The sequence below is a fragment of the Mytilus galloprovincialis genome, chromosome 12 (genome assembly GCF_965363235.1).
Source record: "Mytilus galloprovincialis chromosome 12, xbMytGall1.hap1.1, whole genome shotgun sequence".
Lineage (NCBI taxonomy): Eukaryota > Metazoa > Mollusca > Bivalvia > Mytilida > Mytilidae > Mytilus > Mytilus galloprovincialis.
Genome location: NC_134849.1, coordinates 60,043,235 through 60,179,116, shown reverse-complemented (window position 1 = coordinate 60,179,116; position 135,882 = coordinate 60,043,235). Strand labels below are relative to the sequence as shown.

The window sequence follows — 135,882 nt, the reverse complement described above, 5'->3', positions numbered from 1 at the left end:
CAGGTCTTCTACCTTCTAAAATATAAAGCTTTTAAGAAGTTAGCTAATGCCGCCGCCGCCGGATCACTATCCCTATGTCAAGCTTTCTGCAACAAAAGTTGCAGGCTCGACAATAAAATCATAAATAAAGTATGACCCTTTTGCAAATGTTTTTCAACATAACAAAATATGTGGTATGACTGCCAATGATACAGCCTTCAACGATAAGCAACACCCATACCGCATACAGGGATAGGGTAGAATACTTTAAAATGTCATCGATTAAATTACAACTACTTTCAAATTGCAAATTTGATGTAATCGATTAGATTACAATTACACCTAAAAAAACTTTACTTTTCTTTAAAGTAATCGTGATTACTTTAGATTACTAAGGACTTCATTGTATACTGTGGTATTGAAAAAAAATGTTTTTTTTAATATTTTAAAGATAAACATGTTATTTATAAGAACTTAGGAAAGGAGCAGTGCATAATAATACTTTTATTGTTCCTTGACATAATTTATATAATTTTATTTGACAGATTTACTTTGCATAAAAATGTCTGTGATTTCTCTGTTAAAGAAATAATGTTTTTTTTTATAATATTTTTAATGAAGGGGTATTGGCTGTCAATTTCATGTTCGCCGATTTGATTCAAATTCTCATATTTGATTTATAACATATATGAGTTTACCGTCAAAGTTTACCGGATCTTGACATCAAATAACAATCACCACAGAGCAAGTGGAGTACGTGAAAAATAACGTATATCCAAATTAGAAAAAGTCTTAATTAAACACTTTACAAGGCTTGATAATATGTATTATCGTTTCGTGTGTATTTGAGTCCTGACGGCATTTAAATAAGTATAGAGTTGAGCTCCAAAGACTGCCGTCAGTCACATAACCGATATAAAGTACGTTTTAAAATTTGCTTAAAAGAATGTTTAGTCCTGAACCATGTAGACCATTTGAATTTTCAAGTGAAAGGCCCTTCTCAAGACATGTAATGGTTCTGAAAAAAGCACTAACGTAAAGGATGGGAGGCCTTGGACATTTGTTTTCCAATTTCAAAGGGTTACCTCTCAGAAATGAAAGTGCCCAGACCATTGGGTCCACACTAATTCAAACCCCTGAAAAGTAGATTTTTGTAATAGTGTGTTATATTGTCAAAGTTTAGATTGTTGCTTATTCCTATGCAAAAAGACGTTATTGAATATGGCACTAGCCTATGCTGTGAGATAAATAGACCTGTGTGGCTGCATGCATTTACTGTAAATTCAGAAATATTGAAGAGATAATAGGCAAAAACTTAAAAAAAAAACGATGCTCTGCAGGGCGCAGCTTTATATGACCGCATAGTTCAAACCCTGAACAGTTGGGGCAAGTATGGACACAACATTCAAGCTTGATACAGCTCTGAATTTGGATTGTGATTAAATAGTTGACACAACATAGGTTTCTGACACAGAATGAATGTGGTCTAAGAACTTAAACTTAAAAACTTAAAATTTTGAAATTGGACATTTACCTTTTATGGTCTAATATCCAAAATCTAAATACATGGTTAGATTCAGCATATCAAAGAACCCCAAGAATTCAATTTTTGATGAAATCAAATAAAGTTCAATTTTGACCCTTTAGACCTCAATGTGGACCAATTTGATAACCGGGCCCAAATATCAAAAATCTAAATACATGGTTAGATTTAGCATATATCAAAGAAGCCAATATATTCAATTTTTGTTGAAATCAAACAAAGTTTAATTTTGGACCCCGATTTGGACCAACGTGAAAACTGAGCCTATAATCAAAACTCTAAATACATGATCAGATTCAGCATATCAAAGAACTCCAAGAATTCAATTTTTGTTAAAATCAAACTAAGTTTAATTTTGGACCCTTTGGACCTAATGTAGACCAATTTGAAAACGAGACCAAAAATCCAAAATCTAAATACACGTTTAGATTCGGCATATCAAAGAACCCCAATAATTCAATTTTAGATGAAATCAAACAAAGTTTAATTTTGAACACTTTTGGCCCCTAATTCTTAAACTGTTGGGATCAAAACTCCCAAAATCAATCCCAACCTTCCTTTTGTGGTCATAAACCTTGTGTTTAAATTTCATAGATTTCCATTACTTATACTAACGTTATTGTGCAAAAACCAAGAAAAATGCTAATTTGGGCCCTTTTTTTCCCCTAATTCCTAAACTGTTGGGACCAAGGATCCTAAATTCGGTCATTTTGAAAGTTGGGTGTCCTTTTTCGAAAAAAGATTGTCAAAATCACATTATTTAGTATGCTGAAACTCGTAGCCTCAACGAACTTGCTGTTGCTTGCATCGCATTTACTTAATGAATTTTCCTACCATTTCCCTATAATTGTTCAAGAGAAATTTAAGGAAGGCAATAGTTTAAAAATTAAATGATTTAATGACTCAAAACGATAACTTTCTCAGACAAGGCTTACGTTTCTTTTGATTCTGAAGACAAAATTGAAACCTTATGTTTTGGGAAATTCTAAAACGACCAAATAAGGCAATTCCTGACTCATTTACGGGTTTAGTCTTGTTTATCAAATTCACAGAAAATCATAGGCTTTGTAATTTTTTACCTTTGATAGTGTTTCAATATGAATGATAATACTTGCACTTGCTTTATTTAGCACGAAATTCTTTTGAATTTACAATTTGGGGAAGAAGATTTCAACATGCATATTTCATAGTAAACAAAGCATGCATGTTAGAAGTGACAAAATACTTTTTTCTACGTAAATTAAATCAAGTTTTAAATCGGAATTGACGATTGTCTTAGCTTTAAAGTAATTTAATAATGAAGACAGTTGTTATGGAATTTTAATTTCTAAACAAATATTATTTCTGAGCTTGTGATCAATAGCCAGGTGTGAATTAAAATCACAGGTAAAGAGATTAGCGATCAGAAGCCAATACTTCATATAGTTATTAGGAGGGCCCTCAGGATTATAACACTTTACTGGAGTGGCAGTTTTATTACAGGAAAGGGATAACAAAACAAAAACAAGTCCACATTTAGGACAAACACTTTCAGTTTCGGACATGACTGACAAATATGACTGTTTTCGGACCCTTGGTTGGGACCAAAACTCCCAAAATCAATCCCAACCTTCCTTTTGTGGTCATAAACCTTGTGTTAAAATTTCATAGATTTCTATTTACCTATACTAAAGTTATAGTGCGAAAACCAAATGTCTTTGGACGACGACGACGACACTGACTCTGGCGACAACGAAGTGATACCAAAATAGGGACCACAAAAATTTTGTTTTGCGGTCCTATAAAAATGAAACAAAATTAGCAAATTTTACATTTAAGGGCAATTACTCCTGAAAAAAGTCGTCAGACAGTTTTGAAATAAATAGACAACAGGCAGGTCTTAACATTCAGAGAACATTTCTGTCTCTGTCAGATTGTCCCTCTTCGTAGTAGTTTTCAAGATAGACAACAAAAGTGCACACAATGAAAATTTTTCCCGCTTTACTGACCATTAATTATATGTTGATAGACCACAAAATACAGCTTAACTACAAGTATCACATAAACTTAACATGATCCAAGAAAATGAGGTCAAGGTGAGATAAACAAAACCAGATATACTTGAACACCTTACAATCATTCCATACACCACTGCACCATGAAAATTAGGTCAAGGTCAGATGACATATGTCTGCCAGTTGGACATGTACACCTAACAATCATTCCATACACTAAATATAGTAGACCTACTGCTTATAGTATCTGATATATGGACTTGACCACGAAAACTTAACCTTATATATAAAAAAGATGTGGTACTGTGGATTCATTAATATTCGTTGGTTACCAATGTTCGTGGATTTCGTGGGAACAGGAGAACCACGAATTCAAATGTTCAACGAATTAAAAATTATCTAAAGGAATGAATGTAGACTTTGACAAAACCATGAAATTAATTATCCACGAATATGTAAGATTTCCTCAAACCACGAAAATTGGTACCCACGAAAATAAATGAATTCACAGTATGATTGCCAATGAGACAACTCTCCACAAGAGACCAAATGACACAGAAGTTAACAATTATAGGTCACTGTACGGCCTTCTACAATGAGCAAAACCCATACCGCATAGTCGGCTATAAAAAGCCCTGAAATGACAATGTAAAACAATTCAAACGAGAAAACTAACGGCCTAATTTATGTATGAAAAAATGAACGAAAAACAAAGATGTAGCACAAAAACAAACGACAACCACTGAATAACAGGCTCCTGACTCGGGACAGACACAAACATGCAGAATGTGGCAGGGTTAAACATGTTAGCAGGATCCCATTTGTCCCCCTAACCTGGGACAGTGGTATAACAGTACAACATAAGAACGAACTATAAAAATCAGTTGAAAAGGGCTTAACTCATGAGATGGATACAAATACAAATACTACACAGAGTGGATGTGGCCAGGTACTTGTACATCCCAACAACAAAAAGACATGTTCACTGATCCATGAAATGAGGTCGAGGTCAGATGAAAACTGTCTCACAGGCAGGAAGACCTTGCAAGGTAGGCACATTCTAAATACAGTTATCCTTTTACTCATAATAAGAGAGAAATTAACATTACAAAGAATCTAAATTTAGTAGTCACTGAATCATGAAAAGCAGGTCAAGGACAAAGTATGAAGCATCCAGATCTTCCATCTTCTTAAATATAAAGCTTTAGGTAGTTAGTTGACGCCGCCGTCAGATGACTATCCCTATGTGAAGCTTTCTGCAACAAAAGTCGCAGGCTCGACAAAAATTGCATTTTACCCCCATGTTCTTTTTTTTAGCCATGTCGACAATGTTTGTTTGCAGACAGGGCCATCGGACATATTTGTTTAAACATATACCGTGTGGGCCATGTTGGTTGGCAGGCATGGTCATCTGACACACTTTTTAAACTCTTATTATGATTGTGGCCAAGTTTGGTTGAATTTTGCCATGTAGTTTTGGAGGAGAAGATTTTTGTAAAAGTTAACAACTACAACGATGGACAACTGACGCCAAGTGATGAGAAAAGCCAGGTGAGCTAAAAACATATATTATACAATACATACTTTATTGATTAAAACTGATGAAAGTAGGTCTGAAGTCAATGAAATTTTTCAGTAAGACAGTGCCACCATCTAAAGCATCTCTGAAAAATATTAATAAATGACATATGCATATACTGTTGAAAATATCATGTGAGTTATGATGTTGTGTTTTACCTTTTTAATACAGGGTTGATGTCAGTGTGGGATGTAGCCTTATATAATAAGCACTCAATTTAGATGAAGTAAATGTTTAACAGTATGGTAATTTTCTGCACTCTTTATTTAATACGATAGTTGATTTAGCTACGGCAAATACCTCCAATTTTTTTTATCCTTTAATTACCACAAGTTCACATTTAAGTTTAACCAATCAATTTTTGAAGGAAAATAATTTTGCAATGATGTCATCATGTTCTTTGATTTGTGAGTGTCTTGTTCACTATAAAATATTGGTTTGGGGTATTTTGAATATTAATACTATTTGTTGATTTTCTCCCCTTTAAGAGTTTGAATATTTTACATTTGAAACAAATTTCAGTTTTAAATGATTCTATATAGTTCACATATGATGTACTTACCTATAACAACAGACTGACAGGACAGGGATCAAACCCACTGGACGAGGATCAACCTGACTGGACAGGAATCAAATAAATACTGATAATAGATGTTTAAAATGAGAATATAAATGTTTCTATTTCAGGTTGAAACATAATTATAGCACATTATCATGATTATAAAGATGCTTGTCTATTGTTTGATACAAATTTGACCTCTTTCATTGATTAGTTGCTGTCTCATCAATATAGACCTCTAAACCTTCACTCAAACCAGGATGCATTCTTTGCTTTTAGTGCTTGTTTACTATAAAACAATGCTTTGATATTTTGAATGTAAAATATATCTGTTAATTATCTCCCCTTGTAAGAGTTTAAAATTCTACATTCACCTCTCTTTTTAAAAAAAAACAGTAGAAAATGATCCTATATTATATGAAAATATAGTTTTCATATAATATACACTTACCTTTAACAGCTTGACTTGACAGTGATCAAATCGACTGGTCAATGATCAACCTGACTGGACAGGGGTCAACTTGACTAGACAGCAATCAACTTGACTGGACATGGAACAAATAAATACTGATGTTAGATGTTTTAAATGAGAATATAAATGTCTCTATTTCAGGTTGAAATAATGATAACATGTTATAAAGATGTTTGAGAATTGTTTGATACCATTTTGACCTCTTACATTGATTGGTTGCTGTCTCATTGATATAGACCTCTAAACCTTCACTCATACAGAATGCATTTTTAGTTTTTAGTGTCTTACTTACTACATAAAAACAGGGGTCTTGTGATATTTTGAATGTGAACTATAATTACCCCTGTTACAGTTAAAATCCAACATTCACTCTTTTAAAATGAATTTCAGTAGTAAATTACCCTACAGTACAGGTAGGGACTTATTTTTATGGAAGCCTTAATCCGTCTAGATGTCAGACTGGTCGGACAGTTGTCCCAGAGTAATAAACACCTGCTGTGCAATATCCAAGTGGAAGGTCGTAAATCAATCTGTACCAGCTTGATTAGAATTAAATTTTACCTGTACAGATATAATTGTATTTATGGAGAATAGATAAATGTAAAATATTGTTTTGTATTCAAAGAGAAAGAATTGAAATTAAAATTGAATATAAGAATTTAAATTAAAAATTAAATATTTAGAATTAAAATTAAAATTAAATATCATGAATGTGGGATTTTTTTTTATATAATTTGAAAATGAAATAAAGACGATTTTTAACAATATATTGTGTTGCCAATTATTATAATAGTTTTGTGCCAATAAACTATTTAGTATTTGCATTTGTATTTCAAAATAATAAGCCTAATAACAACCAAGACTGTTTTCAATCGAAGTTTAAATCAAATTGTTGAGACATCAATCCCGTAAATTATACAAGTTTTCATTGATGGTTATATTATTTCCCCCTTTTAACGTCCTGTTCCTTTATATGTTATTATTAGAAACACAATTTTAAGTATAAGGCCAACATATCGTATTTTTAAAATATGTATAGGCATTGTGAATAAAGTTATTTTCCTTTTGATACAACTTTCCCCGTCGGAGCCTCTACATCAATTCACACCTGTCAATCATTTCTCGCAAGTAAAACATTTTGGTCAGACAGATCACTCGTGCTTTCTATTTTGACATATTTCCCACTAATCTCTTTGAAAGTCAAACAATTGGTTTCTTTAAATACAATATTTATAACGCCGTGATCATATTTCGATTCCTATTTTTTATTTAACAAAAAATTGTTGACAATCGAGATATTGCCTTTCTATTTTCATGTCTCAGTCGACTCTTTTATGAAAATCGCCGGTGTTTTTATTATAAATATATTTTACGAATCGATACACGAAAATCAAAATTTAACCTTATATAGTTTATTGAATAAATGTACATTTATACCCCAATGGGGTTGAAGGCTAATCGTACTATTCATGATCAGCTGTCTTTACTTTTTCGTCGTACTTCTAGTCATTCTATAGCTCGCGCAGTCCGTAAGAATTTTTAAATCGATGTTGTCCGAAGTTTAAAGGAGTTCTCCAAAGTAGAATATTTAAATGGGAATCTGGGAAATGACTGATAAAAATAAAACAAAAAATAGTTAAAGAAGACTAAATCTTGTTTTGATTTTACATGTATGTAAATCGATCAAGAGCCTCAAAACTAACGCACAATACTGTCAATCATTCCACATCAAATTTAATCATGAATGGATTTTCCCACGGTCGTTCAGTAAGGTCACCTGAGTTTACTGTTACGACATTTCCCGCCATATAAGAATCTCGTGCAGTGGACAAAATCGATCTTTATAACATCTTTTATTAGCATTCAATAATATTGTGATTGGAGTCAAGTTAAAGTTCAACCACGTATACACGCCGTTGATCACTAATATGTTTATCATGGAATTATCTTTTCACGGCAAATTTTTCTCAACAAATTGCTGTTAAAAATATATAACATACAAGTTTCCTTTTTTACATGGATTGTGCGAAAATTAATATTACGCAATTAATTTATGTTCGGGATTTCTGGATTACAATTCGGGATCTGGGAATTCTTTTTTTCGCGATGTCGGGATTTTGATTTATTTAAATTCGGGACCTTGGGACTTCGTGTTTTTAAGCCCGGGATTTCGAGATCCGGACCCTATTTACCCCCTACCCCCAAATGCAGATCAATTATATAAATTTAGCATAATGAACAAACACGGAAATCTTAAAATAAACTTATGTCCGGGAAGAATCAATATCTTCTTCTAGTGTTATTATTTGCGTTATATTTTATTGATACATCTCCAACTTTGAAGTTTCGGACAATAAATTGTTTACAGTTAAAAGTAAAAACTACGAAGAATCAGCAAGCTACTAAATAATATACAAGTATTGCTCACTGTAATTATTTTTTATATCTAGGAACTGACCCAACACAGACTGGAAATTAAATACATATTATAGAAATATTTTGCATGTGGCCGCGTCAAACTAACCCTGGAGACAGCATTCTGCTAATGGATTTACGAGTAAAACAAAAATAACCGTAAGCTTCCAGAAATAGAATACTTGTAAAAATATTTATGTTTGAAATTTTATGCCAACAAATAAGAAACAGATACACAAAAAAACAAAAAATAAAGAACAAAGAACATAGAACAAAAATAATTTTGAGGAACAAATTAGAAAATAAATAGCAGTTGAAATATAAAAACCATAAATAAAAAATAGGCTATTTTTATTAAAACAAAGTTTTCTCCAGTACTTCACCTGTAAAAATATTTTACGTCAAAAATGATGTTATCAATAAAGTGACTGAGAGGTTAAAATTACAGGTAACCTGATTCTGAAATCAGTGAACCGTAATTCTAGCAGCACGGATTAAGATGAAAGGACAAATATATTGCCAATCACACCTGGATTTGTTGATTAAAGACCATACTACCTACCATAAAAATGTCCGATTATTCATATTCGACTAGACGGATTAAGACATCCATAAAAATAAGTCCCTACCCGTACTGTATATAGTTCACATACAATGTACACTTACCTATAATAACAACTCAACTGGACAAGCATTAAATTGACTGGACAGTCAATGATCCCAAGGACTGGACAATGATCACAAGGACTGGACAATTCTCAACTAAATAATGATTTTAGACATGATAGATGTTCAAATTGAAAATATAAATGCAATAAACACAACACTTTATAGAGATATGTTAAATACCATTTTGACCTCTTTTGTTGATTGTTTGCTGTCTCATTGACATAGACCTCCCATCTTACAATCATAAAGCACAATTTTATTTCTTAGTTTACATCTCTATTTTTAATTATGCTTGCAATGTTTAATTAGTTTCGACACCCAAATGTAATTTATTTTGTAATTGTGTCATTTTATTTTTGTATCCCGTCACAAAAGTTGATGAGTGCAAAATGTTAATTTTGTTCTAAAAGAATTAAAAAGCACTTGTCTAATGCTATTAAAAATGAAACCATTAGCTAAGTTCTAAATTATCTAATCTTTAAGAATTTTCACAATTAAAATTCCAATATATAAATTCTGAATTTCATTTGATAAAATAAATCATTAAACGTTCCAATACAATTTGATTTGTGTGTCGTGTTCACTATAAAATATTGGTCTTGGGTATTTTGATGTTGATTATCTCCCCTTTAAGAGTTTGAATATTTATATTAGAAACAAATTTCAGTAGTATCAAAATGATCCTATATAGTTCACATATGATGTACTTACCTATAACAACAGTCTGACTGGACAGGGATTAAATCCACTGGACAAGGATCAACTTGACTGGACAAGGATCAACTTGACTGGACAAGGATCAACTTGACTCGACAGGGATCAAATCGACTGGACAAAGATCAACTTGACTGGACAGGGATCAAATAAATACTGATAATAGATATATAAAATTAGAATATAAATACTTCTATGTCAGGTTGAAATAATAATTACATGTTATAAAGATGCTTGTCTATTGTTTGATACAAATTTGACCTCTTTCATTGATTGGTTGATTTCTCATTAGGCCAACTAAATTCAATTAGTAGATTTTCATCTAAGTTTTTTTTTTAAATGGGGCAGGTGGGAGGATTTTATTTTTTATTTCATATCAAACAATCTTGCAATGTGTTCTTAACATACATGTATGCAAGCGTAATAATATGCTTATATCATGTATGTCCATGTATTAAAGGAATCATACATAATTCTTAAATATCTCTTATTGGCAACCATTGTTCTACATGATTTTATTGTCGCTTTAGAAACTTAATTTTATTAAATGGAAAAACCATGTGTAGAAATGCTCTCTTCAGCTGGACTTACTACACTAAATTGATTTTGTTTTCTTGTCCCTATAAACATGATAAAATGAAGCAAATTTGCATTGGTAAGCAACACAAGAATTATGAGTACAGAATAAAATGAAACCACAAACAGTGTTGAAAATATAAGGGTTTGTGCTTTAAAGATTCTTATGCAGGATGCAAACATAGGCTAGCAACAATGTAAAACATGAACTTAACAAAAAGAAGTGTTTAATAACCCTAATTATGGGTATTGGGACAGACGATGTTTGCTGTTTGTCAACAAAAATAATATACGTGGGTAAATCTACATGTAGGTGTATATAAAACAGAAGATGTGGTTTGATTGCCAATGAGACAACTATCCACAAGAGACCAAAATGACACTAACAACTATAGGTCACCGTGCAGCCTTCAACAATGAGCAAAGCCCGTACCGCATAGTCTGTTTGCCGACTTTTTGAACTCGTGCTTGAGTCAATTTTTTTAAGTCAGTCATTGTTTGTACCAATGAGTTCCACGATTCTTTCGCTTTGGATATCATTTTGAAATTGAGTCCAAAATTCCTGACACAAAGTCATTGACAGTATCAATAAAAAAAAATCCACGGTTTTCTAATCATAGAAATGTGTGTCATGCAGCAATGTGCGTTATTGGAAACAGCGTATTAATCGTAAGCCGAATATGTTATGCCCTTCCCGTAATCAATCTCTATTCTCGGTAGATGATGTTGTCATCATAGATCTGTAGAATCATTTTAAATTACTCGAAGAAATACAATAATCTAGTTGAGACAGAAAGTTTTGAATAAAATGAAATTATTGACAGTTACAGGTAATAGAAATAAACAAAATCCGGAAATCGTAAATTTTCAAATATAAAAAAATTGGGGCAGGACGATTTCAGAGGGGTGGGCGGGGATGAAAATGTATCAATTAATTTTAATTGGCCTTAATATAGATATCTAAACTTTTACTTTTACAAGAAACACTGTTTGTTTTAGTGTCTTGATTATTGTATAAAAACACAGGTGTTGTGATATTTTGAATGTATATTGGTTAATTATCTCCCCCTGTCAGAGTTTTAATTCTACATTCGCCTCTCTTTAAAAACAAATTTCAGCAGTAAATGATCCTATATAGTTCACATACAATGTACACTTACCTATAATATCAACTCAACTGGACAAGAATTGATTTGTCTGGACAAGGATCACAGGGACTGGACAATGATCACAGGGACTGGAAAATTATCAAATAAATACTGATAATAAACATTATAGATTTTCAAACTGAAATCTATATAAATGAAAAAACAACACTTGTCTATTTTTAAATAAAATGTTGACCTCTTTTGTTGATTGGTTGCTGTCTCATTGACATAGACCTTCCATCTTACATTTATAAAGAACAAAGTTGATTTCTACATGTTCAAAGTTAACAACTCTATTTGTAATGTTTGCAATGTTTTGTTAGTCTCAGCTCCCAAATGCAATTAATTTTGTAATTGTGTCATTTTATCTTTTGTATCCCATCACAAAAGTTACTGAGTGAAAAATATTAATCCTGTTCTTAAAGAATTCATAAAAGCACTGGTCTAATGTTATTTTGAATGAATCCAATAGCTCTGGATTACCTCCCTTTAAAAGTAAAATTGAGTCATAAAACTTTACTTTATTTTTTATCAAAGTTTGTAAAAGAATAATTTAAATAACATGTGATGCCATACTACCTTACATTTTCATTAAATAATAGAATTAACACCTTTATAAATAATTAGTCAATGGTTACTGATTGCTATGATATCACATTCAATGCAATCAGCTGATTATTCTGTAAAAATCAATACGTGTGACGAGTGAATTTATGAAAACTAACCAGATGGGCGAAGTCGAACCAACCGTTTTATATATATTTCCAGCGCCTAATTTTTTCGCCAATCATGATTTTTAATCGCCACAATTATTTTTTTTCGCAAAATGCAAAAATGGCGAACGCCAGTCGAAACCCTGCATAGATCAATGGTACAGACAGAGTTGAGATCAGTTGAGACTAAATTTTAAGGTCAAGACTAGTTAGGTACTGTCAAGATAATGCCGAGCTTGTCAAGTAAAATCTGTGGCTGTTCTCAACATTACTGGTTGAGCAAAAAATATGATCTTTTCAGACTCTGACATTTTGTAATTCATCACATTTATAGCTTCTCTACTATGAGTTTACAGCTACAGTGTATGAATATTTCAAATACATGGATATGAAATAGTTTATTGCTTCATGCTCGACACAAAACCCAATTATAGCAGTATAGCTAATAGATTTATCATTAACAAGAATGTGTCCATAGTACACGGATGCCCCACTTGCACTATCATTTTACATGTTCACTGGACCGTGAAATTGGGGTCAATACTTTAATTTGGCATTAAAATTAGAAAGATCATATCATAGTTAACACATGTAACATGTGTACTAAGTTTCAAGTTGATTGGACTTCAACTTCATAAAAAACTACCTTGACCAAAAACTTTAACCTGAGCTTCACACTATCTTTTTCTTTGTTCAGTGGACCATGAAATTGGGGTCAATACTTTAATTTGACATTAAAATTAGAAAGATCATATCATAGTTAACATGTGTACTATGTTTCAAGTTGATTGGACTTCAACTTCATCAAAAACTACCTTGACCAAAAACTTTAACCTGAGCTTCACACTATCATTTTCTTTGTTCAGTGGACCATGAAATTGGGGTCAATACTTTAATTTGACATTAAAATTAGAAAGATCATATCATAGGGAACATGTGTACTACGTTTCAAATTGATTGGACTTCAACTTCATCAAAAACTACTTCCTGAAGCGGGACGATGAACGGACGAACGAACGGAGGCACAGACCAGAAAACATAATGCCCCTCTACTATCGTAGGTGGGGCATAAAAATGTTTTGCATGGTCAAAGGCTTAAATGGTTTTTATATATGCCACTTAGATCACTTTTCTCTGATCTGTAGTAAATTAAATCATTAATGGCTGATTTCTTTATAACTAAATACTGTTTATATAAAGGTTCATAATACTCTGAATTAACTGCACAATTTACCTGAATCACTTTCCTCCTTTCTATATAACAGATCTATGTAGGCCACATGTATATATCTAACAGGACATTATTGTTGTTATGTTTCTGTTCTCTTTTCTTCAGCTTTCACTACTTTTTAGACCTAAAAAAAAAGAGTATTAAAATAACATTTTGTTTGTGCTGAAAAATGACAAATCTAGTCCCAGTTTCAATTCTAAAACATGTAAAATAAAATAGTTTCCCCCTTTTTAAACACATTACACATGTGTCTGTCTCAAGTCAAGAAGATTAACACAAGTTGTGGGGCCACATAATTATTCTCCATGAAAATGAGATGTGCTAATCATGCTAATGCTTATATATATATATACATACCAATTAACATTGGCCTACCATAAATGGTTCCTATTGAACTGACCAAATCACAAACTAATACCATGAATACATGTAAACTAAGCAAAAGTTTTAGACAATAGACCATTACTGAGGGGGCAGGGCCAAATAATCTCCATGGAAATGAGATGTGCCAATGGCAATGCTAATACAACTGCACACCAAATATTATGACTTACCACTAGTGGTTTACCATAAACGTGACCTATTCACAAACTAGTACATTATTGCCGCCGCCAACCTATTTGCATAACTATGTCTAACTTTTGGAATCTGTCAAGGCAAGACAAAATTCGGTTCTATTTTTAGCCATGTCGGCCCGTCTTGGTTGGCAGGTGGAAGTCATAGAACACATTTCTTTTTTAAATTAGATACCTGATGTCGGCGATGATGATTGTGGCCAAGTTTGGTTAAATTTGGCCCAGTAATTTCAGAGAAGATTTTTGTACAAGTTAAAAGACGATGAAGGACGTCAAGGTGAGCTAATAAACTACTTCGTTGAGCGCAGCTGGATACGCCCGCAGATGTCCAACCCTGAACAGTTGGGGTAAAAATGGACACAATATTCAAGCCTGATACAGGTCTCAATTTGGATTGTAATTAAATATTTTACATATTATAGGTTTCAGAATAAATGCATTCAAAGAACTTGAAATTGGTTATAACGACAGGGGTCACCACACTTCAAAATTATAGGGAGAAGCCCTTCTCCCTGGCAGCCAAATAGGGAGAAGTGAAGACCCAACAGGGAGACTTCAGGGAGAAGTGAAGGCCCAACAGGAAGATTTCAGGGAAAATCGACAGATCGCATTTATACTTTTTATGAATAAAATTTTCTAAGAATCTATACCTTTTTGTTACTTTTCTAATCATTTTTTCATGACAATTGCTATAAGGAAGTACATTTTGTAAGTCCTTGTCTTGCCATGCTTGTAGTCTGACATACTTTTTTATTTACATGTGTACCTTTGCAAATTGTCAAAAAATATCATGACATAAGGACCATAAGTTAATGGCATAAGAGCTATGTTTATTCTGGTAGGTCTGAATGAATTGAAGATTTGACCTGGATCAGATTATGCTGCATTTCAAAGATTTTAAAATTAAACCAAGTCCAAGAACCTTTTAAAACAAAAATGATAATGAATTAAGAAAAGTTAAAATACGGTTTCACTGTCTTTCATAGCTAAGATTATGATTCAACAAGAATGTGTCCATAGTACACGGATGCCCCTCTCGCATAATCATTTTCTGTGTTCAGTGAACCGTGAAATTGGGGTCAAAAGTATAATTTAGTAAATAAATTAGAAAGATCATATCATAGGGAACATGTGTACTAAGTTTGAAGCTGATTGGACTTCAACTTCATCAAAAACTACCTTGACCAAAAACTTTAACCTGAAACTTGCACTATAATTTTCTATGTTCAGTGGACCGTGAAATTGGGGTCAAAAGTCTAATTTGGCAATTAAATTAGGAAGATCATATCATAGGGAACATGTGTACTAAGTTTGAAGTAGATTTGACTTCAACTTCATCAAAAACTACCTTGACCAAAAACTTTAACCTGAAACTTGCACTATCATTTTCTATGTTCAGTGGACCGTGAAATTGGGGTCAAAAGTCTAATTTGGCAATTAAATTAGAAAGACCATATCATAGGGAACATGTTTACTAAGTTTGAAGTTGATTGGACTTCAACTTAATCAAAAACTACCTCGACCAAAAACTTTAACCTGACATGGGACAGACGGACGGACGAACAGACAGACGGACGGACGAACAGACAGACGGACGGACGAACGGACGCACAGACCAGAAAACATAATGCCCCTACTACTATCGTAGACGGGGCATAAAAATGTATTTGTTCTTTAAATAATATTTAATAAGAATTCAGAGAGAAAACTGTTTGACATGTGTTGAAAACGTCAAGTAAAACTGTTAATTTCAAATCGTGTACATGTAATCGCACACGTTTGCGGTATTTTCATGGAAATGCTGATTTCCAAAATCAAGTTGCCGTTAGAAATGTATGTAATTGATTCTTAAAAACCTCACGAGTGTTTAAATATGACTAAATCACAAAAAGTAACATCGGAAAAGTCGTATTTTTCATAACCGGAATTGAATTGGTACTTGTAAATCAAAAACAAATACGGTGCGATCCGCGTCAAAAATTCTTATTTATATTTTTTTTAAATATATATACGACTTTGGAAGTAAATATTGCCGTTCGTAATCAAATAAATGAGCAGATATTCATTGAAATACTGTTTAAAGGACCTTTAGCTGAAACAAAGCACATGTATCAGTCTGTAAAACAGAATCCTGAACGAAAAACCAACTGCGTTTTGTAGTTTATAATCGTTGTGCTGGTTCCCAGCAGTGTACTTAACTACGTACGTAGTAAAAATACAAGCGGATACCAGTTGATAATATTCCGTTTTTTGAAAAGAAATCTGAATTTTTTTATGGGGCATCACATATTGTCAGTTAATATAAGAAAATCAAAATTAATAGTGCATATCAATAATGGATTAGGTAAATGATGAGAGATGAAAACATGAAATGGCGCCATCTACAATTTTCAATAACAAAGATGGCGGACAATAAACAATCATAACAAAATCTAGATTTTTCTTTTTTCTTGCTTATAGTACACCCGGGCATGCAATTTTTATGTTGAAGTATGATACTATCGCGGAGAAATCAGTTCTGAATTTGGGGAATTTTGCTTTGTATTTCAATACCTATCGGTCGTTTACGTTTGAATCTAGAATTTCTCAAAAATCATGAGTCGACATTGGGGAATTTAACTGAAAATCGAGGGCGACATAAACTTCTCCCTGGAGCTTCTCTAGAGCGAAGTGGGGAGACCTAGAGCTACTTTGTCGCTCACTTCGCCTGGTGTGGTGACCCCTGAATATGAATTGAATTTATATTCAATTAAAGATTTTTTGCTGTTGTGCAATACAATGTGCTGTTGCGCAATACTTAGTAAATCTGTTGTCAGACTATTAACAAATAAACATGATAAAGTTCAATTAATTCTCAGTCATATTAGAAATTTATGAAAATCAAAAGGGAGCTTACATCAATAGACATAAACAATTGACCAAAGTTTCATGAGAATTGCTGACAGCATTTTTGAGTTTTTGTCCGAAAACTGGAAAATCCCCCCTTTTTTAATGAATAAAACCCCATAACTCAGAAATATAAAATTTATAAAATCCGAAAGGGAGCTTACATCAATAGATATAAATAATTCACCAAAGTTTCATAAGAACTGCTGAAAGCTTTTTTGAGTTTTTGTCCGAAAAATGGAAAATCACCCTTTTTTTATGAATAAAACCATGTAACTCGGAAACATAAAATCTAAAATTTATAAAAATTGAAAGGGAGCTCATGTCAATAGATATAAACTATTCACCACAATTTCTTGCAAATTGGTGAAAGCATTCTTGAGTTATTGTCTGAAAACTGGAAAATCCCCCTTTTTTTAATGAATAAAACCACATAACTCGGAAACATAAAATCTAAAATTTATAAAAAAACGAAAGGGAGCTCACGTCAATAGATATAAACAATTCACCCAAGTTTTATGCAAATTGGTTAAAGCTTTTTTTAGTTAATGTCCGACATGTTGACGGACGGACAGAGGGACAGACCGACAAAGGTATACTATAATACGTCCTGTAAACGGGCGTATAAACACAAGTATGCAAACCCAGGTCTCATAAACATTACATCAATTTAACTGGGGTCACCAAAAAGGATTTTTCTGGCTCTGCCATCTTACAGAAGTGACATTCTAATTTTTCTTGAATGAGTTCTATCCAGATTGATACATACATTTTTCTCTGATAAAAACACATAGAACGGGTAATTAAGACAAAAAGAATAAAAATAGTTCACAATACTAATGAGGAGTATAGGTAATAAAAATAAATAGGGAATGTGTCCATGGGACACAGATGATGCCCCCTGCTTGCATATCATATAAACATGTAACACACATAACTGACAGGCCTCGACAATAACGCTTGTCCGATTGTCTGGTACCAGAGGTAAAAAAGGTCGGACGTCACAAGTGACACTACTAAATTCAGTTGTTCATGGCTCATATCTTTTAAAAGTATTTCAAAGGCTATGAATCAAATTCTGTTCATTTTTTTATATACATTTTGTTCCTTGAATCAACTTGAAATGCAAGAAAGGTTATTATTAAGATTTTGTTTGGACAAGTTACAATTTCATTCGGACAAGTAAGTTTTGGACAAGTTGAAAAAAAAGTTATCGTAGAGGCCTGAACTGAAGAATGATAAAAGTAACACTACCCAATTTGTAATTGATCCGAGTTTTGCAGTTATAAGTATGTATTGTGTATAAGTTTCATAACATTTGGTTCAGGTAACCTTAAGTAAGAGAACAGAAACAAAAAAAAACAGCAATGTTTCCTTTTGTAAAGGGGCATAACTCTAGAACAGTAAAAGTGACACCACCAAAAATCAATCTTGATCTGTATTTTGTGGTAAAAGGCATTGCGTATAACTGTATAAGTTTCATAAAATTTGGTTAAGGCAAACTTGTTAGAGAAAGGAAACAAAAAAATTCAACTTTTGTAAAGGGGCATAACTCTAGAACGGTTAAAGTGACACCGCCAAAATTAAACTATATCTGTATTTTGTGGTAATTAGCATTGTGCATAAGTTTCATAATATTTGGTTGAGGCAAACTTAAGTTAGAGAATGGAAATCAACATTGGGACATACATGTACATACGTATGGACAGACAAGGGTAAAGCTTAATGCCCCCTCGGCTATGGCGGGGGCATAAAAACGGAGAGGGAGAAAGACAGCTCGAATATGAAAAAAATGAAAAAGAGAATTTGATTGATTGATTGATTAATTGTTAGTTGCCTAAGGTCCAGTGGCAAATATTTCATGCATATTCAGGACCAACAAGAATTTGAAAAGTCATGCTTGATATGCTTAACAGATTTCCACTGCCCTTGGCTCTCCAGTAAACATGGTAAAGAAACTTCTGAAATAAATTTTAATTTTTGAACAATTTGTAGGAAACACCCACATCTTGCTAATCAAAAGTATATACAAATTATTACAATGTATTAATTTGTTGGCAATTTAATAGATAAAAGGGAGACTTAATCATTTATTATAAATACATGTATTAATTAGTCATTTCTTCACTCGTTTTAAAACTTATAAAATGTCATGGATCTATCTATACCATGTATACTGGCTATCATTCAAAAAACATTTAAAAATTGCCCTTCAGATGTATTTTGGTTGTTTTGCTGTTGGGTTTCTGTCTTATTGAACTTAACCATATAATTAAAATATAAATACATCCTTTTTGTCGAGCCTTCGACTTTAGTCGAAAAAGCGAGACTAAGCGATCCTACATTCCGTCGGCGGCGTCAACAAATATTCACTCTGTGGTTAAAGTTTTTGAAATTTTAATAACTTTCTTAAACTATACTGGATTTCTACCAAACTTTGACACAAGCTTGTTTATGATCATAAGATAGTATCCAGAAGTAAATTTTGTAAAAATAAAATTCCATTTTTTCCATGTTTTACTATAAATGGACTTAGTTTTTTCTGCGGGGAAACAAAACATTCACTCTGTGGTTAAAGTTTTTAGAATTTTAATAACTTTCTCCAACTATCCTGTGTTTGTACCAAACTTGGACAGAAGCTTGTTTATGATCATAAGATAGTATCCAGAAGTAAATTTTGTAAATAAATTAATCTATTTTTTCCATATTTTACTTTTAAATGGACTTAGTTTTTCTGTGGGGAACCATTATATTCACTCTGTGGTTAAAGTTTATAAAATTTTAATTACTTTCTTAAACTATTCTGGGTTTGTACCAAACTTGGACAGAAGCTTATTTATGATCATAAGATTGTTTCCAGAAGTAAAGTTTGTAAAAAGATCACTCCGTTTTTTCTGTAATTTACTTTTAAATGGACTTAGATTTTCTTACAATCATAAAATAGTAACAAGAGGAATATTTTTATTGATTTTTTTCCTTATTATTGTTGAGCCTGCGATTTACAACAAAAATAGGCGAGACGCTGGGTTCCGCGGAACCCTTACAAATTTTATTCATACACATATACAAATATCACAAACATACCTTTTTTGTGTCACAGTTAAAAATTAAGAATCATACAAGCTTACAATAAATTACTTCAATATTTATTGGGAAATTCAGGGCAAGTTACTTTTTTCTCAACAAGTAAAATTTAGTTCTACTTGCCCAGGGACAAGTTCTCACAACAAATATTTCCACAGCCCTGTTCTTTTCTGTCAACCTTAATTGTTTTTCATAAATTGTTTTGTTATAATTCAGGCCGTTTGTTTTCTCCTTTGACATGTTTGAATTGTTCCACATTTTTCATGTCGGGCCCAACTATATGGTATGGATTTTTCTCATTGTTGAATCCTTGCCGTTGCCTATGTTTGCTGACATCCCCTTCATATGAGTTGTCTCATCATGCTCATTGGCATTCAAACTACATTGTATTTTCATATTATGACATAATCATGATTATCCTTTTATAAAAAAAAACTCAAACTTCCCTATTATGATATTGCATAACTCAATCAGTTAGTCTACGTTTAAATCTCCAGTTAAGGGAACGACCATTTAACTTCAAGGGGGGGGGGGGGGGGGGGAGGGGCTTATGGATTTTTCCTAGATCCCCAATTTGATGAAACAAAATTATTCTGTTCAAGCAGATGACAAAAAAATATTCTGAATCCAGATTTTCCCCCCATACCTTATAGTGTTAAAATGAAAAAGATAATTTGATTGATAGCTTTGAAAAACATGAAAAACTAAATAAATTTGTTCAACTCAGACAAAAAACCCATGCCCCCCCCCCCTTTTCTTTTAAGTTGAGTGGTTGCTCCCATACATTTTTAAACAACACCACTTTAAAGAATGACTTTAATGCATGTTTCTTGATAACTTATTTACCTTCAATTCATTTTCTTCTGGTGCTACATTAGTGAGAAAACAGTCCAATAGCAGAGGCGGATTTAGGGGGAGCAGGGGACCCCGGCCCCCCTTTTTGAGAGAAAAAATTGGTTGCTTATATAGGGAATCACTGAAGCGTGACGACATCGGGGCCCACTCTTAGGCAGCCCCTGCTCCCCCCTTATGAACATTACTGGATCTGCCACTGAATAGTTTAATTTAAGTGAAGACAACTCGTAAAGTTTAAAACGAAAACTTCTATGCGATCACAATTTTTAGAAAAAGTAAACAAAACTAGTTTATTTCTTTTCATAATCTGACATAGTAAATAGGTCATTAAATGCTGGTAACGATAAATTTTGATAAATTCATATTTTTTTACATGTCGACTGTCGTTCTAGACCAACTTTTTTCGATTAAAGTCTGTTTTGTATTAACTTACTTTTCTGCGTTCTCACAATATCTTGCAATCGGTTATATCTTTTAAACAAAATCGTCTGTTTTTCCATTTCTTTCACAATTACAGGAAACTAAGACTTTTGACAGGGGGCGCGAAATCTGGGGCGCATATATTGTACAACTCGTTTCAGGACTTATTTCTCCGGAAAATCTCATGATAAATATATCAGACAAGGTTGCCCTCGCAGTGGCGGATCCAGGTTGACGTAGAGGGCGTACACTCCCCCTTTGAACGAAAAAAAAGAGTTCTCATGTTACTCACGATTTATATGTTTTTTTTAAAATAAAGTTGTCAACAAAAAAAATCGGCTCGCTCCGCTCGACGGTATATAAATTCCGTTTTTGGAAATATCCCTCTCAGTTTCAAAAATCCTGGATCCACCCCTGAGTCTAGTATACTAACTGCTTCATAATATTAAATATTGAACAGCTGATCGTTCAAAAAAAGCCCCAATAAAATGCATCATGGACAGGAGGAGACTGAGAAGTTGGATGAGCAGGTACTTCATTTCTATAGTCTTTAATTTTTCTTACTTTTTGCCCATGTTTTGCTATTCTTTATATTTTAGCATCTCATTATTCTATATCCTTTATTTATCTATTTTTGTCTATTCTGTTAACCCCACTGACCCACGTGACCCTCCTATAGATGGGCGTGGTTTTTTTGGTTCTTCGGTAGAGAGCCAGAAGAGGTCAATATCTGTTTGTATTTCTTTGCATTGGAAATATCTTCTGTCTCTCTTCTACCTCTTCCTTTTAGATATATAGTTTAGACGACACATGCATAACAAACATGATGCGTTTAACCCTAAATAGCATTAATATTTATGAATGCAGATATAATAGAATGTGAGCTGTGTGATAAACGTTTTCATGGTAAGGCAGCCTAGGTAGAACATCCCTGTAGGGACGATAAGCTGTATGAATATTATAAAAAAAACTACTCGGACAATAACAGTAAGAAGATGACTATTTGATATTCTGAGGAGGGGAGGGGCAGCTGAATGATTTTTTACTGATTTATTATTCCGATTTCAATTGATCTGTCGCTAAGCTTGCCATTTTTGTCAGCTCTTACCAGACCATCATATTCATATTCAAAATCATCGGACTTAGATTCAGATGCTCCATACTAAGAATCACACAAAAAAGACACCAGTCAACCATGACTACATCCTTCATGGTCACATTCTTCAAACTGAAACAGCTACAAAATATTTGTGCATAACCATCCAATCAGATCATTTGCCTCATTTGCCTCCATGTAGTTACGGCCCCGACTCAATCAAACGAACAAAAAGAATCTAGTCAACCATGACTACATCCTTCATGGTCACATTCTTCAAACTGAAACAGCTACACAATATTTGTGCATAACCATCCAATCAGATCTCAAATGAAATAAACATGTAGATAATAACAGCAAATACAAATCGACAACTAAATTTTCTAAAACGTAACCTAAAAGAATCATCCAAACATATAACAGAAAGGGCATATACATGTCGGTAGTTAGACCCAAGCTTGAGTACAGCTCTTGTGGATTGGACCCTCACAACAAAAATCAAAACAATCAAATTGAGATGGTCCAGCGAAGAGCTGCCCGCTATACATGTAATAGATACCACAATACCAGCTCTGTCTCAAATATGCTCGAACACCTACAGTGGCCTACATTAGAACTGAGACGAATACAGACGAGACTAGTGGTTTTCTATAAAATTACACACCACCATTTAGCAATATACTCTAAAGATCTTCTCATTAAATCAGACAACAGAACAAGACATAAGCATACCAATCACTATATAAACAAATTCAATTGCAAACCAGTAAAGATTCTTACAAATTCTCATTTTATGCGCATACAATTATAGTACCATGGAACCTACTTCCAACCTCAGCAATCCTTTGTACAAGAGTTGACGACTTTAAAGAGCAGATTTCTATATCTGCTCTTTCGCAAATATTCTAAACACTGTATAACATGTACATAGTAACAATAGTTCACCAATGTAACGTTATATTAGTGAAGAGTTTATTTCTTTTAAATTGTAAATAAGCCACGCATGCAACGGCACGTGCTAGTCAAAGTTGTGACGGAAATAAGAAGATAGATAGATTTATCACGTGATTAAATTAATTGATTGACAGGTGGTTGATTATTTTTAAAGTCCAGTGACAAATATTTGATGAAAGTTATTGAAAGCACAAGTTCAAAAGTCACGTAGATAATATAGAACAAGGGAGGTCCGGTATGGTTACAATCCATCAGAGTTCAAATGAAGTGGATTTAAGCAATTCGTAAAGGCACCCGTTCGGCCTTCAAGAATGATAAAAACTCATACCGTATAGTCGGCTATGAAAGGCCCGACATCAAAAATTTGAAACAATTCAAACGAAAACTATAACGGCCTTATTATATATAACAAAACAATTTACAAAAATCAAATATGAGTCAAAAGACATGAACCAACGACAACCACTTAACTACATGTTCCTGATTTAACACAGGCACATATTAACAGAATATGGCAGGGTAAAACATGTTTGTCAACGCACAATCCTTCCATAAACTGGGACAGCGGCGTAATAGTACAACATAAGAACAAACTGATGGAGAGTTTTCTATGATGGAGAGCTGTCTCAGATTGAAAGTTATTTCTGTTGGAAATTTGTCTCTGACGGAGAGTTTTTTCTGTGGAGAGTTGTTACAAATGGAGAGTTGGTTCTGATAGACGGTTGTCTCTGATGGAGAGTTGTCTCTGGTGGAGAGTTGTCTGTAATAGAGAATTGTCTGTGATGGAAATTTGTCTCTGATTGAGAGTTGTTTCTGATGGAGAGTTGTCTCCAATGGATAGTTGTCTCTGATGGAAATTTGTCTCTGATGGAGAGTTGTCTCTGTGGTAAGTTGTCTCTGATGCAAAGTTGTCTCTAATGGAGAGTTGTCTCTCATGGAAAGTTGTCTCTGATGGAGAGTTGTCTCTGATGGAAAGTTGTCTCTAATGGAGAGTTGTCTCTAATGGAGAGTTGTGTCTGATGGAGAGTTGTCTCTGTGGTAAGTTGTGTCTGATGGAGATTTGTATCTAATAGAGGGTTTTATGTGATAGAGAGTTGTATCTGATGGGGAGTTATCTCTGATGGATAGATGTGTTTATTGCAGGGTTTTCTCTGATGGAGAGTTGTATCGGATGGAGAGTAGTCTCTGATGGAGAGTACGTTGTTTGTAATGGATATTATCTCTGATAGGGAGTTGTTTCTCATGGAGCGTTGTCTCTGTTGTAGAGTTGTCTCTGACGGAGAGTTCTCACTAATGGAGAGTTTTCTCTGATGGAGAGTAGTCTCTGATGGAGAGTTGTCTCTGATGGCGAGTTGTCTCTGATTGATAGTTGTCACTGATGGAGAGTTGTCACTGTGGACAGTTGTCACTGATGGAAAGTTGTCTCTGATTGATAGTTGTCTCTGATTGATAGTTGTCTGTGATGGTAAGTTGTCTTTGATGGAGAGTTGTTTCTGATGCAGAGTTGTTTCTGTGGACTGTTGTCACTGATGGAAAGTTGTCTCAGATTGAAAGTTATCTCTGTTGGAAAGTTGTCTCTGATGGAGAGTTGTTTCTGTGGAAAATTGTCTCTGATTGATAGTTGTCTCTGATGGAGAGTTGTGTCTGAGGGAGAGTTGTCACTGAGGGAGAGTTGTCACTGAGGGAGAGTTGTCGCTGATGGAGAGTTGTCTCTGATGGAGAGTTGTCACTGAGGGAGAGTTGTCGCTGAGGGAGAGTTGTCACTGAGGGAGATTTGTCACTGAGGGAGAGTTGTCGCTGATGGAGAGGTGTCTCTGATTGATATTTGTCTTTGATGGAGAGTTGTCTCTGAGGGAGAGTTGTCACTGAGGGAGAGTTGTCACTGAGGGAGAGTTGTCGCTGATGGAGAGTTGTCTCTGATGGAGAGTTGTCACTGAGGGAGAGTTGTCGCTGAGAGAGAGTTGTCACTGAGGGAGATTTGTCACTGAGGGAGAGTTGTCGCTGATGGAGAGGTGTCTCTGATTGATATTTGTCTTTGATGGAGAGTTGTCGCTGATGGAGAGTTGTCACTGACGGAGAGTTGTCGCTGATGGAGAGTTGTCACTGAGGCTTAAATTAAAATATTGTTTGTTTGCAGTTTACCGACCGACCCTTGAAAATCCTCCCGACTGTGAAAATTTTATTGCTTTAAATTTGAAGAAATTTTTTTTAATACTTCTATTGAGGCGATCCAGAACTTTGGGTCTTTTCCGGAAATGATTTAAAGTCTAGGTCAATTACGCATTTCAAGTTTGGTTTTTCTTAGCTTCCCGTCAAGCGTTCATGTGACCATTTAATGATAAAGCACATGGAAATTGTTTACAGGTATCCATGAAGTCACGGAGGAGTACTTTATACGCTGTCGTCTCGGGTCAATTTTAAGACAAATAACAAACAAAAAAGTTTATTAGTAAACTGTTTATACAGATTCAGGCACATGTAAAACGATGTGTGATGATATCATTGACGATGATGCAGCGGATATTCATAACTGACACGATAACCATTCTGTCTCAAACAAATCCGGTACAGAATCTGTGGAGCCTGACTTCATGGAACCAATTTCAGTGGTTAAATAATTCGACAGCAGCTTGAAGTATGGCATATTTTCTACAAATCGTTGTGAAGACGACAAAGATAAAACCACTCCTCATGACTTAAATCTTCATGGATATCTGTAAACACACCTGTACGGAGGAAGGGCTCATTTGAAATGTTAATAGATATAGATCATGCCAAATCAATAAGAAGCAACCCTAACTATAGCTGCGGAACCGTAGCTCTTAGTGGTCCGCAAATAGTCAAAAAATAGCATAAGGACCTAAGAGCTACGGTTCCGCAGCTACCCAAACTAGACAAAGATGTAGAGAAAATGAATGGTTAGCTTGAAAAATAAATATACTCTCTCTATATTAAATCTATCTTCGATTGCAATGAGTATGCTCCTTTAGGGTAAGGGGGCTGCCCCACTCATTGCAATCATTCTCTTTCTTACAATATTAAATATACCCAAACTGTGTGGCCTGTGTGAATTCAATTAAAACATGTCCTTAGGAGCTATGCTGCCAATTTTTTTTATGCATTAAAAACATTTCAGTACAGACCATTTACTTTTAATGGGGTGCTATATGGATTTCACCCCAAACTTTAGATTTCTTCGGTTTTCATTAAAGCCTGACAAAAATATAACCTTATCACATATATATAATTAAATATTGTTAGAAATATGAAAACAGTCGAATGTCTTAATACTTTTTGTTCAAGTTGCCTTTTTTTTTCAATTGGGGAAGATTCAATGGTTATTTATTTTTTTATTTAAAATACACTCTTTAATACATTGTCTTATAAATCTTTAATATCTACATTTATCTGATGAAAATACTCTACTTATGAAAACATTCTAGTCAAGAAGCATACATGTCTGAATATATTTCTTTAAAACAGTTCTAGTCATAATGACATTCCTTGTTTATAAGTGTTCCAGTATTTAATAATTATACCATATTTTATGTCATAAATTGGATAATGACACTAGTTTCAGTTTTGGTTAAAAAGTTTTTTTATCTGAAAATGCCTGTTCATTTGATGTTGGTTTTCAGCATGTCCAGTGTTTGTTGTTTTAAAATGTTTTTTTCTTCTTCACAAGAAACTTGGTTTAGTGTAACTGCTTGTTTCAACTGTATTTTGGCTGATAAAATAAAATATTTTTCCTACCTACCGACCCTTCAGTCTGAAGGTACAGTCGGAAAACTGCAAACAAACATATTTTTAAGGTTGGCCTGACGGATAATTGTCTCTGAATGAGAGTTGTCTCTGATGGGAGAGATATCTCTTTGGCAATCACGTACATTTTTGTATCGAGAAACGGTATGTATCATTAATAAGAATATTTAGCTTTAGAAATTCGTTTTATGATCCTTCGTATGTTTTGTATACAAAAAAATGAAAAATTTTGCCCAACCATTACTTACATATCATTTGCCTTGCAGATTTGAGATCACATAGAAAAGTTTAAGAAAAGCCTGACATTTGGTTAAATAGTTGCATGCGATACTTAAATGAGTACTGATAAAATGCGGTATGATTGCCAGAAGAGACAACTCTCAACAAGAGACCAAATGACTAAGAAGTTAGCAATTATAGGTCACTATAAGATCTTCAGCAATGAGCAAAACCATTCACCACATATCAAGCTATAAAGGGTCCCGAAATTACAAATGTTTCAGACTGGTCGAGTATTAGTTCAGACTTTTAATTATTGTCTAGATTGTGTATGGTCAAGTGCAAATCAATACATACAAGTATGGTTAAGATAGGGGTCAAGTAATTTCCAGTAAAATTTAGACTTATTCAGAATGATCGAGTAATAATCAGTACAGTAGAGTACAATTACTGCTAAGTTTAGACTTTCTGGTTTGTAATGATGGGTAAAAGTAAGATTTATAGAAAGTTTTTTAAATAACTTTGCATATGAACCAAATGTAAAAAAAAAACTTCTCACATATTTAGGGGGAGGTAATTCAGTTTAATGACATTCCGGAAGTCGCCTACTGCTAACAATCTTTACTACAGTAAGCAAACTAAGTAGCATATTTACCCTAAAGTTGTTTTTCAATTTACGAAAAAGTAAATTTGGCCTTACAATTTCTCATTCAGTAAAGTTTCATCTATGTCCATCTTATTGCTAGTTTTAGTTAACAACAACGACCAAAGCACTATGTTTTGTCAGCGAAGGTTTTACATGTTCTAAATGCTGATTGGATGAATTGGTGGTGTGCCACCACGCTGAGGAACCGTTTTACTCTAAGTCCAAAATCGAACACATGAGTTATCCATTACGATATTATTTTCGTTGCAATTTTAGAAATTACTTTGAAAAAACTATATAATACAATTCAATTACTAATACGTAATACTCTGTCGACATGCAGATTTCATTAACAGTAAATTTTTATTAAGGTCAAGGTAAAGTAAATTAGTTATGTCGCATATTTTGGTAAAAATTTGCATGCAACTTTGGCTAGTTTAACTAAAAATGGAGAAAAAAAACGGAATGTTTTTATCTATTTAATTTTCTAAAATATTTCAAAAGTTATCCTTTTAAAAAAAAAGTACATTTGTATAGAAATCACACAAAGGAGGGACGAAAGATACCAGAGGGATTGTCAAACTCATAGATTGAAAATAAACTGACAAACGCCAGGGCTTAAAATAATAAGACAAACAGACATTTCTTAAAACAGGCGAAAACTTTTGATTTTAAATTTTAAAATAATCGTATCGCCAATCACCAATGCAATGCATAGATTTTTCTTTCATTGATATATAAAACTATACCCTTTGGGTAGTGCTCCACAATTATTGGAGAAACATACAAGAAACTGAACTGAAATGAACTATTGTTGATAAATATTTTTCCGTTTTGATAATGTGAAATAATGACACAGTTCAAAGTTTAAATTTTATTTACAAATTGCCGTCTTCCTACATCTTACTACGTGTAGGATGAGAGACTTCCGCTTCTCCGGGAATTAGCTCTTAAACCATATATCACTACAAACCAGTAAAAGTCTGAAATGGCCTATATCTGTACTCGACTGTACTGATTTTTACTCGACCAGTCTGAATTGATCTGACTTTTACTTGAAATTTTCATGAAGTGAAGTAAAACACATGTTGATAAATAAAAAAATCTTTTGACAATCATGTTACTATACAGTATTTGACAGGGTCTAGACATTTTTCAGAAATATAAACTTAAATCTTGAGTTCTGACGTTACCGATTGGACAGGCTTCAGCAAAATATTTCATTCTTTTCCTTGTCGTCAATGAATTCTTCCTGATTTTCATTGTTATTGTGTTCTTGTAAAAACATTATATTATTTATTTCATTGATATAAGTTTTACAGTTTCGAGTAACGACCTTTCTATGTTTAGTTTTTCTATCAAATTATTTGAAAATAATACATTTTTAAAATTTCAATTTTCCCACTGTTTGAAAAAGGCATTCAATTGAATTTCTTAAAAGTTGAAAATAAAATCTTTGCATAATGAAGGAAAATTATCATACTGTCATATAACTAATCATATTTACCTTTCTGAGCAGTACGTTAGAAAAATGGCCTTGCTGCCTTAAAAGGCATCTTCTCGATTAGTAATGAAAACAGGAAGAGACACTATGTAGTGAAAACGAGACAACAATAAAAGTACTGACGTACTGTTACATCTTAGTTTATTTATTGGTCTGTTTACACCCATACTGCTTGGCACGCTTCAAGTACAAACAATTGTATTTGACTTTATATAAATGAGGAAAATGGAAGGGGGAGAAGGGTTCGATACATCGTTTTGATATATGATTTTTGTAATTCTTATAAATTATGTAGAACTAGAGAGATCTTGAAAAATAGTTCTTTTTTCTCAGCATAAGAAGCTATTATAAAAATAGAATTCTGGTGAGCATTATTTTTTATTTAAACTTTTAAATTCGGTTTAGTCTTCGTGTTGGAGGATTAGCATGTACCACATGTTTTTGTATTTGGTGAGGTCTTAGGGACAAGAGACATTATCAAGTCCCTATTGTAAAACACCTAATCAATAGAACCGACTTATCAATGTATATTAAGAGTAACACGACGGGATTCCCATGTGGAGATAGAACTGTTGCTTTACCCTTCCGGTACCCGATTATTTTATTTGTCTGTTTTATTTTCTGAAATATTACTACATTTGTAATTCCGGAGTGAATCTTTTAAACCAAAAAATGCACAATTGTATTACAAGCATTTAAAATCCACTAAAAAATTCTTCTAATTGTCATAAAATAATCAAATTTTTAATTACCAATGCATAGATTTTTCTTTAAAATTGATATGATTGATATGATGTTGAGTTGAAATTATAAATTTCCGTTTTAAAGATGTAGAATAACAAAACAGTTCAAAGTTTAAGTTTTAATTTTGACATCCGCTTTGTATATGTTTCCATGAGTAGAGGTTTCCGCTAGTCCATGAATCATCCTTTTTCCTGTGTTCAACAAATTTTGTTAGCTGACAAATTATCATATCAAGTGTTTATACCATACTAGTATATGACAGGGTTTATTTGAGTATTTTGTCCCAACTATAAGCATAAAGCTGAAAGCTTGATCGCCCATTCCGAGACAGGACAAGCGTCTACAAAAGATTTAATTTTCTACCTGTGTGTTTACATTATAATTGATGTACGCTAATTTGGATATATACTATATACTTGCGTGTATAAGTAATAAACAATACTTTGATTTATAATTTAATTTTTTATATATACCTGGTCTTTTTGGGGTTGGGAAATTTAAAAAACTCTCAAAATAACCAAATTTGACACATTGTTGTTAATCAAATCTCCCGGTCGACCTTTCATTGGTAATGCATTTTTTGAAATCATGTTAATCTATGTATTTTTTGTCAATGATATCAATAGAAACTCGTTTTATGATTCTTCTGATGTTTTTCGATCTATAAAAATGTTTAAAAATATCATATAAAAAAACTGATTTTCTCAAGGGTTTGCATTGAAATATTTTTGTTTAAGTTGGGAACAAATCTTCACATAGTGAAGGTAGATTATCAAACTGCTACATGTATATAACTAATCAAATTGTCCTTTATGAGCAGTACGTTCGATAGATTGCCTCAATGCCTCAAAGTGCCTCTTATCGATTAGTAATGAACACAGGAAGAGAAATATGTAGTGAAAACGAAACAATAATAACAACACTGAAGTATTGTTAACTCGTAAAACGCCAAAGCTCTTGTTTTATTTCATGGTCTGTCTACGTGTATCGCTTAGCACTTCTTACATTCGGCAAAAACAATTGTACTTAACTTTATTTTAAATCAAAAAAGGAAGAGGGTTCGTTGTTATCGTATATCATTTTAGTAAATATGAGAAATATTGTAGGTCTAGTGGGATCATAAAAATATCCCTATTTCTTTTTATTTCTAAGTAAGTCTACGTATACAGAAACATAAATTCAGGGTTTGTACGCTATACATGTATTATTAAGGCACCATTTTAACCTCTTTATGGGGCACCTCAAGTTTGGTTCATGCTATTTTTGTTTCTCTCTTTGGTGATATATGATAAACAAGTGACATTTACAAAATCGATATTGCAAGATAACAAAGCAATGTACATGACTGTTTGTTATCTTTTGAGAGTAACACTACAGGATTCACACGTGGAGTACTTCAGATATTTTAATGGGACTCAAAACATGTTGATTAAAATTTAGCATCATGGTGCAGAGCTATTATTTTCAATCGACATACACGCCATCTTGTAAAGAATCAAATGCCGGAAAATTAACTATGTGTATTACAGTTCCGATCAACTGTCAATAATTCTCGTACGTTTTAATATGCATATATTGCTCACTGAAACTCAATATAAAATATCAATTCTTAATGCGTGTTTATAAGCTTTGTTTAACTGCATTATGTACAATTTGTTCTAAAAAAAAACCAATGTTCTTAAACTGTTCTATCTGCATTTTATAACTTCCGTCAATCTAGGCACACCTCCAGAGTCGTGTCTATTTGTAAATGTTTTCAACAAGTAAAGTGAACATTTTTTTAACGCATGAATTTAGAACGCAAGTCTTCAAGATCTTCAAGTAAATCCAATATACTGTATATCAATCAATATCTTAAAATACAAAAATCCCAATGCTAGATCAAAAACCACATGTATACATCTACATATTAAACGAGAAGACCTCAATTTGTGTGTCGCTTCTCTTCCTTACACAATTAATTTACCATTATGACTCTGTATCCTAAAGGTACCTAGCATAATCGCATTTGTCTTCTTTGCTTATGATTATTCAGTTTGGGTTATTTTGGGAGGAAAACGTCCGGATAGTGTTAGCGTCATCAGCGAGACTTCGAGGTCATAGACAAGAGTTCCGTTCAGGGTTGTCTTAAAATTGTCTTAGTACTTTGGAACTGTTGTCTCGTTTTTCTGTTTCATTGATCATACTTATACTATAAATAAAGTGTATTTGCTATTTGCTATCAATTTCAAGTTTATCCACGGCGGTCATTGATATATTATATAGATAGTCTCTATATCATATATCAGTGACTGCCGTGGTTAGTAAGTAAACTTGGATATGGTAGTAAATAGCAAATACACTTTCTTTTTAGTATATGTATGTTCATGGTATGCAGAAAACCCGAAATTGAACAATAACGGACTTTGGGAAAAGGGGAGGGCTAAAAAAAAATTAGCTATGACACCATGGCACTCAAAGGCTAATACATTTGATACCTTCCCTAGAATTCTTTAATCTTAAAATCTTGTTTTCATTCTTCAACAGTTTACATACTTTCCATCACGCACTAAATGACCGTGATTTCGTGGGTGTGTTTTAGAATTACGTTTAATACATATTATAATATAGCAAAGCAGTCCTCCGAATTCAAGAAAGCTTAAACTTGTATGTGCATTGTATTGCTATTTCTAATTGTCTTTTCGTCGTTTTTTAATAAATGGCCACCATGACCACTGTAAGGATGTTTTTATTGAATTTCCAATTTGTCCCTTGGTATTATCTCTAACTTTTCTAGCATTATATTATGTAACTCATTGATATTAGCTTTACAATTTTGTGTAACGACCTTTCTTTGTTATGTCTTTCAATAAAATTATTTGAAAGTCATATATTTTGAAAATTCCAATTTTCCAACGGTTTGATAAGACAGTCAATCGTATTTCTTAAAAGTTAAAAAAACAATATTTTGTCATAATGAAGGAAAATCATTATGCTATCATCGTGATCATAGAACTAATCATATTTACCTTTCTCAGCAGTACGTTAGAAAATTGCCTTGCTACCTTGAAAGGCCTCATCTCGATTAGTAATGAAAACAGGAAGAGATCATATGTAGTGAAAACGAGACAACAATAAAAGTACTGACGTACTGTTAACTCTTAGTTTATTTCTTGGTCTGTTTACACCCATACTGCTTGGCATGCTTCAAGTACAAACAATTGTATTTGACTTGATATAAAAGTGGAAATGGAAGGGGAGAAGGGTTCGATACATGGTTTTGATATATGATATTTGTAGTTTTTATAAATATTGTAGAACTTGTGAGATTATAAACAAAAGATCTCTTTTTGTCAACGTAAACAGCTTTTATAAACATAAATTCTGGTCAGCATTTGTTTTAATTTTAAACTTTTAAACTCGATCTAGTCTTCGCGTTGGAACATTAGCATGTACCAAATGTTTGTGTTTGGTGATGTCTTAGGGACAAAAAACATGTATCAAGTCCCTATTGAAAGACACTTAATCAATAGAACTGACTGATCAATGTATATTAAGAGTAACACGACGGGATTCCCATGTGGAGATAGAACTGCTGCTTTACCCTTCCGGTTCCCGATTTTTTTATTTGTCTGTGTTATTTTCTGTAATATTACTACATTTGTAATTCCGGAGTGAATCTTTAAAAACCAAAGCAATGCACAATTGTATTACAAGCATTTAAAATCAACTAAAAAATTCTTATAATTGTCATAAAATAATCAAACTTTAAATCACTAATGCATAGATTTTTCTTTAAATTTGATATGATTGATATGATGTTGAGTTGAAATTTCCGTTTTAAAGATGTAGAATAACAAAACAGTTCAAAGTTTAAGTTTTAATTTTGATATCCGCTTTGTATATGTTTCAATGAGTAGAGGTTTCCGCTAGTAAATGATTCACCATTTTTATTTTGGTCAACAAATTTTGTTAACTGACAAATTATTATATCACGTGTGTATACCATACTACAGAGTGTTTTGAGTATTTTGTACCAACTATAAGCATAAAGCTGAAAGCTTGATCGTCCATTCCGAGACAGGACAGGCGTCTACAAAAGATTTAGTTCTTTACCTGTGTGTTTATATTATTGATGTACGCTAATTATAATATATACTATATACTTACATGTATAAGTAATAAACAATAATATGATTTATAATTTAATTTTTTATATATACTTGGTCTTTTTGTGGTTGGAAAATTTAAAAAAAACTCTCAAAATAACCAAATTTGACACATTGTTGTTAATCAAATCTCCCGGTCGACCTTTCATTGGTAATGCATTTTTTGAAATCATGTTAATCTATGTATTTTTTGTCAATGATATCAATAGAAATTCGTTTTATGATCCTTCTGATGTTTTTCGATCTCTAAAAATGTTTAAAAATATCATATAAAAAACTGATTTTCTCAAGGGTTTGCATTGAAATATTTTTGTTTAAGTTGGGAACAAATCTTCACATAGTGAAGGTGGATTATCAAACTGCTACATGTATATAACTAATCAAATTGTCCTTTATGAGCAGTACGTTCTAAAGATTGCCTCAATGCCTCAAAGTGCCTCTTATCGATTAGTAATGAACACAGGAAGAGAAATATGTAGTGAAAACGAAACAATAATAACAGCACTGAAGTATTGTTAACTCGTAAAACGCCAAAGCTCTTGTTTTATTTCATGGTCTGTCTACGTCTATCGCTTAGCACTTCTTACATTCGGCACACACAATTGTACTTAACTTTATTTTAAATAAAAAAAGGAAGAGGGTTCGTTGTTATCGTATATCATTTTGGTAATTTTGAGAAAAATTGTAGGTCTAGTGAGATAATAAAAATAACCCTATTTCTTTTTATTTCTTACTAACTCTACGTATACAGCTATCATAGACATACATTCAGGTTTGTACGCTTTACATGTATTATTAAGGCACCATTTTCACCTCTTTCTGGGGCACCTCAAGTTTGGTTCATGCTGTTTTTGTTTCTCTATTTGGTGATATAATAAACAAGTGACATTTACAAAATCGCTATTGCAAGATAACAAAACAATGTGGATGACTGTTTGTTATATTTTGAGAGTACACTACAGGATTCACACGTGGTGCAGGATAACCTTACCCTTCTGGAGTACTTCAGATATTTTAATGGGACTCAAAACATGTTGTTTGAAATTAAGCATCATGGTGCAGAGCTATTATTTTCAATCGACAGACACGCCATCTTGTAAAGAATCAAATACCGGAAAATTAACTAAGTATGTGTATTACAGTTCCGATCAACTGTCAATAATTCTCGTACGTTTTACTATGCATATATTGCTTACTGAAAGTTCAAACTCAATATTAGAATATCAATTATTAATGCGTGTTTATAAGCTTTGTTTAACTGCATTATGCACCATTTGTTCTAAAAAAAATAATGTTCTTAAACTGCACTATCTGCATTTTATAACTTCCGGCAATCTAGGCACACTTCCAGAGTCGTGTCTATTTGTAAATGTTTTCAACAAGTAAATTGAACATTTTTTAAGGCATGGATTTATAACGCAAGTCTTCAAGATCTTCATGTAAATCCAATATACTGTATATCAATCAATATCTTTAAATACAAACATTCCAATGCTAGATCAACAATCACATGCATACATCAACATATTAAACGAGCAGACCTCATTTTGTGTGCATGTCGCTTCTCTTCCTTACACAATTAATTTACCATTATGACTTTGTATCCTAAAGGTACCTAGCATAATCGCATTTGTCTTCTTTGCTTATGATTATTCCGTTTGGGTTGTTTTGGGAGGAAAACGTCCGGATAGTGTTAGCGTCATCAGCGAGACTTTTAGGTCATAGACAAGAGTTCCGTTCAGGGTTGTCTTAAAATTGTCTTAGTACTTTGGAACTGTTGACTCGTTTTTCTGTTTCATTGATCATACTTATACTATAAATAAAGTGTATTTGCTATTTGCTATCAACTTGATTTCAAGTTTATCCACGGCGGTCATTGATATATTATACAGATAGTATCTATATAATATATCAGTGACTGCCGTGGTTAGTAAGTAAACTTGGAAATGGTAGTAAATAGCAAATACACTTTATTTTTAGTATATGTATGTTCATCAGGTATGCAGAAAACCCGAAATTGAACAATAACGGACTTTGGGAAAAGGGGGGGGGGGCTAAAAAATAGCTATGACACCATGGCACTCACAGGCTTATACGTTTGATACTTTCCCTAGAATTCTTTAATCTTAAAATCTTGTTTTCATTCTTCAACAGTTTACATACTTTCCATCACGCACTAAATGACCGTGATTTCGTGGGTGTGTTTTAGAATTACGTTTAATACATATTATAATATAGCAAAGCAGTCCTCCGAATTCAAGAAAGCTTAAACTTGTATGTGCATTGTATTGCTATTTCTAATTGTCTTTTCGTCGTTTTTTAATAAATGGCCACCATGACCACTGTAAGGATGATTTATTGAATGTCCAATTTGTCCCTTGGTATTATCTCTAACTTTTCGAGCATTATATTATGTAACTCGTTGATATTAGCTTTACAATTTTGTGTAACGACCTTTCTTTGTTATGTCTTTCAATAAAATTATTTGAAAGTCATATATTTTGAAAATTCCAATTTTCCAACGGTTTGAAAAGACAGTCAATCATATTTCTTAAAAGTTAAAAATATTTTGTCATAATAATTATTAAGGAAAATTATTATGCTATCATCAGGGTCATAAAACTAATCATATTTACCTTTCTCAGCAGTACGTTAGAAAAATTGCCTTGCTACCTTGAAAGGCCTCAACTCGATTAGTAATGAAAACAGGAAGAGATCATATGTAGTGAAAACGAGACAACAATAAAAGTACTGACGTACTGTTAACTCTTACTTTATTTCTTGGTCTGTTTACGCCCATACTGCTTGGCATGCTTCAAGTACAAACAATTGTATTTGACTTGATATAAAAGTGGAAATGGAAGGGGAGAAGGGTTCGATACATGGTGTTGGTATATGATATTTGTAATTCTTATAAATATTGTAGAACTAGTGAGATTATAAACAAGAGATCTCTTTTTGTCAACGTAAACAGCTTTTATAAACATAAATTCTGGTCAGCATTTGTTTTAATTTTTAACTTTTAAACTCGATCTAGTCTTCGCGTTGGAACATTAGCATGTACCAAATGTTTGTGTTTGGTGATGTCTTAGGGACAAGAGACATTATCAAGTCCCTATTGTTAGACACGTAATCAATAAAACCGACTGATCAATGTATATTAAGAGTAAAACAACGGGATTCCCATGTGAAGATAGAACTGTTGCTTTACCCTTCCGGTGCCCGATTATTTTATTTGTCTGTTTTATTTTCTGAAATATTACTACATTTGTAATTCCGGAGTGAATCTTTTAAACCAAAAAATGCACAATTGTATTACAAGCATTTAAAATCCACTAAAAAATTCTTATAATTGTCATAAAATAATCAAATTTTTAATTACCAATGCATAGATTTTTCTTTAAAATTGATATGATTGATATGATGTTGAGTTTAAATTATAAATTTCCGTTTTAAAGATGTAGAATAACAAGACAGTTCAAAGTTTAAGTTTTAATTTTGACATCCGCTTTGTATATGTTTCAATGAGTAGAGGTTTCCGCTAGTCCATGAATCATCCTTTTATTTGTGTTCAACAAATTTTGTTAACTGAAAAATTATCTTATCAAGCATGTATACATTACCAGTTTATGATAGGGTTAAGCATTTTGTCCAAACTATAAGCATACAGCTGAAACCTTAATTCCCCCACTCCTATACAGGAGAGGCTTCTGCAAAAGAATTGATTCTTTACCTGTGTGTTTATATTAATTGTTGTACACTAGTGCTAATTTTGATATACAATATATACTTATCAAGTAATCAACAATATTTTTTTTTACATTTTACAAAAATGTGTTTACCTGGTCTCTTAGTGTTTTGGAATACTTATTTCAAAATAACCATTTCTGGCACAGTGTCGTCAATTAAATTTCCCGGTCGACTTTTCAATTCTAATATTTTTTTTGTCATTGACATCAATTGAAATTCATTTTATGATCCTTCTAATGTTTAATCTAACTATAGAAATATTATATCTAAAAATAATGTTCCCATTATTTGAACAGGCCTTTCAACTTAGCATTTTTTTATACAAATATAGCATATGGAAGGACAAATATCATACTGTTATATAATTAATCATAATATTCACCTTTTTCTTAGTAGTACGTTAGAACATTACCTTGCTGCCTCAAAAGATCTCATCTCGATTTATTATGAACACAGGAAGATAAAATATGTAGTGAAAACGAGACAATAATAAAAGCACTGACGTACACTTAACTCGAGCTCTAGCTTTATTTTTTGATCTGTCAATGCATAGCGCCCGGTACTCGTCAGGCACACAGGAGTATACTTATATTTATATTAAAGAGAAAAAGGAAGATGTTTCGATACTTAGTTTCAATGTAATTTTGAGAAATATTGTTGGGCACTTTTTTTCCTCTCGGACTACTTATACAGCTTTAATAAAGTGAATATAACTGTAGGTTTGTACGCGATAAATGTATTACAAAGGCACCATTGCTTCTTCCTGGAGCACATTGGTTCACCTTAGTGAAGTTGCATGCTGTCTTTCCTTTAGTTTGCAGTGTTATTTCGTGCTTTTTTCATTCCATGTTGCCTCTCGGTAAAAACAACTGGTTTATCATTCGTTCTCATAACGTATTTATTTCATACCTCAACACAAGTAAAATCTTTTGATTGGAGAATTAACATATACATGTAACCAAGGTTTCTGTATTTGGTGATGTTAAAAAAAATGGTAAAAAAGTTACAATTAATCTTAACGAGTACACATTGAAATACTTATAACACCTCCCTGCTAAGCACACGGAATAAATGAGTAAAAGCAATGAATGATTGGTTCTGTTCGACAGTCACCAAGGTAAAGACATGTGCAATTCACCAGAGAACGACCATGCTAATTAAAATTAAACAGTAACTTTGCAATTTTCAAAGCTCTAAATCGTCCCAAAATTGATCTACTCTATTCCAAGCGATGTGTGTTACGTTTATTATTGTACTGTACGGTCATATATCGGGTCAATTTGAAGCTAGCATGGCTAAAAAAACGGAATGAATATAAGTCATTGGTAATCCGTAGGTCCAAATGGATAGTTGGTGTACTGCAACTAAAGTTTATTTAATTTTTGTGTTTCGTTCAATATTTTTATACATGAATTATGCCGCTCTTTTTATCGTTTGAATGGTTTTACATTTGTAATTTCAGGGCTATTCAGAGTTGACTTTGTGGTATGGACTCTTCTCATTTTTGAGTGCCGTACAGTGATCTATAGTTATTATTTTTATCTCATTTGGTCTCTTGTGAAAAGTTGTCTCATTAACAATCATTATACCATATTTTCTTATTTTTTATATATACAGGTATCCTAATCATTATATAGCGACATCAAAATAATTTTACTTCTTTTTTCTAAGTACATTTGTACATGGTTTACACAAAAAGTAGATAACATCAATTGCATACCAACTTGTCCTAATGTAACTGCTGTTTGATTTGGGGCATGTACATGCATTTCTTTATGATATATATTTTTTTCGACATGCTCTAAATCATACCTTTGCCTTTAATGCACAGAACAACTACCGATATTCTTAAGAGAGATTTATATAAAAAAAAAACAGACTTGAAACTTGGCTTTTTACCAACGGGACAAAAACCAAAACGTCCTGTTAAAATTGTCCGAAAATGTGCAATATTGTTTTCAATAAAGAAACTTGTTATTGTTCTATTCAAAATTATGTTAGCTAACTATTCCATTATTTTTTTGTATTCATTTTTTTGTTATAAAAAAATTTAAATGATCTTATAAGCGTGTAACGTTTCTTTGTTTGCCTAGTATATATTGAACCTTGTCAAACAATGTGAAACTTCTAACACTGTCAGGAGAAATTTCAATTGATTAGGAAATAATCTTTTACATTTGTTTGCCTACAAAGTACTTTAATAATTTGAAAACAATTGTATAGAATACTTGACCTTTGACAATTGTTTGAATCAACTATTATAAATGAAAACCACGTGACAGAAGACACTTGAAACCACAAGATACTTTTAAAGTGTGTGGGTATACAGAATAAAGACTGATTGGCAAAACCTACTGAAAAAAATGAAAGAAAATATTTCAAAAAAAATAAAGAATATCAAAATAGTGCAAACAAAAAATAACAGAAACAAAATGGGCTCCTTGACCACTTTTCTAAAAATACTTTCTCAATTTCAAAAACAAATAATTACATTAGATGTATGTTTCATTATAATACGTTATTCTGATTGGCTACACTGCAATCTCGCGTTATTCCTTAGTCAATTGCATTACACAATAAAATGTATCATTCATGATGACACGAGGTCCCATAAATAAAAACTTGATAAAAATCGTATGTTCATGATCCTAGCTAAAAAAATGTAAATATAAGTATTGAATGCTTCTTTTTGAAACTTCATAGGGTTGTAAAAGCGTTGACCGTGCGCACATTTTTAGAATGAAGCACTTCCGCGCTTCATACAAAATGTACTTCGGTCAACGCTTTTACACCCCAATAAAGTTACAAAAAGAAGCATTCAATTCTTAATTGAAGACTACTTGAACTTTAGCTATTGGTTGATTAAATATAAATGAAAACCATGTGACAGAAAACACAGAAATGATATTAGTATACATCTCCTTATGAATGACGAAAATATAATTCAATAATAATACATAAGTTTAGTATTGAAGACTGATATATAAACTTTTGACATTATACCAAGCAGAAATCAAACTGTATATGTCATATCTCCTATCTGAAGTAATGAAGAACTTATAATTGTTGTAACATTTTTTACAATACCGGAATTATATAAAAAGGGGGACTGTTCTCAGGTCCGTGTGTCCGTTTGATAGTGTGTCCCGTCTTGGCTTAAGATTTGTGTTTTAAGTATTTCATCACGAAGGTGTGGTCACATTCACTTGATATTCAGGAAAATTTTCATATCATTTTGATGATGTAGCTTTTGAACCCGATTACCTGGTTCAGTGAACATGATTATACATGTGATAGTTTAAAATTGGTACATTTTTTTCAGGTTAAAGTTTACCATTGAGTTTTGCTCACACTATATACTGGTACCTGCCCATTACTTTACAAGTTTGACTATATGTATTCCGAGGACATATTGAATCTTTTTTGGAGGGGACTACCTTAATTTGGTCACACCGACATGAAACTTATTACACATTTTCATTTAGATGAGAAACCTTTGAAATCAAACAGAAATGTTTATGCCTCTGTGTATGTTTTATGAATGCACTGTTGATTTGTCTTGTAACTTTGCTTCTGTTATTAAATTAAGACGAACATAGAATCAGAAAATGAATGTCTACTGTCGAAGACCTTTGTTCATATCATATTTTGTGTCGTTGGTTTGATGTCATTTACGCATACCTCACATTCATTTATATGAAAACAAGAATGTGTCCAAAGTACACGGATGCCCCACTCGCACTATCATTTTCCATGTTTTATGGACTTTGAAATTGGGTAAATATCTAATTTGGCATTAAAATTAGAAAGATTATACTAAAGGGAACATGTGTACTAAGTTTCAAGTTGATTGGACTTCAATTTCATCAAAAACTACCTTGACCAAAAACTTTAACCTGAAGCGGGACGAACGAACGAACGAACGGACGGACGGACTGACGAACGAACGTACGGAGCCACAGACCAGAAAACATAATGCCCCTCTACTATCGTAGGTGGGGCATAAAAACACTTCGAAACCATAGTATTCATACTTAACGGTACATCATCAAGTCACTGTTTTATCTAGTTGTCGTAACATGAGTAGTGTTGCTATATTCATATAGAACAATGAACGGATTACAATACAGTGATTTGATACCAAAGTCGGTAAATTGATGTTTTTTACCATGTTTACGGTGCTATAAGTTGTAACATTTCAATGTTGTGTTTTTGTTGTGTCTTAGTTCTCCTCTAATATTTGATGTGTTTCCCTCAGTTTTAGTTTGCAACCCCGATTTTTTTTTCTCAATCGATTTCTGAAATTTCGAACAGCGATATACTATTGTTGCCTTTATTAAGGAATATTACAATTTTGAACTTTCAATTATTATTTGTCAACTGAAAAGTCCCTTTAGTTACTTTTTTAAAAGTCTTAACATAGTGAGGAAACGTATCATGATGCTTCCATATAACTAGTCATATTAACCTTTCTGAGCAGCATGTAAGAAATCAGTCTTGTTGCTTAAAAGGTCCCAGTTTCAGGTAAAATTATATTAGCAATTAACACAGGAAGAGGAAATGTGTAGGTAAAACTAAACAATAATAAAAGTACTGACAAACAAAGGATTGTACGTGGAGTTATATGTATAGTAAGGGGGGAAATATGGGTTGTGTGTAGAAATGGGGAGGGGGATTGGCGTTCGATACATTCTTTTCGTTTATGATTTTATGTAATTTTGAGAAACAATATACATTATATAGGGTTTTCAGATTCGATCAATTCTTTGGGCTAGAGAATAAATATTTATGAAAGAATGTTATGTTTGGTGACATCGTATGGTTAGGCCAAAGACATTTATCAAATACATATCGTAAGATGTCTACTCAAGGGGTATGGCTGATCAATAAAGTTTAAGAGTAACACGACGGGATTCAAATGTGAAGCTGAAACAACTTGTCCATCCGGGACACTCGTATCTAGTCTTCGATGTAGATAATAAACATGAATCAAGGTTTTTTTTTTATCACGTCTTACTCTTTGTAACTGACTGATTACTTTATTCTAAGAGTAACACGACGGAATTTATATGCGGAGCAGGAAGAGCTCAATTGTCCTTCTGGGCCACTCTCGATTTTTAATAAGACTAAAACAAACAGTGTTCATTGATTTTATTGGGTTTCTCTTCACTCTTTTTAACGGAAAAAAGGAAAATATCGATGGAATGATATATAGGTAGAAAGCTATTGAGTTTCTGGAATAGTTTCGATGGAGCAATACATAGAAATGTGTTGAGTTTCTGGAAAAGTTACTACCATTAAATAATTCACCATGTAATACTTGTGCCACCTCCTTTCCAAACATGTAGTACATGGTATTGAATTGGAAAGCAAATTCGGACTGTCAACTATGAACAGACTTATGACTGTTACCGGGGAAAGACTAACAATTGTCACCAGGGAAAGAAGATTATGAGTGTCACCACGGAAAAGATTAATTGTGCCGGAATGTCACCATTGAAAAGATTACTTGTGACTGTCTCATGGTAAATGACTTTTGACTGTTAGTAGGGAAAAGACATGTGACTGCCAAACGGACTACGGAAACGACATGTGATCGTCACTATGGAAAGGACTTGTGACTATCACCGTTGAAAAGATTTGTGACTGTCACTAGTAAAGGACATGTGAATGTCAAAAGGGAAAGTAATCGTGATTGTCCACAGAAAAGAATTGTGAATGTTGTATGAAAAAGACTTGTGACTGTATCATTGAATCTGGTGTCCAACATTATTGTATTCAAAGTGCCATACAGAAATATAAAACTGTAGACTTTTAAAACTATTTTTGTCTCCGCGAAAAAATCGTTTTCTCCACTATGTAAGCTGTAAAGTGTAGTTGTAGTAAGGGAAACTCCCATGCTAATACCTCCTTCTTCTACCCCAAAGAGTAATTCAAAATACATGTACTTCCAACAAAGAGTCAATTATTTTTTTATCTCAATCTAATTACTTTTGGTTTTTTTTAAACAAAGTTTAAAGCTTATAAAATAATATTAACATTGACAGAAATAATATTTATATCAATCTTATTTTCGTCAACAAAACTTAGTTACTATTCAATGTTTCAGTTTCATTTTTCCGCATTTCTATGACGAGAAGTTTCCGCTTGTACAGGAATTAGCGTTACTCGTGTTAATTGAAGAAAAATAAATTTAGATTGTATCAATTGGTAAACTATCTTGCAAATCATATATACACATCGGAATACAGTGTTGGGTAAGGATCCGATTAATTCCGAATAGTGTTGTCAACGGTTAACCGGTTAACCGTTTAACCCTCGGAAGGACCGAATATCGAATACAAAAAATGCTAACCGGTTAACCGGACTTTTTTTCAGTATAAATAGATTTGATATAAATGCATACTTGCCAACCTCTGACAATGGCAAATCATGTCATGAGATGACATGACATAACAAAAAGCGTGTGAAATTGCGTGACGTCGATGCGGACTAGTTAAAATGAACAAATTCTGACTTGGATTGAGAGTTGTCTCATTGGCACTCATACCACACCTTCTTTTATCTATAATACCTTATATTTTTAATACAATTTTTTTAATGTAAAAAAACCAACATTCTACTGTAAACTTTTATTATATTCAATGGTGGCCTGTTTTGCTGCTTTCAGCACATCACAACTAGGCTGATACTCATAGCAACTGCCAGTTTGATTAAATTTGCATGACAAAAGTGCACATAATGTATCATTGTTCAGCTCAGATCTAAATTCTGTGTATATCTTTGTAATGATAGAAAAGACTCTTTCTCAATCAGCATTGCTATTTGGTAAAACTAAAAATGCTTTAGCAAGCTTTGAGAGTATGTTAAAACGTTTTTTATCATTGAAGATGTCATCAACTTCTGACATTTCTCCCCATAATGATGGAATGTCCTGGTCAAAGGTGGGAAGATCATCAGGAGATAACAGCTGGTACTCTGTAAACTGGTCTAGAAGTTCTGATGTATTTTCACACCCTATGGCCTGCGGAAACCTAGTAGCCAGCTTTGTAACTGAATAAGAAAGAAAAAAAAAATTTTGAATACCATTGAATACCCCATCAAATAGCTAGTTGTCATCTCACACATGTAGTTTTGATTGCAAATGATAGATAATGTTTAAGATGCATAATTCTTTGTAAGTAATTTACAGAAAAACTCTCCAGAGTCAGATACTATCTTGGTTTTCACCCTAGGGTCTATAAAAGCAATGTCCTGCAAGGTGGAGTCTGAGAAGGGAAACTTATCAACCATCTTGGATACTATCTTTATATAAAAGTTTCTGGTTGTTCTGAAAAATATAAAGATAAATTTGTGTTATTGATCATGTACATTTTACATATGACATATTTTACTATACCTTTATAAAGTACAAATATTACCAACCTCAACAACAACTGACAACAACAAGTAATACCAACCTGTACAGTTTCTTTTCTGTTTCAACACCAATTTCATCTTAGTTGTCTGCAATGTAACCTCTGCATGGCAGTCTCACAACAAGTTTATCATCAGGAAGGAAATGGCCAGCAACAACATATGGAACTTGTGTGTCCAACAATGACTGATGTCTTTACAAATATTTTCAAAAAGATTCTCAGCAACCTTTTGACCTGATCATGGAGTAACCAAATCTTTGATGCATCAGCCTGAAAACATAGATACATTAATAAATATATCGCAAAGCTGATAGAAATTACATAATTGCTCGTTGATATACAGAATTGACATAATTGCTATTTATTAGAGTCCAGAATTTTATTTGTTACCTGAAATGCTGTGTTGAAGTCATTCATTGGTTCCATTACATCAATCATAAAAAGAAAATACATTTTCATGTCCAGCAGTTTTGCAACTCGTTTAATTCGGTCTTCTTTTTCAACGTCCTTGTGGCTTTTGAAGTAAGATAATAGTGCTGGCCAGTGGCCAGTGGTGTAGAGTACACGGTCTACACATTTCTTAAGAGACAGCCATCGTGTACTCACATGTTTGATAATCTTTAATGGATCTATGTCTTGGAATTCTAAACATGCCTTATACTCTTCCTTTCTTTTAGAACTTTGATTGAAATGGCAATATATATCAAGGATTAAGTCCTCAACAGACAGAGGAATCAGCTTCACAGCTGCCCCTACACACAGATTTGCTAGGTGACAAATACAGCCCATGTCCATTACTAGTGGCTGTCTTTCTCTAATACGTGATATTACAGAGTTGTGTTTGCCTTTCATTACACTACAATTGTCTACATGAAACCAAAGACATTAGACCACGGAATTTCATGTTTTGTGAATGTCTGGTCTAGAGCATGAAACAGGTTCACAGCAGTTCCAATATTGGCAATAGGCATGTACAAGAATCTAGTTAGAGGCATGTGTAATTCGTTATCAAATAATCTTTATAATAAATGAGTACTGAAATAATTTTCAAATTTTGTTCTATTAAAAAAAATTATCGTCGAGGTCATTAATTTGAGAGATCAATTGTCCTGTACACTGATTGCTATTGTTAATTCAAAAAAAAATAAAATCAATTAGAGGATCCTCAATGCTCTTCAACTTTGTACTTGTTTGGCTTTATAAATATTTTGATATGAGCGTCACTGATGAGTCTACTATAGACGAAACGCGCGTCTGTCGTACTAAATTATACTCCTGGTACTTTTGATAACTAATTAGACAACTTGTTTATCATATAATTTTTTCAATCTCACTGAAGCTTTTACAAACGCCACAGTAGACACGGTGTATTGGATTATTAAAATCAAACTTAGCCAAGAAGCCTTACAGACAAGCCTTATAATGCCAAATGAGAATCTTCAATTTGTGGTATTAAAAACCTAAGTTTGCAGAGTTCTATAGATAAGACCTTCGACCATCGACGCAAACTACCGGTAAATCGGTTAATCGGTTGAACGATTATCCGAGTAACCAGTTAGTCAAAACTGTACGATTTGACAACACTAATTACGAATATAACAATAATAATTGAGACTACGGTTAAACTGCGTTATTCTAACATTAATGCACTTCAATGTACGCTAGATTTATTAAACTTAAACCTTCTATAGTTTTGTTGCTTGATACTTTTCGGCAATAAGAATGAAATTACAATTACAAAATAACTGGACTCTGAAAATGAAAACACTGATTTTCCCAGTTTCAACATATAAACATCAATTGCCTTCACAATAATTGATTTTTTATTGACTTTTTAAGCCATACTAAGTTGGATATGGAAATTCTAGGTGAACATAAAATCAGTAATGGACGGTAATGAAATCATATTACAATCTCACATGCTCAGTCCAACAAAAAGATTGGACGAAAATATAAACATTATAACATAATTATACAAATCGTTGATCGCAAGAGTACTTGAAAAAATATTTTTACCTGAAGCATGACAGACATTGAAAGTTTCCTTAACTTCAAAAAACGATAGTAATGAATGATATTACGGACTACAATATGCTCCCAAAAAATATATATTGGATTTTCAGGAACTGTAATATAAAAATTGTATGCAATATTGTAAAATTCAGTAAAGATTTCAAGTTTGGTTTAAATACATCATGATAACATTAACAATGGTTTCTAGTCCCAAAATTGAAGTGTAACAATAACGCAATGATACCGTAGACCCTTATTATTGTTACATTCGTAATTAATCGGTTCCTTTCCCAACCCTGCATTCCGGCAATTAGTCTCCAATGTAACAATAATATTTTTTGTTACATTTCCATGTAACCGTTGCCAGTGCCAAATAAATATTAAACCCATCATAGATACCAGGATTGAAACTTTGTATTTGCGCCAGATGTGCGTTTCGTTTACAAAAGACTCATTGGTGACACTGATTAAAAAAAAAGGTCAAATAAAGTACGAAGTTGAAAATCATTGAGGACCAAAAATTCCTACAAGTTTCGCCAAATACAGCTAATTATATATATAAGGTAATTTATTTCTGAGGTAGAATATCGCAAACTAGTCAAAACATTTACTAAATTTTATCATCGGTATAAGGAAATCATTCGTAAATATAACATCTTTTACGTTCAGGTATTTCACATCCAATCTTTTATGGTAATATTCTTTACAAAGCACAAAACGGTCAGTATTCACCTCAAAAGCTTACAAAACCTTTAAACAGACTTATAAAGAAGGGATATAGTTACGATACTGTTGTCAGGTCATTAAAGATTGCATATTTGGCTTTAATATTGATTCACTTATAGGGTCTTTGCATCGGAACTAAACACATTTATTTAGAAAAAAATCAGTTGTTGGCATGACACGTGTTATGTTCTTCTCATATATTTTATGATAGTATGATACTAAACCCCTAACGGGAGGGATTGTGCCTAATTTTCATATCAAATTGATTTTTTTTGCTACTTTTGCTACTTTATCTTTACTTGATATAATATAAAAATAGTTAATTTTGTGTACTAGATATTTAGTTTTGTATATAAACAGGTTGATCTATAATGAACCATTCATTCATTTGACTTACTGTTGGGTAACTGAAACCACATATTTATTTTTATTTGGCACAAGAGGAAAAAAATAATTCTGTAACAATAAATGAATAAAGAAAACATAAACTGAAACAACTGTTTTTGTGGTTATAGTTTAATTGTATTCTCAGTTATGAAGTGAACAATATAAACTAAAACATATAAAGGAAATAGAGTATCAACGCGACGCGACAAACGACATTAAAAAAAATACAGTTATTTTTTTTTAAGCAAAATGTGATGCTATCCAAAATTTCTGGGGAGAACACTGAATTATGATTAAGACATAATCTTTCAATCGGTTGGACTCGGACTTCTTTTGAACTGAATTTTAATGTGCGTATTGTTATGCGTTTACTTTTCTACATTGGCTCTGAGACTACTATAACTGTGTTATAAGTAGTCTAAGATTGGCTAGAGGTATAGAGGGAGGGTTGAGATCTCATAAACATGTTTAACCCCGCCGCAATTTTGCGCCTGTCCCAAGTCAGGAGCCTCTGGCCTTTGTTAGTCTTGTATGATTTTTAATTTTAGTTTCTTGTGTATAATTCGGAGTTTAGTATGACGTCCATTATCACTATACTAGTATACACATTTTTAAGGGGCCAGCTGAAGGACGACTACAGGTGCGGGAGTTTCTCGCTACATTGAAGACCCATTGGTGGCCTTCGGCTGATAATTCTTGCAAACAACATATAAAATATCATGCATTTACTATTTTGATCCCCCTTTCACATGACTAAATATTTAGCTTGTAAAGATTGTTGACACCATCAAACACCATAGCTGAGTCTTGCTCTTACTCAAGGCGAAACAAAAACTATGTGTCACAGGTTCTATTATAGAACATCTTTTCCTTTAGGGAGATCTCAAACTTTTCAAAGAAGCCCGCCTCAGTGTGCAGAATTTTCTCGCTGTGTTGTCTGAAGAACCCATTGGTGGCCTTTGGTTGGGTTGTTTTCTTTTTGACAAATTCCCCATTTTAATTCTCAATTTAACTTGTATCTAGGATTCACTGGTGTTGATCTTACATCCTCTTGTTATGACTGGTTAGATCTATAGTATATGTTATAAAACCAACACAACTAACTATAGTTAACTTATATCTAAGATTCACTCAATCTGATCACATCTCCTCTTGTTATAACTGGTCAGATCTATATAATATGTTATACAATAATGCACACGCTGAAATGTTTCGCCTTCTTTACTAATCATTGATATAATGTTGATAGTCCTAAATATAAAGCTTTATTACAACTGTCACATAAACCTAACATTAACCAAAAAAACTTAACATTGACCAATGAACCATGAAAATCAGGTCAAGGTCAGATAAACCATGCTAGACAGAGATGAACAGCTAACAATTCTTCCATACAACAAATATAGTTGACCTATTGCATAAAGTATTAGAAAAAAAGACCAAAACTCAAAAACTTAACTTTGACCACTGAACCATGAAAATGAGATCAAGGTCAGATGAAGCCTACCAGCTAGACATGTACACCTTACAATCATGCCATACACCAAATATAGTAGACCTATTGCATACAGTATAAGAAAAACAGACCAAAACACAAAAACTTAACTATAACCACTGAACCATGAAAATGAGGTCAAGGTCAGATGACACCTGCCAGTTGGACATGTACACCTTACAGTCCTTCCATACACCGAATATACTAGACCTATTGCTTAAAGTATCTGAGATATGGACTTGACAACCAAAACTTAACCTTGTTCACTGATCCATGAAATGAGGTCGAGGTAAAGTGAAAACTGTCTGACGGGCATGAGGACCTTGCAAGCTACGCACATACCAAATATAGTTATCCTATTACTTATAATAAGAGAGAATTTAACATTACAAACAATCTTAACATTTTTTTCAAGTAGTCACTGAACCATGAAAATGAGGTCAAGGACATTGGATATGTGACTGACGGAAACTTCATAACATGAGGCATCTATATACAAAATATGAAGCATCCAGGTGTTCCACCTTCTAAAATATAAAGCTTTAAAGAAGTTAGCTAGCGCTGCCGCCGCCGCCAGATCACTATCCCTATGTCGAGCTTTCTGCGAAAAAAGTTGCAGGCTCGACAAAAACTGCAACAACATACTATAATTTACTTTTATTGTAAACACAATATGCATTTATAATTGATTACATGTATTCACCGTTTCTGGCCCCAGTTTCCAAGTAATATAATTATACAATTTGCTAACAATTGGTCAACATCCATCTGATGGGCACTTGTCTGTTCAATATTATGATTATTTTCATTGATTGAGGTACAATAAAAACTTCTTAAAGGAGTCTACATTTTACATACCACTAACGCTCAGTATATAAATATTGATAATTATAATACCTATACCTATGTGAAAATGTCAGATTCTGGGTGATAAAATCCTGGACATAGTGCTTGCCATCTGACTTAAAACGAAAGCTGTTAACCTCTAATATTTTGATTTGTGTGTTTTTATTTCAATGTCACAGTTATGTATAAACACATCTTTTTTTTTTATAAACATGTAAGGAAAAGAAATCTGCTAGAAAACTGGACATTTATTTCAAACTTACTGTTTACATTATTAATATACAATCTTGACTGGAATAACAGTATGAATGACTACTGTGGATTCACGATTAATCATTGGATACCGATTTTTGTGCGTTTCGTGGCTACAGTTGAACCACAAATATTTAACTAATTACAAATTTTTCTATAGGTTTTGCATCCAGAGATAGGCAAAACCATGAAATCAAATATCCACGAAACTGCAAGTTTTCCTTAATCCATGAAAATTAATACCCACAAAAATAAATGAATCCACTGTATATCATTAGTGAAAAAATAATAATTCAAAAATAGTATGTATTTTGTGAAACTTGTTAATATAGAAATGTTCCATTATATACAAATTTTTACTTTGGTACTGACATAATTTATACCAAACATTTCTAAAAATGCCTGATTTTAAATTAAGAAATTATTGAGAGACTAAGCATAGGTTTCAACTCCCTCAGCCCAAGACCTAAGATAGATTTGGATATCATTTTTATGTATTTTTTGGTCAAATACTCTTCAACTTTTTCAATTCTTATACATCCTTAGCTTTCAAATTTGTGGTTTGAGCCTTCCCGATGAAGGTTAATCCAGAAAAGTGCTTCAAACCCTTGAACTTTATAAAGTGCTGTGTTATTTTTTTATATAGACTTAATGCAAAAATTGTTTTCCTCCATCATCAATATTGGTATCCAAGAATATGAATAAATCCACATATTAAATTCTTAATCAAAGAGAGCAGCTAGTAAAAAGTTGAACAATTAGTGAATGTAAATAATGGCAATATTTTTTCATTTTCATTCTTCAACTCGTACACACATTAAGTATAATCTAGGATATTGCAATTTACTGTCTGAATAAGTGTTTCTTAGGTTGTTTAAAAATATGATATTTTAAAAAATAACAATATTTGTATAAAATATAGAAAATTAACAAAAAATATTTTAGATAGCAAAAGTGTTTGCTGTTTTAAAATGGCTGATTAATACAAAACAATTGGTACTAAAACTAGAGGCTCTAAAGAGCCTGTGTCGCTCACCTTGGTCTATGTGACTATTAAACAAAGGAAGCAGATGGATTCATGACAAAATTGTATTTTGGTGATGGTGATGTGTTTGTACATCTTACTTTACTGAACATCCTTGCAGCTTACAATTATCTCTATCTATAATGAAGTTGGCCCAGTAGTTTCAGTGGAAAATGTTAGTAAAAATTTACAAATTTTATAAAAATTGTTGAAAATTGACTATAAAGGACAATAACTCCTTAGGGGGTCAATTGACCATTTCGGTCATGTTGACTTATTTGTAAATCTTACTTTGCTGAACATTATTGCTGTTTACAGTTTATTTCTATCTATAATAATTTTCAAGATAATAACCAAGAACAGTAAAATTTCCTTAAAATTACCAATTCAGGGGCAGGAACCCAACAACGGGTTGTCCGATTTATCTGAAAATTTCAGGGCAGATAGATCTTGACCTGATAAACAATTTATCCCTGTCAGATTTGCTCTAAAGGCTTTGGTTTTTGAGTTATAAGCCAAAAACTGCATTTTACCCCTATCTTCTATTTTTAGCCATGGCGGCCATCTTGGTTGGATGGCCGGGTCATCGGACACATTTTTTAAACTAGATACCCAAAAGATGATTGTGGATAAGTTTGGATTAATTTGGCCCAGTAGTTTCAGAGGAGAAGATTTTTGTAAAAGATTACTAAGATTTACGAAAAATGGTTAAAAATTGACTATAAAGGGCAATAACTCCTATATGGGTCAACTGACCATTTCGGTCATGTTGACTTATTTGTAAATCTTACTTTGCTGAACATTATTGCTGTTTACAGTTTATTTCTATCTTTAATAATTTTCAAGATAATAACCAAAAACAGTAAAATTTCCTTAAAATTACCAATTCAGGGGCAGCAACCCAACAACAGGTTGTCAGATTCATCTGAAAATTTCAGGGTAGATAGATCTTGACCTGATAAACAATTTTCTAATGGTCAGATTTGCTCTTAATGCTTTGGTTTTTAAGTTATAAGCCAAAAACTGCATTTTACCCCTATGTTCTATTTTTAGCCATGGCGGCCATCTTGGTTGGTTGGCCGGGTCCCTGGACACATTTTTTAAACTAGATACCCCAAAGATAATTGTGGCCAAGTTTGGATAAATTTGGCCCAGTGGTTTAAGAGGAGAAAATGTTTGTAAAAGATTACTAATATTTACGAAAAATGGTTAAAAATTGACTATAAAGGACAATAACTCCTATATGGGTCAACTGACCATTTCGGTCATGTTGACTTATTTGTAGATCTTACTTTGCTGAACATTATTGCTGTTTACAGTTTATCTCTATCTATAATAATATTCAAGATAATAACCATATAACCGCAAAATTTCCTTAAAATTGCCAATTCAGGGGCAGCAACCCAACAACCGGTTGTCCGATTCGCCTGAAAATTTTAGGGCAGATAGATCTTGACTTAATAAACAATTAACCCCATGTCAGATTTGCTCTAAATGCTTCGGTTTCAGAGTTATAAGCCAAAAACTGCATTTGACCCCTATGTTCTATTTTTAGCCATGGCGGCCATCTTGGTTGGTTGGCCGGGTAACCGAACACATTTTTTAACACGATACCCCAATGATGATTGTGGCCAAGTTTGGTTAAATTTGGCCCAGTAGTTTCAGAGGAGAAGATTTTTGTAAAAGTTAACGACGACGGACGACGGACGCTGGACGACGCCGGACGACGCCGGACGCCGGACGCCAAGTGATGAGAAAAGCTCACTTGGCCCTTCGGGCCAGGTGAGCTAAAAATAGATAACAATTTAAAATTCTAGATTGAGTCCCTTTATCATCTTCCCAGGTTGTTAGCAACAGCTTGCAGCGCTTCATCTAGATAAATCATAAATCTGTGGACGTCTTCAAACGAGCAATAAAGAGGCGCAGGAGAGATTCTTATTACACTTGGTTTACGTTCATCACACTGAAATGTAAAAATAAAATATAACAATAGTTTCTTATTACACTTGGTTAACGTTCATCTAACTGAAATATTAAAATAAAATATAACAATAGCTCTTTTCAAATAAGATTTTACAAATTTATTGATGTCTAAAAACTTTATCAACACACTCTGAACCTAAATGTTTAAATGCATATGAGGATGAGGAAGAATCTCACAGGCTCAACAAAAACAACAGATTGATAGATTTATATTGAATTTGAAGAAGGTAAATCAAGAAAAGCGCTTCGGAGGCAAGAAATTATTAAACATGTCGTTTTCAATTTTTACATCACTGGGACAATACCTCTGCTGGTGGACTATCAGTCCCCAAGGGTATCATCAGCTCAGTAGTCAGTATTTCGGTACTGACATGATTACACAAACTTAACTAAAATTGTCTGTTTATAAATTGATAAATTTTTAAGAAACTATAAAGGTTTCAACTACCTCAGGCAAAGTTGGCTTTAGATGAATTTGGCTGTTTATTTTAGGTATTTTTGACATATAGCTCTTCCATGGTTTCAGTACTTATACATCTTCGGATTTCAAGTATTTGGCTTTGAGCGTTCCTGATGAAGGAAAATCCAGAAAAGCGCTTTGGACGCAAGAAATTATTAAACGTAGTGTTTTCAATTTTTTACTGCAATGTTTTTATTTTCAATAACTTGAATCAAATTATTGACAGAAAAGGACACAAAATTTGAAAAGCTTTAAAACAGCTTAATTTTCAAACAATTTCAACCCCATATATGGCTTGGACTGAAAGATGTGAAGATCTTACCACAACTCCTCTTTTTTCCAATTCCTCAAACACATGGGTGATGTTGATTGAAAACGACAAAGATAACTGAGCTCCTCTTCTGTTTATATCTGCTGGAGTAAGAATATCTACATGGACATGTTTCCAATCCGTCGACGTTCCATCGGCAATATGTTTGGGATCCTTTGGATATTTATTTTTGATTCTCATCTCTAAGTAAGCGGTCAAAAGTTTTGATTTTGCTTTTATCTCTGGCATAGATGTTTTGTTAAATATCTGCAATTATGAAATAAATGACATTATATCATTACTAATATTCATAAATTATCAAACTACTTTAACCAAAAACTATAACCTGGTACTTGGTACATAAAAGGAGTAAAGACCACAAAATATATAGACCTATTGTAAATTTAGAAATTTTTTGCAATGTTTTTATTATTGCAAAAATTGTGGCAGGGTTAGAATCGCAATAATTTAACAGGATTTTTCTCAATATTGCAAAAATTGTGGCAGGGTTAGAATTGCAATAATTTAACAGGATTTTTCTCAATATTGCAAAAATTGTGGCAGGGTTAAAATCGCAATAATTTAACAGGATTTTTTCTCAATATTGCAAAAATTGTGGCAGGGTTAGAATGGCAATAATTTAACAGGATTTTTCTCAATATTGCAAAAATTGTGGCAGGGTTAGAATCCCAATAATTTAACAGGATTTTTTCTCAATATTGCAAAAATTGTGGCAGGGTTAGAATCGCAATAAATTAACAGGATTTTTCTCAATATTGCAAAAATTGTGGCAGGGTTAGAATCGCAATAATGTCACAGGATTTTTCTCAATATTGCAAAAATTGTGGCAGGGTTAGAATCGCAATAATTTAACAGGATTTTTTCTCAATATTGCAAAAATTGTGGCAGGGTTAGAATGGCAATAATTTAACAGGATTTTTCTCAATTTTGCAAAAATTAAAACAATCAATGTAAACACCAAGGGGACAATCAAAACTTTAATTTAAAAAAAAATGTAAAACCATGTGACAACAAGAATGTGTCCTCAGTACACGAATGCCCCACTCGCACTATCATTTTCCATGTTCAGTGGACCGTGAAATTGGGGTTAAAACTCTAATTTGGCATTAAAATTAGAAAGATCATATCATAGGGGACATGTGTACTAAGTTTGAAGTCGATTGGACTTAAACTTCATCATAAACTACCTTGACCAAAAACTTCAACCTGAAGCGGGACAGACGGACGGACGAACGAACGGACAGACGGACGGACGGACGGACGGACGGACGCACAGACCAGAAAACATAATGCCCCTCTACTATCTTAGGTGGGGCATAAAAATAAAAACAGAAATTCAAATAACAGTCTAAAATACAGATCACAGAACCAAATATTGTACTAAAGTGATCCCCTACAAAACCAGGAAGACAAACATTAGTCCAAAATACAGTCCACAGAACTAGTGATATTAACATGGTGTGATCCCCACCAAAAACAGGAGTGAACATATAAGGTTTGAATTAACAATATATGATAAGTTTATGTAAGCAGCTATAATGTAAATATTTTATGAGGATACAAATGAAAATAACAAGAATGTAAACAGTTATAGTTTGGGCTCATGTGTCAATATATTTTGTGCCAATTAGCACATGGCTATGTCTAAAAAGGGAAATAAGTCATATCAGAATCCAGTTTGCTGCACAAAAATAAGAATTTCAGGAGTATCATAACTGATAATAATCTCTAATGTCATTTTTTTGCCTTGCCTCAGAACTTGTACTTCTAGGTGTATTTGGATATTATACAATTGAATGAAGTCGATACAAGAATATATTGACCTTAAAGAAGTATATTGACTGAGGCCCAAGTCTGAGGTAGATACACTTCTTTGGGTTGATAAATCCAGTTGACAATTGACCTAATACAAAGGCTATGAGCTTACCTTATTTATATCAAAATTGTCAGTGCATTATATTCTCTTTTTCTGATCATTTATATTTGTGGGAATTTTATAGATATCATATTGTCTCTTTGATAGTAACAACACATTAATTCTCATTTCAATTATTTTTTTTATGTTTTTTGGGAACATCTTTTGTATTTGCAGATTTTTTTTCTTCAAATAAGCAATCTTAAAAATACAATTTTTGAAAACTTTGAACAATATGGTCCGAGACCACAATTGTCGTCCCTTGATTTTCGTTGTCCACGAATGTAGTCCCTAGTGTGGACAGTGTGTTACTTGCTAATATTTTTTATACCCCTCCCAAATGTATTTCTCCATGTTTTATGCCTCAAATAGTAAGTCAAGGGATGAAATGACACTGTCAAAAAAATTGGGTAATGAATTCTAAAATAAAGTAGTGATTTGGTCCAGTTGAAAAAGGTTAAAAATTAGCACTTCGGAAGCTGTGAAAAGATTTCAAAACCCCCTTAACATAAAATTGTCCATATTTTGAGTTAGAGCCAATGAAGGTTTCTATAATTTTGACTTTTGTCCAAAAAGTAGTACAACACAATGTAAATATTTTTTTCAAAAAGCACAGGTGGGATTTTTTTAATTTGCATTTATTGTCTAAATGAAATGCACTACGAAATAATTGTGGTCTCAGACCATATCAGTAAATTCATTAAAAATATAGATGACATCACAAGGTATTATTAGTTACATAGTGTGCGAGTGACCTAATACGGTATATATTGGGTCAGCAAATTCCATATGGGGTGAGAGCGAAGCTCGAATCCCCATATGGAATTTGTTGACCCCATATATACCGTATTAGGTCACTAGCACACTATGTCACGAATTTATCTTACCGACTATCTTAACGTGTGAAATTTAGACCTATCAAAACGAGCAAGTCCTCAATACTGTGAGCATTAAGAAACTACTTCCATAGATCCTACAAAAACAGATACCAACAATAACAACTTGTGAGGGTTAAATAGGCATGTCAGTTAACTGCTAGTAGTCTGTTGTTATTTATGTATTATTGTCATTTTGTTTATTTTCTTTGGTTACATCTTCTGACATCAGACTCGGACTTCTCTTTAACTGAATTTTAATGTGCGTATTGTTATGCGTTTACTTTTCTACATTGGTTAGAGGTATAGGGGGAGGGTTGAGATCTCACAAACATGTTTAACCCCGCCGCATTTTTGCGCCTGTCCCAAGTCAGGAGCCTCTGGCCTTTGTTAGTCTTGTATTATTTTAATTTTAGTTTCTTGTGTACAATTTGGAAATTAGTATGGCGTTCATTATCACTGAACTAGTATACATTTGTTTAGGGGCCAGCTGAAGGACGCCTCCGGGTGCGGGAATTTCTCGCTACATTGAAGACCTGTTGGTGACCTTCTGCTGTTGTTTTTTTATTTGGTCGGGTTGTTGTCTCTTTGACACATTCCCCATTTCCATTCTCAATTTTATGTAAATTTATTTCAATCTTAATCATCAATTTCTTCGTCTGTTGAAACCTTTACGATTTTTTTCTCAGTACCGTTTTGTTTTTTATAAAGGGACGTAACACCACTACTAACCGTGTATGAAATAAGCCCCGCCTTCCTCTACCTTATATGGAATATAAAGGGACGTAACTCCACTACTAACCGTGTATGAGATAAGCCCCGCCTCCCTACTAACCTAATACCAAATATACACGGTCTCCACGAGGGCGCTTTTAACCAATCACATGCCTAGAAATGTATAGGAGGTAAGATAAATTGGTTTACCAAGAGTCGCCAGAAGTCCAGTATACAGAAATTCGGGTGTATTATGAAAAAAGTAACTAACCTCTAGACTTGCTTTTAAAGGAGCACATAACAGGCCTGGTGTATTACTAATCCTATAGTGATATGCGCCTGGAATTGGGTCATGTTCTAAAAATAAAACAAAAATTATACCGATTAAAACACAGTTTTTATAGTCATGATAGTTATGAATATGAGAAAAAAATCAGTTTGTTAAAAAATAGTTCTAAACAAATTAAAACTCAGTACAATCATATTTAGTTCCAAGATTCCATGTTTGTGTGTACCTTAGGGATGCATCAAATTACCTAATGACATTTCAATTACATTTTGCCTGTCACTTCCCAAATGATAAAAATGTTGAGAAACTTTATTTTATTTCCTTCACTAGGACGTGGACAAACACAAAATTAACTAGACAAAGTGACGGCCCTCTACTCTACTCTGAAGTGACTGTATTATAACAAAATCAATGAAGAACTTTCTTTGAGACACTATTGTGTCTGAGAGACACAATTAATGCCCCGGCAGATGGAAAGTGTTAACTGCTTATACCCCAAAAATGTCAACGTTCAACTATCTCCCAAAAAAGCATATATTAGTAAAATCAAAACTCTGACCACATGCACACCTACAATATATGTCCAAACAGACAGCAAAATTAAAACTTCCTAGTATTCAAACCGTAGGAGGAGGTATCTGGAAAAGCTCCTCTTATGCAAGTAAATACTCCAAAAAAGGACAAAGGTCAACTATCTCCCAAAAAGAGCAATTATTATGTACAAACAATCATCAAAGTTAAAGTTTTCTAGGATTTAAACTGTAGGAGGCGTTATGTGGAATTACTATATACCCATAATTAGACAAACAGAAGGATAGACAGACGGACGGACAGACAGGGGTAAAACAACATCCCCCCTATTCTCAGTTGCAGGGCTCAGTTGCGGGGGCATAATAAAATTGAGAATGGAAAACACAAACATCATCTTATTAAATATTTGATCATCTAAATGTGTTCTTTAATAGTTTTGATATAGATAACAACAAGTCAATGATGTTTATAGACAGCAGTATGAATATTCTGATTCTCTTCTGTTGCTACATGACAGACATTTCTTGTGCCAATTTAGGACAAAATATTCATTTAGAAATTCATTTACCTATGTCAGTTCTAAACAGGAAATTAAGGAATATTTGTCTTTTCATAGATTCCTAATTCCATGGTCTTTAGAAATTCAGTATACAAGCCTTAAGGATGTACTCAGGTCAAGTTTTTAAATTTTTGTCAGATGTTTGGACTTCTTTGGTTTTTTCATGCAATATACGGTAAAATATTTTGTCCCATATCACCTTCTTTTCTTTTCATAAATTGAAGACTTTGAAATTCATTAGCTCCTCAAATTTTGAGACCCTAATAAATGCCAATGCTAAATATAAGGCAAAAGTCAGAGTCAGTCTTTTCCTGCCATTTTTTTAAAAATTCAATAACTCGAAAAAGAGTTCCATAACCTATCAATATTTCTAGCTTATTTTGTTCCTCAACTAACATTATTCTGATTTATATTATCAGTTTTAAATTCTAGATTTTTTTAATTTCACATTATAAGTACATCTTTAAATCCAAGAACATATTTATCAGATAAATAGAAAAAACAAAGGTCTGGAATGGATGGACAAGGTGATTGCACTATACATATATTCTTGCGACTTCTAAAGTATGGTACAATCATGGTTACCATTATTCATCTGAAATCTTGTAGAGTATTTATGTCCCCACCAGCCCTCCAGCTTCGGTAAATCTGTGGTTTTGTGTTTCTCATGTATAAATATACTTGCTAATCCACCAGCACTTGAATTCATATACTGAAAAAAAATATTCAGAGTTAATAGATATAAGAAGATGTGGTATGAGTGTCAATGAGAAAACTCTCCATCCAAGTCACAATTTGTAAAAGTAAACCAATATTGGTCAAAGTACTGTCTTCAACATGGAGCCTTGTGTCACACTAAACAGCAAACTATAAAGTGTCCAAAAAATGACTAGTGTAAACCCATTCAAACGGGAAAACCAATGATCTAATCTATATAAAAAACAAGAAACAAGTGTCTACTTTAATTTGCAATAACACATTTAATGATGATTTTATTGTAAATACTTAACAGTTAATTCAGTAATTATTGTAGTTTTTTTTATTCAATTCCAATAATGGGACAGGCTATAATAAGAACTCACATTCTGAAAGTTAGATACATACATCTGTATACAGGTTTTTCTGAATTTACAATGATTCTATATAGTCGATGTTTAATACTAGAAGTCTCGTTCTAGCCTCCTATATCCATTTTAATGAAATAGCCCTTAGCTTTTCTGTCTTGCTTTGTTCCTAAACATTTGTATAACAGAGGTTTTTTTTGTTACTTTCATTTTAGGGATAAGTCAAACTTGTTATCACTGCATCATTACCTATCCTGATTTTCTGATTTTTAAATGCTGTTTTAGACTTGTATTTATAAGCTTCAACATCTGATTTTTAGATTTTTTTAAAATTATTTTTGTTAATATTTCATTTCCTGTGTCAGATCTAATCTACTCATTCTAAGTCTACATTGTAAATATATATGAACTTGTTCTTATTATGATCATTTCTCATGCCAACATATATATCTAAGTACAAACCCCACCAGGAAAAAGCCTGGCTCCAAGTCAAATGAATGTCACCTTTGAAGAACACCTACAGGCAAATTCACTTTCTGCCCTTGTAAAAACACAAACATGCAATGTCTACATAAGCTTCTTACCATGTAAGAACATAATTAGGCAAAAATATATATCTTACCTTGTAAGAACACAAACAGGCAAAATCTACTGCTTACCTTGAAAGAACACCAACAGCCAAAGTCTACTTCTTACCTTGAAAGAACACCAACAGGCATAGTCTACTTCTTACCTTGAAAGAACACCAACAGTGAAATTCTACTTGTTACCTTCAAAAAACACCAACAGGCATAGTCTACTTCTTACCTTGAAAGAACATCAACAGGCAAAGTCTAATTCCTACCTTGAAAGAATACCAACAGCCAAAGTCTACTTCTTACCTTGAAAGAACACCAACAGGCATAGTCTACTTCTTACCTTGAAAGAACACCAACAGGGAAATTCTACTTGTTACCTTCAAAAAAACACCAACAGGCATAGTCTACTTCTTACCTTGAAAGAACATCAACAGGCAAAGTCTAATTCCTACCTTGAAAGAATACCAACAGGCAAAGTCTTCTTCTTACCTTGAAAGAACACCAACAGCCAAAATCTTTTTCTTACCTTGAAAGAACATCAACAGGCATAGTCTACTTCTTACCTTGAAAGAACACCAACAGGGAAATTCTACTTGTTACCTTCAAAAAAAGAACACCAACAGGGAAAGTCTACTTATTACCTTGAAAGAACACCATCAGGGAAAGTCTACTTTTTTCCTTGAAAGAACACCAACAGGGAAAGTCTACTTATTACCTTGTAAGAACACATACAGATGGGGTCTATACCTTACCTCGATAGAACACCAACAGGGAAAGTCTACTTATTACCTTGAAAAAACACACACAGACAAAATCTATAACTTACCTTGTAAGAATACAAACAGGCAAAGTCTAATTCTTACCTTGAAAGAACACACACAGACAAATTCACTTTCTGACCTTGTAAGAACACAAACATGCAATGTCTTTTTAAGCTTCTTACCATGAAGGAACACAATTATGCAAAAACTTATATCTTACCTTGTAGGAACACCAACAGGCAAAATCTACTTCCCAGTCATGTAAATGTAACTCTACATTTCCTGCAGCATGTGCCAGGTCCCAACCAACATAACATCCCTTCATTCAAAAAGAACATAAAAAACTGTTATTTTTATTCTCTTAATATCTTTTAAATGCAATAGCAATTTTTGGAAAGGAAAATAACATCAATAAATCCTGCTTTGCCAAATATGACATGATTTCATAAACATTGGTTTAACCACTCAATAGATTATTCATGTTCAATACGACTGCTAAGATAGGCAACAGAATATCATAAACTGTACCAAGAGATATTTCTGCGATAAAAAAAATGTCAACTGATACTCCCCAAAGTGTTCTTGATTGAGAGTAAAATAATTATTTCAAGGGTTCAAAATATTAGCATGCTTGGAGGAACAAATTGAATAAGCATGACCTATTGCTTGAAAGATCGGAGTAAGACTTGATTGTTCAGATAGTAATTTAATAATGGCTGACAAATATACAATTGGTATCGCCGTAGCGACGTTAAGTAATAAGTAAATGTCCCGAAGGTTTGTGCGTGACGTTCCCGGAATAATCGCTGATATTGCATTGCTCTATTGCTTTTTTTCAGAAACCATTTTTCTATTTCAGTATAAAACCATAAAATTGACCTGTTGATCCCAATATCAATGGGCTTCTTTCCCTACTCCATATTCATGATATTGTCATTCAATAAGGCAAGGGATACTAAAGATAATTACTGGAAACAATTTGTTTTGGACACACAAACAGATGGAAAGACTTATTCATTAGCATTATGCCATAAAAATCAGAAGATGGATTTACATATGTGATATAACACCCAAAAGATCTTAATGATTTTACACTATAGAGCACAATCAGGAATGTCTGTATTGCTTATTAAGCCATACTCTTATTTTGTTTAATGAATTGTTATCTATAAGGTAAGTCCTACTGCATATCTTATCTTTGTTGTCCAAATAGCAAGATATGACAAAAATACAGCCAAACTTGACTATTGTCCTTAATCATATAACTTGTTGGAATATCTATTTTACCTTTTCATGACCAGCTTTTGTTATGGTAGGAATGTCAAAGAATTGTCCTGTATAATATTGGACTCCAGAAAAGCAGACGACAGCTATAGAATCTCCTTCTGCTTCTATCTTATCTAAAATGTCTTCTGTTCTTAATGTATATTCTCCCTGTAAATAAAAACATCTGGATGAAAATTAGCTCTTATTTGACAGTGATTTAATTGTTTCAAAGTTTAAGAGGTTTACACGAGACAACTTTCTGGATTTATTAGGATTTCCCTGATGAGAGGTGTTAATTTAAGTCTTGAAATCCATTGCATATACTGAATTTATCTTATTATACATTAAGCTATATGTTTGTCATTACAGCTAGACATCACAAAAGTTCCCATAAAATGTTTAAATTCATACAAGAAAATGCCTGACATCAGAAAAAAAAAAAGATTATTGTAGAATGCAGAGGCGTAGCACTCTAAGTTATATTGGTACGGGGGAAAATTAGGATGGGTCGTGAAGCGACGCATCCCGCCTCGCAGAGGCGGCTATTCGGCAAGGGGTTCGGAAAATTTTGATAAATAGTGCAAAATCCTGCATTCTGGCGATCTCCAGACACTTAAATTTCGTTCCCTAAAACCCTAGTTTTAATTGAAACAATTTATTTATGACTCTTTTTAAAAAAAATCAAAATATAAAACTTTTGTAAAAAAAACTTGAATCTGCATTCTGACGATCTTCTGACATTTAAATTTCGTTCCTAAAAAAAATTCCTTATCAAAATTCCTCAGTTACAAAGACCAAGCAATAAACATGACAGATAACCATCAGAATTTCTCATATAATATCAAATAAGGGTAAGACAAACAACGAATCTATGACACTGCGAACAAATCTATTTTCATCGTGAATATAGTTACACCGCAATAACGATCAATGAGTTCATGATCATATGACAAATGAATGCTAGAACTGCTAAAACATTAATATAGTAGCAACAGAACAATGTTCAAACAACTTAGAACAAACAAAGTTAGAACATTTCCAGCTGATCAAGAGAGGGCCGACATCCAAATTCACAAGTCATTTGTAAAGGCATCGTGATTACAGATTAGTTTATATATATATATTGTGTCACCAATACTGCTGGTGATCCGATGGATAAATCTGTTGTAGAGTTTTCACTGGTTCAGACGTACTTATATATTCTAAACATCAACCCAACAATGCTAGATTTGTAAATTTGCGTTAGCAAATTTTTTGTTCTTCCCTCACCAAGTTTCAATTTGATATATCATGGCACCAAATCACATTGTACTATGATAGGCGCGCTAGACCACTCGACCACCTTGGCTCTTATCAAAAGTGATAAACTAGAAAATATGCAACTTGAAGCGGCTTGGATAGTTACTGGCGGTACTAAATTGGCATCCATAATCAAATTAATGAAATTATACAACGAAACAGGATGGGAGTTGGCTATCAGAACTTTAGACGTAATTAACATGAAATGTTTCACAATAAGACCCCTGATTATTTAAGTGATATCATCCCTCAGCTATTGTTTAATATTCATAGTTATGACACAAGACGAACAAATGACACGCGACATATAAAGTGTAGAACAGCATTTTATCAGAAATCTTTTCTTCCATCAGTTATTCGATCCTGGAATGTTTTCCGGACGATATCAGATTAGGTCCATCTAAGTTTACACTTAAACGTTACCTTTATCAAAACGTAAGTAAAATACCAAATTATTATTTTTATGTAGACAGTAAAGGACAAATACTTCATGCCAGACTTCGGATGGATTTCAGTAATCTAAACGAACATTTATTTATGAGAAATCTTGAAGAAATTAAAAACTGTACTTGTGGTCGAATGGAGAGCAGTAAGCATTTTCTTCTCGAGTGTACTGGGCCTATTATAGCTGACTATGTGGTATGGGCTTTGCTCATTGTTGAAGGTCGTACGGTGACCTATAGTTGTTAATGTCTGTGTCATTTTGGTCTTTTGTGGATAGTTGTCTCATTGGCAATCATACCACATCTTCTTTTTTATATATTCCTTGTTTGAAAACGTACGAAAGAAACTATTCCGTTCCCATACAATGTACAAACACTCATGTTTGGCAAAATAACCTCAGTCAAGAGGAAAATCTACTCGTGTTTAAACAAGTTCAACAATTTTAAGTAGATTCAACGTGATTTGGCATATAGCGTCTTTCATGGTTAGGATCGTGATTGGGTGAGACAGTCTCGACAAAGTCCTGAAAACAGCCCACCCCGGTACATATATAGCAAATATCAGACGAAAAAAAAATCCACTTTTTCAGTTGCAGTTATTTGATTTTTTTTGACAGGGAGAGTCGGGAGACGGATTAATATATTTCTGTATTTATATGTATATGACATGTATGTACATGTTTTTTTAAATGTAATATGTAATAAGTAAAGGTATTGTTTTAAAAGAAAAACAAATCCAGGTATTTCAGGGGGAAAAGTTGGTAGCCTGGAAAAAATACATAAGAGTTAGATGCGTTCAGGAAATATAATGGAATAACATTTTCTAAAAGCATTAAACGTGTTTGTAACCCGTCGAAGATCAGCCATGGGGCTTCAGTGATTAAAATTTAAAAAAAAAAATCACTGCGGCTAGGACTGGTCTATCATTATGTACTTTATTTTTTTAAAGGATCATGCAAAGGTTGGCACGTCTACTATGTGACTGCTGGATTTATATCCATGGCGTATATTCGTACAACTTGCTTTCAGATTTTGGCGTTTTGGAACGCTAGAGATACTATATCACACAGCAGTTTGTAGATTTGTAGTGTAAAACTCCAAAATTACGAGAAATGATATACAACCAAGTGCCACTCGAAACTTTTGAACATTTGGTCTTTTTTTATATAAATTTCACAATAACTGTTAAATGAAGAAACAATCATAATTTTCCAATAAAAAAGTGTTAAATTACAAGAGAAAATTACTTGCATTCAGTTTTTTCGATTATTTTGTTCAAAATGCAACATATATTTTGCACACACTATTTAAAATCTTAAAAGGAAAACAAAAAGCCCTGTGTACAAAGCACATTAGCAAATATGAAAGACACGATCACAAAAATTTACCATAGCACAATATCACAATGGCGCGGAATGTACAAGTACTGCATACATGTGAACCTCCCGACGGGAGTACAAAACTCCCGTTTTCAGGGGTCCCCTCCCGTCCTCCCGTCGAAGAGAAAAAAATCCCGTGTAGAAAAAATTTCATGAATGATAATTTTCAGTCGCCATTTTTACTATTTTGTTTACAAAATTTATCATTGAGATCGTAAAAACCCGAGATTTTTTAAGTCGTAAAAACAGGAGGTTTATCGAACGTATCCGGTGTAACTGACATTACCTGATTACGCAACATGTGGAGATTTTATTTCTCGCTAAAGGCTAATTAACAAGTGATAATAGTTTGATTGAACAATCATAAGGTGTTTGTATATCAATTACTCGATGTGGCTTCTGTTTATGGCACACGCCAAGGATGATTAAAGGCAAATACCGATAAATACCGGCATTGATGGAAAATGGAATGTTGTTGTCCAAAAATTTATCGGAAGTTTTTTGATGCCAAGAAAAACACTTATTGTATATGAAAATCTCGAGATGAAAATACTGGAAAAAGGAATGGTTTCAGCTCAATGTGAGCTGTTTGCTACACAAGCTGACTGAAAAATTATATAAGCAAATTCATTATTTTGTACACCATTATGTGTTCAAAATGCCAAAACGACAGTTATCTCCGTCTTCAAAGACACCAGTTTCAAAACAACAGAAATATTTGACAAAGATCAACAATGTTTGTTAATTTATTATTTATTTATTATGTAATAAATGTATAGCATAAATCTCTCTTATATCTCAAGCCAATGCCAATGAAAAACAAATAAAAAAAGATTCTCATCAGCAATCAACAATGTAAAACAAAAGAAAAAAAGATTCTCATCAGCAATCAACAATGTAAAACAAAAGAAAAAAATATTCTCATCGTAAAATAAAAGAAAAAAAGATTCTTCTCAATTATTCCTTAATATATGCAGACTTTAACTAATGCCATTCACAAGGAAGATTGAAGAAAAAAAAACATCATACGGTTAGTTTTACGACGAAAAATATGTCGATAAAAAACCTCCTGATCTGAGGTCCAATCTCCTGACCAAAATTTCCAAATCTCCTGATCTGAATTTTACAGTCCATCACATGTATGGTACTGAGCCACGTCAAATAGATATAACCAAAAAATTACTAAACAAAGTGTGTTAGTGTTGTTGAAGTTGCTTTGTATTCCCATCGGCTTGATGCCTAGAAGCAGAATGTGCAGTTTAACAATATGCAGATCGATTATTTGTCTCTGTCGCGGATAGATCGGTACGCAACAAGATTGGGACAACTCGTTTATAATTCAATCATAATAACTTAAACTTTATGGTGCATGGATACAAAGTAACTGACAATATTTTTGTTGCAAAAAGTAAAATAACTAAAATACCGAACTCCGCCGAGGAACATTCAAAACGAAAATACCGTTATCAAATGATGGTAAATTCAAGAGCTCAAAGACATCAAACGAATGGATAACAACTTTCATATACAAGGTCCTGGCTTGGTACAGGTATTTTCGTATGTAGAAAATGCTGGACAAAAACTGGTTTTATAGCTAGCTCAACTTTTATCTTGTATGACAGTCGCACAAAATATCATGCTTGCCGCACAACGTTTGTTTCTCCATTTGAGAGTGCTAACTTTTGTTATTCCATGCCATTTGTGTTTAAACCAGAACAATTGTAGAAGGCAGTAACATGCTATTTAAAGTACTATGACTGTTCATGACCATCATCAATTATAATCTTTTGTAAGTAAAAAAATCCGTACTTTGATTAATACAGGGCAATGTTTCATAACTCGTTACCGTATATACTACTTATACGAGTTATCGAACTTTGCTAAGTATTAATGAATGTATACCGTATATTGCTATGACTTCTACATGGGCTTTTCTATCATTATCATTTTCTGTAAAATCTTTATTTTCTTTATTCTCATTGAAAAACCTTGTTGTTTTTATATTTTTTATATAAATTTTAGGTACGGCATGCCGTACCAACGAACATTATTGGTACTGCGAGTGCCGTACCTGCCGTACCGGCTGCTACGCCCCTGAGAATGTCATAATTCCAAGTGATGCAGATTCTCTTTTCAAGCATTGCAGATAGTCACATACCATGAAGAATATACCTTAACATTGCATAATAATGTGTTGTACAAATATATATAACAATACATATTACTGATTTCAAACTGAAGTAAATATTAGAGTAATACCTGGGTTAATTGTTTTAGATTTTAAAACCTAATAAAATAACTACAATTAGACTTACTTTTCTGGGTTCTACAAAGATCATTGATGTTTCAGGATCATACCCATGGAGACGCATTTGACTGGCAAAAGCATACTGAAAAATGAAACAAAAAACAAACATAAATATTAATTTACGTTTTTTGATTGAGTTAAGCCTGCCAATTGATATTTTATTGTGTGTTTTTCTATGTTGTGATGTTATGCTATTGTTTCGGAAAAAGGGAGAAGGTTTGGATCCATTAAAACATTTAATCCCGCTGCAAATGTTTGCACCTGTCCTAAGTCAGGAATCTGATGTACAGTAGTTGTCGTTTGTTTATGTAATTTATACAAGTTTCTCGTTTCTCGTTTTTTTATATAGATTAGACCGTTGGTTTCCCCGTTTGAATGGTTTTACACTAGTAATTTTGGGGCCCTTTATAGCTTGTTGTTCGGTGGAGCCAAGGCTCCGTGTTGAAGGCCGTACATTGACCTGTAATGGTTTACTTTTTTTAAAATTGTTATTTGGATGGAGAGTTGGCACTCACACCACATCTTCCTATATCTATAAATTATATTTAAGAATCTCCTGGTCACGTCTTTTAAAATACCTAAAAATATCATGAATATGAACATGTATATACTTTATTAGATTAGACTGGTGGTTTTCCAGTTTTAAAAGTTGTTTTACACTAGTCATTTTAATGGCTTTTATATCTTGCTGTTCCGTCTGAGCCAAGGCCCTGTGTTGAAGGCCCTACATTATCTTATAATTGTAAACTTTTTATACATTTGTACATTGTGACTAGGATGGAAAGTTGTCTCATTGGCACACATACCACATCCTTATTATATATCTATATTGCATTCTTTATAATTGTCCAATTAATCCTTGTTTCTCATTAATTATGCAAGCAGCTTTTACTGAGCTGTTTTCATTTTGTATTCCTATTTTACACCTTTGGTACTTTAATTTATCATAAAAGTGTATACAGGTACCAGCATTATGTTTTTATTTACTGTAGGAATCAGTGAACCGTAATTTTAGCAACACGGATTAAGATGAAAGGACCATTCACACCTGGATCTGTTGTTTAATGAACATACTACCTACCATAAAAATGTCCGATTATTCATATCCGACTAGACGGATTAAGACATCCATAAAAATAAGTCCCTACCCGTACTGTACTTTCAACTTTAAAAAAAAAAATGTTGGATGTCTGTCAGATTTGATATCAATTCAAATATCATTTTTTGTTGGTGTCTTTGTCAGATTTATTGGTTATTTGTTTGAATGTTCAGTTATGTTATATGTCAGTGATGTATTAACACAATTTTTTGGCTGCTAGATCCCAATTATTATAATATCAAACGATTATGAATGTTTGCATTTAGAATAAAACTATAAACAACTGTCATTCAAGTGGGAGGTTTAGCTAGCTACAAAATAGGTTTAACCCACCATTTAATGCAGAAAATACCTATACCAAGCCAGGAGGAATATGGCAGTTAATTACCATTCTTTCAGTTGGTTGATATAGTCAGGTTTTATGGACTTAAGGATGTTCTCTTGTCATGTTTTGGAATTTTTGTCAGATTTTCAGAATCCTCATGTTTTATCCATTAGAATGCCTTAAAAAAATTTGCCCGTTGACTCCCATTTTTCTTTTTATAAATCTTTTACAACTATCATTATAAGCCATCTGTAAAAGTCTTATAAAATCGTTGTTATTTTTTAATAGTTTTTGAGAACTTTCAAAACTTGTCAATGATAAAGCTATGAAAAGTCAAGAGAGAATATTTTCCCGCCAAAATTTCAATGGCTTATATCTCGAAAACAAGCACACAGACCCTTCAATTTTTTTGCGTTATTTAGTTCCTATACATGATATATTTATATTCTATCAATTTATAATAGTTTTTTAAAAAGCTTGTTATTTGAAACAGAGTAGCGAACATCCTTAAGTTGTTAATGTCTGTGTCATTTTGGTCTTTTGTGGATAGTTGTCTCATTGGCAATCATACCACATCTTCTTTTTTATATTAAGTTTTTACCTTGGAGTTTGATATTTTTCATGTTAATTTATCTACAAATCTTTTTTTCAGTAAAAAGTAATTTCAGCAACTATTGCGTGCATTTATTATTGCCCTTTTTTATGGATGATGGCCAAAAATGCAAGCTTAATTATTGCGATTTCAGAAAAATCTGAATACAGATATATACATCAGATAGCAGAGTGTCTTATTATTGTGTTACAGGGCTTTCCATTGAAGCCGGTAGCCGGCGGAAATCCGCCGCTTGCGGTAGATTCCAGTGCCGGCTACTTCACTGACAAAAATATAAATTCAAAAAGACAAAAATATCTTTTTCAAATGTTTACAGGCAGCCGAGAGACGTCTTGTCGCAAAGTCGCGGTCACGATAAACAAGGATGAAAATCAGTGTTTACCTTGGGCTAAATATAGTTCACATGAATTCAGGTCACTGATTGGTTGTCTATTTAAGTCAGAATGCATCGTTTCTTTTCAAAGATAACAAGAGAGACGTTCCGGTGGTCATTGAACGATAACAATAGAGACGTTCCGATGGTCATTAACTCGTTGGCTTTTTTTTTTGGGGGGGGGGGGGGGGCTTTTAAAACGTGAAGACAATCAGATAGGATGACAATCTTATGTTATGGAATAATAGCAGTCAAATTAAAGAAAATATAGTAGATCATATTGTTCAGAATCTGGAAAACAGTATCTTTAAAAAAGTTTTGAAGTTCATTTTTCAAAACCCACGTGGTGTTCAGCGAATCAAGGTCAAAAACGAAAGTAGAATATTGTCGACTCGACCTCAAATAAATAACATTTCCAAATGATTTATGTATCCGACTTATTGAACAATATACAAAAAAAGCGAAAATCAGAGGATATATCAATTTTCTGTCAATGCTTGAGAAACAATTGTATGATTTAAATACGCGTAACAGTCTATAGAGAAAAGGGGCCTGGGTCATTTGTTTACAAATGCACGTAGTTATGCAAAATAAATCGATCAAGATTTCTAACAAACCGAATTATTATATAAATAAAACTCCTATAAAAGTAAATGAATTTTAAGCATAAGGTAATAAAATAAAAAACTATAACAAAAAAAAAAAGAAATTTCTTTGAGATTTTTTTGTTTTTTTTCTTTAATTCATACATAAAAAAATGGTCATTTGAAAGATGAAATTAGGTGCCAGGAGATTGCCAGAATGCAGGATTTTGCTCTATTTATGCCAGAGCTTCTTGGGGCCTTGAGCGGCCCCCAGACCCCCTGCCGTATAGCACCAAGCTTACAGCTTGGTGGGCGTCCGGCTTCGCCGAACCCATGTTACAGCCGGCTATTATTTGAATTGAGCCTTCTACTTCAATTTCAATGGAAAGCCCTGGTGTTAACTACCTAGTTGCATTATTTGCATTAATAAAACCTCCCAATAACTTCTGATTGTACAGTACAGGCCCGTAGCCAGGAATTTCCAAGGGCGAACCCCCCTGGCTACGGGTATGCAGTATTTACTTACATAATCTGAAGGGAATGCTTTACTCTCACATAAAATTTTATGCCTTTTTGGAGTTGGTCTGTAGAAGGAAATCTGAATTAATGGAAATTATTCAAAATTACAATGATTATAGTCAAACAATGAGAAGGGTAAATTCCTTTCACAGAAGAAAATCTATTTGAATTGCTTAGTCTTGCTTGAACATGTTAATTATATTATTCATTTTCAATTTTCTTCATATATTTATTCTTATTTGCTTTACAAACAAATTTCAGCGATAATTTCTGATAATTTGCAGCTATGGTGAATGCTGACCAAATTATAAAGTACAAACAGTTTTGAAAATTTATTTATCAGAAATTGTTCAGAACTTTGTTCTGAATACAAATGGAAAACTGTCTTTTTTATCATTAAAAAACTTCATTCCAAATTTCTTAAAATTCAATGGAGCTTTGGTAAATTTGTTGATGTTAAAAAAAAAAAAGATATTGATTGAACCTAAATGTCATGAATGTATGTACATGTAAACAAAGATGGAATGTAGAATTTTTTACCACATTTCCAAGAAAAAATGTTGCAGGCTTGACAAAATATTATACATTTTATGATTTTTATATTTAATATCTATCTAAACTTACTAATAAAAGATGGAGGTTTACTGTAAGTCCATTCATGATAGCAACTTCACCAGGTTGGCCGCCTTTCCAAAATAAAATGAATTCAAAATATTTATTGCATGACAATATACCAGCATTACTGATGCTTAATAATAACACTCTGTTTACTACATTATATATCTACATGTAATAGTAAATACTACAAATTAGCTTATTTTATTCAAAGATAACTGAAAAAACTTGGTGTTCAAATAACACTGATATAACGGAATTGGATGCGACTGTCATAAAAGTGAGACGTTGAGCGATATTAAACCAGGTTCCATCCACCATTTTGTACATTTAAAATGCCTGTACCAAGTAAGGAATATGACAGTTGTTGTCCATTTGTTTGATGTGTTTTGTCGTTTGATTTTGCCATTTGATTAGGGACTATCCGATTGAATTTTCCTTGATGTTCAGTATTTTTGTGATTTTACTTTTTATAACACTGTTCCAAAATCGTCTCATCAGACATCTCAAATACATTTTTCTACACCCTGGATAGTCAAATGGATGCCACTGCCCTCTCTTTAGCATGGCATTTAAAAGAAAATAAGAACTGTCCTATAATAACCTTATTTCAAATTCACAATCTGCTGTTGTGGGAGATTGTACTGCTATTATGTTACTGTAGCTAAATTTTATTTGTCTCTATTTTTGAAGAGTCTACTTTTCTGCCCCATATCGTTCAATGTACATCTGTTTTAAAGGTTGCTCCATCTAAATAATCTTAATCAAAGAAATGAGGTCAAAACATTTAAAACAAAAAGATTTAATCACCTAGTTTCTAGAAAAATAGAGATACATTAAACTTACCAACAAGTTTAGCCATATCTGAGTCAAGCTTCTCATCACAGAATGCCCAAGGGAGATCACCCTTTGTATGACCTTGAACACCTCTGAAAGGTTATCAGTATAACACAGAATAAAATTTAATTGAAACACTCAAAAGGCAGATTGTGGTGCTGTTAAAAATCAATTATTCTAAAGTCAAATAGATTCTTATGTTGTACTATAATACCACTGTCCCAGGTTAGGGGAGGGTTGAGATCCCACTAACATGTTTAACGCCGCCACATTATGTACGTCTGTGCCTGTCCCAAGTCAGGAGCCTGTAATTCAGTGGTTGTCGTTTGTTTATGTATTACATATTTGTTTTTTCATTCATTTTTTTATATAAATAAGGCCGCTAGTTTTCTTGTTTGAATTGTTTTACATTGTCATTTCTGGACCTTTTGTAGCTGACTATGCGGTATGGGCTTTGCTCATTGTTGAAGGCTGTACAGTGACCTACAGTTGTTAATTTCTGTGTCATTTTGGTCTCTTATGGACAGTTGTCTCATCGGCAATCATGATTTAGCATGTTTAGATATGCATAATATTGTTTTAAAATACATTTTTATCCACAATCAACTGCTCCAATTAAATTAGTGTCTAAACAAGGGAGAACTCATTACATTTGTTTATATATTTATTCCCATTTTCTTAAATTCACATTTGATTTCTGATTTAACAATTTGATAAAGGTTTTAATTACGATTCTTCTATCATGTCTATCTAAAAAATACTTGAAAGGCTATATTAATTTTAACTATTATCATGATTATAAACCTGTGTACATTTCTTTTAAACGTAAAACCTTCATCTTATTCAAATCTTAAAAATCTACTACTATCATTGACTATTGAATTATTGTCCTCCCTAAATTTATGTTGCTGACAGCTTTATTTGACCTCTTGTTAAAAATTTTGGAAACTTCAGTCATGACATGCATGACAGTGTAAGTGAGTGGAAAAAAAACATGGTAAAGAAAAGGGTAAACACAAATTGTGTTAATTAATTCTTAAAAGAAAAAAAATAATATGCCAAATCATTTAACAATTATAAATGACTGCAATGCTCCATGATTTTGTGTTGACCATTTATAAAGGCCTTATTACGGTAAACTTACCCAAAGTTTTCAATCAATAATCACCACATGAAATATCTTTTTGTTGATTAAATGTTATGAAGTAAGTAATAAATGTAAAAAAAAACCTACGAGGAGGACTTTAATAGATTATTTAGTATATATGTGCATGCATTGATTCAATAATTTTCAAAAAAATTTAATTTCAGGTACCGGTAATAAGTTTCATATGACTATTAGGTGGTACATAACACTACAGGGAGATAACTCTGTAAAAATGCTTTAAAACCCCAATAATTTTACAAAAAGAAGTATAATCGATTCTTATTAAAATATGTTTTTTTTTAATTTCATACAAAATACTCACTGTTTAGCCCATTTATCCATTTCTACATTAACATAATCATGAGCTTTTTTTGGACACAAACCAAGTGAGTTACCACAAAAATATACACATTCTTGCTCAGGATCGACCAGGTTCAGATCAACTGTAAATAAACAAATTATAAACATGATAAAATAAAATGAAAATTTAGAAAAATATCCACAATGTATTACCAATGTTATTTCAACTGATCGGGCGGAGTTTATGTTTTAATTTGCATAAGGACAGTCTATTTGAAGATGTGTGTGATAAGGATGATTGCCGTTATAGTTATTACTGATTTCTAATCACCTATCAGTGTCATCAAATGAATTTACAAAACAATGATTGCACACTTTATTGATGAGTTTATCCTAAAACACCTATGTTAAGATGGACTGGTTTATTATGAGCGAACCGGCTAGACTCCGCCCAGTCAAGTGAAATAAATTGAGTAATATGCCAAGGCTCTGTGTTGAAGACCGTACTTTGACATATAATTATGATAATGGTTTACTTTTATAAATTGTGACTTGGATCATGTGAATTGAAAGTTGCCTCATTGGCACTCATACCATTTTTTCTAACATTCATAACATCTATCTGAATAAAGCTCAGCTCTTACAAATGTCTTAGGAGTTATAATTAGCAATGAATTATTGTATGAGGAGAACCTTAGACCACATTATTGTTTATTGAATTGGTATGTAACATACATGGGGAACATGATATACCTCCTCAAGCCACTAAACTTAGACAAATAGGCACAATTATACAAAGGGACACAACTTTTACAACTTAACTACAAAATACATAAGACCATACATATATATATTTACACGAGAATGAGCCTTGCTTGTTTATAATAACTTAATTTTTGTCAATCATACCTTTCCCCCTTTTTTTAATATATTTATCATCATGATCGATATTCATGCATGTTCAGGATAAGAATTATAAATTCAACAATAAATGCTTTCTATGTCATGTATGTTGTGATATAACACTATTGTCAATAATTGTTTCAGCTAAGGTTGAAGGTTGGTACGTACCTATTAAAACGTTTAAACCCATTGCAATTGTTTGCATATGATCTGTTCTTAGTCAGTAATATGATGTTCAGTAGTCCTTGTTTGTTGATGTGGTTCATAATAGTTTCTCATTTCTTGTTTTTTAAAACAGATTAGACTATTGGTTTTCCCATTTGCATTGTTTGAATTGTTTTACACTAGTCATTTTTGGGGCCCTTTATAGCTTGCTGTTTGGTGTGAGCCAAGGCTGCATGTCGAAGACCATACTTTGACCTATAATGGTTTACTTTTATAAATTTTGACCTGGATGGAGAGTTGTCTCATTGGCACTCATACCATATCTTCTTATACATATATTTACATGTTAGTCCTTAAATAAGGGATTGACCCAGATTAACCTACTCAATGGATTGCCAGGAGAAAAAAAAGATGTATAGTCACCAGATTTAACTTTCGCATTCTGACCCAAATATGTAGCTATTAATTTATACATTCTGCACAGCCAACTTAAGAAAGGTTTCTACTGGCAATGGGAAGAAAACTAATAAATAATAAGGTTCTACTGGCAATGGGAAGGCGGGCGGGGATGAAAATCTATCAATTAATTTTAATTGGCCTTAATAAAGTACAAAAAATAGCTACTTCCGGTTTACAAAAGGTCACTTCCGGTTGTTTTTTTTCAAGGTTTAATGGTTTGATATCTTTTTCTAAAAGTTGTATACATATAGAATAAAAGCAAAGTCAAAATATAGAACGTCAAATTAATCTATGACCTTGAGATCAATTTCAAGGTCATAAACCAAGGACCTCAAATCAAAAGACCATAGGTCTTAATTATATTTAGTTAATGAGTTATATCACCAAACGTGTATTTTTACATACAAGAGGGGAGAAAACTCCCTTTTACATTCAACGTACGCTTGCAATCAAAACTTACATCTTACGACATGTCGCAACTAACAATTTAGTAAAAATAATTTGTTGATATCTTATACAGTCTTTGGATATAAGTGAAAATAAGCCAAATTCAAATATCAGAATATGACCTTGACCTTTGACCTTGACCTAATTTTCATTTTTTGGGACCAAGGACCTCAAATCAAAAGATCCTAGGTCTCTATCACTTATGATTTATAAGATAGAAATTCATATCACTTATATCAGATGCATAAGGGGAAATAACTCTCATATGGAGCGGTCATACCGCTTCGGTCAAAATAGGACAAATCATGCGAAGGATATAACGAGCAATTTTGTAAAATAAATTTGTCATAATCTTTTACGGTTGCGAAGGAGATGCGCTAACAAGGAAAACAGTGTTTGGGGAGATAACTCCTACAAAGAAAAGTATTCGTTTACGCAGGGTAAATTTCAAAAGCGCATAAACTGTTCGATATCATATACAAAATATCTAAGCGACATATTGCGAAACAAATGTTTATCGCAAGAACAAAATTAGGCGGAAGAAAAAAAAAAAAATAATCAGAAGAAAAACAATAGGTCTTTCCACAGAAAAGTGGAAAGACCTAATAAGGTTCTACTGGCAATGGGAAGAAAACTAATAAATAATAAGGTTCTACTGGCAATGGGAAGAAAACTATTAGATAAAATGGTTTCTACTGGCAATGGGAAGAAAACTAATAGATAAAAAGTTTCTACTGGCAATGGGAAGAAAACTAATAAATAATAAGGTTCTACTGGCAATGGGAAGAAAACTAATAAATAATAAGGTTCTACTGGCAATGGGAAGAAAACTAATAGATAATAAGGTTCTACTGGCAATGGGAAGAAAACTAATAGATAATAAGGTTCTACTGGCAATGGGAAGAAAACTAATAAATAATAAGGTTCTACTGGCAATGGGAAGAAAACTAATAAATAATAAGGTTCTACTGGCAATGGGAAGAAAACTATTAGATAATAAGGTTCTACTGGCAATGGGAAGAAAACTAATAAATAATAAGTTTCTACTGGCAATGGGAAGAAAACTAATAAATAATAAGGTTCTACTGGCAATGGGAAGAAAACTAATAGATAAAACGTTTCTACTGGCAATGGGAAGAAAACTAATAGATAAAAAGTTTCTACTGGCAATGGGAAGAAAACTAATAAATAATAAGGTTCTACTGGCAATGGGAAGAAAACTTATAAATAATAAGGTTCTACTGGCAATGGGAAGAAAACTATTAGATAAAATGGTTTCTACTAGCAATGGGAAGAAAAACTAATAAATAATAAGGTTCTACTGGCAATGGGAAGAAAACTAATAGATAAAAGGTTTCTACTGGCAATGGGAAGAAAACTAATAAATAATAAGGTTCTCCTGGCAATGGGAAGAAAACTAATAAATAATAAGGTTCTACTGGCAATGGGAAGAAAACTATTAGATAAAATGGTTTCTACTAGCAATGGGAAGAAAAACTAATAGATAAAACGTTTCTACTGGCAATGGGAAGAAAACTAATAGATAAAAAGTTTCTACTGGCAATGGGAAGAAAACTAATAAATAATAAGGTTCTACTGGCAATGGGAAGAAAACTATTAGATAAAATGGTTTCTACTGGCAATGGGAAGAAAACTAATCGATAAAACGTTTCTACTGGCAATGGGAAGAAAACTTATAAATAATAAGGTTCTACTGGCAATGGGAAGAAAACTAATAGATAAAAAGTTTCTACTGGCAATGGGAAGAAAACTAATAAATAAATAGTTTCTACTGGCAATGGGAAGAAAACTAATAAATAAGGTTCCACTGGCAATGGGAAGAAAACTATTAGATAAAATGGTTTCTACTGGCAATGGGAAGAAAACTATTAGATAAAATGGTTTCTACTGGCAATGGGAAGAAAAACTAATAGATAAAACGTTTCTACTGGCAATGGGAAGAAAACTAATAGTTAAAAAGTTTCTACTGGCAATGGGAAGAAAACTAATAGATAAAACGTTTCTACTGGCAATGGGAAGAAAACTAATAAATAATAAGGTTCTACTGGCAATGGGAAGAAAACTTATAAATAATAAGGTTCTACTGACAATGGGAAGAAAACTAATAGTTAAAAAGTTTCTACTGGCAATGGGAAGAAAACTAATAGATAAAACGTTTCTACTGGCAATGGGAAGAAAACTAATAGATAAAATGGTTTCTACTGGCAATGGGAAGAAAACTAATAGATAAAATGGTTTCTACTGGCAATGGGAAGAAAACTAATAAATAAAAAGTTTCTACTGGCAATGGGAAGAAAACTAATAGTTAAAAAGTTTCTACTGGCAATGGGAAGAAAACTAATAGTTAAAAAGTTTCTACTGGCAATGGGAAGAAAACTAATAGATAAAACGTTTCTACTGGCAATGGGAAGAAAACTAATAAATAATAAGGTTCTACTGGCAATGGGAAGAAAACTTATAAATAATAAGGTTCTACTGACAATGGGAAGAAAACTAATAGATAAAACGTTTCTACTGGCAATGGGAAGAAAACTAATAGATAAAATGGTTTCTACTGACAATGGGAAGAAAACTAATAGATAAAATGGTTTCTACTGGCAATGGGAAGAAAACTATTAGATAAAATGGTTTCTACTGGCAATGGGAAGAAAACTATTAGATAAAATGGTTTCTACTGGCAATGGGAAGAAAACTATTAGATAAAATGGTTTCTCCTGGCAATGGGAAGAAAACTAATAGATAAAATGGTTTCTACTGGCAATGGGAAGAAAACTAATAGATAAAATGGTTTCTACTGGCAATGGGAAGAAAGTTAATAGATAAAAAGGTTTCTACTGGCAATGGGAAGAAAACTTATAAATAATAAGGTTCTACTGGCAATGGGAAGAAAACTTATAAATAATAAGGTTCTACTGGCAATGGGAAGAAAACTAATAGATAATAAGGTTCTACTGGCAATGGGAAGAAAACTAATAAATAATAAGGTTCTACTGGCAATGGGAAGAAAACTAATAGATAAAAAGTTTCTACTGGCAATGGGAAGAAAACTAATAAATAATAAGGTTCTACTGGCAATGGGAAGAAAACTAATAAATAATAAGGTTCTACTGGCAATGGGAAGAAAACTAATAGATAAAAAGTTTCTACTGGCAATGGGAAGAAAACAAATAAATAATAAGGTTCTACTGGCAATGGGAAGAAAACTAATAAATAATAAGGTTCTACTGGCAATGGGAAGAAAACTAATAGATACAATGGTTTCTACTGGCAATGGGAAGAAAACTAATAGATAATAAGGTTCTACTGGCAATGGGAAGAAAACTAATAAATAATAAGGTTCTACTGGCAATGGGAAGAAAACTAATAGATACAATGGTTTCTACTGGCAATGGGAAGAAAACTTATAGATAATAAGGTTCTACTGGCAATGGGAAGAAAACTAATAAATAATAAGGTTCTACTGGCAATGGGAAGAAAACTAATAGATAATAAGGTTCTACTGACAATGGGAAGAAAACTAATAGATAATAAGGTTCTACTGGCAATGGGAAGAAAACTAATAGATAATAAGTTTCTACTGGCAATGGGAAGAAAACTAATAGATAATAAGGTTCTACTGGCAATGGGAAGAAAACTAATAAATAATAAGGTTCTACTGGCAATGGGAAGAAAACTAATAAATAATAAGGTTCTACTGGCAATGGGAAGAAAACTAATAGATAATAAGGTTCTACTGGCAATGGGAAGAAAACTAACAGATAAAATGGTTTCTACTGACAATGGGAAGAAAACTAACAGATAAAATGGTTTCTACTGACAATGGGAAGAAAACTAATAGATAAAATGGTTTCTACTGGCAATGGGAAGAAAACTAATAAATAATAAGGTTCTACTGGCAATGGGAAGAAAACTTATAAATAATAAGGTTCTACTGGCAATGGGAAGAAAACTAATAGATACAATGGTTTCTACTGGCAATGGGAAGAAAACTAATAAATAATAAGGTTCTACTGGCAATGGGAAGAAAACTAATAGATAAAAAGTTTCTACTGGCAATGGGAAGAAAACTAATAAATAATAAGGTTCTACTGACAATGGGAAGAAAACTAATAAATAATAAGGTTTCTACTGGCAATGGGAAGAAAACTAATAGATAATCAAAAATTATCATATTTCTATATCATCAATGATCAATGATCAACTACCATGACTACTGTAAATTTAAAAATTATTGCGATGTTTTTATTATTGGGAAAATTGCATCAGGGTTATAATAGCAATAATTTAGACTTGCGTTTAGAAATATTTTATATGACTTAAATAGGATTTTTCTCAATATCATGAATATGGCAAAAATTATAAAATTGCATATTAGTCAATTATCATGATTATGACAAAATCGCATTTAATAAATGCACACAATAATTTCTGAATTTACCATATTGGGGTTACAGGAGTTTTATTTACATGATTTAAGTGACTCTCAGATATATCTAAAAGGCAATACCTATTACCTCCATGCAATTCTTTCATCTTTGGATAATTAAAATCTTGTCGTAGTTTTCCCAAGGGGTCATTTTGATCCATAAATTTAGCAAACTCCAAGCTCTCTATAGAAAGTCCTTCCTTCTTAGCTATGGACTGTAGAGTTTCTGCAGGATGATCATCATTTTGCTTTAGTCTCTTTATTGGAGGTTTATCCATTTATTACAAAATGAATTACCTGCAAATAAAAACAAAATATGTGCAGCTTTCAAATTGATAAAACTGATTTGATGACATCAGAATTTGACTACCGGGTATGTTGATGAGTGATCGAGTGATGTGTTTTTCAGGACTTATTACTCTTGCATTGACATTTATTAAAAACATCCTGAAAACAACTACTGTGGATTCATTTATTTTCGTTGGTATCAATTTTCGTGGATTGCTGAAAACTTGCATATTCGTGGATATTTGATTTCGTGGTTTTGCCAATCTCTGTATACAAAGCCTATTGAAAATATAATATTCGTTGAACATTTGAATTCGTGGTCCACTTGTACCCACGAAACCCACGAAAATTGGTATCCAACGAATAATAATGAATCCACAGTAACTTGGACAAAATGTTGGATGAGTTAATATTTTCTGCCCCTACTACAGTATTGTATACCCATAAATTACACAACCTTATTAATATATAGATTGCTTGACAATGTTGACCATGCTGAAACTTAGAGTATAAAACAAGTTAATGTTATAGAGTGTCAAAGCGTTTTTATTTACTGGTAAATTATTTTGAAGGTATATGCAGAGTTATTTACATTCCTAAGACATGTTAGACATGCAGCTGATACATATATATTCAGATTCTATTTTCTACTTCAATGTGAAAAAGTTATCATTTTCTTCTTTCCTTAAACATGTTAAATTTCTGTGACTTCATTGTACATTGTTCTTATGGAGTGTGTAGTTGTTGAATCCTGTCATTAGTACTATTCATTTATATTTTTTGGATGCCTGTTTTCGTGGATTTCATGTGCATGCATGATGGGTAAAGGGAAACCACAAATTTAAAATATTCAATGAATTAAAAAAATCTGTAACATGTTTCAAGTGAACAAAAGTTGAGTAATATAATGAAAGTAACATTTTTCTAAATTAACTTTAGCATGTTAAGTTAGATTGGAATGAGTAAAAACAAATGATGGATCATAGTTGTCATGATTGTAAGACACAGGTTTGTTATTACAGATTTCCTATGTACATGATGTATGTGCTCTTTTTGGGGCATATGATACAGAGGAGGTAATGACGTTGTTAACATTGCTAACGTAACTTGTTATTTTCAGGACCTCAAACAGTTAATTTTTTTTAGACAGTAACATATCAGGGAAAGATGCCTTTTTTGAGTGATTTTTATCAAATTGATACAACTTGAAAAGGATTTCATGAACCCCTCGTTTTTAAAATCACATTAGCAGTTGGGGGACTTACTTAAATGAGTGATTTTCTAAATCACTGATTCAAGTAACATTATTTCCATAAAGGTTGGAAGTAAGAGTTGTCTTTCTTTAATAATCACCTATTTAAGTAGTAGAAAATAATCACTAGAAGAAGTGATTTAATTTTACTGTAGCTTTAAATATAGAATACTAATGATCCAGGGACTAATTATGTTTCTAAACTTATCAGAACCAACATCTGTGTTGTCTAGGATGACCAGGTCATTTCAGGTGATGACCTTGTACTGAATCTAGGATAATATGACATAAAATCACTTACTTCAGTAAGTCCCCTGACTGATTAGGTTTAATCAAGGATTTGTATAGTGACAAATACAAATCCTTGGCTTAATTAAGTATGAAGATTATTTCTACCAATTTTCATAAAAAAGTCAATAATGCAATTTTTTTTAATTTGATATACAGCCAAAAAATACGTTTTTTTTCTTAATTCATGAACATTTGATCAAAATGAGTTATATCTTAGAAAAATTCACAAACTTGTTGGATACTTATATAGAATAGATTTTACAAATAATTTTACAAAAATATATTTTAAAATCAGCTTGTGTTTGTTTTTTAAAACAAAAAAAGTTATGTAATTCTTTTGAAAGGAAAAATTTGTCAACAAATCCAAATTTTGAACAAATATCTGAAATTTCAACCTCATTTTACACAAAAAGTAGCACATGCAGGTATATTTTTATTACATATTTTATTTAATTGATAAGGTAAAAAATAGCCTATATATGCAAATTTTCATTAAAATTTCAATATGAAAGGACGTAACAGTGGTATGTGATGTTAATTTCTAATAGGGACTTGTTATATAACTTTAACTTTATCATGTTTATATGTATTTCTATTTGTATCCATCTGATGAGTTAATGAGTTAAGCTGTTTTCAACTTTTTTTTTTATAGTTTCTTCTTATGTTACATTACTGGTCCAATTAGACATTGTTTTTTTGTATGGATAGTTTTATTTTTGTCATTTCGGGGTCTGTTATACATGTAGCTGACTATGCAGTATGGGCTTTGCTCTGATTGTTGAAGGCCTTACAATGACTGATAGGTTTAAATTTTTGTGTCTTTTGGTCTCTTATGGAGAGTTGTCTCATTAGCAATCATACCACATCTTCTTTTTTTATATTAAATGATTGTTTTTAAATTTGTAAAATGTACATGTAACAGTAAAGATAAATACATGCAGATTTACCACTGGGTTATTCCCTTTCTATTAAAATGGATGTGTCTAGTGTTTACAACTCTTGTGAAAGTGGGACCCAAAATATATGTTGACATTCCCTGGAACATTAAAATTTTCATTATATATCGTCCTATGTTTGGGGGTAAGGCAGCAACCATTTGATTTTCTGGGGGGGGGGCTATGGTTTTTTTTTCAGTACAAACTTTTTTTTTCGCCTGTGGCGAAAAACAATCTATTTTTTTCGCGACAAGTCGAAAACAATTTTTTTCTTTCAATTTTAGCATTACATTTAGTGGCAGCTGAGGGTGAAACAAACAATTTTTTTTTCTCAGAATCAAAAACAAATTATTTTTTTCTCCAAAAACTGGAAACAAACTTTTTTTTCCAAAAAAAACCATAGCCCCCCCCCCCCCCCCAGAAAATCAAATGGTTGCTGCCTAAAGACTTGTAGCACAATTGTTTGAGCATGCAGGTGCGTTTTGAATCAAAATTAGCACACCCTAAAAAAAGAGCACATAGGTACGAGGGTTAAAGTGAATCAGACAAAACAGACCTGCATACAGCATTCAGAAATTAAAGCAATATAAAAAGGGGGAGGGCTAGCATATTGTCACAGGCACTTGTTTCTATTGATGTTGATGAGTTAGTATGTTTAATTCTGACATTATTTTATTACCTTTTCCGTTTAGATAGAAGTTGATAAATGGTTAAATTATGATGTTTTGTCTTGTCACTCACCTTGGCCTTAATTACTTGATCCGTTTGTGTCCCAAAATGTGTACAACATGGAAGGTCAAACTTGTTTCAACATTGTTTACTCTGGGATATCGTCCTTGTTCATTTCACACTAGTTAATGCTTTAATGACAAAAATATTTCTGTACTAGAGATATTTATTCTAATCTTTGTGTGTATAGATAATAATTTTTCTTGAAGAACCTAAAAACAGATAGTTGAATATCGTAGAAAACCAGTGTACTTCTATTGGTCAAAACAAACTTCAACAAAAAAAGATCCGAGTTCGTTACTTTCCCCGTACCTCTGAGTAACATCAAAACAAATTCTTGTCTCAGCCTGTTTTTAAAAATATTAAATTATGGGTACACCTCAAAGAATACAGACATATATGGAGAAACATAGACTAACACCTTTGTTTGAGGTATTGATATTTAAGCATGTCATATTTTTCTTGATTTACCATTATTTATTTTTAACTTATAAGCTTCATCATTACGGGATACAGGGGGAATTAAATTACTGGATACAAAATTTTCTTAGCAATCGCAAACAGGCAGTAGTTCTAGAGGGGGAAAAATCTGAGTATGTTGCAGTTGAGTCAGGGGTTCCACAGGGGCCAGTTCTTGGACCAAGTGTCTTGTACTATATTAATGACATTCCAACTGGTCTAACATCTACAGTACGTTTATTTGCAAACGACACAATAGTTTATTTGGCAATAAAATCAAACTCCGATGCATTAACACTGCAAAAAGATCTCGACAAACTGGCATCATGGGAAACTACCTGGAAAATGGCATTCCACCCAGATAAGTGTAATGTAATTTCAGTCACCAGAAATAAAAAAAACAATCACATTTAACTACACATTACACAATCATTCTTTAGAACATGTAACAACAGCAAAATATCTGGGGGTCACCATCAGTTCCAACCTTAAATGGGATGTGCATATTAACAACATATGCAAGAAAGCTAATAGCACACTAGGCTTTCTAAGGAGGAACCTGATCATAAGTTCAACATCCATTAAAGAGCAAGCATATAAGTCCCTAGTAAGACTATCACTACAGTATGCTTGCTCTGTTTGGGATCCATACTTACAACAAGACATAGATAGCATTGAAAAAGTTCAAAGGAGGGCTGCGCGTTTTTTTACCAACAAATGCAGAAACACCTCAAGCGTTGGTAACATGTTACAACATCTTGAATGGCGCAGTCTCTCTGACAGAAGAAAAGACTCCAGATTGGTAATGCTTTACAAAATTGAACACGAAAAGGTTGCAATTCCTAAAAATAACAAATTAATTCCACAAAAAAGACAAACAAGACATTCTAATTCGAACAGTTTCCAAATTCCATCCTGCAAAACACAGTACAGAAAAGAATCATATTTTCCAAGAACTATTACCGACTGGAACAAACTACCGGATAACATTGTAAATTGAACTTCAGTAGACTCTTTCAAATCTTCAATTTCAAAGCATCAATATTGACTCAATTACAACATCTTACTTTATTATACAAAACAATTTATATTTTTTTAATTTTTTTTCGTATTTTTTAAAAATTGTACATTTTTTCAATCTATGTCTTGTTGTAAGTTTCCTCCTGTGACATAATCTTCAATTTGTTGAAGGCGGTCACTATATGGTAGAATAGAATAGAATAAAAATTTATAAATTTTATACCACTTGCAGTAATCATGGTAATGCCAATGGGTATACGTACAATATATATTCTACATCAAGGATTTGTTTAGTAAAATCTTACTACACAAATCCTAGGGTACATGTACTCCTGTCCTAAATGTATCAAAAAAAAACTCATCAAAGATACCAGGTTTATAATTCTGTAAGCCTGGGACCCAAGTTTTTTGAGTTCATAATTGTACTGTCAGATTCCATAAAAGTTGGTTATACATGTACATCTTTTAACATGGTATCCGGTCATTCCGTTCCCTAGTCAATCCGTCCCACGTCAATCTGGCCCTATGTTGATTCGGGCCCAAAATAAAATAATGAATAATCTATACTGCCTTTGGCATGTTTGGAGGATTTGTTGGCAAATTTAAATCAGCATACACATGTAAATGCCATGGAAGTTAAGTATCATGATCAATGATGATTGACAACATTATTTTGAATCGATACAAAAATGATTGTAATTGTCATGATTGTGTATGTTTGCATATTAAAATGAAGTTATTTTCCATAATGCATGTAATAATAATATAAATTCTTTATTTAACATGTTTAAACATGTTAAAGAGGGTAACTCAATTAGAACAATCTAATTTTCATTGAGGTGCTCAACATGCTCAAACAAAAATACATTTATACAGTTAATATTCATACATTAAAAAACAATACATATTACTAGTATATACACAATTAACATTCAAACATACAAATGGCGATAGTTGATAAATATCATAATCATGATAATCATGATAGTATTGACATGATTGATGATTTTTTTTACGGTACAGCTTTTAAAATATTATAAAATTTTATGAATTACAATATATATCTTCCTTTTTTTCCCCTATAAATATATTATTTTTTTGGGGCCTGATCAACTTTAAATATGGAGCCAGATCGATGTTGGGCTGGATCGACGTGGAATGTAATGATTTGGGACAGATCGACGTGGGGCCGGAACAACATGAAAGCTTTTAACACTATATTAACGAAACAATCAAAGATCTGCAATTCAGGAAAGGGGTTAATGTTAAAGACTTATTCTTGTCAGCAATGCAGATATATCACTGCCACTGGACATTATGGACATGAACATTTAATAAATGCACATAATCTTTCAGAGGCCACTGGTCTAGTGACATGTGTTTTTTTTTTTTTTTATCAAGTCCTTATATAACGTGCATGTACGTGTATGTCTTTAATTTATTGATAAAAAATTATACCTAGGGCTAGGCATGTAAGGCAACACTTAAAATTACTTTGGTTTGCCCAAACTTTTCCCAAAGGCAGACAGTGTATATATGGTAAGTACATGTAGGTAGTTACTAGTTAGCTATTTTCTTTGTTTTTAGGCAAAAAGACAATTTAAATTGAAGTGTTGGACGTTTTTTTAAAGTCTTCATACCAATCAGATTAAAAAAAAAACTTTTTTCACATCATGACAATAAAAAAGTTTAGGTAGGTAGGGTTAGCATGGTTAGGGCAAACAAACATATTCTTTTTATGGCCTACGCTTTATCTTACTAGTCCGTGAATTTATATTAGTATAAGCTTCAGTTATTTACCGTATTATTGTAGGAAATGATGAACAAGGTGTTACATGAACAGCCAGAAGATCCTTATCTCTATCTGATCAAAGTTTTATACAGAAAGGCTGGACTGGATATACCTGCTGTAAGTATTTTATATCATGTTAAATAGAAAAACAAGGGATATATGGGTATCCATCCATGAAAAAAAAACAATACATGTGCAGCAACGACAAAAAACACTCGCAAAGAACAAAGGAACAGTCTATTGCTGTTCTACATCTTAAAATCACAGTGAGCCTTCAACTTAGAGCTAAAGCAAAATCTCACCTCTCTGCAAGTTTAAGATGGCTGCTATCACCAGCTTGAGTGAAATTTTATACTTTTGAAAAATTAGAAGATCCGGTATTACCAGATTATGAGACAACTTTCTGTCATAGACATAGAAGTTAGCAACCATAAATCACTGAGCAACCTTCAATGATGTGCATAATAATAACCCATGCTACATATAACAAACTACATGTATGAAAAGCCTAAACATGACAAATGAAAAAAACAGTTCAAACAAAAAGATTAAAAGATTAAAACTAAAATCAAGTGTGATAAACTACAATAAACAATAAAAAACTTCATGTAGCTTACCTCAGGTAAATCAAACAGTTTAAAACAATTGATAGTACATGTAATATACAGAAAATATTGAAAGTACATTCCTTTATCATGTTTATGTTTTACCTAAATAAGCTTTCTTTTTAAACTAAGTGTAAATTTAGTTAACATCATGCCAAATAATAAAATGATGACACATGATACAAGCTATCATAAGGACTTCGGATGTACTTGCAAAATGTAGTCAGAAAAGTTAGACACTTGTTTTTTTATTATTATATGGATTGAAACTTTAATTTTCAGGATATCAGACTCAGTGCTGTGAGGAAAAGTTCTCCTGAAAGATTGGGTAAGTAAATACAAAGAAAATAATATGCTACATTTTTATTCTAATTTAAATTAGAACTTCAGAACATTCTTAGTGGTTCACCAGGACCCTCTTAGTCATGTCAGTGGAACGTTATGTCATTCTTAGATTAACACCAGGACATTCGATGTGAAACACATGACAATGACCATCTTAGTGGAACACCTGGACATTATTAGAGGAACAGCCGGACGTTCTTAGTGGAACACTACATCATTATTAGAGGAACACCAGGGCATTCTTACAGGAATACCAGGCCATTCTTAGTGAAACACCAACACTTTTTTAGTGGAACACTGTGACTTTCTTAGAGTAACACCAGGACATTCTATGTGGAACACATGACAATGACCATTTTAGTGGAACACCTGGGCGTTCTTAGTGGAACACAATGACCATCTTAGTGGAACACCTGGACATTCTTAGTGGAACACTATGACATTATTAGAGGAACACCCGGACGTTCTTAGTGGAACCCTATGACATTATTAGAGGAACACCTGGACGTTCTTAGAGGAACACTAGGACATTCTTAGAGTAACACCAGGACATTCTATGTAAAAGAAATGTATGTTCTGTTTTCACAGTCATCATGGTCGTACTTTAATCAATTTAAACGTTCTTAGTGGAACACTACAACATTATTAGAGGAACACCAGGGCATTCTTACAGGAATACCAGGCCATTCTTAGTGAAACACCAACACTTTTTTAGTGGAACACTGTGACTTTCTTAGAGTAACACCAGGACATTCTATGTGGAACACATGACAATGACCATTTTAGTGGAACACCTGGGCGTTCTTAGTGGAACACAATGACCATCTTAGTGGAACACCTGGACATTCTTAGTGGAACACTATGACATTATTAGAGGAACACCCGGACGTTCTTAGTGGAACCCTATGACATTATTAGAGGAACACCTGGACGTTCTTAGAGGAACACTAGGACATTCTTAGAGTAACACCAGGACATTCTATGTAAAAGAAATGTATGTTCTGTTTTCACAGTCATCATGGTCGTACTTTAATCAATTTAAACAGAATAAATTTGACACATGAACTTTTTTATGCCCCACCTACGATAGTAGAGGGGCATTATGTTTTCTGGTCTGTGCGTCTGTTCGTCCGTCAGTTCGTCAGTTCGTCCGTCCGTCCGTTCGTTTGTCCGTCTGTCCCGCTTCAGGTTAAAGTTTTTGGTCAAGGTAGTTTTTGATGAAGTTGAAGTCCAATCGACTTCCAACTTAGTACACATGTTCCTTATGATATGATCTTTCTAATTTTAATGCCAAATTAGAGTTTTTACCCCAATTTCATGGTCCACTGAACATGGAAAATGATAGTGCGAGTGGGGCATTCGTGTACTGAGGACACATTCTTGTTTTACAAAAGACTCCAAAACTAAAGTATTGGTGTACTGGTGTACTACAGCTTTGATCTGTGCAATTGAATCCCACATGTTAGACTTTAGAAAAAAAGTTATGGCAATACATTGTATGTTATAATGCATACATTATCTTGACTTATAATGGTTTACTTTTATAAATTGTAACTTGTGGAGATATGTCTCTCATTGGCACTCATACCAAATTACATCTTCCTATACCATGTATATCTAATTACACTGGTACCTAATACATGCATGACATGTATGTCACCTAAAAATATTTCATTTATTTCTGGCAACCAACATTAATTGTCTCTGTATGATATCTTATAGGAAGAAGAACAAAGAGTCCAGAACCCAGCAGAAAATCTAACACCTGGGCAGCATCAGGAACAGGTAATATGTTTTAATTTTGTTATTCATCTTCTTTCATCAAGTAACCTGGAGGAACATTGTAAAAATCTTTCTATGTAGATTTATTTATTTTCATGGGTACCAGTTTTCGTGGATTGAGAAACAATTGTGTTTTTCATGGATAATTGATTTCATAGTTTTGCCAATATCTGCATAGGAGGTCTCATTGGGGGGTTCCAATACGCGTCATGAACCCCCTTAGGAATTCACTAACCCCATACGGTCTCATAGGGGGTCACCATGTGACGGATTTAAACCAATCACAACGTGATATTTTACCCGCTTTGCCTTTAGAAAATTTGTATTGCATTAAGCATTTAACACATCAAAAGAATGGATAATAACTGTCTTATTGATATTCCTGACTTGTTACAGACATTTTATAGAATTGGTAAAATAAGCCTGGTTTTATAGCTTTATTAATTTATTCTAAAAATCCCACCAAAAATATACAACATTCGATCAGTCATTCAGGAAAAATCTCATTTTACTGGTCAAAATTTTATTTTTCTTGCTTTGTTGTCCTACACAACCATGACAACAACTGTAATGGAAAGAAGGCGTACCAACTTTGTAACTCTAGCAGTAAATCCCCCTTAATTATATGTTTATTTGGTTTGTTTGATTATTGTTTTTTAATTGTATAGATGATAGAGGTTATAATAAGCCATGGTTGACACACAGTAAAAAGCCTAAGCCAAAGAGTCCAGACGAACCAGAACACACAAGACCAGGTATATCTTACATACGTTTGAAGGACATACAATTTGTGAAAAATACAGTTTGAAAAAAAATTTAGAGTTCTCATTTGCCATGTATTCAAACAATGGAAAAAATAAAATTCAAAAATTTGAGATTACATTGAATGTGTTGAATTTAGGTTAATCAAATCAGTTATATAATTTCGTTGTTAGAAAAAATATTTTCATTCTTTACATATATCACAATTGAAAACATTTTGTGCTAAATCTGTGTAGCTTGATTAAAATGACCTTATTATGAATGCTCATGTTCAGTCAATATTCAAAGGTTTATACCCCTACACTAAAGGAATAAGGGGCCTAACACTTTATTTAATTTGTTAATCGTGTTTCTGTTAACATTTCTTTCAGCAACTACTTCTCCAAAGTCTAATAGAGTGCATAGTGCTCGCCCACATACTGCACAAACCTCCTCATCACCCAGATCACAAGCACAACAAACATTGTCCTCACCTAGATCACATGTAAAGCAAACTCATTCTTCACCCAGAACAATGTCAGAGTCACTGCCTTTAAGCTTTGATGATCTATTGAAAGTGACTCCAATTTCACCAGGTTAACCTTAAATTTTAAGCATGAGGTTCGCAGGATCAAACATATATTCGTGTATATATCTCTATGTGTAATGTACATGTGCAGACCTGCTTGCTTGATGCAGACCGTATGTTATTGGTGGTATGCAATTTGCATGACCTGCAAATATTTTCTACAAAGTGCATGAGGGATTTATCTTTTTGATGGCTACATTTAAATTTGGATGCTCATAATCTTTGGCCCTCCTAACCAATGTAAAAAAGAAAGAGGGGGAAAAAAAAGCAAACTCAAATAAGAATGATTTGTATCATAATGGATGGGTTTTACTGTATCATGGAAGTTTTACAAATTTTGGATTAAATGTTAATCAATTTTATATTTACAAAGTTCCTTAAGTTGTACCTCTTTATTTGATAATCAATCTAGAGTACACATAATTTGATCCATTGAAAGTTTTTAAGTCTAAGGTTTTTGCGTTCTAATAGGTTCATTTGATTTTCATTGTACTAACGTAATTAACTGAATTATATGCTTGCAACGGTTATATGTGCATCAAAAGTATCAGAATTATTAAAAATTTTAGGCTACTTCAAAATTCCAAAATTTTGATTTTGTTATAGTTTGAAGACATGACTTATATGTAATCTTAATATAGTACTTGAGTGAATATCTAGGCTAATCTTGCAATATGATTGGTTACCTGGACAAGGGAAATACAACCCTATGAGCATAGAGTTAGAAAAGACTGATAATTAAGAGTTGGAGTTATTCCGTATCTTAGCACAGACGATGTGGGCCAAGGGTAAAAAAAAGGTCATATTTGCCAGTCATGACCAAAACCAAAAGCTATTTGTACTTAACCAAACATTCGTGTTTTATTTTATTTTATTTTTTTACAGAAATGATTTCAGTCATTTCATTCAGATAGGGTTTCATTAGGGGTTCACATTTCCTGTGAAGATTCTGAATAACTTTTAATGTACACTAACAAAATTAAAATAAGAAAATAATGGTAGAAGGATGTATTGGAAATATTTATCTGCAAATGGGTTGCTTTATGTTTTTACAGCTTATTTTGTCCCGATAATTGGTGTCTAACATGCCTTCTGTCTCTCTAACATAAACATTGTATCATATTTAAAAAGAATCTTACTTGCTTTTATTCAGAAAAAAGATATGAGTGTTTTAATGTGATGCTGAAATGTTATCCTTGATTAAGGTGGTACCTAACACTACAGGGAGATAACTCTGTAATATCAGCTAAACGTTTTAATAACGTTGCGTTGTGAAGGCAATATAAAGCTTCTCAATGATCAAAATTAGTGTTTGTCAAACTGCTATATAACCAGTGTAATTTTTCAGATAAAACGCTTGGTTCAAATTATTTTAATTTTTTATATTTTTGTAAAAGGGTCAAAGTAAATACTTTGTCAAAATTTTATGAAAATTAAACGAGCCAAATTAATTTTAGTGAAAGTGTTGGGTACCACCTCAAGCATTTCTGTAGCACTTGCATTATAGGTGTTTGAAAGGTTTATTTCTAGTTGCATTTACTAATAATTTAATTTTGGATGTAACACGTCTTCTGATTGGCTGACGTTATTTTGTTATCAGCCCCATAGATAAATTTAGTCATGTGACCGTGACATCATCAACGTTTTTTCATGGTTTTCTACGGTTTAAAATTGAATTTAGAATTAAATTATAAGAAATGACTGTAATATTTTTCTGTCTATTCGAAATAACATAAAAAATGTGGTGCACACTGTCAAATAACCTGCTACGCGCGTTATTCAGTGTGCACCAAATTTTTTATGTTATTTCTTCATAGACAGAAAAAATATTACAGTCATTCCTTAATGAACAAACTAATTTTTGAGAGTGATTTATATATTGTGACTATCGCATGATGACTTAGTGAAACTGATTTGTGATTTACTATTATATGTGTACATCAGCAGAGTTAATAGAGAAATGTGAAAATAGATTATTGCAAATTGGCTAGAAAGGAGTTAATATGAAATAACTAATCTATAATACTAAAATTACGAGGTCCAATTTGTCAGCCGTCAGCGGGTAAAAACGACACATCAAAGAATTCAACTCTATATATAACTAATATAGGACAATGGTGTAGATTAAAAATTACACCACTCCAGACCCTTTTGTTTTCCACATAATTAATATTGCCAATAATTAACAAGTTCGGGTCTAATCCGATACCAATACCTATAGTATATTCACCTGTTAGCTATTACCTTATCTGTACCTTCCGCATTTGACAGGCCCACCACCAAACGGTGTATGTAGGATTTTGCTATATACATGGGTCATAATCAAAGTGCTGACACTACTAAATTCAATCATTGTCAAATTGTTCCCTATTGTAGCTTTATTCAGCAATCAGCAAGACTTTCTAAGATAACTAATATAGGACAATGCTGTTGATTAAAAATACCCCATTCCTGGATAGCCTGGACCTTTTGTTTTCCAAATAATTAATATTTCCAATAATTGATAAGTTCCAGGTCGACGGGTTCAAACAGAAAGATTTGAAAGCAGAGAAAACTGTGTATCTTATAATCGACATGACTTTATCAGATGACAATACCAATTACTAAAATAAGGCTTAGGCATAGTTATATACTTTAATTCAGTCACGGACCCGCGATATCACGGGAGTGTACTTGTAGTATATAAAATAAGAACATTTAAAGTTTCATTTAACTTGTAATGGTATGGTTGCAGCATAAAATGATGAATTTATAAGAATTCAAACCTCTTTTTTTTTTTAATAAATTAAGGGTTGTAAAACCATAATCATGGGCACATTTCTAGTATCATGACACACTTCTGGTGGTTCATACAAAATGCACTTCTGTCAAAGCTGTCCACCCAGAATTTCAAAATCAATAAGCATTCAATTTTTTATTATAAAGTATCAATGAAAATAAGTATGTTTACAAATGTGTCAAGGGAGATAATCACTTGTTTCTGCTAATGAATTACAGCAAGCCTGTTCCTTTCATTATTTTTAAAAAGATTTTTGATCAATCACCCTCATAATCAGAAAGTTCAATAAGCATGATAAGTAAAGCATTTTCAGTGATAGTAAAAACACCAACAAAATCAGTAGCCAAAAATGTATCGTTTATTTTGTAATAACACATTAGATAAGAAACGTTCAATTCAGTTTTAGCCTATTGAGAAATTTTTAATTTTCACAGTCCTATAAAAATATTTGATAAAATCAGAATTCTGTGGTATATTGGCCTGAAGAAAAAATGTACTTCATGGAAACATTTAAATTCATCAGTCTCTTATACGCACAAATTGATGAATGTCCCTTTAGTAAATTCTCATTAAGCCAATTTTTAAAACTTTTGTGTTTTTTTTTTTGTTAAAAGGACGTAGACAAAAGCAAGGATGGAATGCAGACAACAAAGTTTCAGCTACCAGTTTTGATGACCTTTTTGAAGGTCAAACCAAATCAGAAGAAACAAAAGGTCACAGACGAACAGAGACATCTAAAGATACAAGAACAGCTTGGGCTTCCTCAGGACTTGGGGTAATATAGCTGTTTTCACAAATTATACTCCGTAAATTCAGAAAACATTGTGAGATATTATTAATTTAAAAGTAAATAATGCCACCGGGTGAGTATCACAATAATGAGAACTTGTGTTGGTAATTGTAGAACCCAAAATATTTGTGAAAATCCCAAACCTAATAGTAGTTGGAAGAGCTGATATAACCCAAACCCCACCATTTCATATAGATAACACAACAGAGGAGGATCCATTCAGTTTTTACAGGGGTAATAACTCTATATATACTTTTTTAACAGATGGTGACATATTTAGGAGAAGTAATAATAAATGACCAAGCCATTGCAGAACAACTATTAATGCTCAATCACTGAAGAGTTTGTACAAGGGCAATAACTCTTTATGAATTTTTTTAACAGGATGATGACATATTTAGAAGTAGCAATTATAAAGGACCAAGGCCTTACAGGACAGAAGAGGATCCATTAGCTGGAGAATTAATGAATTGTAAAGAATCGGTCAAACAAAATTCTAATACAGATATGAATAGGTATGGCTTAGTTTTTTCTTCATGAGAGCTTAATCATACATTTTGGAGTAAAACTTTGGTGTAATTATTTTAAGGACATCACATTTAAGTGAAGTCATATATATTAATACATAATACGTGTAGCTTATGTATATGCTATTCATCACTTGTATGCATATAAATGGAATAAATATTTTCATCACAGTACCAATAATTCACATAAAATATTTTTGGACATAATGTGGATTCATTATTATTCGTTGGATACCAATTTTCTGGGTTTTTGTGGGTACAGTGAAACCATGAAGTCAAATGTCCAACAAATTACAAAATTTTCTATCCAGTTGTATGTAGACTTTTGCAAAACCACGAAACTTTATATACATGAAAATGTAAGTTTTCAGCAACCCACGAAATATTGGTACCCACAAAAAAAGATGAATCCATAGTAATTGAAATAGTTGTCTCATTGACAATATTACTAAATTTACTAAATATTTTCTTTATTTAAGCATTTTTAGTATAATTAAAAATGGATATTTTTTATAAATGTTATAGTAGGATACTTAATCATAAGTTTTGTAATCTGCTTAAACAGAAGAAGGTGAGTGAAAGCACGACAATACGCTAGTGTAGCTCACATTAAACCTGATTTGACTCCAAAATTACATCTGGTATCAGTTATATTATTTACCTTCACAGTGAAGAGTCAATGTATATAATTTGTGTAGAGTTATTAGTTTATTTAATATAACCAAATTTAAAACGAAAGTTTTTCAAGTCCAAATTAATGAGTCCAATGACTATTTAATTTACTGATTATATTTTATTCATATTGGATCCATTTGTATTTCATAAAAAAAGAAAAACTTCTAGCAGAATATAATTTTAGAGTCAAATTCAGGATTAGTTTTATGGCTTGTTAAAAACTGCTGTATGCATTGCTAGTAATAGTACCCTCCAACATGCTTTGTTTATGATTTTTATATTGTTGGCATCCTTAGATGAAGTTTACAGCTCATAACCACCAACGCTATTTATAACTTTGGAAAACCCCATGTATTCTACAATAAGGAAATTGTGGAGTGCAATTAGAATTCACCGTTCCAGAATCTAATGCATCATGGGTAATACTTTCAAAAGTGTACACCAAAGGGTGGTGATTGGTTTAAAAAACATTGTCATAAACAATGGAAATTCAACCAATGGTGTGACATTATTATCATTTTTGGGTATGAACATTTCAATTACTCATGATTCTTTAGATTTTGAAAAGGGGAATTACCAAAGTTAAAATCTTTACTTCTCACTCACATGGATCCAGTTGACAAAACACTTAAATACAATAAATATGCAAAAATTAATCAAAATCACTTTCCAAATATGATAAAAACGTGATCAATGATTAATGAAAGTATTAATTGATTCTATAAATACATCTATTGTCTTTATACAGAAAAGTGTAAGTACCCAAACATACACACCCTCTTTAAACTATAATTATACATGGTTTTCAGTAAGGCCCATTTTGCACTTCTCACTTGCACATATATAAAAAAACAAGTGAACTTGAAAACCATACATACATGTATATACATGTATACCAATTTTCTTGCAAGTAGTCATTTCAATTAGAATTTTATGTAATCCTGAGCAAATTTTAGTTTCAACATATTTGTTTAAAAAAAGGTTTTGATAAAATCTTTACTATACCTAGGTTGACGCCATTAACCTTTAGTCAAGTTGAAGGTTAAGTGTTTTATGAGTAAACTATCAACCTTGTCACACAATGTGATGTTGGCTATCAACTGCAACAGGACAAACTTAATTTAATAGTTATTTGCATGTTGTGGGGCTTAGTAATATATTATTGTTTTCAAATTGCACATTGAATTTGATTTTAAATGGTTGAGATATCTAAACAGAAATATGGTTTCTGGTAGAGAACTCACTGGATGGAATATTTCACAGAAACAGAAGACCAGATCGATTTGATTTTTGGATGTTTTACATATATTTACCCTTGCTTTTCTACATTGGTTAGAGGTATAGGGGGAGGGTTGAGATCTCACAAACATGTTTAACCCCGCCGCATTTTTGCGCCTGTCCCAAGTCAGGAGCCTCATGCCTTTGTTAGTTTTGTATTATTTTAATTTTAGTTTCTTATGTACAATTTGGAAATTAGTATGGCGTTCATTATCACTGGACTAGTATATATTTGTTTAGGGGCCAGCTGAAGGACGCCTCCGGGTGCGGGAATTTCTCGCTACATTGAAGACCTGTTGGTGACCCTCTGCTGTTGTTTTTTATTTGGTCGGGTTGTTGTCTCTTTGACACATTCCCCATTTCCATTCTCAATTTTAATCATTTATGACATTTTTAAAATGAGTTTTCAGTGAAAATAATAATTCTAATTGAAACTTGAATAAATAAAAGAAAATCAAATAATTTAATCTGAGTTCTTAATGTGATCAACATAAAGCCCTTTACAATCAAGAAATTATCTCCCTTTTCGAAAAAATCATTTCCAGAATCAAGAAGTTACCTCCTTTCAAAAATCATTTCCAGAATTAATAAGTTATCTCCCTTTCCAGAATCAAGAAGTTATCTCCCTCTCCAGAATCAAGAAGTTATCTCCCTTTCCAGAATCTAGAAGTTATCTCCCTTTCCAATTTTGTTTACCAGAATTAAGAAGTTTTCTCCCTTTCTATATAATGGAAATGCTTCGCACCAATAAAATTAAACTCAATGAAGAGTCAATACAACATAAAAAAAGAAGATGTGGTATGATTGCCAATTAGAAAACTCTCTAAAAGAGACCAAATAACACAGAAATTAAAAGCTATAGGTCACTGTACAGCCTTCAACAATGAGCATATCAATAACACAGTTTGCTATAAAAGACCCAGAAAAAGCAGTTTTCAATTGATGTGGATTTAAATATAATATTTGGTGTATAAATATTTAACAACTTTATATTTAGATTTCAGCATTTATTACTAAAAGCACAGGCAATACTTTTTTTTTTTAAATTCAAATGATTATCATGATTATTCTTATTGAGATAACTTGTGCAGCATTCACAGGTAATTCTAATTTTGATTGGCATTAAACAATTATGTCAGAATGTAAATTCTAATTTGAATTGCAATGCGCGTGTGAATGCGATTAGCGAATTCGAATGCTTTCGATTCAAATTCAATTCGAATTAAATGTTAGTTTGAGTGAGGCAATAGTATTTTCTGAAACAGCCCTTACTGTTTTGACTTTATCATGTTAATTTGAGTATACAGTATATATATATGATGGCCAACTTCATCGAGAAATCTTCATAAAATTCAAGCAGTTTTTTCATAAAAAAATCCAAAAAAAAATCATTCTTTTTTTTTTAAATTCTTTTCTTTCATATAATGTACATTGCTTTTGTAGCATTATTTTTATGTATAAATTGCCTTTTTGAAAGTTTGATTTACATGCATTTCAAATTTTACAGTTCTGGGCATGTGCGAGGACCAAAAATAGAATCCAAAAAACATAGACAGGAACTCAACCAATATCTTCAGGAAAAAGACAAACATTCAGATGATTCTGGATACTTAGATGAACAGGAGGAAGAGGATGATGCTATTGAATTATTAGGTAACAGTGACCTACTTTAATTTGAAATTTTTATTTAGGAAAAAAGGCGATATAAGAGACATTATCTTACATCCTATACATTTCTTGGAATTTGATTAGTTAAAAGCAACCATGTGATGACTGTGTATATTTCATAAGGGGTTAGTAAACATGGTTTGTAATAATACACGGGTACGGTTAGTAGTGGTATTACATCCCTTTCTCTAATTTTTGTGCTATTTTCATATTGCCTGACCGGTGTGAGAAAAATATTTCTCCTCACTAGGTGTAATACCACCATTGATTTTTCCCTATTAGTCTTTGTTAAATTGGCACTTTTAAAAAAATCGTACAGTATTTACCTTTATTTCAACCAAAGAAATACTTTGCATGTGTAAAGTTCAATCCTTTCCAGTGATACAGTGAAAATTTCACACTACATTTCATTGCATATAAGAAAGTAACCACCGCCGAGGGTAGACAACCCAATTTTTACACTGTTATTTACTGGTTACCTGCTTTGGTAACTATGTAACCTTAACGTTCCAAAATATTTTATAAGACCATCAAATAAAAAAAGAATGATGCTTTCAGACACCCAACATACATATTTACGACTCAGAAAAATTTAAGTGCATTGAACTGCAGGGTTAATTTTCTACAACTGTCAAATTCAAGGGAATATTTTTTTAGGCCTACTTTCGTATGCAACCGGATGTGACGTACCATGATTTGGTGGTATTACACCTAAAGAACACCTAAATGTCAAATAAACTTAATGCAATTTTTTCCCCTTCAATTGCAAGTTGTTTCAAGCATAACTGTCAAGTTTTGTCTCAGTCAGAACTATAGTTTCAGAGAAAATCACTATAATGTAAGGCCATATCCTACGGCAATTTCAGTCCAATTTCTTCGAAAAATCCTAATTTCAGTGTATCATTATAAAATGCAGTGTTGACTAATATCTGATCATAAACTCATGATATATGCATTCAAACAATTAAATAGAATACAAAAGACAACTTTAAGATGATAAACAATTTTATTGCACCTTTTAGAGTTCATTTGAAGGTCTGTTTTGGTCTGTTTTGGTCCATTTTTCCTCCTTCCTTCCTTTTTCATCAAAACTTGATATCTTTTGTCTAAAAATAAAACAAATGTGATTATTATCCCACAAAAATGAAATAAATGTAATGTTAAATCAATAATTAAAGTGTTTTAGCTGAAAGAACTGTCTCTATAAATGTTAACAGTCTACACGGAAGTTTCTATAAGCCCTTATGTGTAACTTGAGTTTTTGGTCTGTTCCCCTAGTGTGAGAAATAACGTTTCCCTTTCAGTCAATCATTTATTGCTACTGGTATCAAAGTCTTTTTATTTACTCATAACAGTATATTTCTAATAGATTTACACAAAAAGTCCACTTTCTTGTATTTTACATTAGAAAATAGGGAGAAAGAGTATTAAAAAAATACCTCAAAATGTTTTTAAAAAGGGTTATGTCCCTTGGAATGCTGGTACAAAAAATAATTGGTAAGAATTATAAAGTTTAAGTATGTGAGACTGGATTCTGATGTGTATAAATCCAGGACAAATAAGTGTTTAGATGAGTTATTGTCTGTGCAAAATGTAGACGGCACAATGGCAAATTGTAAACTTTTGCGGCCAAAACAAAAAAAAAACATGATGATAGTTGATACATACTTTAATGCTGAAGTGTCATCTGCAGACCAATTCACATATAAGATTTTTCAACAGAATGCTCTTCAGAATATGGTTAACACTGAAATAAAAAATTCACATGTTGTATAAACAAAACAAAAACTGTAAGGGTAATTTAAAATTTAACACAGTAATCTAAATACAGCTTCGTCTGTCCACCCATTTGACTAAGAAAACACCCGTAAACCCCCATTTCAATGCAATTTTACCTCAAACGTACTTTCTGTGTCTAAATCCATTCCGAAAAGTCCATGTTTACAATGTATGAACTGGTTTATTTATAACTTTTAAAAATGAAAGTACAATAGGGTCACGAGTGCACATTTAGTTTCCCTAAATAGGTGTAATACCACCATTGATTTTTCCCTATTAGTCTTTGTTAAATTGGCACTTTTAAAAAAATCGTACAGTATTTACCTTTATTTCAACCAAAGAAATACTTTGCATGTGTAAAGTTCAATCCTTTCCAGTGATACAGTGAAAATTTCACACTACATTTCATTGCATATAAGAAAGTAACCACCGCCGAGGGTAGACAACCCAATTTTTACACTGTTATTTACTGGTTACCTGCTTTGGTAACTATGTAACCTTAACGTTCCAAAATATTTTATAAGACCATCAAATAAAAAAAGAATGATGCTTTCAGACACCCAACATACATATTTACGACTCAGAAAAATTTAAGTGCATTGAACTGCAGGGTTAATTTTCTACAACTGTCAAATTCAAGGGAATATTTTTTTAGGCCTACTTTCGTATGCAACCGGATGTGACGTACCATGATTTGGTGGTATTACACCACTAGTGAAAAATCTGTTCTCGGCAAATGATTGGTTGAAATTTAATTGTGACGTTAAATTTTCTTGTTTTCTTCTGAATTTTCTTATTGTGACATCATGAGAAAAGGCGACCATGCCTGATGACATCACATCAAAAGTACACAACTTTCCTCAAATCTTTGAAAAGGAAGGATAAAAATCATTATAGAAACAGATTCCACCACTATAACTCGTGTATTACCATATTTCTCCACTCTCAACAGTTAAAATTTGATCATTTAAAAAGCTCGGCAAGCCTCACGCTTTAAATGATAATATTCAACTGTCTCGAGTAGAGAAATCTGGTAATACACATGTTGCAGTTGTGGAATCTATATTTGTCAAACAACATGGTATCATGTAAAAAATTGAATGGTTTTAAGGGATGAAGAAATTGAGAATGAATGATAAATTTGTTACACAGTGTGGTAGTGACCTAATATGATATAAGATACATATGCCATAATGGGGTCAGTAAATTCCATATGGAGATTTGAGCTTCGCCATCTCCAATGTTCAACAAATTACAAATTTTCTATAGGCTTGTATGCAAACTGTGGTAAAACAATGAAGTAAATACCGATGCAAATGCAAGTTTTCCCTCATTCCATGAAAATAAAAGAATGCACACTTGTAACAAACAAGAATTGTGTTTTAGTGTGATAACTACATGTAGGTTGTTTTATTTATAAGATATGATTAATCTTTTTGTCTGTTTTTAGAGGATGCTGATGATTTAAGAAGAGAAGGTGTGACCAATATACCAAAATCAGGCTACAAACTCAGTAAGGTAAGGCACACTACAGCTCATGTGGATTTTGCTTTGTCCAACCACCCACCCACCCACCCTGGGAGTTAGCTTGGGTGGGAAAAGTTTAGCTTCCCCACTCTGCTGCCCCTATATAGGAGTGGGCTTGCAATTTCTTTCGTTGAATCAAAAGACTTCAAAAGTGAATCAATTAAAAAAAAGCAGACAAGCATTTGTAATCAATATTTTTTTTTTAAAAGGATATATTAAATGTCTAATCAGCAATGAATCGTATCACATCTTCCTATTTTTAGAACATGACATGAATAAAAGATTATTTTTACCACCAATTAAAAACATGTTGCATTGTTTCGAAAATTCATTTATCAGTAGTATTTTATTGTTTGTAATTCTGATTAATTTCTAAATAATTGTATATTTAAGATTTTGAGACAAAGACATGAAGATGCAAATGTTAAACTTAATATAAAGTAAGTACTGTAAAATTATCACATTAATAATACTAGCCAGGAGTTATCCATTGGTGACTCCTTTTGATAGCTTAAAAGTAACACATTAATCAAACAAGCTTGTTTTTTGCAAGCAAACCCAACGTTTATTGGATGAACAGACCTTCAATGAAAATGTGTACATGTTTTTAGATTGCCAATTTGACATATGAAGACAATATAATATAAGATTAAACAACACTAACCCCAAAACTATGGTGTCCTCAGTTCCTCCTGAAGCATGAGCTAATCTGATGAATGTGTGGCACCAATCTTGTTGCTCATTTACATGATAATGGTTGATTTAAACAGTCGAAAGTGAATTATAATCCTGATGAAATTGAGAATGGAAATGGGGAATTTGTCAAAGAGACAACAACCCGACCAAGAGCCACCAATGTTTCTTCAACACAGCAAAAAAAATCCCTCATATTCTAATATGTAATGTCTTTGTGTTTAAAAAAAAAATACAAGTACATTATGATAATAACCTTTTTAGTATTGATGACCAAATGCTGATACAATAACATTGTTTTTAATTTATCAACTTGCCTTTTCCAAAGACATTCAAATTTTTGTTGAATTTGGAGTATACCAATCATTAGTACTTTTTTGGATAACACCGACTGATGCAAAATAACACAAGAAAAGACATCCCAATTTACTGTATGCTTAAAGCAGATTATAGCAAGGCGTCAAATTCCTGCCAAGAAAAAAATGAATAGTAAGACAAAAAACAGTCTAAAAAACCCTTCATGAAAAAAAGAATGAGCAACACGAACTCAACCAAAAATCAGAAAGTATTTAAAACATTGTATCTACTGAAAACATTGTATCTACTGAAAACATTGTATCTACTGAAAACATTGTATCTACTCCAGATCCTCTGATAGATAGTAAGGGCTCTTTGATTAAAATGTATGTTGGAGGGTATGACAGGATGTTTAATTATTGAATGTGGGTCATGGGTCTTTTTTCAGTATGCATCTATTACCATTATGGAAATAATAGTTCTTGGTAGTAGCTAGGGATATTTTGAAAGTCCCTTTCTACCCTCCCACATACATTTTAATGGATTAGCCTTAAACTGTTGTGAGAAAATAAGCTTTAAGTTTAAACAGTTGACCAAATAAGTATTGCAAATTCAGAAATTATTGTCAGGTTTTTATTAATTTGAATAATGCAACTTATAACATATCTGATTCATATATCTGTATAGTTTTGTCTTGAAATAACAATTATTATAATTTATCTCTAATTTTGTTCATTCTTCAAAAATCTCAATGATTAATGCTTGCAAAAATTTCTGAATTTACAGTATTACAACAGAATACATTGAGTGTGTAGGTAAAGGTAATATCTTTGGTAATCTTGCTTGCTAGCTAAACTGTCAAGTCATTATTTTGTTAGGTAAACTACCCTCCTTTAAGAATAGACTAGTCCGACAGATAACCAATTGTATCTGTCTTTAGGACTAGACTACTCCACAAGGAGGGTTACACCTAACCTAATAATGACTTCCTGGTTCAGCTATAGCTAACAAACAAGCTAACCGAAGATTCTACCTTTACCTACACACTCAATGCATTCTGCTGTAAATGGTATCAGCATTTTCACTATACCATGATATATACTTTATAATAGGACATACATAGTACCACCAAAGGGTAATTATATACTTGTGCACCAGACAGTTTAGTTACACTTTCCTCAGATGTTGTTGTCTATAAAAAGATTAATTCTCAAATAGCGTAAAGTTTTCTTTTATTTATGGTCTTTAAATATTCAGAACAACTCCAAGTCAAATAATTTTACGTTTCAGTACTAGTGTTTCAGTACTAGTGCAAGTCATACCTGATATAAAACAAATCTTACACCATTTTGAGAATTAATCTCCAAAATTTTACTTTCATGATAATTTTGTTCTATTAACATCTAAGATAGGTAGATCCACAATAACAAGAGAAGGACAAAGTGGGAATTAAATGGTTGGTGAAATTCTATCATAACCATTTAAAAATTTATCAATATCTGAGAACTATAGATTCATTTATTAACATGTATATCAATTTTTGTGGAAAGAGAAAAATTTGTATTTTGGTGGGTGTTACAAAAGTCTGCATTCAAGTCCATAGAAAAACTTCTTTTCATTAAATATTCAACCTCTTGGTTGCTTTGAGATGCATGTATCAATGAAATCAATGGAAATTGCTTTCCCATGAGTGAATAATTACATGTATAATGAATCCACAGTAATTTTATAATTGATTGGAAGTACTTTGGGATTCAAGTAAAATCTTATGTATTCTTAATTGTACCCAATTTAATTTTGCCTGTCTTTCCAGTTCATTTCTGGTTACAGAATTTAGGATTTTCTACATAAAAAATTTGCACATGACTTTCAAACTTTAAAGTCTCTAAAGTCCCAAAATCCTTCTCTAAGAATATAGTGGATCTTCTAATTGCTATGTTTTTTTTATTAACAGCACTGATAGATAGCTTTAGTTTTAGGGCTTTTCCAGAAAATACTATGTTCCCCCTGGGATGGCACTATTTTTAACCTCCACCACACAGGGAAATCAAAATAAATTAGAACAACACTCCTTTTGCATTCTGGTTATAATTTCAAAAACAACTGACTTTATAAATTTTTTATAAATTGCCTTCCCTGGAGGGGGCATAGTACTTTCTGGAACAGCCCTTATAATCAGAACTATTGTTATATATAATTTTTCTGAATTTCTATCGGTATTTCAGTCTTAATTATGCTGATATTCGCCCCCAGTACAGTTTTACTGGTATGTATTCAATCGAATGTAGATTATTTTATAGATTTGTACTATCTTAAGGTGGTACCTAACACTACAGGGAGATAACTCTGTAAAGTCAGCTAAATGTTTGAATTACGTTGTGTTGTAAAAGGAATATTAAGCTTCTCAATGATCAAAATTGGTGTTTGTCAAACTGCTATATAACCAGTGTAATTTTTCTGACAAAACGGTTGGTTCAAAATTTTTGACATTTCTATATTTTTGTTAGGGTCAGAGTAAATACTTTGTCAAAATTTTATGAAAATTAAACGAGCCAAATTAATTTTAGTGAAAGTGTTGGGTACCACCTTAAATACCTATCCTACCCAAATTTCAATAACTCTTTATGGTAAAGTATATAGTTATTTGAAAATAAGTCAAACTGATAAGTGTCATATTTTATTTTTATTGTACAAAGCGAAATTTAATTAATTCGTTTATGATGTACCATGTCATTTCAAAAAACATAAGAATTCATGATTTCAGGTTTCATGAAAATTTTAACAATGCTAATTTATTTTCATCTTGCATGTATGTTATTATTTCTATTAAATGTAATAAATTTTGCAGTTCATGCATGTATACACACAATTTTATAAGTTCTTGATAAACTATACTATAATTCTAATTGGTGAAAACTGTTATAAAAAACTGGTATTAAACTATTATTGTTTAAAACAAAAGCAAAAACTTTTTATTTAATCAGAGACACAAAACAATAAATTTGACTTTGCTATATGTTAAGAACTCAAGGAATAACTGTTGGTAACCATGAGAACAAACAAATTCACAGCAAGAAAAACATGGCATTTTTTTAATTTGCAAACCCATAGCCCATTTCACTTTTTTCTCAGCCTTAATTTAGTTGTCTGCCCTTATATTCAATTCATAAATTGTATAGTCATATTGATAGTGTTAAATTCTTTTTGAACTGATTTTATGAAATATTTCCTGCACGACATAATTACAAATTTCTTGCCATTAAAATCTAATGTCAATTGTCTAAATCTAATGTCATAATCATTAAAACAAATTTTAAACAAGATAATCAAATAATTGAAACTTCAGTTTTAGAATATCAAATAATTGAATAATCATGAACTATTTGGTATGGTTATCAAATAATCAGTAAAGAAATTAACAAGTAATCACATAATCAAAAACCCCATGAGGAGGCTCAATAGTGCAATGGAATGATCCATACCTGCCAAGTTTTCAAAATACCCATGGGGGTTTTGCATGCAAGATGGCTGCCATACTCCTAAAAAACCTTTAAGGGGGCCTTCAAATACAGTGTAATGTTGTTTTTTGGTCTTCATACTTTTATAAGCCTCAATTCATTGTAAAATTAATTGTTTTGTTAAAATTGTGGACATAATTGCTCTTTAAAAATTTCAATTTGGGAGCTTCCATGGGGGAAATCCCCTGCAAATAGTGACAGTTGGCAGGTATGAATTGATCTATCAATTTAACCAATTATAGCTGTTTGTATTAGTTATGTTATATTTTTTGCTGATAGATATAGCTTTAATTAGTATGGCTTCAAGTAGCTGTATCATATTTTCTTTGTTCAGACTTCTTTGTGATATAGATATTTATTTAGAATGTAGAAACTATGTGCAAACTGCAATCTTGATTCACACTGACAGTACATTGTAATAGCATCCTTATAGCAATTAAAAGTCACAACAGGGTCTTCAACAATGAGTTAAAACTATACTGTATATAAATTGCCAAAAGAACAAGATATAACAAATGTGAAATAATTCCTGGATTTTCCATTATGGCATAATAAAAATTTTGAGAGCCATACAGAAACAAGCTAATATAAGTACGTTACCAATTGAATCCTGAAATGTAAAGCCATTGAAATAGAGCAGAGCAACATCCTTTAATAATTTTGGGTTACTTTTGATTCACTCATTTGGTGATTTTAATTCAAGTTTCTTTTAATCTGTTGGAATGCAATACTTTTGTTTTTCTAAATTGTACGACTTCAACCAATTGTTTTTGATGATTTTCACATTTAGTTTGATCCTTTAGATAAAATGTAAATTGATCTGCAAAATTTCACATTTTAAAATTAGAAAAATCAACAACCTTGAGTAGAGAAAAACATTTGAAATAACATGATATCCATACCAGCCAACTTTCACGATTTAGGTGTACACCTGTACTACACGATTTTGATCCCTTGTCACGATTGCTTATCTGATAAGGTTGATGATGAAATAACATACTTTTATTTGACTTACAGATGACAGATATAATAGACAACCAAATAATGGCAGTCCTTATGATTCTGATCCAGATGAAAGACCAAACACAGGTACTGTTAATTCAATAATTGAATTTCACACATTTTCCACTTTTGTTTCAAGAGTTATCTCCCCTTTTAATTAGTTTTTTAACCACCAAAACTTTCCCAATAGTTAAAAATCCAATATCAAATGCATTATAAGTGCATATGAATTATATAGCCAGTTTATTTATTTAAGATTAAAAGGTCAGTGAGAGGATATGAGAATAACAAGTATATGTACTGTAAATTCAGAAATTATTTCAAAAAGTACTAATGGTTGTATTTGCAATAACAATTCGCATTCTAATATCTGATACAAATATCTTGTCCTGAAATCTTAATAATAATTTAATCTCTCTTTTTGTTCCATTCTTCAAAAATCACAATAACAAATGCATGCAATAAGTATTTGAGAATAGTTTTGACTGTTCTACATGGTTAGTTTTGACTGTTCTACAGGGTAAGTTTTGGCTGTTCTTCAAGGTTAATTTTGATTGTTCTACATGATTTCAATTGAATACTTAAAAATTGAGATTCCCATAGAGTTTTGTAGTAAAACCCAGAGGATTGCAGCTCCTAAATTTTTAAGTTCCAGCCTAGGATGTTTGTATATATGTATGCATTTCATGTTCTAACAAAAGTTGCTGTATTTTACAGGTATGTCTGGGTACCAACCCTCCCCAGGAGACAGTGAAGACGATGAATTTGAAAGTGTATCACAGGTGACTGGCCCTGTAAGTTATTTATTGAATTAACAAAAATGAAGATGTGAAAAGTAAAATCACAGAACTCCAAGGAAAATTCAAAGCCCAAAGTCTGCAACCAAATGACAAAATCAAAAGCCCAAAGACATCAAACAAATTGATATCAACTGTCATATTCCTGACTTGGTACAGGCATTTTCTTATGTAGAAAAGGATGGATTAAACCTGGTTTTATAGCTAGCTTAACCTCTCACTTGTATGACAATCATATTACAGTCAATAAGACAACTATCCAACTGAGACAAATCAGCAGATTTTAGAAAAGTTTGGTCATTATTTGTCCTTCAACAAGGATCAAAACCTATACTGTATAGTTACCTATAAAAGCCCCAAGATCACAAATGTCAAATGAAATGACCAAAGGCCTTACTTATTTCAAATTGATAAGCAAAAACAAATGGTTTACTTTTGCAAATTGTGACTTGGAGGGAGAGTTGTCTCATTGGAACTAATGCCAAATCTTCTTATAAATATTTATATATGTTTACTTTAGATATGCGTCATTTTGTCGCATATTTCAATTAGCATCCAAAACATTTGATATTGGGGGTCTCTTTATCCCAGGACCCACCACACAAAAAATAATGAATCTCTGTATCCCAGGATTCATTTTATTTTATTGGATGCTTCATTTATTGTAAATATTTAGTTATCTATCTAGTTAGTTATCTAGTTATCTTTTGTAGTCTGCCAATATGAAAGGTGACTACGTTCATTTAATTATCTATCTGCTTGCTATATATTTATATATATCTTAACTGTTTATCTAGTTATATGGGTTTATAATTTTGTAGTTTGTAATAAAGCTGTGGCCAAATACTGCCAAAACTGTGTTTCTGATATATGCGCATCAATAATAAAAGACATTAAGCAATGACAGCTATTTTTTGTTCATTACCATTCACACTCTTTTGTCATTTTACCAAAGTCCCTATTAAAAATTTCCACTCCCATGAACATTTAAATTCATGACTCATGTGTACTTAGGTTTTCAAAAGTTATGTCCATATAACAAAACGGCATTACTTTGACCAAAATAGATTTAAAAAAAACCAGTTCTTTTTTTTTAAATAAGGAGATGTGTATGATTGCCAATGAGAAAGCTATCAATTCAAGTTCAAATGAAGTTTAATTGGAAATCTAGGAATTTTTGTCTTGAAAGAAACATTTTTACATAATTATTTTTTTATTTCAGAGGAGACCTGTCTGGAATGTAATGGATTCTGATGGTAAGGAACAATTTCTAATTGTCATTTAGGAAAAATTTTAAGAATTTATTGATGATGTTGAAATAATAATTATGAAATCTTCATCAAATTGTTTTGTTAAATTGATTGAAATGTAAGCATGTATTGTTTTTTATGCCCCTGCCATCATTGATGGGGACATAAAATGTTGTCCGAACATACATTCAAAAGTTGGTTTCTGTTCTCTTTAATAATTTAGTTTGCCTCAACCAAATTTTACACAATGCCTATATTTATTACCTTGAAACTCATATTAAGTCCACTTCTACTGTTCTCGAGTAATTCCCCTTTATAATGGTATATGCAAGAGGTGGCATCATTTGTGTCAATGGCCACCATCTGTGTTTTTATATAAAGATTACTATTGTTTGCCATCTTTCAGGTGAAACTTACAATCCAAAAATGTCAAGGACATTGCCAGAGCCTTCAAGGTCAAGGAAATCTAACAGTCAGAGGTAAGTCTTACTACCACACAATTTTATACAAATAAGGGATTTTCCTTTAACCAAAAGTTGAAGAAAAACACATATAAAATTGAGAATGTAAATGGGGAATATGTCAAAGAGACAACAACCCGACCAAAGAGCATATAACAGCTAAAGGCCAACAATGGGTCTTCAACGCAGAAGAGAATTCCTGCAGCAGGAGGTGGTCCTCAGCTGGTCCCGAAATAAAACTGTTCCCACGAAATCCACAAAAATTAGTATCCAACAAATAATAATGAATTCGCAGTAAGTTTTCCTCCTCTGTTACAGCAGGAAGTTGGCAGCTACCGTACCAGTAAGGTTTGATGACACACCGTACCCATCAAGGTCTGTGGAGAGTGCAGATTCATTTCTACAAGGGAGAGAAACCTGGTCAGGGAGAACAACAGAACCTCAGGTACGTTTGAAATAAAAGTTAAATAAAGGCAACAGTAGTATACCGCTGTTCAAAACTCATAAATCCATGGACAAAAAACAAAAATAGATTTTTTTAATTTCCTATATTCCTACAAATTTCTTAACTTTGATGGATAGTTGTCTCATTGGCAATCATTTTCTTCTTTAATTAGATGTACAATTACTGATCATGACCATTATAACTAGCTGACATTATGAGGTATTTCACTTTGTCAACAGTTCATTTCAATTTTTAAACAAGTCAATAAGCCAAGTTGAGAACTTTGTAGGAATATAGGAAATTAAAAAAATCTTTTTCTCATTGTTGAAGGCTGCACATTGTCTATAATTGCTTTCGTACACTTAATTTAAACTTTGATGGATAGTTGTCTCATTGGCAATCATATCACACCTTTTTATTTTTATGCAGTTAAGCTGCATTATGCGAGCACCCTAGATTTGTGTTCTACCCAATAAATGCTGAAATACTTGCCACTGTTATTATCTAGCTCGCTTCTATGTTATATATAACTAATTGAACACTTTTTTAATACTTTTTATTCTGGATTACAAAAAATATGACCAGAAAACCTTAAATTATCGTCGATTTATCCAAAAGTTTTAAAGTTACACATAGGAAGTAGTGCTTATTAAGAATCCTTGTGTAGTTCATTATGACTTGTGCTTTTAGCTAAGATGTCAAAGAACAATTGTATGAAATATTTAATCGCCGAAAATCTCTTAAGACAAGTAGTTTAGATTTCCCAAATGACAAAAGTCGTAGGAATATTGTTTGTCATCAATACGTAGTACAACTACGTCAGTAGTCTATTATATAATAAGTTCAACTGTTCATGCTGTTGGTGGCAATTTCAAATTAGAAAAAGAAATTTTCGTAGCTTTTTAATTTGGAGGCAAGTGTGCAAATTAGCGGTGGTCCGAGGTCCGCGACCTTCCACTTTTGCAAGCGGAATTTCGAATAGGATAGTTGGTTTCTAGCTACGCCCGACGTAGTCACCTTCCACTTGAAAGAAAATAAGAAATTACTTTGCAACCTTTTCACCATGTTCACCAAAGTCTCCAATTAAACGAGCTAAAAACTTATTTTTATCATTATTAGTCATGACAGCGATGTTCATTTTGTTCAACCGTTAGCTTTATACAGAAAATCGCAGACAAATATTGTATAAATTCGAGTAAAATCGTATCTGATTGACAAAAACAACATTGTAAACACATAACAATGGCGGCCGTGAAGACCAAATTTTATAATATCGGATCCGATTCCGGAAGCGGATAAGGGTAATTCCGGGTTTGGTTGGCGACCATTTACAAAATAAATCCAAGCAGGTGAAACAATACATCTATGCATGGTAAATTAATGAATATAAACACTAGAATTGTAAACCAAAAGATATATGTAAAAGAAAGAAAAATCAGAAAAAATATTTTATTCAGAAACTCAAAATTACTTTTTGACAAATTTTTAATTTAAAAATCCAATACAAAGTGACACTGAGCTGGGAACAGTATATCTAACAAGCATTAGCCTTTCCAAAAGGGCTAATCGACTCTTAGCTGATGAAAATGGAAAGTGCTCTCGCTTTGTAGATTAATTCATTTACTAGAATAGCCACGTGCATCAATCAACAAATTTTACCACACATGTGAGGGCACACGTTATGAAGTAGTATACATCATTTAACGTTGTTGTTTACGAAACTGCAGAAGATTCGACTATTTATAGATAAAAGTTACCTGTGTACCAATATCATGAATATGCATGATTAATGACCAGGCAAAATCTAATTGCTAAAATAGAGAGGACAATTCCGATACTCTACGGGATTGAAGGTCATTAACTAGGTTTGGATTGTCCTAACCAATCAATAAATTTTGATTATTCACGTCTCGTAATATCTTCCAATCAGGTAGCAAGAAAAATTCACGCACTAAATGTCCATCGTTCAATTCTTAATATCGACTCCTAGGAGTCGATAACAATATACATGTTCATGGTCACAGTCTAAATTTTCTTTATAAATGATAAATGATGATAACACATGTGAGATGCTTTTAAAGTGTAAATATATTACTGCAATTTCGAAGGGTTATTTGTTTTTCTCAATTTTGAAGGGTCAATTAAAGTAGATGAAAGTTTCTTTCTTTATTTTCACAAATAATCATTAATGCAACTATATTATATATACCTTAATGTAAGTAAATCATATGATATATAGGTGGCATTCTTTGGGCCACTCTACCCCCTCCTGTTTGATAACTTGGAAACGGTCGAGCTCACCACCCCTAAACCATATGAGGGGCAGATCCAGGATTTTAGGTGGGGCGCAAACTTAAATTTTTGCCGAGCAGAGCGAGGCTAAAAAAATTTGAGGTAAAATTATCAGAATATTCTTTATTAAGCTGAGAACAACCCATGCTTTGCAAATTTAAGGGGTGTGCAAGCCCGCAACCCTCCCCCCGTCTGAATCAACCCCTGCATATATTCAAGTATAGGACAATATAATAAATAAAAAATGAAATATAGGGGGAGTCCCTGGAGTGACCCCACCCCCTCCTGTTTGAGAACTTGGATACGGTCGAGATCCACACACCTTAACCATATATATTCATGTTTGTGACAATATGAAAAATCAAATGAAATATAGGAAGAGTCGCTGGGGGTCACCCCACCCCTCCTGTTTTTATAATTTAAAAATGGTCGAGATCCCCACTCCTAAACCATATATATTCATGTATGGGACAATATAACAAATCAGATGAACTATAGGGGGAGTCCCTTGGGTCACCCCACCCCCTCCTGTTTGAGAATTTGAAACCCGTTGAGATCGCCACCCCTTAACCATATATATTCATGTACGGGACAATATAACAATTCAAATGAAAGTCCATGAGGTCACTGTTCACCCTCCTGTTTTAGAACTTGGAAATGGTCAAGATCCTTACCCCTAAACCATATATACTCATGTATGGGACAATATAACAAATCAAATGAACTATAGGGGAAGTCCCTGTGGTCACCCCAACCCTCCTGTTTGAGAACTTGGAAACGGTCGAGATCCCCACACCAAAACAATATATATTCATGTATGGGCCAATATAACTAATTAAATCAAATAGAAGGGGAGTCCCTGTGGTCACCCTACCCCTCCTGTTTGAGAACTTGGAAACCAATGAGATCCCAACCCCTAAACCATACAGTGTATATATTCATGTATGGGACAATATAACAAATAAAATGAAATGTAGGGGAAGTCCCTAGGGTCACCCTACCCCAAGTGGCGGATTCAGAAATTTTCATAAGTAGGGCCCACTGACCGACCTAAGTGGGGCCCGTTCCAGTGGTTCCCTATATAAGCAACTAATTTTTTCCCCAAAAGGGGGGGTGGGGCGGGCCCCCTGCCCCCCTAAATCCTCTGCCTACTTTGGGAACTTGAAAACCGTTGAGATCCCCACCCCTGAATTATATATATTCATATGTATGGGACAAAATAACAAATCATTTACATTTACTATGGGCAGGTCAGTCAGACCTCACCTTTGATCCCTGTTGTAGTGAACATTTGTCTGATTCGTGTCTCATAACTTTTGTACTATAGAACACAAACTCAGTTTTCTTTCCAGGGAAACCAGTCCATTCATACTATTACATGTTCATACTAAGTCAAATTGAACTTCTAGCAGTCAAATAAAACCAAGGTTAACTACCAAGTAGAACAACTGCAATCATTGGGAACTTGTACCACTGCAGATTCACCGTAAAAAATATACATTGATATATGCATTGCTTTTGAAACCTTGATAACATATAAATTATTTGCCTTAATAAATAAATCATTAGATAAACATGAATGTACTATATATGAATGTTTAATGTTGAGGCAACATTGCCACAGTTTTCATAATTACGGTTGCCTTGGTTTTTGGTTAACTGCCTTCAGCGCTTACAGCGCTTTGATTATTTTGATAATTCTGTAAGAGACCTGGACTGGTAACGCCTATCTGAAAGATTCATACCTATAAATAATCACTTTTACAGGATGAAGAAGTAACTGTACGAGGGTCAGTGAGGTCAGAGTCAGGTGGATGGCAATTACCACGATATGAATCTGATACCAGTCTGGCTGAGTGGCAATATGAAGGTACGTTTTTGAATAAGATATATAAATAGAAAATGGCATTTTTTTTTATTGGCTTTATCAGAAACAAATATCTGTTGAGCCTGCTAGGGTGAGCTGATATGTTCAGCTGATTAAGTCAGTTTCAAAAACTAAAATGCCATTATCATATTATTGGAAAGTTGTCATAACTGTAAAAAAATTTGTTGAGAATATAAATTACAATGAAATAGTAAGTAAAACTTTATTACATGTACAAAACGTTAAGATTGTTGTTTGGTTGTATGAATGATTTCACATGCATTTCATTGTTAAATTATTGAGCATACGCCTGCATTTATACATGACATCATTGCCTAATATTTTTGAGTATCGTGTCCTGCCCATGATCAAAAAAATATTTTGCTGGAAGATCAATTAGAAAATGTAACTGACTTTTTCCTTGCATTCAATGCAGTCATCAACAACAGAATACATTTGGGAAAAAAAGATGATGACCATCAAATTAAGGTGGTACCCAACACCTTCACTAAAATTAATTTGGCTCGTTTAATTTTCATAAAATTTTGACTTTGACCTTTTGAGAAAAATATAAAAATTTCAAAAAATTTGAACCAACCGTTTAATCAGAAAAATTACACTGGTTATATAGCAGTTTGACAAACACTTATTTTGATCATTGCGAAGCTTAATATTCCCTTAATAACACAACGTAATTAAAACGTTTAGCTGATTTTACAGAGTTATCTCCCTGTAGTGTTAGGTACCACCTTAACTGTTACCTACTAAGTTTGTTATCAGTATACTTTATATTGTAATTAAAATAAAGCATCTGTTCAAAGAAAAAAAAATCAAAAAAGATATTTGACCTTTATTCAAGTTCATAAGGGCAATTCCAAAAAATAAATGAAGTTGGGAACAGAAGGCACTTTTTATTTGACCACACCATTCATAAATTTTTTAATAGACATTTACTTTAAATTTTCAAGCAATATAATCAAGACCCATCAAATTTTAATAAAAGTGCTTTCAAACCTACCCCATACAATTAATTCAGAAAAAAACTAACTAGAATATTTTTAATATTTTTTACCAGAAAAAATAAATAAATCTTTAGTTGAAATTTATTCAAAACATATTTTTATTTCAGGAAAACTAAAGAAAACTCCCCCACCAAAAGGTAATTATACAAAGTTTACGTTATGCTTACGTTTGAATGACACCTATTTATCTTTACTTTGCTCTATATTATCTAGTAAGGCTCAAAAATAATACTGCTAAAATATATTGGTTTTTTCCTCAATATTATATATTGTAGTTTTAAGAAAAGCTGCATACAGAAATTTATATTGATATCAAAATGCAAGTTCTTATAATTTTTATACTGACAAATTCACTAGTTAAAACTGCATTCACTCTGGATTTACAGAAGTCATATTATATGGACATTAAGCTGTTTTATTCTATACCTTGAAATTTTGTACAAACATCTGAGTAGACACCTTTTGATTTCATTGCATTTCCATAAAAAAAACAATTTTAGTGACTATCATTTATGTGTTAAAGGGCATTATCAATTCCTTCCCTTGTTATACAAGGGGATGAATAAAATTTAATGCTATATTGCATAAATAGTTGAGCAAACTAAATTCTTATACAATGTAATTCATAATCAACACTACTGTCATTAGAGAATTGTGATTAAGTACCTATGAAACAAAATTAATTTTAAGTTGATCCTGCATAATGAGAATCACTAAGAAGCACGATGAACTTTAACAGTGAAGGAATACAGTCCTCTATCTAACAAATAGTTTCATGAAGGTGCACATAATTGATGAACAGTGAAAGCACAAAACATGAAGTTTGTCTCCGCTGGATTCATATATTTTCATGGGTACCAGATTTTCGTGGAATTAGGAAAACTTGCATCAAAGGATATTTGATTTCGTGGTTTTGTCAAAATCTGTATACATGTATAACACCTAGAAATCTGTATACATGTATAACACCTAGAAATCTGTATACATGTATAACACCTAGAAATCTGTATACATGTATAAATGTATAACACCTAGAAATCTGTATACATGTATGACACCTAGAAATCTGTATACATGTATACATGTATAACACCTAGAAATCTGTATACATGTATAACACCTAGAAATCTGTATACATGTATAAATGTATAACACCTAGAAATCTGTATACATGTATAACACCTAGAAATCTGTATACATGTATAACACCTAGAAATCTGTATACATGTATACATGTATAACACCTAGAAATCTGTATACATGTATGACACCTAGAAATCTGTATACATGTATAACACCTAGAAATCTGTATACATGTATAAATGTATAACACCTAGAAATCTGTATACATGTATAACACCTAGAAATCTGTATACATGTATAACACCTAGAAATCTGTATACATGTATAACACCTAGAAATCTGTATACATGTATAAATGTATAACACCTAGAAATCTGTATACATGTATGACACCTAGAAATCTGTATACATGTATACATGTATAACACCTAGAAATCTGTATACATGTATACATGTATAACACCTAGAAATCTGTATACATGTATGACACCTAGAAATCTGTATACATGTATAACACCTAGAAATCTGTATACATGTATAACACCTAGAAATCTGTATACATGTATAAATGTATAACACCTAGAAATCTGTATACATGTATAACACCTAGAAATCTGTATACATGTATACATGTATAACACCTAGAAATCTGTATACATGTATGACACCTAGAAATCTGTATACATGTATACATGTATAACACCTAGAAATCTGTATACATGTATACATGTATAACACCTAGAAATCTGTATACATGTATAAATGTATAACACCTAGAAATCTGTATACATGTATAACACCTAGAAATCTGTATACATGTATAAATGTAAACACCTAGAAATCTGTATACATGTATAAAGGTATAACACCTAGAAATCTGTATACATGTATAACACCTAGAAATCTGTATACATGTATAAATGTATAACACCTAGAAATCTGTATACATGTATAACACCTAGAAATCTGTATACATGTATACATGTATAACACCTAGAAATCTGTATACATGTATAAATGTATAACACCTAGAAATCTGTATACATGTATAAATGTATAACACCTAGAAATCTGTATACATGTATAAATGTATAACACCTAGAAAATCTGTCAATCTTTGAACATTTAAATTTGTTGTTCACTTATATATAGTGTGCTATATTCACAAAATCTGTTAAAATTGGTATCCAATGAAAAATAATGAACTCACAGTATTAATTTAAATCTTAAAAGATAAACAATCCTTGCTTTATTTCATAAAGGATGAGAAACAATAAGAAGAAGAGTGAGGAAGGTTCCTTGTATGGGTCAAGTTCATTAATCTTACATTTTGTATTTATTTTTCAGCATACTAAAATTGGGATACAGTAGTGGTATTCATAACTGAAACTTTGGATACAGATTTAACTTTATATAGCTTTAAGATAGAGACACATATATCTTACTTAAGATTAATTTCAAAGGCTTCAGTATTCAAAGGAAGTAAAGGGATTTAGATAGTTACGCAATTGCTCTGGAGAGCTGTTATATTTTAATGACGTCAAAGCTCTCAAGACACTGAAACAATGTTGGAAACATAATATATTTGATATATTTTGTAAATATATCTTGTTGAAATGGGGTACAATTTTTTAAATATTTTGTTAGAAAAAAGTAATAGTGTATTTTTCATTTAAAAGGCTTATAAATTGCCACCTAACATTCTAGACATAATTAATTGTAACCGTTGAGAGTTATTTCAGCAAGTTTTGCTGTATCTTTTCCCAAGTTTACTTTAAATGTCAATATTATTTCACAGAGACATTATAAAATTTCCGTCCATTTTTCTTATGTATTGTAAAACAATTAGTTTATTACATGTACTTTATTATTTTTGTAATGTAAATTTATGCATCAAATTATTGCTCTTTATATGATTATACATTTTGCCTCATCTTATATTTTTATCAACTTGGTAAGGAATGAAGATGTAGAATACTAATACTTACTTTTACTTGTATTGCATAAATAAATATTAGCTTAAAATTCAGAAATTTTTATGTTTTTAATTTACCCCTCCCTTTCCCTCTTTTCCATCAAAACCTTAACAATAAGGATAATTTGCACCATCTGTATTTGTTTTGTTGTTATAACCACACTACAGTACACATAAATCTTTCAGAACCCCTATTAACCCTGCCACATTCTGTATGTATGTGCCTGTCCCAAGTCAGGAGCCTGTAATTTAGTGGTTGTCATATGTTGCTGTGTTACATATTAATTTTTCTCGTTTGAATTGTTTTACATTTGTGATTTTGGGGCCTCTTATACCTGACTATGTGGTATTGGTTTATGGTTACACAGTAATCTTGGGTTGCAGCTGTATTATTATTAGCACATCATATTTCCATGGAGATTCTCTCACTGTCATAGTGCATGGACTTTGGCAGTGTTGCCCTATAAATATGTTAAAGCAGACTAAGCTGTAATATCTTAGTTGAAAAAATCCAATTTATTATCGAAATTATATACAAGAAAACATTAAACACAGTTATAAATCTTGAATAGCTAGAAATGTTTCACTCCAAAGAATGCTGACGTTTTGTCCATAAACGTACACATTTACTGCCTTATTTCCATCAGAGGCAAACACTATGACAGGGTTCAGTTGTTATAATGTAAAAATCTGTTTAAAAATAGTTAGGCAGCAACCATTTGATTTTCTGGGGGGGCTATGGTTTTTTTTTCTGTACAAACTTTTTTTTTCGCCTGCGGCGAAAAACAATCTTTTTTTTCGCGACAAGTCGAAAACAATTTTTTTCTTTCAATTTTAGCATTACATATAGTGGCAGCTGAGGGTGAAACAAACAATTTTTTTTTCTCAGAATCAAAAACAAATTATTTTTTTTTCCAAAAACTGGAAACAAACTTTTTTTTCCAAAAAAAACCATAGCCCCCCCAGAAAATCAAATGGTTGCTGTCTTAAAAATGCAATCGAATGTGCATTGCAGGGAGTTTCAAATAAGCTGTTTCAATGTAATTTCTCCATCCATTGACTATTTATTATTGATTCTGGATGCTTTTGTATGATTGATCAAATGTCTGTTAACTTAAGGTTGTAAATCACATGGTCTCTTGAACATCTGCCCAGCTTCACGTATCCACTTGTTTCCAACTAAAACAACAAACGATTTTGAAAGGCTTACAATAATATAGCAAACAAGACAATGTATGGTTTATAAGTTGTTAATTTTGTCTTCTTTGTCAAAATAAAAAATCCGTTTGTCTTTAATTATATCTGTATACAAATTAGCAATAAATAATTAAATTATGCATTTAACTTTAACATGGTGCTTGATTATTAACGTATAAATAAGCATGAGAAAGGTGGTACGAACGTTTTAAAAGCAAAACTAGGTGTCAATTAGACGTTATGCCCTGCTTATGCTATTTATTGTCAATGCCAAGCTCCCATGTGTAAATTACTGGTCTGGTTTTGGTGGCAATATTTTTCTTTTTATCTGTAATAAAATTAACGGTACCAATTTTCTTACACAAGATGCTCATTTCGACAATACAGGTCTCTTCAGTGATGCTCGTGGCCAAAATATTTGAAATCCAAAGCTTATATAAAAGATGAAGAGCTATAATCCAAAAGGTCCAAAAAGTATAGCCAAATCCGTGAAAGGAATCAGAGCTTTGCATTCCTTAATTTATGATAATTTCTAATATTTTGTAACAGCAAATTTTAATAACACAAAAAATCCGTATTTTCATGCCAGTACCGAAGTACTGGCTACTGGGCTGGTGATACCCTCGGGGACTAATAGTCCACCAGCAGAGGCATCGACCCAGTGGTAGTAATAAAATTAACGGTACCAATTAGACGTTATGCCCTGCTTATGCTATTTATTGTCAATGCCAAGCTCCCATGTGTAAATTACTGGTCTGGTTTTGGTGGCAATATTTTTCTTTTTATCTGTAAGCTATTCATCTTTTTTTCTCCCGATTATTTCATTTGTAAGTCAGTTTGCAATAACTATTCAATTGGCCGTTTCAGAATCTAATGCATCCTGGGTAATATTTTCAAAAGCGCACACCAAAGCGTTTTGATTCGTTTAAACGTTATAAACAATGGAAATTCAACCAATGACGTAACGTTATTTTCACTTTGGGGTACGAACAGTGAAATTACCCATGATGCCTTAGATTCTGAAACGGCCAATTGACATTCTAAGATATTCATTACTGCATTTTCAAGCAAAAAATAAAACATAACTATAAGAAAAAGATGTTAATCTTAAAATGGTTTTTTTTTTATTTCCGTAAGAGTTTGCAGAGAATTTAATGTCAATGTCAATCTCAAAACTATTCATATGAACTTACTCCATTTAGATCCAATAACAACAGGACAACCTGCATGTAATGTTCGTTTATCAGTTTCTCCTGTTGGAAGTAAATTATACCAGAAAGCTGCAGCACCCTTGAATAGATACATTAGTTAAAAGTCAACAGACATTTAGAAAATTACCTAGATTGTCATACTAGTCTTATTACATGAACTTATATCTTAATTATTATATAATTGTAAAGTATCAAACATATCAAAGAGCTCGCTTTCATTCACTGTTGAAGATATACTGTGGATTCATTTTTATTCATGAGTTACCGATTTTTGTGGATTTCGTGAGTAAAGATAAACCACAAAATTAAATATTCAATAAATTACGAATTTTCTATAGGCTTGTAGACTTTAGCAACACCACGAAATCAATATTTACGAAAATGCAAATAATCCTAAATCCATTGAAATTGGGACACACGAAAATACATAATAATGATAAAAATGCTGGAAACAAAAAAATAAGCCTGCCAACTTTAACGATTCGGAAGAACTTATGAATAAAGTTATACATTAAGGACATAGCCAACTAGATTTCGTTTTTTTATACGACCGCAAAAATTGAAAATTTTTTGGTCGTATATTGCTATCACGTTGGCGTCGTCGTCTGCGTCGTCGTCGGCGTCGGCGTCCGAATACTTTTAGTTTTTCGCACTCTAACTTTAGTAAAAATGAAAAGAAATCTATGAAATTTTAACACAAGGTTTATGACCACAAAATGAAGGTTGGGATTGATTTTGGGAGTTTTGGTCCCAACATTTTAGGAATTAGGGGCCAAAAAGGGCCCAAATAAGCATTTTCTTGGTTTCGCACTATAACTTTAGTTAAGTACATAGAAATCTATGAAATTTTGACACAAGGTTTATGACCATAAAAGGAAGGTTGGGATTGATTTTGGGAGTTTTAGTTCAAACAGTTTAGGAATTAGGGGCCAAAAAAGGGTCAAAATAAGCATTATTCTTGGTTTTCACACAATAACTTTAGTATAAGTAACAGAAATCAATGAAATTTAAACACAAGGTTTATGACCACAAAAGGAAGGTTGGGATTGATTTTGGGAGTTGAGGTCTGAACAGTTTAGGAATTAGGGGCCAAAAAAGGGGCCCAAGTAAGCATTATTCTTGGTATTTGCACCATAACTCTAGTATAAGTAAATAGAAATCTATGAAATTTAAACACAAGGTTAATGACCATAAAAGGAAGGTTGGATTTGATTTTGGGAGTTTTGGTCCCAACAGTTTAGGAATAAGGGGCCCAAAGGGTCCAAAATTGAACTTTGTTTGATTTCATCAAAAATTGAATAATTGGGGTTCTTTGATATGCCGATTCTAACTGTGTATGTAGATTTTTAATTTTTGGTCCCATTTTTAAATTGGTCTACATTAAGGTCCAAAGGGTCCAAAATTAAACTAAGTTTGATTTTAACAAAAATTGAATTCTTGGGCTTTTTTTGATATGCTGAATCTAAACATGTATTTAGATTTTTGATTATGGGCCCAGTTTTCAAGTTGGTACAAATCAGGATCCAAAATTATTATATTAAGTATTGTGCAATAGCAAGAAATTTTCAATTGCACAGTATTCAGCAATAGCAAGAAATATTCAATTGCACAGTATTGTGCAATAGCAAGAAATTTTCACTTGCACAGTATTGGGCAATATCAAGAAATCTTCAATTGCACAGTATTGTACAATAGCAAATATTTTCAATTGCACAGTATTGCGCAATAGCAAGAAATATCTAATTGCACAATATTGTGCAATAGCAAGAAATTTTCAATTGATTGGAGTTATCTTTCTTTGTCCAGAATAGTAGTTGAATCAACTTAAATCATTGTTTTATATAATATATAATGTATATTTTCACTATCTTATCAGCTACCAACTGATAAATTAAAACAATCTTTACCATTCAGTGATAACAAGCACCTTTTGTTACATTTTAATATTTTATGATGTATTTAAATGAGTAGTTATTGTTGCAAACTCCATTAGAAATTTGAATGGAGATCATTTTTGGAAAAAGGGAAAAGGGGATGTGAAAAAAGGGGGGGGGGGGGTTAAATTTTTCTCATTTCAGATTTCATAAATAAAAAGAAAATTTCTTCAAACATTTTTTTGAGAGGATTAATATTCAACAGCATAGTGAATTGCTCAGAGGCAAAAAAACTTTTTTTAAGTTCATTAGACCACATTTATTCTGTGTCCCAAAACTATGCTGTGTCAACTATTTAATCACAATCCAAATTCAGAGTTGAATCCAGCTGGAATGTTGTGTCCATACTTGCCCCAACCGTTGAGGGTTCAACCTCTGCGGTCGTAATAAGCTGCACCCTGCGGAGCATCTGGTCTTTAATTGGGAAGGAGTGGGGTATCAAAGTCAATAATATGACAGTTGTGTAAATTTGTCATTTGATAACGATTCTTCTCGTTTTTAAATTATCCTTGGAGTTCGGTATTTTTTTTTATTTTACTATAAAAATCTTCAGATGTTGCTTATTATGATGACTTCCTGTAGCAGCAACGCCATTTTGACTTGATAATCCGGCGGCAACGTCGATGGGTCAATTATTTATACAAAACAATTATTAATATTCGTCTGATGTGTATAAGCTTTTGATTTTGCCATTTGATAAGGGACCTTCTGTTTAGAAGGTTCATTAAAGCTCGGTATTGTTGTTATTTTACTTCTTACTGATCATTATGTAATCTATGGTCAGATGAATCTGGCAAGACGGACATATACACTTTACAACCATTTAACAATGTTAAACTTATCAAACCTTCTTGACCCATTGTTTATAGCATCTAAGGCAAGAAATGAAAAGTCATTTCGTTTGTCAGATTCCAGTACTATGATGACCGCTCATGTCAAATGTCGATGTATAAGTCTAAAAATGAGACAGAGGAAGCTGTGTCTGTTATTCCTTTAATTTATAGATCATGTGGATACTAGTATATTAATATATCTTAATGTGAAATTAAATGATCTGGCTTCTTTGATTTTTTTGTTTTTCCAAGTGTCTGAAGGAGTAAAGCAGGTCCAATATTTCTGCATGTGCAATCTTATTGATTATATATTCATATTTACGACTTTATTTCTAGACAGACAAATCTAAAGGTTTGATCGCACGTTAAACTATTGAAATCCCACAGCTCTATTGTATTTAACCATGATTAATTGGGGAGGCGGTCCATGTACATAATGTAACCGTATGTAATCTTCATTCAATCAAAAGATCAAAAGTAACAAACATACAGAACAAAAATGAACAGAAGGATGACAGGAACCAATCTCCGGCGCAGAGCTCACATCCGTTCCGTACTTACTTTGTATCACTACACTAAATAGTGTACTAAGTATACGGAAAGGTAACGAGCGCTGTACGGAGATTGGACAGGAACTACTTAACGTTTAGGATAATACAGCATATCAAATAAGCTACCGATATAAATCAGCAAAATAAAAGTACTAAAGAAAACCAAGTACATAAAATATACCTGTATAACAGGAACTCTAGTATTTACTACTGGGAATACTGTAGCGCCACCTATTTTTACATCATTTAACTGAAAATATAAAGTTACTATCTTTATTTTTAAAATCTATCAACATGATTCTTATTATTTAATATCGTTTGTAATGTCTTATAGAAATAAGTGGTATGAGTGCCAATGACACAACTCTCATTCTAAGTTAAAATGTGTCAAAAGTAAACAACTATAGGTAAAAGTACGTATATGTCCTTCAAGACGGAATTTGCTCACACTTAACAGCATACTATTAAAATGACTAGTGCAAAAAATATTCAAACAGGGAAACCAACGGTCTAATCTATATAAAAAAATAAGAAACGATAAACACCTGTGAACCATATAAACAAACGACAACCACTGAACAATAGTATGTTATAACTAGAAACGAATGGATTAGCGACAGTATCAACATTTGATGAGGAGCTGCTCATCATTGCTTAGCATCGGTTGATAACCCTAGTTACATTTTGCTCAAACATAACGGTCGATATTCGTATTTTATAAGCATACCATTCCATTTGAAGCAGGATCTAGCTAACCTTCCGGTGCACATGAGATCACCCCAGTCCTTGTTGGGGTTTGTGTTGCTTAGTCTTTATTTTCCTATATCGTATTTTGTATACTATTGTGTGTCTGTCTTTTTCTTTTAGCCATGGGATTGTCAGATTATTTATCGAATTATGAGTTTGACTGTCCCTCAAGTATCTTTCGCCCCTTTTTTAAACCTTAATTTATAGTGTCTCAATAAGAATAAACATACATAACAAACTTACGTAATATAACCAGGTTGCAATTCTGTCACCAGCTCCTCTCAATTCTGGGTATTTAGTTTCATTGAAAACATCTGGTACTCGTTTTTCCTGGAATATTTGTTTTAAGACCGTTTCTTTTAAAAGCTCTTCATTATGCAATTGAAAATTCCATATTTTGTTTTGAATACAACAAGAATCTTTAAAATGAAAGATCAAAGACGCACCAAAACGTTACGTTATACAGATTATGTAAATAGTTATCAAAGGTGCCAGGACTATAATTAAGTACGCCAGACGCGCGTTTCGTCTACATAATACGCTCATATCAAAATATTTAAAATGCCAAACAGGTACAAAGTTCAAGAGCATTGAGGATCCAAAATTGCAAAAAAATGTGCCAAATACGGCTAAGGTAATCTGTGCCTGGAATAAGAAAATCCTTAGTTTTCGAAAAATTCAAAGTTTTGTAAACAGGAAATTTATAAAAATGACCACATAATTGATATTCACTTCGGTGTTGACTACTGGGCTGGTGATACCCTCGGGGACGAAACGTCCACCAGCAGTTGCATCGACCCAGTGGTGTAAATAGTTATCAAAGGTACCAGGATTATGGTTTAGTATGTAACCGTTTAAATGGAATTTATTTTTTAGTTCAGAGATAGGAACGGATGGACGTATGCACACCGCGAATATTATTTATACTCACTTCGTCAAGTTAATATATATACATTATCTGAAACTTATCTTTTTAAAAGTATTAGTCGCTCATGCTCTCATAATCAATCATTTAAGCAATAGATATCTGTGTCTCCATTGAATTTTAAGTCAGGTCAAAAAGAAATAGTTAACCATAGACGGGTTAATAGATAGAAAAAAGATGTGGTATGGTTGTCAAAGAGACAACTGTCCATCCAAGTAATAATTTATAAAAGTAAACCATTATAGGTCAAGGTACAATCTTACACACGAAGCAGTGGCTCACACCGAACAGCAAGCTATAAAGGGCCCCAAACATTACTAGTGTATAACCATTCAAACTGGAAAACCAACTGTCTAATCTATGTAAAAAAATAGAAACGAGAAACACTAATGAACCACATCAATAAACGGCATCTACTGAACATCAGATTTTGGTAATGAGCATTTATGAAAAACGAGAAACACTTATGAACCGCATCAATAAACGACATCTACTGAACATCAGATTCCTGACTTAGGCCAGGTGCAAACAATTGCAGTGGGTTTAAACGTCTTAAGCTTAATGACACCAAACATTTACCATTATCTGAAACAATAGGGTAACATTATGTAAAATTTAGCTATGTATTTTTTAATTTAAATATGTATTTTATTTCTGAACAAGCTAATTCAGAAGGCATCTGTTAACTTTTTCAAAACATTTGTTTGTCAGTCTTTAATTTGTATTTAGACCTTAACCCATGTTATCAGGATTGTCACGATTAGTCGTTTTTAATTAAAGTAAAATCTTTTTTCTGAAATGGCTTATTTTAGCAATTTTGGGATTTAGAAACTTCAGGCCACATTTTTATTCCACATACTTACATTACTGTCATAATGTGGATGATACATTCCTCCTATTCCGTAGTTAACTATTTGGAATGGTTCTGCATTGTGCATGACAGGAGACCATTTTGTTGCCAGACCTGTTAGCAGTCCAACTCTGTGGGTTGCTCTTTTAACTATTCCAGGTTCGTCCTGTAAAACTGCCCTGGAAGTAAAGATTTCATCAATGCAATAATTAAGTGTGTTACTATATTTCTCAACAAGAAACAATTAACATTATTCAAAGCGCGAGGCTGCGATGGAGACTCAAATATTATATAGTCTCCAAACCTTTGATTTCCTGAAAAGTGCTTGCAAACAACCTTATTTGCCTTTTTACGCTGTCAGAGGATTTTAATAGGTTTACATTAATGGCAAATTTAACACATGCTTACAAGTTGTTTAATATTATTTTTTTTATAATCTTTATGTTTTATATTTTTTGGGGAATCTGAAGCTCATTGATTGATTTCAAGCCGTCCTGATTATAGTTATTCAAGATTCCGTGATCTGACATCTCAACAAAAGACGCACATATTCTATCACTTTGTTTTAGCTTATAAACAATATAAAAGTAATAAAACAATGATTTCAACTTTCTTTTGCTATGTTCTTGTCGGTGTTAACGCTCTTCATAATTTATGTTTTCCATACCTGATAACCTAATTTCAATTTCACAGATGTGCGCACTTAATTAGTAGCAAATACATTGCTATTATGTTTTATTAATTTGCGTTTAATAAATTTAGAGTTGTTTAAAAAAAAAGGACAGTCGAACAAGACATATGTCGACTTCATTCCTGTAATAGTTTAACGTGACCTACACAATTATACTTGATACTTGGTTGGTACTAAATAAACATGAGCGACACGACGGGTGCCATATGTGAACCAGGGTCTGATTATCGGCCAAGGCTCATGAGATCACGTCCAGTGCTTTGGTAGGGTTCGTGTTGCTTAGTTTTTGTTTCTATGTTGTGTTTTGTGTATTATTGTTTGTCTTTTTCTATTTAAGCCGTTGTGTTGTCAGTTTATTATCGATTTATCAGTTTTCGTGTCCCTCTGGTATCTTTATCGTCTCTTTTAATACTGACTTACGTCTGACTTACTCGAGTGGTATCAATATTAAATCCAATGTCTCCCTCGTTAATCTCAACAGAGGATCTTTCAAACTATTGAAAGAAGACATTCGAAAAGTTATATCTTTTCAATTAAAATTAGGCCTCTAAAAAGCAAAACACATAGTTGTAACACTTAAATTTGAAAAACTGCAAGTTGACCAGCATACTTCTCATTATTGAAATTATATAATTTCACTATCTTTATGTAACACATAATTGTATAACAGGTATCTTAAACATTACTAATTGCATAAGGATAAAATAATAGGCGGAGTCTATGATATGAGAGAACTCAGCCATCAAAGATACCAAAACACTATCTTCGGCAATTACGTGCAACTAACTAATTTATTAAGCTCCAAATCGTTAAAAGTGAAAAATCAGGGAAGACATATAAAACTATCGATGATCTTCTATCAAAACCAAATGACAAATCTTTCAATTGAAATCGGAATAAATCATAAGAAAGACACAGACGTTTCTAAATTTGAACGGTCATATGAACGTCGGCTTAGTTAAACTATACTTTCTATATCTCAATCTGGTTTAAAAAATAAACGCAAAATAACAAACATTTGAAGAGGAAAATGTGATGGTCGATTATTATTATGAACATACTTTCAAACGTACCCTTTTCTTGGCCTCATTCCGGAAATATGCTGCTTCAGACTTTGAAATGACGTCATGGAATAAATATATTTCTGGCTTTAAATTTACTATTTCTACCTTTGCTTTATAGTATGGTATAGACGTATTTTTTAAGTAACAATATAGTCTGGATAATTCGCTTAGTGGCTAAAATTGACAAAAAAATATAAAAATTAAAACAAAACAAACAAAATAAAGACTCGAAAGAAAAAAGTTCTATACAACCAAATCACAGTACGTAACATCCGGTTGCAAACGGAAAAGGGCCGACATAATATTCCCTTGAATTTGACAGTTGCTTGAAATTAATTATACATTTCATTGCAGTAAACAATTTTATAGTCATAAACGTATATATTGGGTGTATCAAAGCACCACTATTTTTAATTTGGTGTTCCTATAGAATATTTTGGAAACTTGAGGTTAAATGCTTTTTTTAAAAAGCTTATACACTGGAGAAAAGGGGTGAAAATTTTATTTTTACTTCCAATGATGGTTATTTTCTGCTATGCGTTGAAATGGTATGTGAATTTTTTTTATTGTACTGAACAGGATAAACCTTTGTTCATGCCAAGTATTTCTGTATTTGAAACAGAAATATATTCGGCACAATTTATTAAAAAGTGCAATTAAACCAAAATAATAGGGGAGATTAATGATGGAAATACACACATAAAATTAATTATAAATATTTAAAGTCACGTGATGTTTTAATTCATATGTGTTGATCTTTTTGTTTTTAAGTATTTTTCTCTGTATATTAATCTGAGTACTTATAAAACAATATGTATTGCAATTTGTATACTCCGTCTATCAAATATATGTTACATTCAGAAAAATGTTTGTGTGTTTCAAACTAATTTTTACAGACGTTTCATATATTTGACAAATGATTTGTATAGTGACTTGATTTGTCTTTTTTGAGTGAAATGTCGACTGCGATCAGCAATACATAAATTGGAGTTATTTTCAATCAAAAGACTTCGTGATCCTCTAATACATTAACAACTTTAATTGTTTTCATTTGTGTGAAACTATTGTTTTTATTAAGTTATTGAAGATTTGAATAATGAGAAAATTTGTTTGATAATATTGTGAAATACTAGATTACGGTAAGGCGCAGATACATACTTTTCTATTATTTCTACATAACTGTTTGTAATGGTCATCGTATTCATCTGTATATAATGGTATGTCGATTTTCTCGTCTGTCTCATTGATGCTTTTTTTGTAGAATTCATATTCTTTGTCTATTTCGTTATGTCCTGAATAATAAAGTCATATATTAAATGTACCTCTGGTATCTTTCACCCTACCGGAGCACCTGAGACCACCCCTAGTTTTTTGGTGGGGTTTCGTGTTTTCTATGTTGTGTCATGTGTGCTGTTGTTTGTTTGTCTTTTTCATTTTTGACCATGTCGTTGTCAGTTTGTTTTAGATTTATGAGTTTGACTGTCCCTTTGGTATTTTTCGTCCTTCTTTTTCACCCTTCTTTTATTTCACATAACATATTCAATTTCATATCTATCACATTCATCCATATCAGCGAAAATATTATAAATCCGTTTTTGTCATGTCTTTCATATGTTTTTTTTTTTGTGTTACGTGGATCATGATTTATCACAACTACAGACGACTTACAAAATTACTATCTGGTTATTATTACCTACTTTATATGTCTTCCAAGGCAGTTAGGTGAAACATTAAAACCAATAAAAACCTCTTTTTCAATAACTTGTATGTGAACCTTAATTGTTTCATAACAAAGTCGTTGACCCTTTGATTAATTACTCAATTTCAAATATGATTGTTTGAACCTCTAGTATAACGTCAATAACTTTAACTGGACGTTAATCCATCCCTAAAAGTTGTGCCAAAGCAAATGTGTAAAGTCTTAATAGTCTAAATGACGATGTGTTGTGGTATACATGTCTGTTTGTGAAACATAAACATTTATAATATCTCTACTAGGTAAACAATAGCATTTTATCCTCCTTTCCTCAATGGGTCTTTCATTGACGAAAATGCAAATACATATTTTTTTGTTGGATGGAAGATAATTTAACATCTTATAGAATTCTTGACAAGCATATTTGGACGGGTATTAAAAGACCTAACACATTATATGCTTATTCCCCCTATTAAATCACACATGGGTGTATCCGAATCAATGCAGCAATTGCTTCCCTACGGAGCTGCAACTCAACTTTACAAAATGAGTTTATATATATAACCTACAAATAAGTGTGTACTACGTTTTTCATTGACAGGTAGATTGGCGCGAATTTTATTTATTTGTTAAGAATTCCTGTCGAAAAGCCTTTACATGCAAAGTTTGGGTTTCAGTTGAATTGGTAAAACCTTTATGAATGTTTGGTCCTTAATGCTTCATATCTCAAAATTGAACAAAATACAAAGCTTCAAATCAATATGATATATACCAAATATAAACATTTGGAATATAAGACATCTTGAATATAATATATAGTCTGAAATATATATTTCGTAAGAAAAAAATGAAAGGCTGATTCTTTAAAGAAAGTTATTCTTTCCAATTTTTCATCTAATGCATGAAGTGTATGTACGACAACACTAAAATAATAATATTCGATTTCTTATTTATGTCAGGTTAATATCTTATGAATGATATTTGGGAGATTTATAATATTTTTTTATCTAATTTGTAAAGGTACAGAATTAACTAATCATACCAGTCCTATGAAACTTCAAAGTTCATTCTATATATTCATACCTAACTGCGTAAAATCTGATAAAATTTCTGTTGCTCGTCGACGCATTCCAGCCTAAAAGATACAAAATGTAATATATAAATGTTAGAAAGTTACTGACATCCAGATATACAATTTAGTTAAGATATAGGAGTCTGATCCCGTTATACTCATTTGGAGTATAATTAAATTGATTGCTTGTTGGTTGCTTAACGTCCAGTAACAAATATGTCATGCACGTTCGGCACAAGAACAAGTTAACAATAAATACAATAGGTATGTCTTTTAATAGAGGCCATCTGGGATGATGGTCGATGAAATTTGAACTGCCACTGGAAAATGAGGGTATATTAGATAGGGACCGACATTTTGTTTTGCATCAGACCAGATACGGATCCCTCAAAGAGTTGTTGCAAGGGTTCTTCACGTGTAAAGAGCGTGGCACACTCTTAACACCAGGCATCAGATTTAACGTCCCCATTCTGACCGTACGTGGCTGGTAACTTGATACATCCCGCACAACAAAACGGACGTCCCACTTTGGCAATGATGTGGTCATTTTTATAAATTTCCTGTTTACAAAAACTTTAAATGTTTCGAAAAACTAAGGATTTTCTTATCCACAGCATAGATAACCTTAGCCGTATTTGGCACATTTATTTTGGAATTTTGGATCCTCAATGCTCTTCAACTGTGTACTTGTTTGGCTTTATAAATATTTTGATATGAGCGTCACTGATGAGTCTTATGTAGACGAAACGCGCGTCTGGCGTACTAAATTATAATCCTGGTACCTTTGATAACTGTTTACTGCCGATCGGAAGAAGACCAAGTGACCATATTTCTATTCCCCAATCACCCTTGGGGATTAGAGTATGATTAGATGAGAGTTATATATTTCAAGTAGATAGTAAGACATCAAGACATAAAGACATGTTCTTTTGTAAATTGATTTTGACTATTTATAGAAAAAAAAAAGAAGTATGTCAGAAAGAATTTGAATTCATTTTCGTTTTTTGTTCCTAAAAAATAAAATCCAAAAAATACTAAATTCCGAGGAAACTTCAAAAAGAAAGTCCCTAATCAAATAGCAAAATCAAAAGATTAAACACAACAAACGAGTGGATAACAATTGTCATCTTCCTGACTTAGTACAGGCATCTTCTTTGTCGAAAATGGTGAGTTACTCCTGGTTTTATAGCTAGCTAAACATCTAACTTGTATGACAGACAATAGACAAACTTGCAACAAACATGTACCAATGATATTAATGCAAATTTATTATAGTTTAAAGATTGGACACAAATAGTATGCAGTTTACTTACAAAAGAGCGGCGAAAGATACCACAGGGTCATTCACACTCATATATCGAAAATAATCTGACAACACCATGGCTAAAAAAGTAAAACAGATAAATACCTTATCATATATAGTTGCAAGAATCCTAAAAATTGCCATTCCATTGATACTTTCATCCTGAAAAGACGTAAATGGTAGTCTGGCTAGTAAAGCCTCACACCAAAGCCTTGCCTCATTTAGCATATTGTTGTCAAGTGCCACTCTAATAAGCTTCAAAACTTGTGATGGACTAAGAGGCTGACAAAACTCGCCAAAAAGAAAACCATCAATTGCCTCGTGAATGTCAAAAAAATAAAACGTACGCAATCGTAGTAACGCCTGCGCTGAAGCCTGTACGTCGTACTCATCTGGCCAATGTTGGATGTTCTGATTAACTGTCTGATATGTCGTGTTTAAATCTGAAATCAAATGTAAATTGTTTTTCTAAAATACACATTCAGTTATAATTGACAAAATTACTATATGGTTCTGAGTGAACAAACAAATATGTATCTCAAATAAAACCAAGTAGAACTGAAAAAAGGTTCTCCTGAAAAATATTGGTCAAATTGTCGAACACTTAAAATTGATAAAGTTAAATCTTTATTTCAACTTTTTCCTTGCCTGTTGATTTTTTTTTATTGAATTAATATTATAAACGTGGGATTCGTTGACCTCGGTTCTTCGAACATACATGATTGCTTTGCATACACAGAACTTATTGTTTTTTAACCATGGGAAAATAAAGATTAAATTTGTCTACATTATATCGTTTAAAAATCATTACAGAACACAATCTACTATCAGGTTTTGTGTAATACTATATTTTTCGACTTTCGACAGTTACATTTTGAATTAAAAAAATATCTGATAAGAGTTGAGAAATATTTTGTTTACACTCGACGCAGTGCTATAATCTAGTGATCTTAAATATTTTACAACATTTGCATGCTAGATTACACCCAGTCATCTTTATATTGTTAGGAGTTGTTATGATCCAATACACAATAATGTTATTTGATCTAAAACTAATTGTACGTGTGACGACGACATATACGTGTAAATATCGCTTAATGAAACATTTCAAAGTAAAGCGGCGGAAGATATGTGTAGGAGAAGGACCTTCTTATTAACAATGTGTTAAGAAACTAAAAACGCCATTGCAAACGACGAAATAACAATATTTACATAACACTTCAAAGAAACTAAAGAGCTCAATTTTTTTTTAAAGTCTTCATTAACGTAGT

The 135,882-nt window shown here is 32.5% G+C and overlaps 3 protein-coding genes and 2 long non-coding RNA genes across 10 annotated transcripts; 1 reads left to right on the top strand and 4 right to left on the bottom strand.

Moving 5' to 3' along the window:
- Positions 1-30,440: 30,440 nt before the first annotated feature.
- Positions 30,441-37,184, bottom strand: LOC143054497 (uncharacterized). 2 transcript variants are annotated; one of them, XR_012971704.1, is made up of 3 exons: positions 37,122-37,184; positions 35,252-35,344; positions 34,191-34,409 (listed from the first exon to the last, which is right to left on the bottom strand). It is a non-coding gene; the product is annotated as an uncharacterized LOC143054497 (long non-coding RNA). The 2 variants fall into 2 exon arrangements; XR_012971705.1 differs by lacking the exons at positions 34,191-34,409; positions 35,252-35,344 and adding an exon at positions 30,441-30,677 and having other exon boundaries at positions 37,122-37,182.
- A 13,735-nt stretch (positions 37,185-50,919) lies between these two features.
- Positions 50,920-85,664, bottom strand: LOC143054439 (kynureninase-like). Of its 2 annotated transcripts, none has more exons than XM_076227453.1 (13): positions 85,430-85,664; positions 82,073-82,281; positions 75,586-75,706; positions 74,126-74,208; positions 73,289-73,350; positions 72,672-72,743; positions 69,159-69,233; positions 63,744-63,890; positions 62,677-62,775; positions 60,639-60,765; positions 58,946-59,031; positions 55,162-55,416; positions 50,920-54,359 (listed from the first exon to the last, which is right to left on the bottom strand). In XM_076227453.1, the coding sequence occupies exons 2-13, from the start codon at positions 82,260-82,262 to the stop codon at positions 54,228-54,230; spliced, it is 1,449 nt and encodes a 482-aa protein (XP_076083568.1). In that variant the 5' UTR covers positions 82,263-82,281; positions 85,430-85,664; the 3' UTR covers positions 50,920-54,227. The 2 variants fall into 2 exon arrangements, with proteins under 2 accessions (XP_076083568.1, XP_076083567.1); XM_076227452.1 differs by having other exon boundaries at positions 85,492-85,663.
- A 96-nt stretch (positions 85,665-85,760) lies between these two features.
- Positions 85,761-120,577, top strand: LOC143054438 (uncharacterized protein C8orf34 homolog). 4 transcript variants are annotated; one of them, XM_076227449.1, is made up of 20 exons: positions 85,761-85,911; positions 88,772-88,867; positions 89,638-89,683; positions 91,423-91,485; positions 92,151-92,237; positions 92,616-92,819; positions 96,206-96,366; positions 96,766-96,896; positions 100,369-100,514; positions 103,759-103,826; positions 104,229-104,275; positions 107,051-107,091; positions 109,361-109,432; positions 110,063-110,139; positions 111,365-111,398; positions 111,799-111,871; positions 112,175-112,298; positions 116,358-116,460; positions 117,587-117,616; positions 119,910-120,577. In XM_076227449.1, exons 1-20 carry the CDS (start codon positions 85,849-85,851, stop codon positions 119,915-119,917), a joined length of 1,674 nt encoding a protein of 557 aa, XP_076083564.1. In that variant the 5' UTR covers positions 85,761-85,848; the 3' UTR covers positions 119,918-120,577. The 4 variants fall into 4 exon arrangements, with proteins under 4 accessions (XP_076083564.1, XP_076083563.1, XP_076083565.1 ...); XM_076227448.1 differs by having other exon boundaries at positions 112,172-112,298; XM_076227450.1 differs by lacking the exon at positions 107,051-107,091 and adding an exon at positions 105,938-105,960 and having other exon boundaries at positions 112,172-112,298.
- LOC143054437 (uncharacterized) lies at positions 101,517-102,905 on the bottom strand. The gene is made up of 3 exons (XR_012971680.1): positions 102,425-102,905; positions 102,198-102,276; positions 101,517-101,635 (listed from the first exon to the last, which is right to left on the bottom strand). It is a non-coding gene; the product is annotated as an uncharacterized LOC143054437 (long non-coding RNA).
- Positions 120,578-121,629: 1,052 nt separating the features above from the next.
- Positions 121,630-128,825, bottom strand: LOC143053722 (prolyl 4-hydroxylase subunit alpha-1-like). Its single transcript, XM_076226509.1, has 6 exons — positions 128,799-128,825; positions 128,515-128,520; positions 127,254-127,340; positions 126,445-126,513; positions 122,928-123,024; positions 121,630-121,716 (listed from the first exon to the last, which is right to left on the bottom strand). Exons 1-6 carry the CDS (start codon positions 128,823-128,825, stop codon positions 121,652-121,654), a joined length of 351 nt encoding a protein of 116 aa, XP_076082624.1. The 3' UTR covers positions 121,630-121,651.
- Between the last annotated feature and the right edge of the window lie 7,057 nt (positions 128,826-135,882).

Excerpts from the sequence above, each read along its gene's own strand:
- LOC143054439 (XM_076227453.1), bottom strand. The coding sequence starts at position 82,262 with ATGGATAAACCTCCAATAAAGAGACTAAAGCAAAATGATGATCATCCT. Across the intron at positions 72,744-73,288 it reads TAAACCTCCATCTTTTATTA|ATTTCCTTCTACAGACCAAC; the intron begins GTAAGTTTAGAT and ends CCATTAATTCAG. Across the intron at positions 55,417-58,945 it reads CTTTAAAAGCAAGTCTAGAG|ATATTTAACAAAACATCTAT; the intron begins GTTAGTTACTTT and ends TCATAATTGCAG.
- LOC143054438 (XM_076227448.1), top strand. The coding sequence starts at position 85,849 with ATGGGTACACCTCAAAGAATACAGACATATATGGAGAAACATAGACTA. Across the intron at positions 85,912-88,771 it reads GACTAACACCTTTGTTTGAG|GAAATGATGAACAAGGTGTT; the intron begins GTATTGATATTT and ends GTATTATTGTAG. Across the intron at positions 103,827-104,228 it reads CAGGCTACAAACTCAGTAAG|ATTTTGAGACAAAGACATGA; the intron begins GTAAGGCACACT and ends TGTATATTTAAG.
- LOC143053722 (XM_076226509.1), bottom strand. The coding sequence starts at position 128,825 with ATGTATCATCCACATTATGACAGTAAT. Across the intron at positions 126,514-127,253 it reads TTGCAACCTGGTTATATTAC|TTAAATGATGTAAAAATAGG; the intron begins GTAAGTTTGTTA and ends TTATATTTTCAG. Across the intron at positions 123,025-126,444 it reads CTAGAGTTCCTGTTATACAG|GGTGCTGCAGCTTTCTGGTA; the intron begins GTATATTTTATG and ends TATCTATTCAAG.